The sequence below is a fragment of the Heloderma suspectum genome, chromosome W (assembly GCF_057233095.1).
Source record: "Heloderma suspectum isolate Gila_16-S chromosome W, 16-S_ref, whole genome shotgun sequence".
NCBI lineage: Eukaryota > Metazoa > Chordata > Lepidosauria > Squamata > Helodermatidae > Heloderma > Heloderma suspectum.
Genome location: NC_139475.1, coordinates 68,840,329 through 68,978,143, shown reverse-complemented (window position 1 = coordinate 68,978,143; position 137,815 = coordinate 68,840,329).

Below are 137,815 nucleotides of genomic sequence, written 5' to 3'. Positions count from 1 at the left end.
CCCGGCCAACTCCTGTTTGCTCCCCCTGTTCGCTCGCTCTGATCGCTCGCTCTCAGGGAGCTTGCCTGCTTCTGTAGTCCCTGGACCAGCTGGAGCAGCTTGCTCTGCTGTGCACTGCCCTGCTCTGCTCAGCTGGGAGGTGGGAAACAGACTGAAGCTTCCCGCCCAGTCAGCTGCTGGGAGTACTCAGGCCACACCGCACCAATTTTATTGGAGCTCTCAGAAGCACCTGGTGAGCTCACAGCTAGTCAGCAGGATAAAGGGCAGCCCCCTGGGCTTCCTGCCTCCCACTTCCCTCTTAGACTCTGTCTCTTTTGTCTCCTTTGTCTCCTTTGTCTCTTCAACCACTGCAACTCCCCTGCCCAACTCCTCTTTGCTCGCCCTGTTCGCTCGCTCTCTTCACTCACTCTCTGGGAGCTTGCCTGCTTCTGTCGTCCCTGGACCAGCTGGAGCAGCTTCGTCTGCTCTGCGCTGCTTGCTCAGCTGGAAGGCGGGAAACAGACTGAAGCATTCTGCCCAGTCAGCTGATCGGAGTACTCAGGCCACACCCCTCCAATTCACTTGGAGCTCTCAGAAGCACCTGGTCAGCTCACAGCCAATCAGAAGGATAAATGCCAACCCTCTGGGCTTCCTGCAGCCCACTGCCCTCTAAGCCTATGTCTCCTTTGTCTCCTTTGTCTCTTCAACCACCGCAACTCCCCTGCCGAACTCGTATTCTCTCCCCCTGTTCGCTCGCAATGTTGCTCACTCTCTGGGAGCTTGCCTGCTTCTGTAGTCCCTGGACCAGCTGGTGCAGCTTCCTCTGCTGTGCTCTGCTCCGCTCAGCTGGGAGGCGGGATACAGACTGAAGCTTTCTTCCCAGTTAGCTGCTGGGAGTACTCAGAACACACCCCTCCAATTCAGTTGGAGCGCTCAGAAGCACCTGGTGAGCTCACAGCTAGTCAGCAGGATAAAGGGCAGCCCCCTGGGCTTCCTGCCGCCCACTTCCCTCTTAGACTCTGTCTCTTTTGTCTCCTTTGTCTCCTTTGTCTCTTCAACCACTGCAACTCCCCTGCCCAACTCCTCTTTGCTCGCCCTGTTCGCTCGCTCTCTTCACTCGCTCTCTGGGAGCTTGCCTGCTTCTGTCGTCCCTGGACCAGCTGGAGCAGCTTCATCTGCTCTGCGCTGCTTGCTCAGCTGGAAGGCGGGAAACAGACTGAAGCATTCTGCCCAGTCAGCTGATCGGAGTACTCAGGCCACACCCCTCCAATTCACTTGGAGGTCTCAGAAGCACCTGGTCAGCTCACAGCCAATCAGAAGGATAAATGCCAACCCCCTGGGGTTCCTGCAGCCCACTGCCCTCTAAGCCTATGTCTCCTTTGTCTCCTTTGTCTCTTCAACCACTGCAACTCCCCTGGCCAAGCCCTGCTTGCTCCCCCTGTTCGCAGGCTCGGCTCGCTCGCTCTCTGGGTGCTAGCCTGCTTCTGTTGTAACTGGACCAGCTGGAGCAGCTTCCTCCGCTGTGCTCTGCTCTGCTCAGCTGAGAGGCGGGAGACAGTCTGAAGCTTCCTGTACAGTCAGCTGCTGGGACTACTCAGGCCACACCCCTCCAATTCAGTTGCAGCTCTCAGAAGCATCTGGTGAACTCAAAGCCAATCAGCAGGATAAAAGGCAACCCCCTGGGCTTCCTGCAGACCAATGACCTCTTAGCCTATGTCTCCTTTGTCTCTTAAACCACTGCAACTCCCCTGGCCAAGCCCTGCTTGCTCCCCCTGTTCGCAGGCTCGGCTCGCTCGCTCTCTGGGTGCTTGCCTGGTTCTGTAGTCCCTGGACAAGCTTGCTCTGCTCTGCTCTGCTCAGCTGGGAGGCGGGAAACAGACTGAAGCATCCCGCCCAGTCACCTGCTGGGAGTACTCAGGCCACACTCCTCCAATTCAGTTGGAGGTCTCCGAAGCACCTGGTGAGCTCACAGCCAATCAGCAGGATAAAGAGCAGCCCACTGGGCTTCCCGCAGTCCACTTCCCTCTTACCCTCTGTCTCCTTTGTCTCCTTTGTCTCTTCAACCACTGCAACTCCCCTGCCCAACTCCTCTTTGCTCTGCCTGTTCGCTCGATCTGTTCACTCGCTCTCTGGGAGCTTGCCGGCTTCTGTAGTCCCTGGTCCAGCCGGAGCAGCTTCCTCTGCTGTGCTCTGCTCTGCTCAGCTGGGAGGCGGGAAACAGACTAAAGCTTCCCGCCCAGTCAGCTGCTGGGAGTACTCAGGCCAAACCCCTCTAATTCAGGTCGAGCTCTCAGAAGCACCTGGTGAGCTCACAGACAATCAGAGGGATAAAGGGCAGCCCCCGGGGCTTCCTGCATCCCACTGACCTCTTAGCCTCTGTCTCCTTTGTCTCTTCAACCACTGCAACTCCCCTGCCCAACTTCTCTTTGCTCCCCCTGTTCCCTCGCTCTGTTCGCTCGCTCTCTGGGAGCTTGCCGGCTTCTGTAGTCCCTGGACCAGCTGGAGCAGCTTCCTCTGCTGTGCTCTGCTCTGCTCAGCTGGGAGACAGGAAACAGACTGAAGCTTCCTGCCCAGTCAGCTGCTGGGATTACTCAGCCACACCCCTCCAATTCAGTTGGAGCTCTCAGAACCACCTGGTCAGCTCACAGCCAATCAGAAGGATAAAGGGCAGCCCCCTGGGCTTCCTGCAGCCCACTTACTCCTTAGCCTATGACTCCTTTGTCTCCTTTGTCTCTTCAACCACTGCAACTCCCCTGCTGAACTCGTGTAATCTCCCCCTGTTCGCTCGCTCTGTTGCTCGCTCTCTGGGAGCTTGCCTGCTTCTGTAGTCCCTGGACCAGCTGGTGCAGCTTCCTCTGCTGTGCTCTGCTCCGCTCAGCTGGGAGGCGGGATACAGACTGAAGCTTTCTTCCCAGTTAGCTGCTGGGAGTACTCAGAACAACACCCACCAATTCAGTTGGAGCTCTCAGAAGCACCTGGTGAGCTCACAGGAATCAGCAGGATAAAGGGCCTCCCCCTGGGCTTCCTGCAGCCCACTTCCCTCTTAGCCTCGGTCCACTTTGTCTCCTTTGTCTCTTCAACTACTGCAACTCCCCTGCCCAACTCCTGTTCTCTCCCCCTGTTCGCTCGCTCTGTTCGCTCTCTCTCTGGGACCCTGCCTGCTCTTGTAGTCCCTGGACCAGCCAGAGCAGCTTCCTCTGCTGTGCTCTTCTCTGCTCAGCTGGGAGACAGGAAACAGACTGAAGCTTCCTGCCCAGTCAGCTGCTGGGATTACTCAGCCACACCCCTCCAATTCAGTTGGAGCTCTCAGAACCACCTGGTCAGCTCACAGCCAATCAGAAGGATAAAGGGCAGCCCCCGGGGCTTCCTGCCGCCCACTGACCTCTTAGCCTCTGTCTCCTTTGTCTCTTCAACCACTGCAACTCCCCTGCCCAACTCCTCTTTGCTCCCCCTGTTCGCTCGCTCTGTTCGCTCGCTCTCTGGGTGCTAGCCTGCTTCTGTTGTAACTGGACCAGCTGGAGCAGCTTCCTCCGCTGTGCTCTGCTCTGCTCAGCTGAGAGGCGGGAGACAGTCTGAAGCTTCCTGTACAGTCAGCTGCTGGGACTACTCAGGCCACACCCCTCCAATTCAGTTGCAGCTCTCAGAAGCATCTGGTGAACTCAAAGCCAATCAGCAGGATAAAAGGCAACCCCCTGGGCTTCCTGCAGACCAATGACCTCTTAGCCTATGTCTCCTTTGTCTCTTCAACCACTGCAACTCCACTGGCCAAGCCCTGCTTGCTCCCCGTGTTCGCAGGCTCTGCTCGCTCGCTCTCTGGTTGCTTGCCCGGTTCTGTAGTCCCTGGACCAGCTTGCTCTGCTCTGCTCTACTCAGCTGGGAGTCGGGAAACAGATTGAAGTTTGCCACCCAGTCAGCAGCTGGGAGTACTCAGGCCACACCCCTCTAATTCAGTTGGAGGTCTCCGAAGCACCTGGTGAGCTCACAGCCAATCAGCAGGATAAAGAGCAGCCCACTGGGCTTCCCGCAGTCCACTTCCCTCTTACCCTCTGTCTCCTTTGTCTCTTCAACCACTGCAACTCCCCTGCCCAACTCCTCTTTGCTCTGCCTGTTCGCTCGATCTGTTCACTCGCTCTCTGGGAGCTTGCCGGCTTCTGTCGTCCCTGGACCAGCTGGAGCAGCTTGCTCTGCTCTGCTCTGCTTGCTCAGCTGGGAGGTGGGAAACAGACTGAAGCTTCCCGCCCAGTCAGCTGCTGGGAGTACTCAGGCCACACCGCTCCAATTTTATTGGAGCTCTCAGAAGCACCTCGTGAGCTCACAGCCAATCAGAAGGATAAAGGGCAGCCCCCTGGGCTTCCTGCAGCCCACTGACCTCTTAGCCTCTGTCTCCTTTGTCTCCTTTGTCTCTTCAACCACTGCAACTCCCCCGACGAACTCCTGTTTGCTCCCCCTGTTCACTCGCTCTGTTCGCTCACTCTCTGGGAGCTTGCCTGCATCTGTAGTCCCTGGACCAGCCGGAGCAGCTTCCTCTGCTGTGCTCTGCTCTGCTCAGCTGGGAGGCGGGAAACAGACTAAAGCTTCCCGCCCAGTCAGCTGCTGGGAGTACTCAGGCCAAACCCCTCTAATTCAGTTCGAGCTCTCAGAAGCACCTGGTGAGCTCACAGACAATCAGAGGGATAAAGGGCAGCCCCCGGGGCTTCCTGCATCCCACTGACCTCTTAGCCTCTGTCTCCTTTGTCTCTTCAACCACTGCAACTCCCCTGCCCAACTCCTCTTTGCTCGCCCTGTTCGCTCGCTCTCTTCACTCGCTCTCTGGGAGCTTGCCTGCTTCTGTCGTCCCTGGACCAGCTGGAGCAGCTTCATCTGCTCTGCGCTGCTTGCTCAGCTGGAAGGCGGGAAACAGACTGAAGCATTCTGCCCAGTCAGCTGATCGGAGTACTCAGGCCACACCCCTCCAATTCACTTGGAGCTCTCAGAAGCACCTGTTCAGCTCACAGCCAATCAGAAGGATAAATGCCAACCCCCTGGGGTTCCTGCAGCCCACTGCCCTCTAAGCCTATGTCTCCTTTGTCTCCTTTGTCTCTTCAACCACTGCAACTCCCCTGGCCAAGCCCTGCTTGCTCCCCCTGTTCGCAGGCTCGGCTCGCTCGCTCTCTGGGTGCTTGCCTGGTTCTGTAGTCCCTGGACAAGCTTGCTCTGCTCTGCTCTGCTCAGCTGGGAGGCGGGAAAGAGACTGAGGCATCCCGCCCAGTCACCTGCTGGGAGTACTCAGGCCACACTCCTCCAATTCAGTTGGAGGTCTCCGAAGCACCTGGTGAGCTCACAGCCAATCAGCAGGATAAAGAGCAGCCCACTGGGCTTCCCGCAGTCCACTTCCCTCTTACCCTCTGTCTCCTTTGTCTCCTTTGTCTCTTCAACCACTGCAACTCCCGTGCCCAACTCCTCTTTCTCTGCCTGTTCGCTCGATCTGTTCACTCGCTCTCTGGGAGCTTGCCGGCTTCTGTCGTCCCTGGACCAGCTGGAGCAGCGTGCTCTGCTCTGCTCTGCTTGCTCAGCTGGGAGGTGGGAAACAGACTGAAGCTTCCCGCCCAGTCAGCTGCTGGGAGTACTCAGGCCACACCGCTCCAATTTTATTGGAGCTCTCAGAAGCACCTCGTGAGCTCACAGCCAATCAGAAGGATAAAGGGCAGCCCCCTGGGCTTCCTGCAGCCCACTGACCTCTTAGCCTCTGTCTCCTTTGTCTCCTTTGTCTCTTCAACCACTGCAACTCCCCCGACGAACTCCTGTTTGCTCCCCCTGTTCACTCGCTCTGTTCGCTCACTCTCTGGGAGCTTGCCTGCATCTGTAGTCCCTGGACCAGCCGGAGCAGCTTCCTCTGCTGTGCTCTGCTCTGCTCAGCTGGGAGGCGGGAAACAGACTAAAGCTTCCCGCCCAGTCAGCTGCTGGGAGTACTCAGGCCAAACCCCTCTAATTCAGTTCGAGCTCTCAGAAGCACCTGGTGAGCTCACAGACAATCAGAGGGATAAAGGGCAGCCCCCGGGGCTTCCTGCATCCCACTGACCTCTTAGCCTCTGTCTCCTTTGTCTCTTCAACCACTGCAACTCCCCTGCCCAACTTCTCTTTGCTCCCCCTGTTCCCTCGCTCTGTTCGCTCGCTCTCTGGGAGCTTGCCGGCTTCTGTAGTCCCTGGACCAGCTGGAGCAGCTTCCTCTGCTGTGCTCTGCTCTGCTCAGCTGGGAGACAGGAAACAGACTGAAGCTTCCTGCCCAGTCAGCTGCTGGGATTACTCAGCCACACCCCTCCAATTCAGTTGGAGCTCTCAGAACCACCTGGTCAGCTCACAGCCAATCAGAAGGATAAAGGGCAGCCCCCTGGGCTTCCTGCAGCCCACTTACTCCTTAGCCTATGACTCCTTTGTCTCCTTTGTCTCTTCAACCACTGCAACTCCCCTGCTGAACTCGTGTAATCTCCCCCTGTTCGCTCGCTCTGTTGATCGCTCTCTGGGAGCTTGCCTGCTTCTGTAGTCCCTGGACCAGCTGGTGCAGCTTCCTCTGCTGTGCTCTGCTCCGCTCAGCTGGGAGGCGGGATACAGACTGAAGCTTTCTTCCCAGTTAGCTGCTGGGAGTACTCAGAACAACACCCACCAATTCAGTTGGAGCTCTCAGAAGCACCTGGTGAGCTCACAGGAATCAGCAGGATTAAGGGCCTCCCCCTGGGCTTCCTGCAGCCCACTTCCCTCTTAACCTCGGTCCACTTTGTCTCCTTTGTCTCTTCAACTACTGCAACTCCCCTGCCCAACTCCTGTTCTCTCCCCCTGTTCGCTCGCTCTGTTCGCTCTCTCTCTGGGACCCTGCCTGCTCTTGTAGTCCCTGGACCAGCCAGAGCAGCTTCCTCTGCTGTGCTCTTCTCTGCTCAGCTGGGAGACAGGAAACAGACTGAAGCTTCCTGCCCAGTCAGCTGCTGGGATTACTCAGCCACACCCCTCCAATTCAGTTGGAGCTCTCAGAACCACCTGGTCAGCTCACAGCCAATCAGAAGGATAAAGGGCAGCCCCCGGGGCTTCCTGCCGCCCACTGACCTCTTAGCCTCTGTCTCCTTTGTCTCTTCAACCACTGCAACTCCCCTGCCCAACTCCTCTTTGCTCCCCCTGTTCGCTCGCTCTGTTCGCTCGCTCTCTGGCTGCTAGCCTGCTTCTGTAGTAACTGGACCAGCTGGAGCAGCTTCCTCCGCTGTGCTCTGCTCTGCTCAGCTGAGAGGCGGGAGACAGTCTGAAGCTTCCTGTACAGTCAGCTGCTGGGACTACTCAGGCCACACCCCTCCAATTCAGTTGGAGCTCTCAGAAGCATCTGGTGAACTCAAAGCCAATCAGCAGGATAAAAGGCAACCCCCTGGGCTTCCTGCAGACCAATGACCTCTTAGCCTATGTCTCCTTTGTCTCTTCAACCACTGCAACTCCACTGGCCAAGCCCTGCTTGCTCCCCGTGTTCGCAGGCTCTGCTCGCTCGCTCTCTGGTTGCTTGCCCGGTTCTGTAGTCCCTGGACCAGCTTGCTCTGCTCTGCTCTACTCAGCTGGGAGTCGGGAAACAGATTGAAGTTTGCCACCCAGTCAGCAGCTGGGAGTACTAAGGCCACACCCCTCTAATTCAGTTGGAGGTCTCCGAAGCACCTGGTGAGCTCACAGCCAATCAGCAGGATAAAGAGCAGCCCACTGGGCTTCCCGCAGTCCACTTCCCTCTTACCCTCTGTCTCCTTTGTCTCCTTTGTCTCTTCAACCACTGCAACTCCCCTGCCCAACTCCTCTTTGCTCTGCCTGTTCGCTCGATCTGTTCACTCGCTCTCTGGGAGCTTGCCGGCTTCTGTCGTCCCTGGACCAGCTGGAGCAGCTTGCTCTGCTCTGCTCTGCTTGCTCAGCTGGGAGGTGGGAAACAGACTGAAGCTTCCCGCCCAGTCAGCTGCTGGGAGTACTCAGGCCACACCGCTCCAATTTTATTGGAGCTCTCAGAAGCACCTGGAGAGCTCACAGCCAATCAGAAGGATAAAGGGAAACCCCCTGGGCTGCCTGCAGCCCACTTACTCCATAGCCTATGACTCTTTTGTCTCCTTTGTCTCTTCAACCACTGCAACTCCCCTGCCGAACTCGTATTCTCTCCCCCTGTTCGCTCGCAATGTTGCTCGCTCTCTGGGAGCTTGCCTGCTTCTGTAGTCCCTGGACCAGCTGGTGCAGCTTCCTCTGCTGTGCTCTGCTCCGCTCAGCTGGGAGGCGGGATACAGACTGAAGCTTTCTTCCCAGTTAGCTGCTGGGAGTACTCAGAACACACCCCTCCAATTCAGTTGGAGCTCTCAGAAGCACCTGGTCAGCTCACAGCTAGTCAGCAGGATAAAGGGCAGCCCCCTGGGCTTCCTGCCGCCCACTTCCCTCTTAGACTCTGTCTCTTTTGTCTCCTTTGTCTCCTTTGTCTCTTCAACCACTGCAACTCCCCTGCCCAACTCCTCTTTGCTCGCCCTGTTCGCTCGCTCTCTTCACTCGCTCTCTGGGAGCTTGCCTGCTTCTGTCGTCCCTGGACCAGCTGGAGCAGCTTCGTCTGCTCTGCGCTGCTTGCTCAGCTGGAAGGCGGGAAACAGACTGAAGCATTCTGCCCAGTCAGCTGATCGGAGTACTCAGGCCACACCCCTCCAATTCACTTGGAGCTCTCAGAAGCACCTGGTCAGCTCACAGCCAATCAGAAGGATAAATGCCAACCCCCTGGGCTTCCTGCAGCCCACTGCCCTCTAAGCCTATGTCTCCTTTGTCTCCTTTGTCTCTTCAACCACTGCAACTCCCCTGCCGAACTCGTATTCTCTCCCCCTGTTCGCTCGCAATGTTGCTCACTCTCTGGGAGCTTGCCTGCTTCTGTAGTCCCTGGACCAGCTGGTGCAGCTTCCTCTGCTGTGCTCTGCTCCGCTCAGCTGGGAGGCGGGATACAGACTGAAGCTTTCTTCCCAGTTAGCTGCTGGGAGTACTCAGAACACACCCCTCCAATTCAGTTGGAGCGCTCAGAAGCACCTGGTGAGCTCACAGCTAGTCAGCAGGATAAAGGGCAGCCCCCTGGGCTTCCTGCCGCCCACTTCCCTCTTAGACTCTGTCTCTTTTGTCTCCTTTGTCTCCTTTGTCTCTTCAAACACTGCAACTCCCCTGCCCAACTCCTCTTTGCTCGCCCTGTTCGCTCGCTCTCTTCACTCGCTCTCTGGGAGCTTGCCTGCTTCTGTCGTCCCTGGACCAGCTGGAGCAGCTTCGTCTGCTCTGCGCTGCTTTCTCAGCTGGAAGGCGGGAAACAGACTGAAGCATTCTGCCCAGTCAGCTGATCGGAGTACTCAGGCCACACCCCTCCAATTCACTTGGAGCTCTCAGAAGCACCTGGTCAGCTCACAGCCAATCAGAAGGATAAATGCCAACCCCCTGGGCTTCCTGCAGCCCACTGCCCTCTAAGCCTATGTCTCCTTTGTCTCCTTTGTCTCTTCAACCACTGCAACTCCCCTGGCCAAGCCCTGCTTGCTCCCCCTGTTCGCAGGCTCGGCTCGCTCGCTCTCTGGGTGCTAGCCTGGTTCTGTAGTCCCTGGACAAGCTTGCTCTGCTCTGCTCTGCTCAGCTGGGAGGCGGGAAACAGACTGAAGCATCCCGCCCAGTCACCTGCTGGGAGTACTCAGGCCACACTCCTCCAATTCAGTTGGAGCTCTCAGAAGCACCTGGTGAGCTCACAGCCAATCAGCAGGATAAAGGGCAGCCCCCTGGGCTTCCTGAAGACCACTTCCCTCTTAGCCTCTGTCTCCTTTGTCTCCTTTGTCTCTTCAACCATTGGAACTCCCCTGGCCAACTCCTATTTGCTCCCCCAGTTCACTCGCTGTGTTCGCCCACTCTCTGGGACCCTGCCTGCTTCTGTAGTCCCTGGACCAGCTGGTGCACCTTCCTCTGTTCTGCTCTGCTCAACTGGGAGCTGGGAAACAGACTGAAGCGTCCCGCCCAGTCAGCTACTGGGAGTACTCAGGCCACACCCCTCCAATTCAGTTGGAGCTCTCAGAAGCACCTGGTGAGCTCACAGCCAATCAGAAGGATAAAGGGCAGCCCCCGGGGCTTCCTGCATCCCACTGACCTCTTAGCCTCTGTCTCCTTTGTCTCTTCAACCACTGCAACTCCCCTGCCCAACTTCTCTTTGCTCCCCCTGTTCCCTCGCTCTGTTCGCTCGCTCTCTGGGAGCTTGCTGGCTTCTGTAGTCCCTGGACCAGCTGGAGCAGCTTCCTCTGCTGTGCTCTGCTCTGCTCAGCTGGCAGACAGGAAACAGACTGAAGCTTCCTGCCCAGTCAGCTGCTGGGATTACTCAGCCACACCCCTCCAATTCAGTTGGAGCTCTCAGAACCACCTGGTCAGCTCACAGCCAATCAGAAGGATAAAGGGCAGCCCCCTGGGCTTCCTGCAGCCCACTTACTCCTTAGCCTATGACTCCTTTGTCTCCTTTGTCTCTTCAACCACTGCAACTCCCCTGCTGAACTCGTGTAATCTCCCCCTGTTCGCTCGCTCTGTTGCTCGCTCTCTGGGAGCTTGCCTGCTTCTGTAGTCCCTGGACCAGCTGGTGCAGCTTCCTCTGCTGTGCTCTGCTCCGCTCAGCTGGGAGGCGGGATACAGACTGAAGCTTTCTTCCCAGTTAGCTGCTGGGAGTACTCAGAACAACACCCACCAATTCAGTTGGAGCTCTCAGAAGCACCTGGTGAGCTCACAGGAATCAGCAGGATAAAGGGCCTCCCCCTGGGCTTCCTGCAGCCCACTTCCCTCTTAGCCTCGGTCCACTTTGTCTCCTTTGTCTCTTCAACTACTGCAACTCCCCTGCCCAACTCCTGTTCTCTCCCCCTGTTCGCTCGCTCTGTTCGCTCTCTCTCTGGGACCCTGCCTGCTCTTGTAGTCCCTGGACCAGCCAGAGCAGCTTCCTCTGCTGTGCTCTTCTCTGCTCAGCTGGGAGACGGGAAACAGACTGAAGCTTGCTGCCCAGTCAGCTGCTGGGATTACTCAGCCACACCCCTCCAATTCAGTTGGAGCTCTCAGAACCACCTGGTCAGCTCACAGCCAATCAGAAGGATAAAGGGCAGCCCCCGGGGCTTCCTGCCGCCCACTGACCTCTTAGCCTCTGTCTCCTTTGTCTCTTCAACCACTGCAACTCCCCTGCCCAACTCCTCTTTGCTCCCCCTGTTCGCTCGCTCTGTTCGCTCGCTCTCTGGGTGCTAGCCTGCTTCTGTAGTAACTGGACCAGCTGGAGCAGCTTCCTCCGCTGTGCTCTGCTCTGCTCAGCTGAGAGGCGGGAGACAGTCTGAAGCTTCCTGTACAGTCAGCTGCTGGGACTACTCAGGCCACACCCCTCCAATTCAGTTGGAGCTCTCAGAAGCATCTGGTGAACTCAAAGCCAATCAGCAGGATAAAAGGCAACCCCCTGGGCTTCCTGCAGACCAATGACCTCTTAGCCTATGTCTCCTTTGTCTCTTCAACCACTGCAACTCCACTGGCCAAGCCCTGCTTGCTCCCCGTGTTCGCAGGCTCTGCTCGCTCGCTCTCTGGTTGCTTGCCCGGTTCTGTAGTCCCTGGACCAGCTTGCTCTGCTCTGCTCTACTCAGCTGGGAGTCGGGAAACAGATTGAAGTTTGCCACCCAGTCAGCAGCTGGGAGTACTCAGGCCACACCCCTCTAATTCAGTTGGAGGTCTCCGAAGCACCTGGTGAGCTCACAGCCAATCAGCAGGATAAAGAGCAGCCCCCTGGGCTTCCCGCAGTCCACCTCCCTCTTACCCTCTGTCTCCTTTGTCTCCTTTGTCTCTTCAACCACTGCAACTCCCCTGCCCAACTCCTCTTTGCTCCGCCTGTTCGCTCGATCTGTTCACTCGCTCTCTCGGAGCTTGCCGGCTTCTGTCGTCCCTGGACCAGCTGGAGCAGCTTCCTATGCTCTGCTCTGCTTGCTCAGCTGGGAGGTGGGAAACAGACTGAAGCGTCCCGCCCAGTCAGCTGCTGGGAGTACTCAGGCCACACCGCTCCAATTTTATTGGAGCTCTCAGAAGCACCTGGTGAGCTCACAGCCAATCAGAAGGATAAAAGGCAGCCCCCTGGGCTTCCTGCAGCCCACTTACTCCATAGCCTATGACTCCTTTGTCTCCTTTGTCTCTTCAACCACTGCAACTCCCCTGCCGAACTCGTATTCTCTCCCCCTGTTCGCTCGCAATGTTGCTCACTCTCTGGGAGCTTGCCTGCTTCTGTAGTCCCTGGACCAGCTGGTGCAGCTTCCTCTGCTGTGCTCTGCTCCGCTCAGCTGGGAGGCGGGATACAGACTGAAGCTTTCTTCCCAGTTAGCTGCTGGGAGTACTCAGAACACACCCCTCCAATTCAGTTGGAGCGCTCAGAAGCACCTGGTGAGCTCACAGCTAGTCAGCAGGATAAAGGGCAGCCCCCTGGGCTTCCTGCCGCCCACTTCCCTCTTAGACTCTGTCTCTTTTGTCTCCTTTGTCTCCTTTGTCTCTTCAACCACTGCAACTCCCCTGCCCAACTCCTCTTTGCTCGCCCTGTTCGCTCGCTCTCTTCACTCGCTCTCTGGGAGCTTGCCTGCTTCTGTCGTCCCTGGACCAGCTGGAGCAGCTTCGTCTGCTCTGCGCTGCTTGCTCAGCTGGAAGGCGGGAAACAGACTGAAGCATTCTGCCCAGTCAGCTGATCGGAGTACTCAGGCCACACCCCTCCAATTCACTTGGAGATCTCAGAACCACCTGGTGAGCTCACAGGAATGAGCAGGATAAACGGCCTCCCCCTGGGCTTCCTGCAGCCCACTTCCCTCTAAGCCTATGTCTCCTTTGTCTCCTTTGTCTCTTCAACCACTGCAACTCCCCTGGCCAAGCCCTGCTTGCTCCCCCTGTTCGCAGGCTCGGCTCGCTCGCTCTCTGGGTGCTTGCCTGGTTCTGTAGTCCCTGGACAAGCTTGCTCTGCTCTGCTCTGCTCAGCTGGGAGGCGGGAAACAGACTGAAGCATCCCGCCCAGTCACCTGCTGGGAGTACTCAGGCCACACTCCTCCAATTTAGTTGGAGCTCTCAGAAGCACCTGGTGAGCTCACAGCCAATCAGCAGGATAAAGGGCAGCCCCCTGGGCTTCCTGAAGACCACTTCCCTCTTAGCCTCTGTCTCCTTTGTCTCCTTTGTCTCTTCAACCATTGGAACTCCCCTGGCCAACTCCTATTTGCTCCCCCAGTTCACTCGCTGTGTTCGCCCACTCTCTGGGACCCTGCCTGCTTCTGTAGTCCCTGGACCAGCTGGTGCAGCTTCCTCTGTTCTGCTCTGCTCAACTGGGAGCTGGGAAACAGACTGAAGCGTCCCGGCCAGTCAGCTACTGGGAGTACTCCGGCCACACCCCTCCAATTCAGTTGGAGCTCTCAGAAGCACCTGGTCAGCTCACAGCCAATCAGAAGGATAAAGGGCAGCCCCCGGGGCTTCCTGCATCCCACTGACCTCTTAGCCTCTGTCTCCTTTGTCTCTTCAACCACTGCAACTCCCCTGCCCAACTCCTCTTTGCTCCCCCTGTTCCCTCGCTCTGTTCGCTCGCTCTCTGGGAGCTTGCTGGCTTCTGTAGTCCCTGGACCAGCTGGAGCAGCTTCCTCTGCTGTGCTCTGCTCTGCTCAGCTGGGAGACAGGAAACAGACTGAAGCTTCCTGCCCAGTCAGCTGCTGGGATTACTCAGCCATACCCCTCCAATTCAGTTGGAGCTCTCAGAACCACCTGGTCAGCTCACGGCCAATCAGAAGGATAAAGGGCAGCCCCCTGGGCTTCCTGCAGCCCACTTACTCCTTAGCCTATGACTCCTTTGTCTCCTTTGTCTCTTCAACCACTCCAACTCCCCTGCTGAACTCGTGTTCTCTCCCCCGTTCGCTCGCTCTGTTGATCGCTCTCTGGGAGCTTGCCTGCTTCTGTAGTCCCTGGACCAGCTGGTGCAGCTTCCTCTGCTGTGCTCTGCTCCGCTCAGCTGGGAGGCGGGATACAGACTGAAGCTTTCTTCCCAGTTAGCTGCTGGGAGTACTCAGAACAACACCCTCCAATTCAGTTGGAGCTCTCAGAACCACCTGGTGAGCTCACAGGAATGAGCAGGATAAACGGCCTCCCCCTGGGCTTCCTGCAGCCCACTTCCCTCTTAGCCTCGGTCCACTTTGTCTCCTTTGTCTCTTCAACTACTGCAACTCCCCTGCCCAACTCCTGTTCTCTCCCCCTGTTCGCTCGCTCTGTTCGCTCTCTCTCTGGGACCCTGCCTGCTCTTGTAGTCCCTGGACCAGCCAGAGCAGCTTCCTCTGCTGTGCTCTGCTCTGCTCAGCTGGGAGACAGGAAACAGACTGAAGCTTCCTGCCCAGTCAGCTGCTGGGATTACTCAGCCCCACCCCTCCAATTCAGTTGGAGCTCTCAGAACCACCTGGTCAGCTCACAGCCAATCAGAAGTATAAAGGGCAGACCCCGGGGCTTCCTGCCGCCCACTGACCTCTTAGCCTCTGTCTCCTTTGTCTCTTCAACCACTGCAACTCCCCTGCCCAACTCCTCTTTGCTCCCCCTGTTCGCTCGCTCTGTTCGCTCGCTCTCTGGGAGCTTGCCGGCTTCTGTAGTCCCTGGACCAGCTGGAGCAGCTTCCTCTGCTGTGCTCTGCTCTGCTCACCTGGGAGACAGGAAACAGACTGAAGCTTCCTGCCCAGTCAGCTGCTGGGATTACTCAGCCCCACCCCTCCAATTCAGTTGGAGCTCTCAGAACCACCTGGTCAGCTCACAGCCAATCAGAAGGATAAAGGGCAGCCCCCTGGGCTTCCTGCAGCCCACTTACTCCTTAGCCTATGTCTCCTTTGTCTCTTCAACCACTGCAACTCCCCTACCGAACTCCTGCTCTCTCCCCCTGTTCGCTCGCTCTGTTTGCTCTCTCTCTGGGAGCTTGCCTGCTCCTGTAGTCCCTGGACCAGCCGGAGCAGCTTCCTCTGCTGTGCTCTGCTCTGCTCAGCTGGGAGGCGGGAAACAGACTAAACCTTCCCGCCCAGTCAGCTCCTGGGAGTACTCAGGCCAAACACGTCTAATTCAGTTGGAGCTCTCAGAGGCACCTGGTGAGCTCACAGCCAATCAGAAGGATAAAGGGAAGCCCCCTGGGCTTCCTGCAGCCCACTTACGTCTTAGCCTCTGTCTCCTTTCTCTCCTTTGTCTCTTCAAACACTGCAACTCCCCTGGACAACTCCTGTGTGCACCCCCTGTTCGCTCGCTCTGTTCCCTCGCCCGCTGGGTGCTTCCCTGCTTCTGCAGTCCCTGGACCAGCTTGCTCTGCTCTGCTCTGCTCTGCTCTGCTCAGCTGGGAGGTGGGAAACAGACTGAAGCGTCCCGCCCAGTCAGCTACTGGGAGTTCTCAGGCCACACCCCTCCAATTCAGTTGGAGCTCTCAGAAGCACCTGGTCAGCTCACAGCCAATCAGAAGGATAAAGGGAAACCCCCTGGGGTTCCTGAAGCCCACTTACCTTTTAGCCTCTGTCTCCTTTGTCTCTTCAACCACTGCAACTCCCCTGGACAACTCCTGTTTTCTCAACCCTGTTCGCTCGCTCTGTTCGCTCGCTCTCTGGGTGCTAGCCTGCTTCTGTAGTAACTGGACCAGCTGGAGCAGCTTCCTCCGCTGTGCTCTGCTCTGCTCAGCTGAGAGGCGGGAGACAGTCTGAAGCTTCCTGTACAGTCAGCTGCTGGGACTACTCAGGCCACACCCCTCCAATTCAGTTGGAGCTCTCAGAAGCATCTGGTGAGCTCACAGCCAATCAGCAGGATAAAAGGCAACCCCCTGGGCTTCCTGCAGCCCACTGCCCTCTTAACCTATGTCTACTTTGTCTCCTTTGTCTCTTCAACCACTGCAACTCCACTGGCCAAGCCCTGCTTGCTCCCCCTTTTCGCAGGCTCTGCTCGCTCGCTCTCTGGGTGCTTGCCCGGTTCTGTAGTCCCTGGACCAGCTTGCTCTGCTCTGCTCTGCTCTGCTCTGCGGTGAGGTGGGAAACAGACTGAAACACCCCGCCCAGTCAGCTGCTGGGAATACTCAGGCCACACTCCTCCAATTCAGTTGGAGCTCTCAGAAGCACCTGGTGACCTCACAGCCAATCAGCAGGATAAAGGGCAGCACCCTGGGCTTCCTGCAGCCCACTTCCCTCTTAGACTCTGTCTCATTTCTCTCCTTTGTCTCTTCAACCACTGCAACTCCCCTGGCCAACTCCTATTTGCTCCCCCTGTTCACTCGATGTGTTCGCTCACTCTCTGGGACCCTGCCTGCTTCTGTAGTCCCTGGACCAGCTGGTGCAGCTTCCTCTGCTGTGCTCTGCTCTGCTCAGCGGGGGGGCGGGAAACTGACTGAAGCTTACCGCCCAGTTAGCTGCTGGGAGTACTCAGGCCACACCCCTCCAATTCAGTTGGAGCTCTCAGAAGCATCTGGTGTGCTCACAACCAATCAGCAGGATAAAAGGCAGCCACCTGGGCTTCCTGCAGCCCACTTCCATCTTACACTCTGTCTCCTTTGTCTCCTTTGTCTCTTCAACCACTGCAACTCCCCCGGCCAAGACCTGTTTGCTCCCCCTGTTCGATCGCTCTGATCGCTCGCTCTCTGGCAGCTTGCCTGCTTCTGTAGTCCCTGGACCAGCCGGAGCAGCTTCCTCTGCTGTGCTCTGCTCTGCTCAGCTGGGAGGCGGGAAACAGACTAAAGCTTCCCGCCCAGTCAGCTGCTGGGAGTACTCAGGCCAAACCCCTCTAATTCAGTTCGAGCTCTCAGAAGCACCTGGTGAGCTCACAGCCAATCAGAGGGATAAAGGGCATCCCCTGGGCTTCCTGCAGCCCACTTACCTCTTAACCTCTTTCTCCTTTGTCTCTTCCTCCACTGCAACTCCCCTGGACAACTCCTGTTTTCTCCCCCTGTTCGCTCGCTCTGTTCGCTCGCTCTCTGGGAGCGTGCCGGCTTCTGTAGTCCCAGGACCAGCTGGAGCAGCTTCCACTGCTCTGCTCTGCTGGGAGGCGGGAAACAGATTGAAGTTTCCCATCCAGTCAGCAGCTGGGAGTACTCAGGCCACACCCCTCTATTTCAGTTGGAGCTCTCAGAAGCACCTGCTCAGCTCACAGCCAATCAGAAGGATAAAGGGCAGCCCCTGGGCTTCCTGAAGCCCACTTACGTCTTAGCCTTTGTCTCTTTTGTCTCTTCAACCACTGCAACTCCCCCGGCCAAGACCTGTTTGCTCCCCCTGTTCGATTGCTCTGATCGCTCCCTCTCTGGCAGCTTGCCTGCATCTGTAGTCCCTCGACCAGCTGGAGCAGCTTCCACTGCTCTGCTCAGCTGGGAGGCGGGAAAAAGACTAAAGCTTCCCGTCCAGTCAGCTGCTGGGAGTACTCAGGCCACACCCCTCCAATTCAGTTGGAGCTCTCAGAAGCCTCTGGTGAGCTCACACCAATCAGCAGGATAAAAGGCAGCCCCCTGGGCTTCCTGCAGCCCACTTCCCTCTTACCCTCTGTCTCTTTTGTCTCCTTTGTCTCCTTTGTCTCTTCAACCACTGCAACTCCCCTGCCCAACTCCTCTTTGCTCCCCCTGTTCGCTCGATCTGTTCACTCGCTCTCTGGGAGCTTGCCTGCTTCTGTCGTCCCTGGACCAGCTGGAGCAGCTTACTCTGCTCTGCTCTCCTCTGCTCAGCTGGGAGGCGGGAAACAGACTGAAGCTTCCCGCCCAGTTAGCTGCTGGTAGTACTCAGGCCACACCCCTCCAATTCACTTGCAGCTCTCAAAAGCACCTGGTGAGCTCACAGCCAGTCAGAAGGATAAAGGGCAGCCCCCTGGACTTCCTGCACCCCACCTAATTCTCAGCCTCTGTCTCCTTTCTCTCTTCAACCACTGCAAATCCCCTGGCCAACTCCTCTTTGCTCGCTCTGTTGGCTCACTCTTTTCGCTCTCTCTCTGGGAGCTTGCCTGCTTCTTTAGTCCCTGGACCAGCTTAAGCAGCTTGCTCTGCTCTGCTCTACTCTGCTCAGCTGTGAGGCGGGAAACAGACTGAAGCTTCCCACCCAGTCAGCTGCTGGGATTACTCAGGCCACACCCCTCCAATTCAGTTGGAGCTCTCAGAACCACCTGGTCAGCTCACAGCCAATCAGAAGGATAAAGGGCCACCCCCTGGGCTTCCTGCAGCCCAATTACCTCTTAGCCTCTGTCTCCTTTGTCTCCTTTGTCTCTTCAACCACTGCAACTCCACTGGACAACTCCTGTTTGCTCCCCCTGTTCGCTCGCTCTGTTCGCTCGCTCTCTGGGAGCTTGTCGGCTTCTGTAGTCCCTGGACCAGCTGGAGCAGCTTCCTCTGCTGTGCTCTGCTCTGCTCAGCTGGGAGACGGGAAACAGACTGAAACTTCCTGCCCAGTCAGCTGCTGGGAGTACTCAGCCACACCCCTCCAATTCAGTTGGAGCTCTCAGAACCACCTGGTCAGCTCACAGCCAATCAGCAGGATAAAAGGCAGCCCCCTGGGCTTCCTGCAGCCCACTGACCTCTTAGCCTATGTCTCCTTTGTCTCCTTCGTCTCCTTTGTTTCTTCAACCACTGCAACTCCCCTGCCCAACTCCTCTTTGCTCCCCCTGTTCACTCGATCTGTTCACTCGCTCTCTGGGAGCTTGCCTGCTTCTGTCGTCCCTGGACCAGCTGGAGCAGCTTACTCTGCTCTGCTCTCCTCTGCTCAGCTGGGAGGCGGGAAACAGACTGAAGCTTCCCGCCCAGTTAGCTGCTGGTAGTACTCAGGCCACACCCCTCCAATTCACTTGCAGCTCTCAAAAGCACCTGGTGAGCTCACAGCCAGTCAGAAGGATAAAGGGCAGCCCCCTGGACTTCCTGCAGCCCACCTAACTCTCAGCCTCTGTCTCCTTTCTCTCTTCAACCACTGCAAATCCCCTGGCCAACTCCTCTTTGCTCGCTCTGTTGGCTCACTCTTTTCGCTCTCTCTCTGGGAGCTTGCCTGCTTCTTTAGTCCCTGGACCAGCTTAAGCAGCTTGCTCTGCTCTGCTCTGCTCTGCTCAGCTGTGAGGCGGGAAACAGACTGAAGCTTCCCACCCAGTCAGCTGCTGGGATTACTCAGGCCACACCCCTCCAATTCAGTTCGAGCTCTCAGAACCACCTGGTGAGCTCACAGACAATCAGAAGGATAAAGGGCCACCCCCTGGGCTTCCTGCAGCCCACTTCCCTCTTAGCCTCTGTCTCCTTTGTCTCCTTTGTCTCTTCAACCACTGCAACTCCACTGGACAACTCCTGTTTGCTCCCCCTGTTCGCTCGCTCTGTTCGCTCGCTCTCTGGGAGCTTGTCGGCTTCTGTAGTCCCTGGACCAGCTGGAGCAGCTTCCTCTGCTGTGCTCTGCTCTGCTCAGCTGGGAGACGTGAAACAGACTGAAACTTCCTGCCCAGTCAGCTGCTGGGAGTACTCAGCCACACCCCTCCAATTCAGTTGGAGCTCTCAGAACCACCTGGTCAGCTCACAGCCAATCAGCAGGATAAAAGGCAGCCCCCTGGGCTTCCTGCAGCCCACTGACCTCTTAGCCTATGTCTCCTTTGTCTCCTTCGTCTCCTTTGTTTCTTCAACCACTGCAACTCCCCTGCCCAACTCCTCTTTGCTCCCCCTGTTCGCTCGATCTGTTCACTCGCTCTCTGGGAGCTTGCCTGCTTCTGTCGTCCCTGGACCAGCTGGAGCAGCTTACTCTGCTCTGCTCTGCTTGCTCTGCTGGAAGGCGGGAAACAGACTGAAGCATTCTGCCCAGTTAGCTGCTGGTAGTACTCAGGACACACCCCTCCAATTCAGTTGCAGCTCTCAGAACCACCTGGTGACCTCACAGCCAATCAGAAGGATAAAGGGCCGCCCCCTGGGCTTCCTGCAGCCCACTTCCCTCTTAGCCTCGGTCCACTTTGTCTCCTTTGTCTCTTCAACCACTGCAACTCCCCTGCCCAACTCCTCTTTGCTCCCCCTCTTCGCTCGCTCTGTTCGCTCGCTCTCTGGGAGCTTGCAGGCTTCTGTAGTCCCTGGACCAGCTGGAGCAGCTTCCTCTGCTGTGCTCTGCTCTGTTCAGCTGGCAGACAAGAAACAGACTGAAGCTTCCTGCCCAGTCAGCTGCTGGGATTACTCAGCCACACCCCTCCAATTCAGTTGGAGCTCTCATAACCACCTGGTCAGCTCACAGCCAATCAGAAGGATAAAGGGCAGCCCCCTGGGCTTCCTGCAGCCCACTTACTCCTTAGCCTATGTCTCCTTTGTCTCTTCAACCACTGCAACTCCCCAGCCGAACTCCTGTTCTCTCCCCCTGTTCGCTCGCTCTGTTCGCTCACTCTCTGGGAGCTTGCCTGCTCCTGTAGTCCCTGGACCAGCCGGAGCAGCTTCCTCTGCTGTGCTCTGCTCTGCTCAGCTGGGAGGCGGGAAACAGACTAAACCTTCCCGCCCAGTCAGCTCCTGGGAGTACTCAGGCCAAACACGTCTAATACAGTTGGAGCTCTCAGAGGCACCTGGTGAGCTCACAGCCAATCAAAAGGATAAAGGGAAACCCCCTGGACTTCCTAAAGACCACTTTCCTCTTAGCCTCTGTCTGCTTTGTCTGCTTTGTCTCTTCAACCCCTGCAACTCCCCTGGACAACTCCTGTGTGCTCCCCCTGTTCGCTCGCTCTGTTCCCTCGCCCTCTGGGTGCTTCCCTGCTTCTGCAGTCCCTGGACCAGCTTGCTGTGCTCTGCTCTGCTCTACTCAGCTGGGAGGCGGGAAACAGAGTGAAGCGTCCCACCCAGTCAGCTGCTGGGAGTACTCAGGCCACACCCCTCCAATTCAGTTGGAGCTCTCAGAAGCACCTGGTCAGCTCACAGGCAATCAGAAGGATAAAGGGAAACCCCCTGGACTTCCTAAAGACCACTTACCTCTTAGCCTCTGTCTGCTTTGTCTGCTTTGTCTCTTCAACCACTGCAACTCCCCTGGACAACTTCTGTTTGCTCCCCCTGTTCGCTCGCTCTGTTCGCTCGCTCTCTGGGTGCTTGCCTGCATCTGTAGTAACTGGACCAGCTGGAGCAGCTTCCTCCGCTGTGCTCTGCTCTGCTCAGCTGAGAGGCGGGAAACAGTGTGAAGATTCCTGTACAGTCAGCTGCTGGGATTACTCAGGCCACACCCCTCCAATTCAGTTGGAGCTCTCAGAACCACCTGGTCAGCTCACAGCCAATCAGAAGGATAAAGGGCCACCCCCTGGGCTTCCTGCAGCCCAATTACCTCTTAGCCTCTGTCTCCTTTGTCTCCTTTGTCTCTTCAACCACTGCAACTCCACTGGACAACTCCTGTTTGCTCCCCCTGTTCGCTCGCTCTGTTCGCTCGCTCTCTGGGAGCTTGTCGGCTTCTGTAGTCCCTGGACCAGCTGGAGCAGCTTCCTCTGCTGTGCTCTGCTCTGCTCAGCTGGGAGACGGGAAACAGACTGAAACTTCCTGCCCAGTCAGCTGCTGGGAGTACTCAGCCACACCCCTCCAATTCAGTTGGAGCTCTCAGAACCACCTGGTCAGCTCACAGCCAATCAGCAGGATAAAAGGCAGCCCCCTGGGCTTCCTGCAGCCCACTGACCTCTTAGCCTATGTCTCCTTTGTCTCCTTTGTCTCCTTTGTTTCTTCAACCACTGCAACTCCCCTGCCCAACTCCTCTTTGCTCCCCCTGTTCGCTCGATCTGTTCACTCGCTCTCTGGGAGCTTGCCTGCTTCTGTCGTCCCTGGACCAGCTGGAGCAGCTTACTCTGCTCTGCTCTCCTCTGCTCAGCTGGGAGGCGGGAAACAGACTGAAGCTTCCCACCCAGTTAGCTGCTGGTAGTACTCAGGCCACACCCCTCCAATTCACTTGCAGCTCTCAAAAGCACCTGGTGAGCTCACAGCCAGTCAGAAGGATAAAGGGCAGCCCCCTGGACTTCCTGCAGCCCACCTAACTCTCAGCCTCTGTCTCCTTTCTCTCTTCAACCACTGCAAATCCCCTGGCCAACTCCTCTTTGCTCGCTCTGTTGGCTCACTCTTTTCGCTCTCTCTCTGGGAGCTTGCCTGCTTCTTTAGTCCCTGGACCAGCTTAAGCAGCTTGCTCTGCTCTGCTCTGCTCTGCTCAGCTGTGAGGCGGGAGACAGACTGAAGCTTCCCACCCAGTCAGCTGCTGGGATTACTCAGGCCAAACCCCTCTAATTCAGTTCGAGCTCTCAGAAGCACCTGGTGAGCTCACAGACAATCAGAGGGATAAATGGCATACCCTGGGCTTCCTGCAGCCCACTTCCCTCTTAGCCTCTGTCTCCTTTGTCTCCTTTGTCTCTTCAACCACTGCAACTCCCCTGCCCAACTCCTGTTCTCTCCCCCTGTTCGCTCGCTCTGTTCGCTCGCTCTCTGGGAGCTTGCCTGCTTCTGTAGTCCCTGGACCAGCTGGTGCAGCTTCCTCTGCTGTGCTCTGCTCCGCTCAGCTGGGAGGCGGGATACAGACTGAAGCTTTCTACCCAGTTAGCTGCTGGGAGTATTCAGAACACACCCCTCCAATTCAGTTGGAGCTCTCAGAAGCACCTGGTGAGCTCACAGCCAATCAGCAGGATAAAGGGAAGCCCCCTGGGCTTCCTGCCGCCCACTTCCCTCTTAGACTCTGTCTCCTTTGTCTCCTTTGTCTCCTTTGTCTCTTCAACCACTGCAACTCCCCTGCCCAACTCCTCTTTGCTCGCCCTGTTCGCTCGCTCTCTTCACTCGCTCTCTGGGAGCTTGCCTGCTTCTGTCGTCCCTGGACCAGCTGGAGCAGCTTGCTCTCCTCTGCTCTGCTTGCTCTGCTGGAAGGCGGGAAACAGACTGAAGCATTCTGCCCAGTCAGCTGCTGGGATTACTCAGGACACACCCCTCCAATTCAGTTGCAGCTCTCAGAACCACCTGGTGACCTCACAGCCAATCAGAAGGATAAAGGGCCGCCCCCTGGGCTTCCTGCAGCCCACTTCCCTCTTAGCCTCGGTCCACTTTGTCTCCTTTGTCTCTTCAACCACTGCAACTCCCCTGCCCAACTCCTCTTTGCTCCCCCTCTTCGCTCGCTCTGTTCGCTCGCTCTCTGGGAGCTTGCAGGCTTCTGTAGTCCCTGGACCAGCTGGAGCAGCTTCCTCTGCTGTGCTCTGCTCTGTTCAGCTGGCAGACAAGAAACAGACTGAAGCTTCCTGCCCAGTCAGCTGCTGGGATTACTCAGCCACACCCCTCCAATTCAGTTGGAGCTCTCATAACCACCTGGTCAGCTCACAGCCAATCAGAAGGATAAAGGGCAGCCCCCTGGGCTTCCTGCAGCCCACTTACTCCTTAGCCTATGTCTCCTTTGTCTCTTCAACCACTGCAACTCCCCAGCCGAACTCCTGTTCTCTCCCCCTGTTCGCTCGCTCTGTTCGCTCACTCTCTGGGAGCTTGCCTGCTCCTGTAGTCCCTGGACCAGCCGGAGCAGCTTCCTCTGCTGTGCTCTGCTCTGCTCAGCTGGGAGGCGGGAAACAGACTAAACCTTCCCGCCCAGTCAGCTCCTGGGAGTACTCAGGCCAAACACGTCTAATTCAGTTGGAGCTCTCAGAGGCATCGGGTGAGCTCACAGCCAATCAAAAGGATAAAGGGAAACCCCCTGGACTTCCTAAAGACCACTTTCCTCTTAGCCTCTGTCTGCTTTGTCTGCTTTGTCTCTTCAACCCCTGCAACTCCCCTGGACAACTCCTGTGTGCTCCCCCTGTTCGCTCGCTCTGTTCCCTCGCCCTCTGGGTGCTTCCCTGCTTCTGCAGTCCCTGGACCAGCTTGCTCTGCTCTGCTCTGCTCTACTCAGCTGGGAGGCGGGAAACAGAGTGAAGCGTCCCACCCAGTCAGCTGCTGGGAGTACTCAGGCCACACCCCTCCAATTCAGTTGGAGCTCTCAGAAGCACCTGGTCAGCTCACAGGCAATCAGAAGGATAAAGGGAAACCCCCTGGACTTCCTAAAGACCACTTACCTCTTAGCCTCTGTCTGCTTTGTCTGCTTTGTCTCTTCAACCACTGCAACTCCCCTGGACAACTTCTGTTTGCTCCCCCTGTTCGCTCGCTCTGTTCGCTCGCTCTCTGGGTGCTTGCCTGCATCTGTAGTAACTGGACCAGCTGGAGCAGCTTCCTCCGCTGTGCTCTGCTCTGCTCAGCTGAGAGGCGGGAAACAGTGTGAAGATTCCTGTACAATCAGCTGCTGGGACTACTCAGGCCACACCCCTCCAATTCAGTTGGAGCTCTCAGAAGCACCTCGTGAGCTCACAGCCAATCAGAAGGATAAAGGGCAGCCCCCTGGGCTTCCTGCAGCCCACTGACCTCTTAGCCTCTGTCTCCTTTGTCTCCTTTGTCTAGTCAACCACTGCAACTCCCCCGACGAACTCCTGTTTGCTCCCCCTGTTCACTCGCTCTGTTCGCTCACTCTCTGGGAGCTTGCCTGCATCGGTAGTCCCTGGACCAGCCGGAGCAGCTTCCTCTGCTGTGCTCTGCTCTGCTCAGCTGGGAGGCGGGAAACAGACTAAAGCTTCCCGCCCAGTCAGCTGCTGGGAGTACTCAGGCCAAACACCTCTAATTCAGTTCGAGCTCTCAGAAGCACCTGGTGAGCTCACAGACAATCAGAGGGATAAATGGCATACCCTGGGCTTCCTGCAGCCCACTATCCTCTTAGCCTCTGTCTCCTTTGTCTCTTTTGTCTCTTCACCCACTGCAACTCCCCTGCCCAACTCCTCTTTGCTCGCCCTGTTCGCTCGCTCTCTTCACTCGCTCTCTGGGAGCTTGCCTGCTTCTGTAGTCCCTGGACCAGCTGGTGCAGCTTCCTCTGCTGTGCTCTGCTCCGCTCAGCTGGGAGGCGGGATACAGACTGAAGCTTTCTACCCAGTTAGCTGCTGGGAGTACTCAGAACACACCCCTCCAATTCAGTTGGAGCTCTCAGAAGCACCTGGTGAGCTCACAGCCAATCAGCAGGATAAAGGGAAGCCCCCTGGGCTTCCTGCCGCCCACTTCCCTCTTAGACTCTGTCTCTTTTGTCTCCTTTGTCTCCTTTGTCTCTTCAACCACTGCAACTCCCCTGCCCAACTCCTGTTCTCTCCCCCTGTTCGCTCGCTCTGTTCGCTCTCTCTCTGGGACCTTGCCTGCTCCTGTAGTCCCTGGACCAGCCGGAGCAGCTTCCTCTGCTGTGCTCTGCTCTGCTCAGCTGGGAGACAGGAAACAGACTGAAGCTTCCTGCCCAGTCAGCTGCTGGGATTACTCAGCCAGACCCCTCCAATTCAGTTGGAGGTCTCAGAACCACCTGGTCAGCTCACAGCCAATCAAAAGGATAAAGGGCAGCCCCCTGGGCTTCCTGCCGCCCACTTCCCTCATAGACTCTGTCTCTTTTGTCTCCTTTGTCTCCTTTGTCTCTTCAACCACTGCAACTCCCCTGCCCAACTCCTCTTTGCTCGCCCTGTTCGCTCGCTCTCTTCACTCGCTCTCTGGGAGCTTGCCTGCTTCTGTCGTCCCTGGACCAGCTGGAGCAGCTTGCTCTGCTCTGCTCTCCTTGCTCTGCTGGAAGGCGGGAAACAGACTGAAGCATTCTGCCCAGTCAGCTGCTGGGATTACTCAGGACACACCCCTCCAATTCAGTTGCAGCTCTCAGAACCACCTGGTGACCTCACAGCCAATCAGAAGGATAAAGGGCCGCCCCCTGGGCTTCCTGCAGCCCACTTCCCTCTTAGCCTCGGTCCACTTTGTCTCCTTTGTCTCTTCAACCACTGCAACTCCCCTGCCCAACTCCTCTTTGCTCCCCTCTTCGCTTGCTCTGTTCGCTCTCTCTCTGGGAGCTTGCAGGCTTCTGTAGTCCCTGGACCAGCTGGAGCAGCTTCCTCTGCTGTGCTCTGCTCTGTTCAGCTGGCAGACAGGAAACAGACTGAAGCTTCCTGCCCAGTCAGCTGCTGGGATTACTCAGCCACACCCCTCCAATTCAGTTGGAGCTCTCATAACCACCTGGTCAGCTCACAGCCAATCAGAAGGATAAAGGGCAGCCCCCTGGGCTTCCTGCAGCCCACTTACTCCTTAGCCTATGTCTCCTTTGTCTCTTCAACCACTGCAACTCCCCAGCCGAACTCCTGTTCTCTCCCCCTGTTCGCTCGCTCTGTTCGCTCACTCTCTGGGAGCTTGCCTGCTCCTGTAGTCCCTGGACCAGCCGGAGCAGCTTCCTCTGCTGTGCTCTGCTCTGCTCAGCTGGGAGGCGGGAAACAGACTAAACCTTCCCGCCCAGTAAGCTCCTGGGAGTACTCAGGCCAAACACGTCTAATTCAGTTGGAGCTCTCAGAGGCACCTGGTGAGCTCACAGCCAATCAGAACGATAAAGGGAAACCCCCTGGACTTCCTAAAGACCACTTACCTCTTAGCCTCTGTCTGCTTTGTCTGCTTTGTCTCTTCAACCACTGCAACTCCCCTGGACAACTCCTGTGTGCTCCCCCTGTTCGCTCGCTCTGTTCCCTCGCCCTCTGGGTGCTTGCCTGCTTCTGCAGTCCCTGGACCAGCTTGCTGCGCTCTGCTCTGCTCTACTCAGCTGGGAGGCGGGAAACAGAGTGAAGCGTCCCACCCAGTCAGCTGCTGGGAGTACTCAGGCCATACCCCTCCAATTCAGTTGGAGCTCTCAGAAGCACCTGGTCAGCTCACAGGCAATCAGAAGGATAAATGGAAACCCCCTGGACTTCCTAAAGACCACTTACCTCTTAGCCTCTGTCTGCTTTGTCTGCTTTGTCTCTTCAACCACTGCAACTCCCCTGGACAACTTCTGTTTGCTCCCCCTGTTCGCTCGCTCTGTTCGCTCGCTCTCTGGGTGCTTGCCTGCATCTGTAGTAACTGGACCAGCTGGAGCAGCTTCCTCCGCTGTGCTCTGCTCTGCTCAGCTGAGAGGCGGGAAACAGTGTGAAGATTCCTGTACAGTCAGCTGCTGGGACTACTCAGGCCACACCCCTCCAATTCAGTTGGAGCTCTCAGAAGCATCTGGTGAGCTCACAGCCAATCAGCAGGATAAAAGGCAACCCCCTGGGCTTCCTGCAGCCCACTGCCCTCTTAACCTATGTCTACTTTGTCTCCTTTGTCTCTTCAACCACTGCAACTCCACTGGCCAAGCCCTGCTTGCTCCCCCTTTTCGCAGGCTCTGCTCGCTCGCTCTCTGGGTGCTTGCCCGGTTCTGTAGTCCCTGGACCAGCTTGCTCTGCTCTGCTCTGCTCTGCTCTGCGGTGAGGTGGGAAACAGACTGAAACACCCCGCCCAGTCAGCTGCTGGGAATACTCAGGCCACACTCCTCCAATTCAGTTGGAGCTCTCAGAAGCACCTGGTGACCTCACAGCCAATCAGCAGGATAAAGGGCAGCACCCTGGGCTTCCTGCAGCCCACTTCCCTCTTAGACTCTGTCTCATTTCTCTCCTTTGTCTCTTCAACCACTGCAACTCCCCTGGCCAACTCCTATTTGCTCCCCCTGTTCACTCGATGTGTTCGCTCACTCTCTGGGACCCTGCCTGCTTCTGTAGTCCCTGGACCAGCTGGTGCAGCTTCCTCTGCTGTGCTCTGCTCTGCTCAGCGGGGGGGCGGGAAACTGACTGAAGCTTACCGCCCAGTTAGCTGCTGGGAGTACTCAGGCCACACCCCTCCAATTCAGTTGGAGCTCTCAGAAGCATCTGGTGTGCTCACAACCAATCAGCAGGATAAAAGGCAGCCACCTGGGCTTCCTGCAGCCCACTTCCATCTTACACTCTGTCTCCTTTGTCTCCTTTGTCTCTTCAACCACTGCAACTCCCCCGGCCAAGACCTGTTTGCTCCCCCTGTTCGATCGCTCTGATCGCTCGCTCTCTGGCAGCTTGCCTGCTTCTGTAGTCCCTGGACCAGCCGGAGCAGCTTCCTCTGCTGTGCTCTGCTCTGCTCAGCTGGGAGGCGGGAAACAGACTAAAGCTTCCCGCCCAGTCAGCTGCTGGGAGTACTCAGGCCAAACCCCTCTAATTCAGTTCGAGCTCTCAGAAGCACCTGGCGAGCTCACAGCCAATCAGAGGGATAAAGGGCAGCCCCTGGGCTTCCTGAAGCCCACTTACGTCTTAGCCTTTGTCTCTTTTGTCTCTTCAACCACTGCAACTCCCCTGGACAACTCCTGTTTTCTCCCCCTGTTCGCTCGCTCTGTTCGCTCGCTCTCTGGGAGCGTGCCGGCTTCTGTAGTCCCAGGACCAGCTGGAGCAGCTTCCACTGCTCTGCTCTGCTGGGAGGCGGGAAACAGATTGAAGTTTCCCATCCAGTCAGCAGCTGGGAGTACTCAGGCCACACCCCTCTATTTCAGTTGGAGCTCTCAGAAGCACCTGGTCAGCTCACAGCCAATCAGAAGGATAAAGGGCAGCCCCTGGGCTTCCTGAAGCCCACTTACGTCTTAGCCTTTGTCTCTTTTGTCTCTTCAACCACTGCAACTCCCCCGGCCAAGACCTGTTTGCTCCCCCTGTTCGATTGCTCTGATCGCTCCCTCTCTGGCAGCTTGCCTGCATCTGTAGTCCCTCGACCAGCTGGAGCAGCTTCCACTGCTCTGCTCAGCTGGGAGGCGGGAAAAAGACTAAAGCTTCCCGTCCAGTCAGCTGCTGGGAGTACTCAGGCCACACCCCTCCAATTCAGTTGGAGCTCTCAGAAGCCTCTGGTGAGCTCACACCAATCAGCAGGATAAAAGGCAGCCCCCTGGGCTTCCTGCAGCCCACTTCCCTCTTACCCTCTGTCTCTTTTGTCTCCTTTGTCTCTTCAACCACTGCAACTCCCCTGCCCAACTCCTCTTTGCTCCCCCTGTTCGCTCGATCTGTTCACTCGCTCTCTGGGAGCTTGCCTGCTTCTGTCGTCCCTGGACCAGCTGGAGCAGCTTACTCTGCTCTGCTCTCCTCTGCTCAGCTGGGAGGCGGGAAACAGACTGAAGCTTCCCGCCCAGTTAGCTGCTGGTAGTACTCAGGCCACACCCCTCCAATTCACTTGCAGCTCTCAAAAGCACCTGGTGAGCTCACAGCCAGTCAGAAGGATAAAGGGCAGCCCCCTGGACTTCCTGCACCCCACCTAACTCTCAGCCTCTGTCTCCTTTCTCTCTTCAACCACTGCAAATCCCCTGGCCAACTCCTCTTTGCTCGCTCTGTTGGCTCACTCTTTTCGCTCTCTCTCTGGGAGCTTGCCTGCTTCTTTAGTCCCTGGACCAGCTTAAGCAGCTTGCTCTGCTCTGCTCTACTCTGCTCAGCTGTGAGGCGGGAAACAGACTGAAGCTTCCCACCCAGTCAGCTGCTGGGATTACTCAGGCCACACCCCTCCAATTCAGTTGGAGCTCTCAGAACCACCTGGTCAGCTCACAGCCAATCAGAAGGATAAAGGGCCACCCCCTGGGCTTCCTGCAGCCCAATTACCTCTTAGCCTCTGTCTCCTTTGTCTCCTTTGTCTCTTCAACCACTGCAACTCCACTGGACAACTCCTGTTTGCTCCCCCTGTTCGCTCGCTCTGTTCGCTCGCTCTCTGGGAGCTTGTCGGCTTCTGTAGTCCCTGGACCAGCTGGAGCAGCTTCCTCTGCTGTGCTCTGCTCTGCTCAGCTGGGAGACGGGAAACAGACTGAAACTTCCTGCCCAGTCAGCTGCTGGGAGTACTCAGCCACACCCCTCCAATTCAGTTGGAGCTCTCAGAACCACCTGGTCAGCTCACAGCCAATCAGCAGGATAAAAGGCAGCCCCCTGGGCTTCCTGCAGCCCACTGACCTCTTAGCCTATGTCTCCTTTGTCTCCTTCGTCTCCTTTGTTTCTTCAACCACTGCAACTCCCCTGCCCAACTCCTCTTTGCTCCCCCTGTTCGCTCGATCTGTTCACTCGCTCTCTGGGAGCTTGCCTGCTTCTGTCGTCCCTGGACCAGCTGGAGCAGCTTACTCTGCTCTGCTCTCCTCTGCTCAGCTGGGAGGCGGGAAACAGACTGAAGCTTCCCACCCAGTTAGCTGCTGGTAGTACTCAGGCCACACCCCTCCAATTCACTTGCAGCTCTCAAAAGCACCTGGTGAGCTCACAGCCAGTCAGAAGGATAAAGGGCAGCCCCCTGGACTTCCTGCAGCCCACCTAACTCTCAGCCTCTGTCTCCTTTCTCTCTTCAACCACTGCAAATCCCCTGGCCAACTCCTCTTTGCTCGCTCTGTTGGCTCACTCTTTTCGCTCTCTCTCTGGGAGCTTGCCTGCTTCTTTAGTCCCTGGACCAGCTTAAGCAGCTTGCTCTGCTCTGCTCTGCTCTGCTCAGCTGTGAGGCGGGAGACAGACTGAAGCTTCCCACCCAGTCAGCTGCTGGGATTACTCAGGCCAAACCCCTCTAATTCAGTTCGAGCTCTCAGAAGCACCTGGTGAGCTCACAGACAATCAGAGGGATAAATGGCATACCCTGGGCTTCCTGCAGCCCACTTCCCTCTTAGCCTCTGTCTCCTTTGTCTCCTTTGTCTCTTCAACCACTGCAACTCCCCTGCCCAACTCCTGTTCTCTCCCCCTGTTCGCTCGCTCTGTTCGCTCGCTCTCTGGGAGCTTGCCTGCTTCTGTAGTCCCTGGACCAGCTGGTGCAGCTTCCTCTGCTGTGCTCTGCTCCGCTCAGCTGGGAGGCGGGATACAGACTGAAGCTTTCTACCCAGTCAGCTGCTGGGAGTATTCAGAACACACCCCTCCAATTCAGTTGGAGCTCTCAGAAGCACCTGGTGAGCTCACAGCCAATCAGCAGGATAAAGGGAAGCCCCCTGGGCTTCCTGCCGCCCACTTCCCTCTTAGACTCTGTCTCCTTTGTCTCCTTTGTCTCCTTTGTCTCTTCAACCACTGCAACTCCCCTGCCCAACTCCTCTTTGCTCGCCCTGTTCGCTCGCTCTCTTCACTCGCTCTCTGGGAGCTTGCCTGCTTCTGTCGTCCCTGGACCAGCTGGAGCAGCTTGCTCTCCTCTGCTCTGCTTGCTCTGCTGGAAGGCGGGAAACAGACTGAAGCATTCTGCCCAGTCAGCTGCTGGGATTACTCAGGACACACCCCTCCAATTCAGTTGCAGCTCTCAGAACCACCTGGTGACCTCACAGCCAATCAGAAGGATAAAGGGCCGCCCCCTGGGCTTCCTGCAGCCCACTTCCCTCTTAGCCTCGGTCCACTTTGTCTCCTTTGTCTCTTCAACCACTGCAACTCCCCTGCCCAACTCCTCTTTGCTCCCCCTCTTCGCTCGCTCTGTTCGCTCGCTCTCTGGGAGCTTGCAGGCTTCTGTAGTCCCTGGACCAGCTGGAGCAGCTTCCTCTGCTGTGCTCTGCTCTGTTCAGCTGGCAGACAAGAAACAGACTGAAGCTTCCTGCCCAGTCAGCTGCTGGGATTACTCAGCCACACCCCTCCAATTCAGTTGGAGCTCTCATAACCACCTGGTCAGCTCACAGCCAATCAGAAGGATAAAGGGCAGCCCCCTGGGCTTCCTGCAGCCCACTTACTCCTTAGCCTATGTCTCCTTTGTCTCTTCAACCACTGCAACTCCCCAGCCGAACTCCTGTTCTCTCCCCCTGTTCGCTCGCTCTGTTCGCTCACTCTCTGGGAGCTTGCCTGCTCCTGTAGTCCCTGGACCAGCCGGAGCAGCTTCCTCTGCTGTGCTCTGCTCTGCTCAGCTGGGAGGCGGGAAACAGACTAAACCTTCCCGCCCAGTCAGCTCCTGGGAGTACTCAGGCCAAACACGTCTAATTCAGTTGGAGCTCTCAGAGGCATCTGGTGAGCTCACAGCCAATCAAAAGGATAAAGGGAAACCCCCTGGACTTCCTAAAGACCACTTTCCTCTTAGCCTCTGTCTGCTTTGTCTGCTTTGTCTCTTCAACCCCTGCAACTCCCCTGGACAACTCCTGTGTGCTCCCCCTGTTCGCTCGCTCTGTTCCCTCGCCCTCTGGGTGCTTCCCTGCTTCTGCAGTCCCTGGACCAGCTTGCTGTGCTCTGCTCTGCTCTACTCAGCTGGGAGGCGGGAAACAGAGTGAAGCGTCCCACCCAGTCAGCTGCTGGGAGTACTCAGGCCACACCCCTCCAATTCAGTTGGAGCTCTCAGAAGCACCTGGTCAGCTCACAGGCAATCAGAAGGATAAAGGGAAACCCCCTGGACTTCCTAAAGACCACTTACCTCTTAGCCTCTGTCTGCTTTGTCTGCTTTGTCTCTTCAACCACTGCAACTCCCCTGGACAACTTCTGTTTGCTCCCCCTGTTCGCTCGCTCTGTTCGCTCGCTCTCTGGGTGCTTGCCTGCATCTGTAGTAACTGGACCAGCTGGAGCAGCTTCCTCCGCTGTGCTCTGCTCTGCTCAGCTGAGAGGCGGGAAACAGTGTGAAGATTCCTGTACAATCAGCTGCTGGGACTACTCAGGCCACACCCCTCCAATTCAGTTGGAGCTCTCAGAAGCACCTCGTGAGCTCACAGCCAATCAGAAGGATAAAGGGCAGCCCCCTGGGCTTCCTGCAGCCCACTGACCTCTTAGCCTCTGTCTCCTTTGTCTAGTCAACCACTGCAACTCCCCCGACGAACTCCTGTTTGCTCCCCCTGTTCACTCGCTCTGTTCGCTCACTCTCTGGGAGCTTGCCTGCATCGGTAGTCCCTGGACCAGCCGGAGCAGCTTCCTCTGCTGTGCTCTGCTCTGCTCAGCTGGGAGGCGGGAAACAGACTAAAGCTTCCCGCCCAGTCAGCTGCTGGGAGTACTCAGGCCAAACCCCTCTAATTCAGTTCGAGCTCTCAGAAGCACCTGGTGAGCTCACAGACAATCAGAGGGATAAATGGCATACCCTGGGCTTCCTGCAGCCCACTATCCTCTTAGCCTCTGTCTCCTTTGTCTCTTTTGTCTCTTCACCCACTGCAACTCCCCTGCCCAACTCCTGTTCTCTCCCCCTGTTCGCTCGCTCTGTTCACTCGCTTTCTGGGAGCTTGCCTGCTTCTGTAGTCCCTGGACCAGCTGGTGCAGCTTCCTCTGCTGTGCTCTGCTCCGCTCAGCTGGGAGGCGGGATACAGACTGAAGCTTTCTACCCAGTTAGCTGCTGGGAGTACTCAGAACACACCCCTCCAATTCAGTTGGAGCTCTCAGAAGCACCTGGTGAGCTCACAGCCAATCAGCAGGATAAAGGGAAGCCCCCTGGGCTTCCTGCCGCCCACTTCCCTCTTAGACTCTGTCTCTTTTGTCTCCTTTGTCTCCTTTGTCTCTTCAACCACTGCAACTCCCCTGCCCAACTCCTGTTCTCTCCCCCTGTTCGCTCGCTCTGTTCGCTCTCTCTCTGGGACCTTGCCTGCTCCTGTAGTCCCTGGACCAGCCGGAGCAGCTTCCTCTGCTGTGCTCTGCTCTGCTCAGCTGGGAGACAGGAAACAGACTGAAGCTTCCTGCCCAGTCAGCTGCTGGGATTACTCAGCCAGACCCCTCCAATTCAGTTGGAGGTCTCAGAACCACCTGGTCAGCTCACAGCCAATCAAAAGGATAAAGGGCAGCCCCCTGGGCTTCCTGCCGCCCACTTCCCTCTTAGACTCTGTCTCTTTTGTCTCCTTTGTCTCCTTTGTCTCTTCAACCACTGCAACTCCCCTGCCCAACTCCTCTTTGCTCGCCCTGTTCGCTCGCTCTCTTCACTCGCTCTCTGGGAGCTTGCCTGCTTCTGTCGTCCCTGGACCAGCTGGAGCAGCTTGCTCTGCTCTGCTCTCCTTGCTCTGCTGGAAGGCGGGAAACAGACTGAAGCATTCTGCCCAGTCAGCTGCTGGGATTACTCAGGACACACCCCTCCAATTCAGTTGCAGCTCTCAGAACCACCTGGTGACCTCACAGCCAATCAGAAGGATAAAGGGCCGCCCCCTGGGCTTCCTGCAGCCCACTTCCCTCTTAGCCTCGGTCCACTTTGTCTCCTTTGTCTCTTCAACCACTGCAACTCCCCTGCCCAACTCCTCTTTGCTCCCCCTCTTCGCTTGCTCTGTTCGCTCTCTCTCTGGGAGCTTGCAGGCTTCTGTAGTCCCTGGACCAGCTGGAGCAGCTTCCTCTGCTGTGCTCTGCTCTTTTCAGCTGGCAGACAGGAAACAGACTGAAGCTTCCTGCCCAGTCAGCTGCTGGGATTACTCAGCCACACCCCTCCAATTCAGTTGGAGCTCTCATAACCACCTGGTCAGCTCACAGCCAATCAGAAGGATAAAGGGCAGCCCCCTGGGCTTCCTGCAGCCCACTTACTCCTTAGCCTATGTCTCCTTTGTCTCTTCAACCACTGCAACTCCCCAGCCGAACTCCTGTTCTCTCCCCCTGTTCGCTCGCTCTGTTCGCTCACTCTCTGGGAGCTTGCCTGCTCCTGTAGTCCCTGGACCAGCCGGAGCAGCTTCCTCTGCTGTGCTCTGCTCTGCTCAGCTGGGAGGCGGGAAACAGACTAAACCTTCCCGCCCAGTAAGCTCCTGGGAGTACTCAGGCCAAACACGTCTAATTCAGTTGGAGCTCTCAGAGGCACCTGGTGAGCTCACAGCCAATCAGAACGATAAAGGGAAACCCCCTGGACTTCCTAAAGACCACTTACCTCTTAGCCTCTGTCTGCTTTGTCTGCTTTGTCTCTTCAACCACTGCAACTCCCCTGGACAACTCCTGTGTGCTCCCCCTGTTCGCTCGCTCTGTTCCCTCGCCCTCTGGGTGCTTGCCTGCTTCTGCAGTCCCTGGACCAGCTTGCTGCGCTCTGCTCTGCTCTACTCAGCTGGGAGGCGGGAAACAGAGTGAAGCGTCCCACCCAGTCAGCTGCTGGGAGTACTCAGGCCATACCCCTCCAATTCAGTTGGAGCTCTCAGAAGCACCTGGTCAGCTCACAGGCAATCAGAAGGATAAATGGAAACCCCCTGGACTTCCTAAAGACCACTTACCTCTTAGCCTCTGTCTGCTTTGTCTGCTTTGTCTCTTCAACCACTGCAACTCCCCTGGACAACTTCTGTTTGCTCCCCCTGTTCGCTCGCTCTGTTCGCTCGCTCTCTGGGTGCTTGCCTGCATCTGTAGTAACTGGACCAGCTGGAGCAGCTTCCTCCGCTGTGCTCTGCTCTGCTCAGCTGAGAGGCGGGAAACAGTGTGAAGATTCCTGTACAGTCAGCTGCTGGGACTACTCAGGCCACACCCCTCCAATTCAGTTGGAGCTCTCAGAAGCATCTGGTGAGCTCACAGCCAATCAGCAGGATAAAAGGCAACCCCCTGGGCTTCCTGCAGCCCACTGCCCTCTTAACCTATGTCTACTTTGTCTCCTTTGTCTCTTCAACCACTGCAACTCCACTGGCCAAGCCCTGCTTGCTCCCCCTTTTCGCAGGCTCTGCTCGCTCGCTCTCTGGGTGCTTGCCCGGTTCTGTAGTCCCTGGACCAGCTTGCTCTGCTCTGCTCTGCTCTGCTCTGCGGTGAGGTGGGAAACAGACTGAAACACCCCGCCCAGTCAGCTGCTGGGAATACTCAGGCCACACTCCTCCAATTCAGTTGGAGCTCTCAGAAGCACCTGGTGACCTCACAGCCAATCAGCAGGATAAAGGGCAGCACCCTGGGCTTCCTGCAGCCCACTTCCCTCTTAGACTCTGTCTCATTTCTCTCCTTTGTCTCTTCAACCACTGCAACTCCCCTGGCCAACTCCTATTTGCTCCCCCTGTTCACTCGATGTGTTCGCTCACTCTCTGGGACCCTGCCTGCTTCTGTAGTCCCTGGACCAGCTGGTGCAGCTTCCTCTGCTGTGCTCTGCTCTGCTCAGCGGGGGGGCGGGAAACTGACTGAAGCTTACCGCCCAGTTAGCTGCTGGGAGTACTCAGGCCACACCCCTCCAATTCAGTTGGAGCTCTCAGAAGCATCTGGTGTGCTCACAACCAATCAGCAGGATAAAAGGCAGCCACCTGGGCTTCCTGCAGCCCACTTCCATCTTACACTCTGTCTCCTTTGTCTCCTTTGTCTCTTCAACCACTGCAACTCCCCCGGCCAAGACCTGTTTGCTCCCCCTGTTCGATCGCTCTGATCGCTCGCTCTCTGGCAGCTTGCCTGCTTCTGTAGTCCCTGGACCAGCCGGAGCAGCTTCCTCTGCTGTGCTCTGCTCTGCTCAGCTGGGAGGCGGGAAACAGACTAAAGCTTCCCGCCCAGTCAGCTGCTGGGAGTACTCAGGCCAAACCCCTCTAATTCAGTTCGAGCTCTCAGAAGCACCTGGCGAGCTCACAGCCAATCAGAGGGATAAAGGGCAGCCCCTGGGCTTCCTGAAGCCCACTTACGTCTTAGCCTTTGTCTCTTTTGTCTCTTCAACCACTGCAACTCCCCTGGACAACTCCTGTTTTCTCCCCCTGTTCGCTCGCTCTGTTCGCTCGCTCTCTGGGAGCGTGCCGGCTTCTGTAGTCCCAGGACCAGCTGGAGCAGCTTCCACTGCTCTGCTCTGCTGGGAGGCGGGAAACAGATTGAAGTTTCCCATCCAGTCAGCAGCTGGGAGTACTCAGGCCACACCCCTCTATTTCAGTTGGAGCTCTCAGAAGCACCTGGTCAGCTCACAGCCAATCAGAAGGATAAAGGGCAGCCCCTGGGCTTCCTGAAGCCCACTTACGTCTTAGCCTTTGTCTCTTTTGTCTCTTCAACCACTGCAACTCCCCCGGCCAAGACCTGTTTGCTCCCCCTGTTCGATTGCTCTGATCGCTCCCTCTCTGGCAGCTTGCCTGCATCTGTAGTCCCTCGACCAGCTGGAGCAGCTTCCACTGCTCTGCTCAGCTGGGAGGCGGGAAAAAGACTAAAGCTTCCCGTCCAGTCAGCTGCTGGGAGTACTCAGGCCACACCCCTCCAATTCAGTTGGAGCTCTCAGAAGCCTCTGGTGAGCTCACACCAATCAGCAGGATAAAAGGCAGCCCCCTGGGCTTCCTGCAGCCCACTTCCCTCTTACCCTCTGTCTCTTTTGTCTCCTTTGTCTCTTCAACCACTGCAACTCCCCTGCCCAACTCCTCTTTGCTCCCCCTGTTCGCTCGATCTGTTCACTCGCTCTCTGGGAGCTTGCCTGCTTCTGTCGTCCCTGGACCAGCTGGAGCAGCTTACTCTGCTCTGCTCTCCTCTGCTCAGCTGGGAGGCGGGAAACAGACTGAAGCTTCCCGCCCAGTTAGCTGCTGGTAGTACTCAGGCCACACCCCTCCAATTCACTTGCAGCTCTCAAAAGCACCTGGTGAGCTCACAGCCAGTCAGAAGGATAAAGGGCAGCCCACTGGACTTCCTGCACCCCACCTAACTCTCAGCCTCTGTCTCCTTTCTCTCTTCAACCACTGCAAATCCCCTGGCCAACTCCTCTTTGCTCGCTCTGTTGGCTCACTCTTTTCGCTCTCTCTCTGGGAGCTTGCCTGCTTCTTTAGTCCCTGGACCAGCTTAAGCAGCTTGCTCTGCTCTGCTCTACTCTGCTCAGCTGTGAGGCGGGAAACAGACTGAAGCTTCCCACCCAGTCAGCTGCTGGGATTACTCAGGCCACACCCCTCCAATTCAGTTGGAGCTCTCAGAACCACCTGGTCAGCTCACAGCCAATCAGAAGGATAAAGGGCCACCCCCTGGGCTTCCTGCAGCCCAATTACCTCTTAGCCTCTGTCTCCTTTGTCTCCTTTGTCTCTTCAACCACTGCAACTCCACTGGACAACTCCTGTTTGCTCCCCCTGTTCGCTCGCTCTGTTCGCTCGCTCTCTGGGAGCTTGTCGGCTTCTGTAGTCCCTGGACCAGCTGGAGCAGCTTCCTCTGCTGTGCTCTGCTCTGCTCAGCTGGGAGACGGGAAACAGACTGAAACTTCCTGCCCAGTCAGCTGCTGGGAGTACTCAGCCACACCCCTCCAATTCAGTTGGAGCTCTCAGAACCACCTGGTCAGCTCACAGCCAATCAGCAGGATAAAAGGCAGCCCCCTGGGCTTCCTGCAGCCCACTGACCTCTTAGCCTATGTCTCCTTTGTCTCCTTCGTCTCCTTTGTTTCTTCAACCACTGCAACTCCCCTGCCCAACTCCTCTTTGCTCCCCCTGTTCGCTCGATCTGTTCACTCGCTCTCTGGGAGCTTGCCTGCTTCTGTCGTCCCTGGACCAGCTGGAGCAGCTTACTCTGCTCTGCTCTCCTCTGCTCAGCTGGGAGGCGGGAAACAGACTGAAGCTTCCCACCCAGTTAGCTGCTGGTAGTACTCAGGCCACACCCCTCCAATTCACTTGCAGCTCTCAAAAGCACCTGGTGAGCTCACAGCCAGTCAGAAGGATAAAGGGCAGCCCCCTGGACTTCCTGCAGCCCACCTAACTCTCAGCCTCTGTCTCCTTTCTCTCTTCAACCACTGCAAATCCCCTGGCCAACTCCTCTTTGCTCGCTCTGTTGGCTCACTCTTTTCGCTCTCTCTCTGGGAGCTTGCCTGCTTCTTTAGTCCCTGGACCAGCTTAAGCAGCTTGCTCTGCTCTGCTCTGCTCTGCTCAGCTGTGAGGCGGGAGACAGACTGAAGCTTCCCACCCAGTCAGCTGCTGGGATTACTCAGGCCAAACCCCTCTAATTCAGTTCGAGCTCTCAGAAGCACCTGGTGAGCTCACAGACAATCAGAGGGATAAATGGCATACCCTGGGCTTCCTGCAGCCCACTTCCCTCTTAGCCTCTGTCTCCTTTGTCTCCTTTGTCTCTTCAACCACTGCAACTCCCCTGCCCAACTCCTGTTCTCTCCCCCTGTTCGCTCGCTCTGTTCGCTCGCTCTCTGGGAGCTTGCCTGCTTCTGTAGTCCCTGGACCAGCTGGTGCAGCTTCCTCTGCTGTGCTCTGCTCCGCTCAGCTGGGAGGCGGGATACAGACTGAAGCTTTCTACCCAGTCAGCTGCTGGGAGTATTCAGAACACACCCCTCCAATTCAGTTGGAGCTCTCAGAAGCACCTGGTGAGCTCACAGCCAATCAGCAGGATAAAGGGAAGCCCCCTGGGCTTCCTGCCGCCCACTTCCCTCTTAGACTCTGTCTCCTTTGTCTCCTTTGTCTCCTTTGTCTCTTCAACCACTGCAACTCCCCTGCCCAACTCCTCTTTGCTCGCCCTGTTCGCTCGCTCTCTTCACTCGCTCTCTGGGAGCTTGCCTGCTTCTGTCGTCCCTGGACCAGCTGGAGCAGCTTGCTCTCCTCTGCTCTGCTTGCTCTGCTGGAAGGCGGGAAACAGACTGAAGCATTCTGCCCAGTCAGCTGCTGGGATTACTCAGGACACACCCCTCCAATTCAGTTGCAGCTCTCAGAACCACCTGGTGACCTCACAGCCAATCAGAAGGATAAAGGGCCGCCCCCTGGGCTTCCTGCAGCCCACTTCCCTCTTAGCCTCGGTCCACTTTGTCTCCTTTGTCTCTTCAACCACTGCAACTCCCCTGCCCAACTCCTCTTTGCTCCCCCTCTTCGCTCGCTCTGTTCGCTCGCTCTCTGGGAGCTTGCAGGCTTCTGTAGTCCCTGGACCAGCTGGAGCAGCTTCCTCTGCTGTGCTCTGCTCTGTTCAGCTGGCAGACAAGAAACAGACTGAAGCTTCCTGCCCAGTCAGCTGCTGGGATTACTCAGCCACACCCCTCCAATTCAGTTGGAGCTCTCATAACCACCTGGTCAGCTCACAGCCAATCAGAAGGATAAAGGGCAGCCCCCTGGGCTTCCTGCAGCCCACTTACTCCTTAGCCTATGTCTCCTTTGTCTCTTCAACCACTGCAACTCCCCAGCCGAACTCCTGTTCTCTCCCCCTGTTCGCTCGCTCTGTTCGCTCACTCTCTGGGAGCTTGCCTGCTCCTGTAGTCCCTGGACCAGCCGGAGCAGCTTCCTCTGCTGTGCTCTGCTCTGCTCAGCTGGGAGGCGGGAAACAGACTAAACCTTCCCGCCCAGTCAGCTCCTGGGAGTACTCAGGCCAAACACGTCTAATTCAGTTGGAGCTCTCAGAGGCATCGGGTGAGCTCACAGCCAATCAAAAGGATAAAGGGAAACCCCCTGGACTTCCTAAAGACCACTTTCCTCTTAGCCTCTGTCTGCTTTGTCTGCTTTGTCTCTTCAACCCCTGCAACTCCCCTGGACAACTCCTGTGTGCTCCCCCTGTTCGCTCGCTCTGTTCCCTCGCCCTCTGGGTGCTTCCCTGCTTCTGCAGTCCCTGGACCAGCTTGCTGTGCTCTGCTCTGCTCTACTCAGCTGGGAGGCGGGAAACAGAGTGAAGCGTCCCACCCAGTCAGCTGCTGGGAGTACTCAGGCCACACCCCTCCAATTCAGTTGGAGCTCTCAGAAGCACCTGGTCAGCTCACAGGCAATCAGAAGGATAAAGGGAAACCCCCTGGACTTCCTAAAGACCACTTACCTCTTAGCCTCTGTCTGCTTTGTCTGCTTTGTCTCTTCAACCACTGCAACTCCCCTGGACAACTTCTGTTTGCTCCCCCTGTTCGCTCGCTCTGTTCGCTCGCTCTCTGGGTGCTTGCCTGCATCTGTAGTAACTGGACCAGCTGGAGCAGCTTCCTCCGCTGTGCTCTGCTCTGCTCAGCTGAGAGGCGGGAAACAGTGTGAAGATTCCTGTACAATCAGCTGCTGGGACTACTCAGGCCACACCCCTCCAATTCAGTTGGAGCTCTCAGAAGCACCTCGTGAGCTCACAGCCAATCAGAAGGATAAAGGGCAGCCCCCTGGGCTTCCTGCAGCCCACTGACCTCTTAGCCTCTGTCTCCTTTGTCTCCTTTGTCTAGTCAACCACTGCAACTCCCCCGACGAACTCCTGTTTGCTCCCCCTGTTCACTCGCTCTGTTCGCTCACTCTCTGGGAGCTTGCCTGCATCGGTAGTCCCTGGACCAGCCGGAGCAGCTTCCTCTGCTGTGCTCTGCTCTGCTCAGCTGGGAGGCGGGAAACAGACTAAAGCTTCCCGCCCAGTCAGCTGCTGGGAGTACTCAGGCCAAACCCCTCTAATTCAGTTCGAGCTCTCAGAAGCACCTGGTGAGCTCACAGACAATCAGAGGGATAAATGGCATACCCTGGGCTTCCTGCAGCCCACTATCCTCTTAGCCTCTGTCTCCTTTGTCTCTTTTGTCTCTTCACCCACTGCAACTCCCCTGCCCAACTCCTGTTCTCTCCCCCTGTTCGCTCGCTCTGTTCACTCGCTTTCTGGGAGCTTGCCTGCTTCTGTAGTCCCTGGACCAGCTGGTGCAGCTTCCTCTGCTGTGCTCTGCTCCGCTCAGCTGGGAGGCGGGATACAGACTGAAGCTTTCTACCCAGTTAGCTGCTGGGAGTACTCAGAACACACCCCTCCAATTCAGTTGGAGCTCTCAGAAGCACCTGGTGAGCTCACAGCCAATCAGCAGGATAAAGGGAAGCCCCCTGGGCTTCCTGCCGCCCACTTCCCTCTTAGACTCTGTCTCTTTTGTCTCCTTTGTCTCCTTTGTCTCTTCAACCACTGCAACTCCCCTGCCCAACTCCTGTTCTCTCCCCCTGTTCGCTCGCTCTGTTCGCTCTCTCTCTGGGACCTTGCCTGCTCCTGTAGTCCCTGGACCAGCCGGAGCAGCTTCCTCTGCTGTGCTCTGCTCTGCTCAGCTGGGAGACAGGAAACAGACTGAAGCTTCCTGCCCAGTCAGCTGCTGGGATTACTCAGCCAGACCCCTCCAATTCAGTTGGAGGTCTCAGAACCACCTGGTCAGCTCACAGCCAATCAAAAGGATAAAGGGCAGCCCCCTGGGCTTCCTGCCGCCCACTTCCCTCTTAGACTCTGTCTCTTTTGTCTCCTTTGTCTCCTTTGTCTCTTCAACCACTGCAACTCCCCTGCCCAACTCCTCTTTGCTCGCCCTGTTCGCTCGCTCTCTTCACTCGCTCTCTGGGAGCTTGCCTGCTTCTGTCGTCCCTGGACCAGCTGGAGCAGCTTGCTCTGCTCTGCTCTCCTTGCTCTGCTGGAAGGCGGGAAACAGACTGAAGCATTCTGCCCAGTCAGCTGCTGGGATTACTCAGGACACACCCCTCCAATTCAGTTGCAGCTCTCAGAACCACCTGGTGACCTCACAGCCAATCAGAAGGATAAATGCCAACCCCCTGGGCTTCCTGCAGCCCATTGCCCTCTAAGCCTATGTCTCCTTTGTCTCCTTTGTCTCTTCAACCACTGCAACTCCCCTGGCCAAGTCCTGCTTGCTCCCCCTGTTCGCAGGCTCTGCTCGCTCGCTCTCTGGGTGCTTGCCTGGTTCTGTAGTCCCTGGACCAGCTTGCTCTGCTCTGCTCAGCTGGGAGGCGGGAAACAGACTGAAGCTTACCGCCCAGTTAGCTGCTGGGAGTACTCAGGCCACACCCCTCAAATTCAGTTGGAGCTCTCAGAAGCATCTGGTGATCTCAAAACTAATCAGCAGGATAAAGGGCAGCCCCCTGGGCTTCCTGCAGCCAACTTCCCTCTTAGACTCTGTCTCTTTTGTCTCCTTTGTCTCCTTTGTCTCTTCAACCACTGCAACTCCCCTGGCCAACTCCTCTTTGCTCCCCCTGTTCACTCGCTCTGTTCACTCGCTCTCTGGGAGCTTGCCTGCTTCTGCAGTCCCTGGACCAGCTTGCTCTGCTCTGTTCAGCTGGGAGGCGGGAAACAGACTGAAGCTTACCGCCCAGTTAGCTGCTGGGAGTACTCAGGCTGCACCCCTCCAATTCAGTTGGAGCTCTCAGAAGCACCTGGTCAGCTCACAGCCAATCAGAAGGATAAAAGGCAACCCCCTGGGCTTCCTACAGCCCACTTACGTCTTAGCCTTTGTCTCCTTTGTCTCTTCAACCACTGCAACTCCCCCGGCCAAGACCTGTTTGCTCCCCCTGTTCGATCACTCTGATCGCTCCCTCTCTGGCAGCTTTCCTGCATCTGCAGGCCCTCGACCAGCTGGAGCAGCTTGCTCTGCTCTGCTCTCCTCTGCTCAGCTGGGAGGTGGGAAACAGACTAAAGCTTCCCGTCCAGTCAGCTGCAGGGAGTACTCAGGCCAAACCCCTCAAATTCATTTGGAGCTCTCAGGAGCTCTCTGGGAGCTTGCATGCTTCTGTAGTCCCTGGACCAGCTGGTGCAGCTTCGTCTGCTGTGCTCTGCTATGCTGAGCTGAGCTGGGAGGCGGGAAACACACTGAAGCTTTCCGCCCAGTTAGCTGCTGGGAGTTCTCAGGCCACACCCCTCCAATTCATTTGGAGCTCTCAGGAGCACCTGGTGAGCTCACAGCCAATAAGCAGGATTAATGGGAGCCCCCTGGGCTTCCTGCAGCCCACTTCCCTCTTAGACTCTGTCTCTTTTGTCTCCTTTGTCTCTTCAACCACTTCAACTCCCCTGCCCAACTGCTCTTTGCTCCCCCTGTTCAGTCCCTGTGTTCGCTCGCTCTCTGGGAGCTTTCCTGCATCTGCAGGCCCTCGACCAGCTGGAGCAGCTTGCTCTGCTCTGCTCTGCTCTGCTCAGCTGGGAGGCAGGAAACAGATTGCAGCTTCCCGCCCAGTCAGCTGGTGGCAGTACTCAGGCCACACCCCTCCAATTCACTTGGAGCTCTCAGAAGCACCTGGTCAGCTCACAGCCAATCAGAAGGATAAAGGGGAGCCCCCTGGGCCTCCTGCAGCCCACTTCCCTCTTAGCCTCTGTCTCCTTTGTCTCCTTTGTCTCTTCAACCACTGCAACTCCCCTGGACAACTTCTATTTTCTCCCCCTGTTCAGTCCCTGTGTTCGCTCGCTCTCTGAGAGCTTGCCTGCCTCTCTAGTCCCTGGACCAGCTGGTGCAGCTTACTCTGCTGTGCTCTGCTCTGCTCAGATGGGAGGCAGGATACAGACTGAAGCTTTCTGCCCAGTTAGCTGCTGGGAGTACTCAGAACACACCCCTCCAATTCAGTTGGAGCTCTCAGAAGCACCTGGTGAGCTCACAGCCAATCAGCAGGATAAAGGGCAGCCCCCTGGGCTTCCTGCCGCCCACTTCCCTCTTAGACTCTGTCTCTTTTGTCTCCTTTGTCTCTTCAACCACTGCAACTCCACTGGCCAAGCCCTGCTTGCTCCACCTGTTAGCAGACTCTGCTCGCTTGCTCTCTGGGTGCTTGCCCGGTTCTGTAGTCACTGGACCATCTTGCTCTGCTCTGCTCTGCTCAGCTGGGAGTCGGGAAACAGACTGAAGCATCCCGCCCAGTCAGCTGCTGGGAGTACTCAGGCCACACTCCTCCAATTCAGTTGGAGCTCTCAGAAGCACCTGGTGAGCTCACAGCCAATCAGCAGGATAAAGGGCAGCCCCCTGGGGTTCCTGCAGGCCACTTCCCTCTTAGACTCTGTCTCTTTTGTCTCCTTTGTCTCCTTTGTCTCTTCAACCACTGCAACTCCCCTGGCCAACTCCTATTTGCTCCCCCTTTTCACTCGATGTGTTCGCTCACTCTCTGGGACCCTGCCTGCTTCTGTAGTCCGTGGACCAGCTGGTGCAGCTTCCTCTGCTGTGCTCTCCTCTGCTCAGCGGGGGGGCGGGAAACTGACTGAAGCTTACCGCCCAGTTAGCTGCTGGGAGTACTCAGGCCACACCCCTCCAATTCAGTTGGAGCTCTCAGAAGCATCTGGTGAGCTCACAAGCAATCAGCAGGATAAAAGGCAGCCCCCTGGGCTTCCTACAGCCCACTTACGTCTTAGCCTTTGTCTCCTTTTTCTCTTCAACCACTGCAACTCCCCTGGCCAAGACCTGTTTGCTCCCCCTGTTCGATCGCTCTCATCGCTCCCTCTCTGGCAGCTTGCCTGCATCTGTAGTCCCTCGACCAGCTGGAGCAGCTTTCTCTGCTCTGCTCTCCTCTGCTCAGCTGGGAGGCGGGAAAAAAACTAAAGCTTCCCGTCCAGTCAGCTGCTGGGAGTACTCAGGCCAAACCCCTCAAATTCTGATGGAGCTCTCAGAAGCACCTGGTGAGCTCACAACCAATCAGCAGTATAAAAGGCAGCCCCCTGGGCTTCCTGCAGCCCACTTCCCTCTTAGACTCTGTCTCTTTTGTCTCCTTTGTCTCCTTTGTCTCTTCAACCACTGCAACTCCCCTGCCCAACTCCTCTTTGCTCCCCCTGTTCGCTCGCTCTGTTCACTCGCTCTCTGGGAGCTTGCCTGCTTCTGTCGTCCCTGGACCAGCTGGAGCAGCTTGGTCTGCTCTGCTCTGCTTGCTCAGCTGGGAGGTGGGAAACAGACTGAAGCATTCTGCCCAGTCAGCTGCTCCGAGTACTCAGGCCACACCCCTCCAATTCATTTGGAGCGCTCAAAACCACCTGGTCAGCTCACAGCCAATCAGAAGGATAAAGGGCAGCCCCCTGGGCTTCCTGCAGCCCACTTACATCTTAGCCTTTGTCTTCTTTGGCTTCTTTGTCTCTTCAACCACTGCAACTCCCCCGGCCAAGACCTGTTTGCTCCCCCTGTTCGATCGCTCTGATCGCTCCCTCTCTGGCAGCTTTCCTGCATCTGTAGTCCCTCGACCAGCTGGAGCAGCTTGCTCTGCTCTGCTCTCCTCTGCTCAGCTGGGAGGCGGGAAACAGACTAAAGCTTCCCGTCCAGTCAGCTGCAGGGAGTACTCAGGCCAAACCCCTCAAATTCTGTTGGAGCTCTCAGGAGCACCTGGTGAGCTCACAGCCAATAAGCAGGAGTAATGGGAGCCCCCTGGGCTTCCTGCAGGCCACTTTCCTCTTAGACTCTGTCTCTTTTGTCTCCTTTGTCTCTTCAACCACTGCAACTCCCCTGGACAACTCCTGTGTGCTCCTCCTGTTCGCTCGCTCTGTTCCCTCGCCCTCTGGGTGCTTCCTGCTTCTGCAGTCCCTGGACCAGCTTGTTCTGCTCTGCTCGGCTCTGCTCAGCTGGGAGGTGGGAAACAGACTGAAGCGTCCCGCCCAGTCAGCTGCTGGGAGTACTCAGGCCACACACCTCCAATTCAGTTGGAGCTCTCAGAAGCACCTGGTCAGCTCACAGCCAATCAGAAGGATAAAGGGAAACCCCCTGGACCTCCTAAAGCCCACTTACCTCTCAGCCTCTGTCTCCTTTGTCTCTTTTGTCTCTTCAACCACTGCAACTCCCCTGCCCAACTCCTGTTCTCTCCCCCTGTTGGCTCGCTCTGTTCGCTCGCTCTCTGGGAGCTTGCCTGCTTCTGTAGTCCCTGGAACAGCTGGTGCAGCTTCCTCTGCTGTGCTCTGCTCCGCTCAGCTGGGAGGCGGGATACAGACTGAAGCTTTCTACCCAGTTAGCTGCTGGGAGTACTCAGAAAACACCCCTCCAATTCAGTTGGAGCTCTCAGAAGCACCTGGTGTGCTCACAGCCAATCAGCAGGATAAAGGGAAGCCCCCTGGGCTTCCTGCCGCCCACTTCCCTCTTAGACTCTGTCTCTTTTGTCTCCTTTGTCTCCTTTGTCTCTTCAACCACTGCAACTCCCCTGCCCAACTCCTCTTTGCTCGCCCTGTTCGCTCGCTCTCTTCACTCGCTCTCTGGGAGCTTGCCTGCTTCTGTCGTCCCTGGACCAGCTGGAGCAGCTTGCTCTGCTCTGCTCTGCTTGCTCAGCTGGAAGGCGGGAAACAGACTGAAGCATTCTGCCCAGTCAGCTGCTGGAATTACTCAGGACACACCCCTCCAATTCAGTTGCAGCTCTCAGAACCACCTGGTGACCTCACAGCCAATCAGAAGGATAAAGGGCCGCCCCCTGGGCTTCCTGCAGCCCACTTCCATCTTAGCCTCAGTCCACTTTGTCTCCTTTGTCTCTTCAACCACTGCAACTCCCCTTCCCAGCTCCTGTTCTCTCCCCCTCTTCGCTCGCTCTGTTCGCTCTCTCTCTGGGACCTTGCCTGCTCCTGTAGTCCCTGGACCAGCTGGAGCAGCTTCGTCTGCTCTGCTCTGCTTGCTCAGTTGGGAGGCGGGAAACAGACTGAAGCATCCCGCCCAGTCACCTGCTGGGAGTACTCAGGCCACACTCCTCCAATTCAGTTGGAGCTCTCAGAAGCACCTGGTGAGCTCACAGCCAATCAGCAGGATAAAGGGCAGCCCCCTGGGCTTCCTGAAGCCCACTTCCCTCTTAGCCTCTGTCTCCTTTGTCTCCTTCGTCTCTTCAACCATTGGAACTCCCCTGGCCAACTCCTATTTGCTCCCCCTGTTCACTCGCTGTGTTCGCCCACTCTCTGGGACCCTGCCTGCTTCTGTAGTCCCTGGACCAGCTGGTGCAGCTTCCTCTGTTCTGCTCTGCTCAACTGGGAGCTGGGAAACAGACTGAAGCGTCCCGCCCAGTCAGCTACTGGGAGTACTCAGGCCACACCCCTCCAATTCAGTTGGAGCTCTCAGAAGCACCTGGTGAGCTCACAGCCAATCAGAAGGATAAAGGGCAGCCCCCTGGGCTTCCTGCAGCCCACAGACCTATTACCCTCTGTCTCCTTTGTCTCTTCAACCACTGCAACTCCCCTGCCCAACTTCTCTTTTCTCCCCCTGTTCCCTCGCTCTGTTCACTCGCTCTCTGGGAGCTTGCCGGCTTCTGTAGTCCCTGGACCAGCTTGCTCTGCTCTGCTTGCTCAGTTGGGAGGCGGGAAACAGACTGAAGCATCCCGCCCAGTCACCTGCTGGGAGTACTCAGGCCACACTCCTCCAATTCAGTTGGAGCTCTCAGAAGCACCTGGTGAGCTCACAGCCAATCAGCAGGATAAAGGGCAGTCCCCTGGGCTTCCTGCAGCCCACTTACCACTTAGCCTCTGTCTCCTTTGTCTCCGTTGTCTCTTCAACCACTGCAACTCCCCTGGACAACTTCTATTTTCTCCCCCTGTTCAGTCCCTGAGTTCGCTCGCTCTCTGGGAGCTTGCCTGCTTCTGTAGTCCCTGGACCAGCTGGTGCAGCTTCCTCTGCTGTGCTCTGCTCCGCTCAGATGGGAGGCAGGATACAGACTGAATCTTTCTGCACAGTTAGCTGCTGGGAGTACTCAGAACGCACCCCTCCAATTCAGTTGGAGCTCTCAGAAGCACCTGGTGAGCTCACAGCCAATCAGCAGGATAAAGGGCAGCCCCCTGGGCTTCCTGCCGCCCACTTCCCTCTCAGACTCTGTCTCTTTTGTCTCCTTTGTCTCCTTTGTCTCTTCAACCACTGCAACTCCCCTGCCCAACTCCTCTTTGCTCCCCCTGTTCGCTCGCTCTGTTCGCTCGCTCTCTGGGTGCTAGCCTGCTTCTGTAGTAACTGGACCAGCTGGAGCAGCTTCCTCCGCTGTGCTCTGCTCTGCTCAGCTGAGAGGCGGGAGACAGTCTGAAGCTTCCTGTACAGTCAGCTGCTGGGACTACTCAGGCCACACCCCTCCAATTCAGTTGGAGCTCTCAGAAGCATCTGGTGAACTCAAAGCCAATCAGCAGGATAAAAGGCAACCCCCTGGGCTTCCTGCAGATCAATGACCTCTTAGCCTATGTCTCCTTTGTCTCTTCAACCACTGCAACTCCACTGGCCAAGCCCTGCTTGCTCCCCGTGTTCGCAGGCTCTGCTCGCTCGCTCTCTGGTTGCTTGCCCGGTTCTGTAGTCCCTGGACCAGCTTGCTCTGCTCTGCTCTACTCAGCTGGGAGTCGGGAAACAGATTGAAGTTTGCCACCCAGTCAGCAGCTGGGAGTACTCAGGCCACACCCCTCTAATTCAGTTGGAGGTCTCCGAAGCACCTGGTGAGCTCACAGCCAATCAGCAGGATAAAGAGCAGCCCCCTGGGCTTCCCGCAGTCCACCTCCCTCTTACCCTCTGTCTCCTTTGTCTCCTTTGTCTCTTCAACCACTGCAACTCCCCTGCCCAACTCCTCTTTGCTCCGCCTGTTCGCTCGATCTGTTCACTCGCTCTCTGGGAGCTTGCCGGCTTCTGTCGTCCCTGGACCAGCTGGAGCAGCTTGCTCTGCTCTGCTCTGCTTGCTCAGCTGGGAGGTGGGAAACAGACTGAAGCGTCCCGCCCAGTCAGCTGCTGGGAGTACTCAGGCCACACCCCTCCAATTCAGTTGGAGCTCTCAGAAGCACCTGGTCAGCTCACAGCCAATCAGAAGGAAAAAGGGAAACCCCCTGGGGTTCCTGAAGCCCACTTACCTCTTAGCCTCTGTCTCCTTTGTCTCTTCAACCACTGCAACTCCCCCGGCCAACTCCTGTTTGCTCCTCCTGTTCGCTCGCTCTGATCGCTCGCTCTCAGGGAGCTTGCCTGCTTCTGTAGTCCCTGGACCAGCTGGAGCAGCTTGCTCTGCTGTGCACTGCTCTGCTCTGCTCAGCTGGGAGGTGGGAAACAGACTGAAGCTTCCCGCCCAGTCAGCTGCTGGGAGTACTCAGGCCACACCGCTCCAATTTTATTGGAGCTCTCAGAAGTACCTGGTGAGCTCACAGCTAGTCAGCAGGATAAAGGGCAGCCCCCTGGGCTTCCTGCCGCCCACTTCCCTCTTAGACTCTGTCTCTTTTGTCTCCTTTGTCTCCTTTGTCTCTTCAACCACTGCAACTCCCCCGGCCAACTCCTGTTTGCTCGCCCTGTTCGCTCGCTCTCTTCACTCGCTCTCTGGGAGCTTGCCTGCTTCTGTCGTCCCTGGACCAGCTGGTGCAGCTTCCTCTGCTGTGCTCTGCTCCGCTCAGCTGGGAGGCGGGATACAGACTGAAGCTTTCTTCCCAGTTAGCTGCTGGGAGTACTCAGAACACACCCCTCCAATTCAGTTGGAGCTCTCAGAAGCACCTGGTGAGCTCACAGCTAGTCAGCAGGATAAAGGGCAGCCCCCTGGGCTTCCTGCCGCCCACTTCCCTCTTAGACTCTGTCTCTTTTGTCTCCTTTGTCTCCTTTGTCTCTTCAACCACTGCAACTCCCCCGGCCAACTCCTGTTTGCTCGCCCTGTTCGCTCGCTCTCTTCACTCGCTCTCTGGGAGCTTGCCTGCTTCTGTCGTCCCTGGACCAGCTGGAGCAGCTTCGTCTGCTCTGCTCTGCTTGCTCAGCTGGAAGGCGGGAAACAGACTGAAGCATTCTGCCCAGTCAGCTGATCGGAGTACTCAGGCCACACCCCTCCAATTCACTTGGAGCTCTCAGAAGCACCTGGTCAGCTCACAGCCAATCAGAAGGATAAATGCCAACCCCCTGGGCATCCTGCAGCCCACTGCCCTCTAAGCCTATGTCTCCTTTGTCTCCTTTGTCTCTTCAACCACTGCAACTCCCCTGGCCAAGCCCTGCTTGCTCCCCCTGTTCGCAGGCTCTGCTCGCTCGCTCTCTGGGTGCTTGCCGGCTTCTGTAGTCCCTGGACCAGCTGGAGCAGCTTCCTCTGCTGTGCTCTGCTCTGCTCAGCTGGGAGACAGGAAACAGACTGAAGCTTCCTGCCCAGTCAGCTGCTGGGATTACTCAGCCATACCCCTCCAATTCAGTTGGAGCTCTCAGAAGCACCTGGTGAGCTCACAGCCAATCAGAAGGATAAAGGGCAGCCCCCGGGGCTTCCTGCATCCCACTGACCTCTTAGCCTCTGTCTCCTTTGTCTCTTCAACCACTGCAACTCCCCTGCCCAACTCCTCTTTACTCCCCCTGTTCCCTCGCTCTGTTCGCTCGCTCTCTGGGAGCTTGCCGGCTTCTGTAGTCCCTGGACCAGCTGGAGCAGCTTCCTCTGCTGTGCTCTGCTCTGCTCAGCTGGGAGACAGGAAACAGACTGAAGCTTCCTGCCCAGTCAGCTGCTGGGATTACTCAGCCATACCCCTCCAATTCAGTTGGAGCTCTCAGAACCACCTGGTCAGCTCACAGCCAATCAGAAGGATAAAGGGCAGCCCCCTGGGCTTCCTGCAGCCCACTTACTCCTTAGCCTATGACTCCTTTGTCTCCTTTGTCTCTTCAACCACTCCAACTCCCCTGCTGAACTCGTGTTCTCTCCCCCGGTTCGCTCGCTCTGTTGATCGCTCTCTGGGAGCTTGCCTGCTTCTGTAGTCCCTGGACCAGCTGGTGCAGCTTCCTCTGCTGTGCTCTGCTCCGCTCAGCTGGGAGGCGGGATACAGACTGAAGCTTTCTTCCCAGTTAGCTGCTGGGAGTACTCAGAACAACACCCTCCAATTCAGTTGGAGCTCTCAGAAGCACCTGGTGAGCTCACAGGAATGAGCAGGATAAACGGCCTCCCCCTCGGCTTCCTGCAGCCCACTTCCCTCTTAGCCTCGGTCCACTTTGTCTCCTTTGTCTCTTCAACTACTGCAACTCCCCTGCCCAACTCCTGTTCTCTCCCCCTGTTCGCTCGCTCTGTTCGCTCTCTCTCTGGGACCCTGCCTGCTCTTGTAGTCCCTGGACCAGCCAGAGCAGCTTCCTCTGCTGTGCTCTGCTCTGCTCAGCTGGGAGACAGGAAACAGACTGAAGCTTCCTGCCCAGTCAGCGGCTGGGATTACTCAGCCACACCCCTCCAATTCAGTTGGAGCTCTCAGAACCACCTGGTCAGCTCACAGCCAATCAGAAGGATAAAGGGCAGCCCCCGGGGCTTCCTGCCGCCCACTGACCTCTTAGCCTCTGTCTCCTTTGTCTCTTCAACCACTGCAACTCCCCTGCCCAACTCCTCTTTGCTCCCCCTGTTCGCTCGCTCTGTTCGCTCGCTCTCTGGGAGCTTGCCGGCTTCTGTAGTCCCTGGACCAGCTGGAGCAGCTTCCTCTGCTGTGCTCTGCTCTGCTCACCTGGGAGACAGGAAACAGACTGAAGCTTCCTGCCCAGTCAGCTGCTGGGATTACTCAGCCACACCCCTCCAATTCAGTTGGAGCTCTCAGAACCACCTGGTCAGCTCACAGCCAATCAGAAGGATAAAGGGCAGCCCCCTGGGCTTCCTGCAGCCCACTTACTCCTTAGCCTATGTCTCCTTTGTCTCTTCAACCACTGCAACTCCCCTACCGAACTCCTGCTCTCTCCCCCTGTTCGCTCGCTCTGTTTGCTCTCTCTCTGGGAGCTTGCCTGCTCCTGTAGTCCCTGGACCAGCCGGAGCAGCTTCCTCTGCTGTGCTCTGCTCTGCTCAGCTGGGAGGCGGGAAACAGACTAAACCTTCCCGCCCAGTCAGCTCCTGGGAGTACTCAGGCCAAACACGTCTAATTCAGTTGGAGCTCTCAGAGGCACCTGGTGAGCTCACAGCCAATCAGAAGGATAAAGGGAAGCCCCCTGGGCTTCCTGCAGCCCACTTACGTCTTAGCCTCTGTCTCCTTTCTCTCCTTTGTCTCTTCAAACACTGCAACTCCCCTGGACAACTCCTGTGTGCTCCCCCTGTTCGCTCGCTCTGTTCCCTCACCTGCTGGGTGGTTCCCTGCTTCTGCAGTCCCTGGACCAGCTTGCTCTGCTCTGCTCTGCTCTGCTCTGCTCAGCTGGGAGGTGGGAAACAGACGGAAGCATCCCGCCCAGTCAGCTACTGGGAGTTCTCAGGCCACACCCCTCCAATTCAGTTGGAGCTCTCAGAAGCACCTGGTCAGCTCACAGCCAATCAGAAGGATAAAGGGAAACCCCCTGGGGTTCCTGAAGCCCACTTACCTTTTAGCCTCTGTCCCTTTGTCTCTTCAACCACTGCAACTCCCCTGGACAACTCCTGTTTTCTCCCCCTGTTCGCTCGCTCTGTTCGCTCGCTCTCTGGGTGCTAGCCTGCTTCTGTAGTAACTGGACCAGCTGGAGCAGCTTCCTCCGCTGTGCTCTGCTCTGCTCAGCTGAGAGGCGGGAGACAGTCTGAAGCTTCCTGTACAGTCAGCTGCTGGGACTACTCAGGCCACACCCCTCCAATTCAGTTGGAGCTCTCAGAAGCATCTGGTGAACTCAAAGCCAATCAGCAGGATAAAAGGCAACCCCCTGGGCTTCCTGCAGACCAATGACCTCTTAGCCTATGTCTCCTTTGTCTCTTCAACCACTGCAACTCCACTGGCCAAGCCCTGCTTGCTCCCCCTGCTCGCAGGCTCTGCTCGCTCGCTCTCTGGTTGCTTGCCCGGTTCTGTAGTCCCTGGACCAGCTTGCTCTGCTCTGCTCTACTCAACTGGGAGTCGGGAAACAGATTGAAGTTTGCCACCCAGTCAGCAGCTGGGAGTACTCAGGCCACACCCCTCTAATTCAGTTGGAGGTCTCCGAAGCACCTGGTGAGCTCACAGCCAATCAGCAGGATAAAGAGCAGCCCACTGGGCTTCCCGCAGTCCACTTCCCTCTTACCCTCTGTCTCCTTTGTCTCCTTTGTCTCTTCAACCACTGCAACTCCCCTGCCCAACTCCTCTTTGCTCTGCCTGTTCGCTCGATCTGTTCACTCGCTCTCTGGGAGCTTGCCGGCTTCTGTCGTCCCTGGACCAGCTGGAGCAGCTTGCTCTGCTCTGCTCTGCTTGCTCAGCTGGGAGGTGGGAAACAGACTGAAGCTTCCCTCCCAGTCAGCTGCTGGGAGTACTCAGGCCACACCGCTCCAATTTTATTGGAGCTCTCAGAAGCACCTTGTGAGCTCACAGCCAATCAGAAGGATAAAGGGCAGCCCCCTGGGCTTCCTGCAGCCCACTGACCTCTTAGCCTCTGTCTCCTTTGTCTCCTTTGTCTCTTCAACCACTGCAACTCCCCCGACGAACTCCTGTTTGCTCCCCCTGTTCACTCGCTCTGTTCGCTCACTCTCTGGGAGCTTGCCTGCATCTGTAGTCCCTGGACCAGCCGGAGCAGCTTCCTCTGCTGTGCTCTGCTCTGCTCAGCTGGGAGGCGGGAAACAGACTAAAGCTTCCCGCCCAGTCAGCTGCTGGGAGTACTCAGGCCAAACCCCTCTAATTCAGTTCGAGCTCTCAGAAGCACCTGGTGAGCTCACAGACAATCAGAGGGATAAAGGGCAGCCCCCGGGGCTTCCTGCATCCCACTGACCTCTTAGCCTCTGTCTCCTTTGTCTCTTCAACCACTGCAACTCCCCTGCCCAACTCCTCTTTACTCCCCCTGTTCCCTCGCTCTGTTCGCTCGCTCTCTGGGAGCTTGCCGGCTTCTGTAGTCCCTGGACCAGCTGGAGCAGCTTCCTCTGCTGTGCTCTGCTCTGCTCAGCTGGGAGACAGGAAACAGACTGAAGCTTCCTGCCCAGTCAGCTGCTGGGATTACTCAGCCATACCCCTCCAATTCAGTTGGAGCTCTCAGAACCACCTGGTCAGCTCACAGCCAATCAGAAGGATAAAGGGCAGCCCCCTGGGCTTCCTGCAGCCCACTTACTCCTTAGCCTATGACTCCTTTGTCTCCTTTGTCTCTTCAACCACTCCAACTCCCCTGCTGAACTCGTGTTCTCTCCCCCGGTTCGCTCGCTCTGTTGATCGCTCTCTGGGAGCTTGCCTGCTTCTGTAGTCCCTGGACCAGCTGGTGCAGCTTCCTCTGCTGTGCTCTGCTCCGCTCAGCTGGGAGGCGGGATACAGACTGAAGCTTTCTTCCCAGTTAGCTGCTGGGAGTACTCAGAACAACACCCTCCAATTCAGTTGGAGCTCTCAGAAGCACCTGGTGAGTTCACAGGAATGAGCAGGATAAACGGCCTCCCCCTCGGCTTCCTGCAGCCCACTTCCCTCTTAGCCTCGGTCCACTTTGTCTCCTTTGTCTCTTCAACTACTGCAACTCCCCTGCCCAACTCCTGTTCTCTCCCCCTGTTCGCTCGCTCTGTTCGCTCTCTCTCTGGGACCCTGCCTGCTCTTGTAGTCCCTGGACCAGCCAGAGCAGCTTCCTCTGCTGTGCTCTGCTCTGCTCAGCTGGGAGACAGGAAACAGACTGAAGCTTCCTGCCCAGTCAGCTGCTGGGATTACTCAGCCACACCCCTCCAATTCAGTTGGAGCTCTCAGAACCACCTGGTCAGCTCACAGCCAATCAGAAGGATAAAGGGCAGACCCCGGGGCTTCCTGCCGCCCACTGACCTCTTAGCCTCTGTCTCCTTTGTCTCTTCAACCACTGCAACTCCCCTGCCCAACTCCTCTTTGCTCCCCCTGTTCGCTCGCTCTGTTCGCTCGCTCTCTGGGAGCTTGCCGGCTTCTGTAGTCCCTGGACCAGCTGGAGCAGCTTCCTCTGCTGTGCTCTGCTCTGCTCACCTGGGAGACAGGAAACAGACTGAAGCTTCCTGCCCAGTCAGCTGCTGGGATTACTCAGCCCCACCCCTCCAATTCAGTTGGAGATCTCAGAACCACCTGGTCAGCTCACAGCCAATCAGAAGGATAAAGGGCAGCCCCCTGGGCTTCCTGCAGCCCACTTACTCCTTAGCCTATGTCTCCTTTGTCTCTTCAACCACTGCAACTCCCCTACCGAACTCCTGCTCTCTCCCCCTGTTCGCTCGCTCTGTTTGCTCTCTCTCTGGGAGCTTGCCTGCTCCTGTAGTCCCTGGACCAGCCGGAGCAGCTTCCTCTGCTGTGCTCTGCTCTGCTCAGCTGGGAGGCGGGAAACAGACTAAACCTTCCCGCCCAGTCAGCTCCTGGGAGTACTCAGGCCAAACACGTCTAATTCAGTTGGAGCTCTCAGAGGCACCTGGTGAGCTCACAGCCAATCAGAAGGATAAAGGGAAGCCCCCTGGGCTTCCTGCAGCCCACTTACATCTTAGCCTCTGTCTCCTTTCTCTCCTTTGTCTCTTCAAACACTGCAACTCCCCTGGACAACTCCTGTGTGCTCCCCCTGTTCGCTCGCTCTGTTCCCTCACCCGCTGGGTGCTTCCCTGCTTCTGCAGTCCCTGGACCAGCTTGCTCTGCTCTGCTCTGCTCTGCTCTGCTCAGCTGGGAGGTGGGAAACAGACTGAAGCATCCCGCCCAGTCAGCTACTGGGAGTTCTCAGGCCACACCCCTCCAATTCAGTTGGAGCTCTCAGAAGCACCTGGTCAGCTCACAGCCAATCAGAAGGATAAAGGGAAACCCCCTGGGGTTCCTGAAGCCCACTTACCTTTTAGCCTCTGTCTCCTTTGTCTCTTCAACCACTGCAACTCCCCTGGACAACTCCTGTTTTCTCCCCCTGTTCGCTCGCTCTGTTCGCTCGCTCTCTGGGTGCTAGCCTGCTTCTGTAGTAACTGGACCAGCTGGAGCAGCTTCCTCCGCTGTGCTCTGCTCTGCTCAGCTGAGAGGCGGGAGACAGTCTGAAGCTTCCTGTACAGTCAGCTGCTGGGACTACTCAGGCCACACCCCTCCAATTCAGTTGGAGCTCTCAGAAGCATCTGGTGAACTCAAAGCCAATCAGCAGGATAAAAGGCAACCCCCTGGGCTTCCTGCAGACCAATGACCTCTTAGCCTATGTCTCCTTTGTCTCTTCAACCACTGCAACTCCACTGGCCAAGCCCTGCTTGCTCCCCCTGTTCGCAGGCTCTGCTCGCTCGCTCTCTGGTTGCTTGCCCGGTTCTGTAGTCCCTGGACCAGCTTGCTCTGCTCTGCTCTACTCAACTGGGAGTCGGGAAACAGATTGAAGTTTGCCACCCAGTCAGCAGCTGGGAGTACTCAGGCCACACCCCTCTAATTCAGTTGGAGGTCTCCGAAGCACCTGGTGAGCTCACAGCCAATCAGCAGGATAAAGAGCAGCCCACTGGGCTTCCCGCAGTCCACTTCCCTCTTACCCTCTGTCTCCTTTGTCTCCTTTGTCTCTTCAACCACTGCAACTCCCCTGCCCAACTCCTCTTTGCTCTGCCTGTTCGCTCGATCTGTTCACTCGCTCTCTGGGAGCTTGCCGGCTTCTGTCGTCCCTGGACCAGCTGGAGCAGCTTGCTCTGCTCTGCTCTGCTTGCTCAGCTGGGAGGTGGGAAACAGACTGAAGCTTCCCTCCCAGTCAGCTGCTGGGAGTACTCAGGCCACACCGCTCCAATTTTATTGGAGCTCTCAGAAGCACCTTGTGAGCTCACAGCCAATCAGAAGGATAAAGGGCAGCCCCCTGGGCTTCCTGCAGCCCACTGACCTCTTAGCCTCTGTCTCCTTTGTCTCCTTTGTCTCTTCAACCACTGCAACTCCCCCGACGAACTCCTGTTTGCTCCCCCTGTTCACTCGCTCTGTTCGCTCACTCTCTGGGAGCTTGCCTGCATCTGTAGTCTTTGGACCAGCCGGAGCAGCTTCCTCTGCTGTGCTCTGCTCTGCTCAGCTGGGAGGCGGGAAACAGACTAAAGCTTCCCGCCCAGTCAGCTGCTGGGAGTACTCAGGCCAAACCCCTCTAATTCAGTTCGAGCTCTCAGAAGCACCTGGTGAGCTCACAGACAATCAGAGGGATAAAGGGCAGCCCCCGGGGCTTCCTGCATCCCACTGACCTCTTAGCCTCTGTCTCCTTTGTCTCTTCAACCACTGCAACTCCCCTGCCCAACTTCTCTTTGCTCCCCCTGTTCCCTCGCTCTGTTCGCTCGCTCTCTGGGAGCTTGCCGGCTTCTGTAGTCCCTGGACCAGCCGGAGCAGCTTCCTCTGCTGTGCTCTGCTCTGCTCAGCTGGGAGGCGGGAAACAGACTAAAGCTTCCCGTCCAGTCAGCTGCAGGGAGTACTCAGGCCAAACCCCTCAAATTCTGTTGGAGCTCTCAGGAGCACCTGGTGAGCTCACAGCCAATAAGCAGGAGTAATGGGAGCCCCCTGGGCTTCCTGCAGGCCACTTTCCTCTTAGACTCTGTCTCTTTTGTCTCCTTTGTCTCTTCAACCACTGCAACTCCCCTGGACAACTCCTGTGTGCTCCTCCTGTTCGCTCGCTCTGTTCCCTCGCCCTCTGGGTGCTTCCTGCTTCTGCAGTCCCTGGACCAGCTTGTTCTGCTCTGCTCGGCTCTGCTCAGCTGGGAGGTGGGAAACAGACTGAAGCGTCCCGCCCAGTCAGCTGCTGGGAGTACTCAGGCCACACACCTCCAATTCAGTTGGAGCTCTCAGAAGCACCTGGTCAGCTCACAGCCAATCAGAAGGATAAAGGGAAACCCCCTGGACCTCCTAAAGCCCACTTACCTCTCAGCCTCTGTCTCCTTTGTCTCTTTTGTCTCTTCAACCACTGCAACTCCCCTGCCCAACTCCTGTTCTCTCCCCCTGTTGGCTCGCTCTGTTCGCTCGCTCTCTGGGAGCTTGCCTGCTTCTGTAGTCCCTGGAACAGCTGGTGCAGCTTCCTCTGCTGTGCTCTGCTCCGCTCAGCTGGGAGGCGGGATACAGACTGAAGCTTTCTACCCAGTTAGCTGCTGGGAGTACTCAGAAAACACCCCTCCAATTCAGTTGGAGCTCTCAGAAGCACCTGGTGTGCTCACAGCCAATCAGCAGGATAAAGGGAAGCCCCCTGGGCTTCCTGCCGCCCACTTCCCTCTTAGACTCTGTCTCTTTTGTCTCCTTTGTCTCCTTTGTCTCTTCAACCACTGCAACTCCCCTGCCCAACTCCTCTTTGCTCGCCCTGTTCGCTCGCTCTCTTCACTCGCTCTCTGGGAGCTTGCCTGCTTCTGTCGTCCCTGGACCAGCTGGAGCAGCTTGCTCTGCTCTGCTCTGCTTGCTCAGCTGGAAGGCGGGAAACAGACTGAAGCATTCTGCCCAGTCAGCTGCTGGAATTACTCAGGACACACCCCTCCAATTCAGTTGCAGCTCTCAGAACCACCTGGTGACCTCACAGCCAATCAGAAGGATAAAGGGCCGCCCCCTGGGCTTCCTGCAGCCCACTTCCATCTTAGCCTCAGTCCACTTTGTCTCCTTTGTCTCTTAAACCACTGCAACTCCCCTTCCCAGCTCCTGTTCTCTCCCCCTCTTCGCTCGCTCTGTTCGCTCTCTCTCTGGGACCTTGCCTGCTCCTGTAGTCCCTGGACCAGCTGGAGCAGCTTCGTCTGCTCTGCTCTGCTTGCTCAGTTGGGAGGCGGGAAACAGACTGAAGCATCCCGCCCAGTCACCTGCTGGGAGTACTCAGGCCACACTCCTCCAATTCAGTTGGAGCTCTCAGAAGCACCTGGTGAGCTCACAGCCAATCAGCAGGATAAAGGGCAGCCCCCTGGGCTTCCTGAAGCCCACTTCCCTCTTAGCCTCTGTCTCCTTTGTCTCCTTCGTCTCTTCAACCATTGGAACTCCCCTGGCCAACTCCTATTTGCTCCCCCTGTTCACTCGCTGTGTTCGCCCACTCTCTGGGACCCTGCCTGCTTCTGTAGTCCCTGGACCAGCTGGTGCAGCTTCCTCTGTTCTGCTCTGCTCAACTGGGAGCTGGGAAACAGACTGAAGCGTCCCGCCCAGTCAGCTACTGGGAGTACTCAGGCCACACCCCTCCAATTCAGTTGGAGCTCTCAGAAGCACCTGGTGAGCTCACAGCCAATCAGAAGGATAAAGGGCAGCCCCCGGGGCTTCCTGCATCCCACAGACCTATTACCCTCTGTCTCCTTTGTCTCTTCAACCACTGCAACTCCCCTGCCCAACTTCTCTTTTCTCCCCCTGTTCCCTCGCTCTGTTCACTCGCTCTCTGGGAGCTTGCCGGCTTCTGTAGTCCCTGGACCAGCTTGCTCTGCTCTGCTTGCTCAGTTGGGAGGCGGGAAACAGACTGAAGCATCCCGCCCAGTCACCTGCTGGGAGTACTCAGGCCACACTCCTCCAATTCAGTTGGAGCTCTCAGAAGCACCTGGTGAGCTCACAGCCAATCAGCAGGATAAAGGGCAGTCCCCTGGGCTTCCTGCAGCCCACTTACCACTTAGCCTCTGTCTCCTTTGTCTCCGTTGTCTCTTCAACCACTGCAACTCCCCTGGACAACTTCTATTTTCTCCCCCTGTTCAGTCCCTGAGTTCGCTCGCTCTCTGGGAGCTTGCCTGCTTCTGTAGTCCCTGGACCAGCTGGTGCAGCTTCCTCTGCTGTGCTCTGCTCCGCTCAGATGGGAGGCAGGATACAGACTGAATCTTTCTGCACAGTTAGCTGCTGGGAGTACTCAGAACACACCCCTCCAATTCAGTTGGAGCTCTCAGAAGCACCTGGTGAGCTCACAGCCAATCAGCAGGATAAAGGGCAGCCCCCTGGGCTTCCTGCCGCCCACTTCCCTCTCAGACTCTGTCTCTTTTGTCTCCTTTGTCTCCTTTGTCTCTTCAACCACTGCAACTCCCCTGCCCAACTCCTCTTTGCTCCCCCTGTTCGCTCGCTCTGTTCGCTCGCTCTCTGGGTGCTAGCCTGCTTCTGTAGTAACTGGACCAGCTGGAGCAGCTTCCTCCGCTGTGCTCTGCTCTGCTCAGCTGAGAGGCGGGAGACAGTCTGAAGCTTCCTGTACAGTCAGCTGCTGGGACTACTCAGGCCACACCCCTCCAATTCAGTTGGAGCTCTCAGAAGCATCTGGTGAACTCAAAGCCAATCAGCAGGATAAAAGGCAACCCCCTGGGCTTCCTGCAGACCAATGACCTCTTAGCCTATGTCTCCTTTGTCTCTTCAACCACTGCAACTCCACTGGCCAAGCCCTGCTTGCTCCCCGTGTTCGCAGGCTCTGCTCGCTCGCTCTCTGGTTGCTTGCCCGGTTCTGTAGTCCCTGGACCAGCTTGCTCTGCTCTGCTCTACTCAGCTGGGAGTCGGGAAACAGATTGAAGTTTGCCACCCTGTCAGCAGCTGGGAGTACTCAGGCCACACCCCTCTAATTCAGTTGGAGGTCTCCGAAGCACCTGGTGAGCTCACAGCCAATCAGCAGGATAAAGAGCAGCCCCCTGGGCTTCCCGCAGTCCACCTCCCTCTTACCCTCTGTCTCCTTTGTCTCCTTTGTCTCTTCAACCACTGCAACTCCCCTGCCCAACTCCTCTTTGCTCCGCCTGTTCGCTCGATCTGTTCACTCGCTCTCTGGGAGCTTGCCGGCTTCTGTCGTCCCTGGACCAGCTGGAGCAGCTTGCTCTGCTCTGCTCTGCTCAGCTGGGAGACAGGAAACAGACTGAAGCTTCCTGCCCAGTCAGCTGCTGGGATTACTCAGCCATACCCCTCCAATTCAGTTGGAGCTCTCAGAACCACCTGGTCAGCTCACAGCCAATCAGAAGGATAAAGGGCAGCCCCCTGGGCTTCCTGCAGCCCACTTACTCCTTAGCCTATGACTCCTTTGTCTCCTTTGTCTCTTCAACCACTCCAACTCCCCTGCTGAACTCGTGTTCTCTCCCCCGGTTCGCTCGCTCTGTTGATCGCTCTCTGGGAGCTTGCCTGCTTCTGTAGTCCCTGGACCAGCTGGTGCAGCTTCCTCTGCTGTGCTCTGCTCCGCTCAGCTGGGAGGCGGGATACAGACTGAAGCTTTCTTCCCAGTTAGCTGCTGGGAGTACTCAGAACAACACCCTCCAATTCAGTTGGAGCTCTCAGAAGCACCTGGTGAGCTCACAGGAATGAGCAGGATAAACGGCCTCCCCCTCGGCTTCCTGCAGCCCACTTCCCTCTTAGCCTCAGTCCACTTTGTCTCCTTTGTCTCTTCAACTACTGCAACTCCCCTGCCCAACTCCTGTTCTCTCCCCCTGTTCGCTCGCTCTGTTCGCTCTCTCTCTGGGACCCTGCCTGCTCTTGTAGTCCCTGGACCAGCCAGAGCAGCTTCCTCTGCTGTGCTCTGCTCTGCTCAGCTGGGAGACAGGAAACAGACTGAAGCTTCCTGCCCAGTCAGCTGCTGGGATTACTCAGCCACACCCCTCCAATTCAGTTGGAGCTCTCAGAACCACCTGGTCAGCTCACAGCCAATCAGAAGGATAAAGGGCAGCCCCCTGGGCTTCCTGCAGCCCACGTACTCCTTAGCCTATGTCTCCTTTGTCTCTTCAACCACTGCAACTCCCCTACCGAACTCCTGCTCTCTCCCCCTGTTCGCTCGCTCTGTTTGCTCTCTCTCTGGGAGCTTGCCTGCTCCTGTAGTCCCTGGACCAGCCGGAGCAGCTTCCTCTGCTGTGCTCTGCTCTGCTCAGCTGGGAGGCGGGAAACAGACTAAACCTTCCCGCCCAGTCAGCTCCTGGGAGTACTCAGGCCAAACACGTCTAATTCAGTTGGAGCTCTCAGAGGCACCTGGTGAGCTCACAGCCAATCAGAAGGATAAAGGGAAGCCCCCTGGGCTTCCTGCAGCCCACTTACGTCTTAGCCTCTGTCTCCTTTCTCTCCTTTGTCTCTTCAAACACTGCAACTCCCCTGGACAACTCCTGTGTGCTCCCCCTGTTCGCTCGCTCTGTTCCCTCGCCCGCTGGGTGCTTCCCTGCTTCTGCAGTCCCTGGACCAGCTTGCTCTGCTCTGCTCTGCTCTGCTCTGCTCAGCTGGGAGGTGGGAAACAGACTGAAGCATCCCGCCCAGTCAGCTACTGGGAGTTCTCAGGCCACACCCCTCCAATTCAGTTGGAGCTCTCAGAAGCACCTGGTCAGCTCACAGCCAATCAGAAGGATAAAGGGAAACCCCCTGGGGTTCCTGAAGCCCACTTACCTTTTAGCCTCTGTCTCCTTTGTCTCTTCAACCACTGCAACTCCCCTGGACAACTCCTGTTTTCTCCCCCTGTTCGCTCGCTCTGTTCGCTCGCTCTCTGGGTGCTAGCCTGCTTCTGTAGTAACTGGACCAGCTGGAGCAGCTTCCTCCGCTGTGCTCTGCTCTGCTCAGCTGAGAGGCGGGAGACAGTCTGAAGCTTCCTGTACAGTCAGCTGCTGGGACTACTCAGGCCACACCCCTCCAATTCAGTTGGAGCTCTCAGAAGCATCTGGTGAACTCAAAGCCAATCAGCAGGATAAAAGGCAACCCCCTGGGCTTCCTGCAGACCAATGACCTCTTAGCCTATGTCTCCTTTGTCTCTTCAACCACTGCAACTCCACTGGCCAAGCCCTGCTTGCTCCCCCTTTTCGCAGGCTCTGCTCGCTCGCTCTCTGGTTGCTTGCCCGGTTCTGTAGTCCCTGGACCAGCTTGCTCTGCTCTGCTCTACTCAACTGGGAGTCGGGAAACAGATTGAAGTTTGCCACCCAGTCAGCAGCTGGGAGTACTCAGGCCACACCCCTCTAATTCAGTTGGAGGTCTCCGAAGCACCTGGTGAGCTCACAGCCAATCAGCAGGATAAAGAGCAGCCCACTGGGCTTCCCGCAGTCCACTTCCCTCTTACCCTCTGTCTCCTTTGTCTCCTTTGTCTCTTCACCCACTGCAACTCCCCTGCCCAACTCCTCTTTGCTCTGCCTGTTCGCTCGATCTGTTCACTCGCTCTCTGGGAGCTTGCCGGCTTCTGTCGTCCCTGGACCAGCTGGAGCAGCTTGCTCTGCTCTGCTCTGCTTGCTCAGCTGGGAGGTGGGAAACAGACTGAAGCTTCCCTCCCAGTCAGCTGCTGGGAGTACTCAGGCCACACCGCTCCAATTTTATTGGAGCTCTCAGAAGCACCTTGTGAGCTCACAGCCAATCAGAAGGATAAAGGGCAGCCCCCTGGGCTTCCTGCAGCCCACTGACCTCTTAGCCTCTGTCTCCTTTGTCTCCTTTGTCTCTTCAACCACTGCAACTCCCCCGACGAACTCCTGTTTGCTCCCCCTGTTCACTCGCTCTGTTCGCTCACTCTCTGGGAGCTTGCCTGCATCTGTAGTCTTTGGACCAGCCGGAGCAGCTTCCTCTGCTGTGCTCTGCTCTGCTCAGCTGGGAGGCGGGAAACAGACTAAAGCTTCCCGCCCAGTCAGCTGCTGGGAGTACTCAGGCCAAACCCCTCTAATTCAGTTCGAGCTCTCAGAAGCACCTGGTGAGCTCACAGACAATCAGAGGGATAAAGGGCAGCCCCCGGGGCTTCCTGCATCCCACTGACCTCTTAGCCTCTGTCTCCTTTGTCTCTTCAACCACTGCAACTCCCCTGCCCAACTTCTCTTTGCTCCCCCTGTTCCCTCGCTCTGTTCGCTCGCTCTCTGGGAGCTTGCCGGCTTCTGTAGTCCCTGGACCAGCTGGAGCAGCTTCCTCTGCTGTGCTCTGCTCTGCTCAGCTGGGAGACAGGAAACAGACTGAAGCTTCCTGCCCAGTCAGCTGCTGGGATTACTCAGCCACACCCCTCCAATTCAGTTGGAGCTCTCAGAACCACCTGGTCAGCTCACAGCCAATCAGAAGGATAAAGGGCAGCCCCCTGGGCTTCCTGCAGCCCACTTACTCCTTAGCCTATGACTCCTTTGTCTCCTTTGTCTCTTCAACCACTGCAACTCCCCTGCTGAACTCGTGTAATCTCCCCCTGTTCGCTCGCTCTGTTGCTCGCTCTCTGGGAGCTTGCCTGCTTCTGTAGTCCCTGGACCAGCTGGTGCAGCTTCCTCTGCTGTGCTCTGCTCCGCTCAGCTGGGAGGCGGGATACAGACTTAAGCTTTCTTCCCAGTTAGCTGCTGGGAGTACTCAGAACAACACCCTCCAGTTCAGTTGGAGCTCTCAGAAGCACCTGGTGAGCTCACAGGAATGAGCAGGATAAACGGCCTCCCCCTCGGCTTCCTGCAGCCCACTTCCCTCTTAGCCTCGGTCCACTTTGTCTCCTTTGTCTCTTCAACTACTGCAACTCCCCTGCCCAACTCCTGTTCTCTCCCCCTGTTCGCTCGCTCTGTTCGCTCTCTCTCTGGGACCCTGCCTGCTCTTGTAGTCCCTGGACCAGCCAGAGCAGCTTCCTCTGCTGTGCTCTGCTCTGCTCAGCTGGGAGACAGGAAACAGACTGAAGCTTCCTGCCCAGTCAGCGGCTGGGATTACTCAGCCACACCCCTCCAATTCAGTTGGAGCTCTCAGAACCACCTGGTCAGCTCACAGCCAATCAGAAGGATAAAGGGCAGACCCCGGGGCTTCCTGCCGCCCACTGACCTCTTAGCCTCTGTCTCCTTTGTCTCTTCAACCACTGCAACTCCCCTGCCCAACTCCTCTTTGCTCCCCCTGTTCGCTCGCTCTGTTCGCTCGCTCTCTGGGAGCTTGCCGGCTTCTGTAGTCCCTGGACCAGCTGGAGCAGCTTCCTCTGCTGTGCTCTGCTCTGCTCACCTGGGAGACAGGAAACAGACTGAAGCTTCCTGCCCAGTCAGCTGCTGGGATTACTCAGCCCCACCCCTCCAATTCAGTTGGAGCTCTCAGAACCACCTGGTCAGCTCACAGCCAATCAGAAGGATAAAGGGCAGCCCCCTGGGCTTCCTGCAGCCCACGTACTCCTTAGCCTATGTCTCCTTTGTCTCTTCAACCACTGCAACTCCCCTACCGAACTCCTGCTCTCTCCCCCTGTTCGCTCGCTCTGTTTGCTCTCTCTCTGGGAGCTTGCCTGCTCCTGTAGTCCCTGGACCAGCCGGAGCAGCTTCCTCTGCTGTGCTCTGCTCTGCTCAGCTGGGAGGCGGGAAACAGACTAAACCTTCCCGCCCAGTCAGCTCCTGGGAGTACTCAGGCCAAACACGTCTAATTCAGTTGGAGCTCTCAGAGGCACCTGGTGAGCTCACAGCCAATCAGAAGGATAAAGGGAAGCCCCCTGGGCTTCCTGCAGCCCACTTACGTCTTAGCCTCTGTCTCCTTTCTCTCCTTTGTCTCTTCAAACACTGCAACTCCCCTGGACAACTCCTGTGTGCTCCCCCTGTTCGCTCGCTCTGTTCCCTCGCCCGCTGGGTGCTTCCCTGCTTCTGCAGTCCCTGGACCAGCTTGCTCTGCTCTGCTCTGCTCTGCTCTGCTCAGCTGGGAGGTGGGAAACAGACTGAAGCGTCCCGCCCAGTCAGCTACTGGGAGTTCTCAGGCCACACCCCTCCAATTCAGTTGGAGCTCTCAGAAGCACCTGGTCAGCTCACAGCCAATCAGAAGGATAAAGGGAAACCCCCTGGGGTTCCTGAAGCCCACTTACCTTTTAGCCTCTGTCTCCTTTGTCTCTTCAACCACTGCAACTCCCCTGGACAACTCCTTTTTTTTCCCCCTGTTCGCTCGCTCTGTTCGCTCGCTCTCTGGGTGCTAGCCTGCTTCTGTAGTAACTGGACCAGCTGGAGCAGCTTCCTCCGCTGTGCTCTGCTCTGCTCAGCTGAGAGGCGGGAGACAGTCTGAAGCTTCCTGTACAGTCAGCTGCTGGGACTACTCAGGCCACACCCCTCCAATTCAGTTGGAGCTCTCAGAAGCATCTGGTGAACTCAAAGCCAATCAGCAGGATAAAAGGCAACCCCCTGGGCTTCCTGCAGACCAATGACCTCTTAGCCTATGTCTCCTTTGTCTCTTCAACCACTGCAACTCCACTGGCCAAGCCCTGCTTGCTCCCCCTGTTCGCAGGCTCTGCTCGCTCGCTCTCTAGTTGCTTGCCCGGTTCTGTAGTCCCTGGACCAGCTTGCTCCGCTCTGCTCTACTCAACTGGGAGTCGGGAAACAGATTGAAGTTTGCCACCCAGTCAGCAGCTGGGAGTACTCAGGCCACACCCCTCTAATTCAGTTGGAGGTCTCCGAAGCACCTGGTGAGCTCACAGCCAATCAGCAGGATAAAGAGCAGCCCACTGGGCTTCCCGCAGTCCACTTCCCTCTTACCCTCTGTCTCCTTTGTCTCCGTTGTCTCTTCAACCACTGCAACTCCCCTGCCCAACTCCTCTTTGCTCTGCCTGTTCGCTCGATCTGTTCACTCGCTCTCTGGGAGCTTGCCGGCTTCTGTCGTCCCTGGACCAGCTGGAGCAGCTTGCTCTGCTCTGCTCTGCTTGCTCAGCTGGGAGGTGGGAAACAGACTGAAGCTTCCCGCCCAGTCAGCTGCTGGGAGTACTCAGGCCACACCGCTCCAATTTTATTGGAGCTCTCAGAAGCACCTCGTGAGCTCACAGCCAATCAGAAGGATAAAGGGCAGCCCCCTGGGCTTCCTGCAGCCCACTGACCTCTTAGCCTCTGTCTCCTTTGTCTCCTTTGTCTCTTGAACCACTGCAACTCCCCTGCCCAACTTCTCTTTGCTCCCCCTGTTCCCTCGCTCTGTTCGCTCGCTCTCTGGGAGCTTGCCGGCTTCTGTAGCCCCTGGACCAGCTGGAGCAGCTTGCTCTGCTCTGCTCTGCTTGCTCAGCTGGGAGGTGGGAAACAGACTGAAGCGTCCCGCCCAGTCAGCTGCTGGGAGTACTCAGGCCACACCCCTCCAATTCAGTTGGAGCTCTCAGAAGCACCTGGTCAGCTCACAGCCAATCAGAAGGATAAAGGGAAACCCTCTGGGGTTCCTGAAGCCCACTTACCTCTTAGCCTCTGTCTCCTTTGTCTCTTCAACCACTGCAACTCCCCCGGCCAACTCCTGTTTGCTCCCCCTGTTCGCTCGCTCTGATCGCTCGCTCTCAGGGAGCTTGCCTGCTTCTGTAGTCCCTGGACCAGCTGGAGCAGCTTGCTCTGCTGTGCACTGCTCTGCTCTGCTCAGCTGGGAGGTGGGAAACAGACTGAAGCTTCCCGCCCAGTCAGCTGCTGGGAGTACTCAGGCCACACCGCTCCAATTTTATTTGAGCTCTCAGAAGCACCTGGAGAGCTCACAGCCAATCAGAAGGATAAAGGGCAGCCCCCTGGGCTTCCTGCAGCCCACTTACTCCATAGCCTATGACTCTTTTGTCTCCTTTGTCTCTTCAACCACTGCAACTCCCCTGCCGAACTCGTATTCTCTCCCCCTGTTCGCTCGCAATGTTGCTCGCTCTCTGGGAGCTTGCCTGCTTCTGTAGTCCCTGGACCAGCTGGTGCAGCTTCCTCTGCTGTGCTCTGCTCCGCTCAGCTGGGAGGCGGGATACAGACTGAAGCTTTCTTCCCAGTTAGCTGCTGGGAGTACTCAGAACACACCCCTCCAATTCAGTTGGAGCTCTCAGAAGCACCTGGTGAGCTCACAGCTAGTCAGCAGGATAAAGGGCAGCCCCCTGGGCTTCCTGCCGCCCACTTCCCTCTTAGACTCTGTCTCTTTTGTCTCCTTTGTCTCCTTTGTCTCTTCAACCACTGCAACTCCCCTGCCCAACTCCTCTTTGCTTGCCCTGTTCGCTCGCTCTCTTCACTCGCTCTCTGGGAGCTTGCCTGCTTCTGTCGTCCCTGGACCAGCTGGAGCAGCTTCGTCTGCTCTGCGCTGCTTGCTCAGCTGGAAGGCGGGAAACAGACTGAAGCATTCTGCCCAGTCAGCTGATCGGAGTACTCAGGCCACACCCCTCCAATTCACTTGGAGCTCTCAGAAGCACCTGGTCAGCTCACAGCCAATCAGAAGGATAAATGCCAACCCCCTGGGCTTCCTGCAGCCCACTGCCCTCTAAGCCTATGTCTCCTTTGTCTCCTTTGTCTCTTCAACCACTGCAACTCCCCTGGCCAAGCCCTGCTTGCTCCCCCTGTTCGCAGGCTCTGCTCGCTCGCTCTCTGGGTGCTTGCCTGGTTCTGTAGTCCCTGGACAAGCTTGCTCTGCTCTGCTCTGCTCAGCTGGGAGGTGGGAAACAGACTGAAGCATCCCGCCCAGTCACCTGCTGGGAGTACTCAGGCCACACTCCTCCAATTCAGTTGGAGCTCTCAGAAGCACCTGGTCAGCTCACAGCCAATCAGCAGGATAAAGGGCAGCCCCCTGGGCTTCCTGAAGACCACTTCCCTCTTAGCCTCTGTCTCCTTTGTCTCCTTTGTCTCTTCAACCATTGGAACTCCCCTGGCCAACTCCTATTTGCTCCCCCAGTTCACTCGCTGTGTTCGCCCACTCTCTGGGACCCTGCCTGCTTTCTGTAGTCCCTGGACCAGCTGGTGCAGCTTCCTCTGTTCTGCTCTGCTCAACTGGGAGCTGGGAAACAGACTGAAGCATCCCGCCCAGTCAGCTACTGGGAGTACTCAGGCCACACCCCTCCAATTCAGTTGGAGCTCTCAGAAGCACCTGGTGAGCTCACAGCCAATCAGAAGGATAAAGGGCAGCCCCCGGGGCTTCCTGCATCCCACTGACCTCTTAGCCTCTGTCTCCTTTGTCTCTTCAACCACTGCAACTCCCCTGCCCAACTTCTCTTTGCTCCCCCTGTTCCCTCGCTCTGTTCGCTCGCTCTCTGGGAGCTTGCCGGCTTCTGTAGTCCCTGGACCAGCTGGAGCAGCTTCCTCTGCTGTGCTCTGCTCTGCTCAGCTGGGAGACAGGAAACAGACTGAAGCTTCCTGCCCAGTCAGCTGCTGGGATTACTCAGCCACACCCCTCCAATTCAGTTGGAGCTCTCAGAACCACCTGGTCAGCTCACAGCCAATCAGAAGGATAAAGGGCAGCCCCCTGGGCTTCCTGCAGCCCACTTACTCCTTAGCCTATGACTCCTTTGTCTCCTTTGTCTCTTCAACCACTGCAACTCCCCTGCTGAACTCGTGTAATCTCCCCCTGTTCGCTCGCTCTGTTGCTCGCTCTCTGGGAGCTTGCCTGCTTCTGTAGTCCCTGGACCAGCTGGTGCAGCTTCCTCTGCTGTGCTCTGCTCCGCTCAGCTGGGAGGCGGGATACAGACTTAAGCTTTCTTCCCAGTTAGCTGCTGGGAGTACTCAGAACAACACCCTCCAGTTCAGTTGGAGCTCTCAGAAGCACCTGGTGAGCTCACAGGAATGAGCAGGATAAACGGCCTCCCCCTCGGCTTCCTGCAGCCCACTTCCCTCTTAGCCTCGGTCCACTTTGTCTCCTTTGTCTCTTCAACTACTGCAACTCCCCTGCCCAACTCCTGTTCTCTCCCCCTGTTCGCTCGCTCTGTTCGCTCTCTCTCTGGGACCCTGCCTGCTCTTGTAGTCCCTGGACCAGCCAGAGCAGCTTCCTCTGCTGTGCTCTGCTCTGCTCAGCTGGGAGACAGGAAACAGACTGAAGCTTCCTGCCCAGTCAGCGGCTGGGATTACTCAGCCACACCCCTCCAATTCAGTTGGAGCTCTCAGAACCACCTGGTCAGCTCACAGCCAATCAGAAGGATAAAGGGCAGACCCCGGGGCTTCCTGCCGCCCACTGACCTCTTAGCCTCTGTCTCCTTTGTCTCTTCAACCACTGCAACTCCCCTGCCCAACTCCTCTTTGCTCCCCCTGTTCGCTCGCTCTGTTCGCTCGCTCTCTGGGAGCTTGCCGGCTTCTGTAGTCCCTGGACCAGCTGGAGCAGCTTCCTCTGCTGTGCTCTGCTCTGCTCACCTGGGAGACAGGAAACAGACTGAAGCTTCCTGCCCAGTCAGCTGCTGGGATTACTCAGCCCCACCCCTCCAATTCAGTTGGAGCTCTCAGAACCACCTGGTCAGCTCACAGCCAATCAGAAGGATAAAGGGCAGCCCCCTGGGCTTCCTGCAGCCCACGTACTCCTTAGCCTATGTCTCCTTTGTCTCTTCAACCACTGCAACTCCCCTACCGAACTCCTGCTCTCTCCCCCTGTTCGCTCGCTCTGTTTGCTCTCTCTCTGGGAGCTTGCCTGCTCCTGTAGTCCCTGGACCAGCCGGAGCAGCTTCCTCTGCTGTGCTCTGCTCTGCTCAGCTGGGAGGCGGGAAACAGACTAAACCTTCCCGCCCAGTCAGCTCCTGGGAGTACTCAGGCCAAACACGTCTAATTCAGTTGGAGCTCTCAGAGGCACCTGGTGAGCTCACAGCCAATCAGAAGGATAAAGGGAAGCCCCCTGGGCTTCCTGCAGCCCACTTACGTCTTAGCCTCTGTCTCCTTTCTCTCCTTTGTCTCTTCAAACACTGCAACTCCCCTGGACAACTCCTGTGTGCTCCCCCTGTTCGCTCGCTCTGTTCCCTCGCCCGCTGGGTGCTTCCCTGCTTCTGCAGTCCCTGGACCAGCTTGCTCTGCTCTGCTCTGCTCTGCTCTGCTCAGCTGGGAGGTGGGAAACAGACTGAAGCGTCCCGCCCAGTCAGCTACTGGGAGTTCTCAGGCCACACCCCTCCAATTCAGTTGGAGCTCTCAGAAGCACCTGGTCAGCTCACAGCCAATCAGAAGGATAAAGGGAAACCCCCTGGGGTTCCTGAAGCCCACTTACCTTTTAGCCTCTGTCTCCTTTGTCTCTTCAACCACTGCAACTCCCCTGGACAACTCCTGTTTTCTCCCCCTGTTCGCTCGCTCTGTTCGCTCGCTCTCTGGGTGCTAGCCTGCTTCTGTAGTAACTGGACCAGCTGGAGCAGCTTCCTCCGCTGTGCTCTGCTCTGCTCAGCTGAGAGGCGGGAGACAGTCTGAAGCTTCCTGTACAGTCAGCTGCTGGGACTACTCAGGCCACACCCCTCCAATTCAGTTGGAGCTCTCAGAAGCATCTGGTGAACTCAAAGCCAATCAGCAGGATAAAAGGCAACCCCCTGGGCTTCCTGCAGACCAATGACCTCTTAGCCTATGTCTCCTTTGTCTCTTCAACCACTGCAACTCCACTGGCCAAGCCCTGCTTGCTCCCCCTGTTCGCAGGCTCTGCTCGCTCGCTCTCTAGTTGCTTGCCCGGTTCTGTAGTCCCTGGACCAGCTTGCTCCGCTCTGCTCTACTCAACTGGGAGTCGGGAAACAGATTGAAGTTTGCCACCCAGTCAGCAGCTGGGAGTACTCAGGCCACACCCCTCTAATTCAGTTGGAGGTCTCCGAAGCACCTGGTGAGCTCACAGCCAATCAGCAGGATAAAGAGCAGCCCACTGGGCTTCCCGCAGTCCACTTCCCTCTTACCCTCTGTCTCCTTTGTCTCCGTTGTCTCTTCAACCACTGCAACTCCCCTGCCCAACTCCTCTTTGCTCTGCCTGTTCGCTCGATCTGTTCACTCGCTCTCTGGGAGCTTGCCGGCTTCTGTCGTCCCTGGACCAGCTGGAGCAGCTTGCTCTGCTCTGCTCTGCTTGCTCAGCTGGGAGGTGGGAAACAGACTGAAGCTTCCCGCCCAGTCAGCTGCTGGGAGTACTCAGGCCACACCGCTCCAATTTTATTGGAGCTCTCAGAAGCACCTCGTGAGCTCACAGCCAATCAGAAGGATAAAGGGCAGCCCCCTGGGCTTCCTGCAGCCCACTGACCTCTTAGCCTCTGTCTCCTTTGTCTCCTTTGTCTCTTGAACCACTGCAACTCCCCTGCCCAACTTCTCTTTGCTCCCCCTGTTCCCTCGCTCTGTTCGCTCGCTCTCTGGGAGCTTGCCGGCTTCTGTAGCCCCTGGACCAGCTGGAGCAGCTTGCTCTGCTCTGCTCTGCTTGCTCAGCTGGGAGGTGGGAAACAGACTGAAGCGTCCCGCCCAGTCAGCTGCTGGGAGTACTCAGGCCACACCCCTCCAATTCAGTTGGAGCTCTCAGAAGCACCTGGTCAGCTCACAGCCAATCAGAAGGATAAAGGGAAACCCTCTGGGGTTCCTGAAGCCCACTTACCTCTTAGCCTCTGTCTCCTTTGTCTCTTCAACCACTGCAACTCCCCCGGCCAACTCCTGTTTGCTCCCCCTGTTCGCTCGCTCTGATCGCTCGCTCTCAGGGAGCTTGCCTGCTTCTGTAGTCCCTGGACCAGCTGGAGCAGCTTGCTCTGCTGTGCACTGCTCTGCTCTGCTCAGCTGGGAGGTGGGAAACAGACTGAAGCTTCCCGCCCAGTCAGCTGCTGGGAGTACTCAGGCCACACCGCTCCAATTTTATTGGAGCTCTCAGAAGCACCTGGAGAGCTCACAGCCAATCAGAAGGATAAAGGGCAGCCCCCTGGGCTTCCTGCAGCCCACTTACTCCATAGCCTATGACTCTTTTGTCTCCTTTGTCTCTTCAACCACTGCAACTCCCCTGCCGAACTCGTATTCTCTCCCCCTGTTCGCTCGCAATGTTGCTCGCTCTCTGGGAGCTTGCCTGCTTCTGTAGTCCCTGGACCAGCTGGTGCAGCTTCCTCTGCTGTGCTCTGCTCCGCTCAGCTGGGAGGCGGGATACAGACTGAAGCTGTCTTCCCAGTTAGCTGCTGGGAGTACTCAGAACACACCCCTCCAATTCAGTTGGAGCTCTCAGAAGCACCTGGTGAGCTCACAGCTAGTCAGCAGGATAAAGGGCAGCCCCCTGGGCTTCCTGCCGCCCACTTCCCTCTTAGACTCTGTCTCTTTTGTCTCCTTTGTCTCCTTTGTCTCTTCAACCACTGCAACTCCCCTGCCCAACTCCTCTTTGCTTGCCCTGTTCGCTCGCTCTCTTCACTCGCTCTCTGGGAGCTTGCCTGCTTCTGTCGTCCCTGGACCAGCTGGAGCAGCTTCGTCTGCTCTGCGCTGCTTGCTCAGCTGGAAGGCGGGAAACAGACTGAAGCATTCTGCCCAGTCAGCTGATCGGAGTACTCAGGCCACACCCCTCCAATTCACTTGGAGCTCTCAGAAGCACCTGGTCAGCTCACAGCCAATCAGAAGGATAAATGCCAACCCCCTGGGCTTCCTGCAGCCCACTGCCCTCTAAGCCTATGTCTCCTTTGTCTCCTTTGTCTCTTCAACCACTGCAACTCCCCTGGCCAAGCCCTGCTTGCTCCCCCTGTTCGCAGGCTCTGCTCGCTCGCTCTCTGGGTGCTTGCCTGGTTCTGTAGTCCCTGGACAAGCTTGCTCTGCTCTGCTCTGCTCAGCTGGGAGGTGGGAAACAGACTGAAGCATCCCGCCCAGTCACCTGCTGGGAGTACTCAGGCCACACTCCTCCAATTCAGTTGGAGCTCTCAGAAGCACCTGGTGAGCTCAGAGCCAATCAGCAGGATAAAGGGCAGCCCCCTGGGCTTCCTGAAGACCACTTCCCTCTTAGCCTCTGTCTCCTTTGTCTCCTTTGTCTCTTCAACCATTGGAACTCCCCTGGCCAACTCCTATTTGCTCCCCCAGTTCACTCGCTGTGTTCGCCCACTCTCTGGGACCCTGCCTGCTTTCTGTAGTCCCTGGACCAGCTGGTGCAGCTTCCTCTGTTCTGCTCTGCTCAACTGGGAGCTGGGAAACAGACTGAAGCATCCCGCCCAGTCAGCTACTGGGAGTACTCAGGCCACACCCCTCCAATTCAGTTGGAGCTCTCAGAAGCACCTGGTGAGCTCACAGCCAATCAGAAGGATAAAGGGCAGCCCCCGGGGCTTCCTGCATCCCACTGACCTCTTAGCCTCTGTCTCCTTTGTCTCTTCAACCACTGCAACTCCCCTGCCCAACTCCTCTTTGCTCCCCCTGTTCCCTCGCTCTGTTCGCTCGCTCTCTGGGAGCTTGCCGGCTTCTGTAGTCCCTGGACCAGCTGGAGCAGCTTCCTCTGCTGTGCTCTGCTCTGCTCAGCTGGGAGACAGGAAACAGACTGAAGCTTCCTGCCCAGTCAGCTGCTGGGATTACTCAGCCATACCCCTCCAATTCAGTTGGAGCTCTCAGAACCACCTGGTCAGCTCACAGCCAATCAGAAGGATAAAGGGCAGCCCCCTGGGCTTCCTGCAGCCCACTTACTCCTTAGCCTATGACTCCTTTGTCTCCTTTGTCTCTTCAACCACTCCAACTCCCCTGCTGAACTCGTGTTCTCTCCCCCGGTTCGCTCGCTCTGTTGATCGCTCTCTGGGAGCTTGCCTGCTTCTGTAGTCCCTGGACCAGCTGGTGCAGCTTCCTCTGCTGTGCTCTGCTCCGCTCAGCTGGGAGGCGGGATACAGACTTAAGCTTTCTTCCCAGTTAGCTGCTGGGAGTACTCAGAACAACACCCTCCAGTTCAGTTGGAGCTCTCAGAAGCACCTGGTGAGCTCACAGGAATGAGCAGGATAAACGGCCTCCCCCTGGGCTTCCTGCAGCCCACTTCCCTCTTAGCCTCGGTCCACTTTGTCTCCTTTGTCTCTTCAACTACTGCAACTCCCCTGCCCAACTCCTGTTCTCTCCCCCTGTTCGCTCGCTCTGTTCGCTCTCTCTCTGGGACCCTGCCTGCTCTTGTAGTCCCTGGACCAGCCAGAGCAGCTTCCTCTGCTGTGCTCTGCTCTGCTCAGCTGGGAGACAGGAAACAGACTGAAGCTTCCTGCCCAGTCAGCGGCTGGGATTACTCAGCCACACCCCTCCAATTCAGTTGGAGCTCTCAGAACCACCTGGTCAGCTCACAGCCAATCAGAAGGATAAAGGGCAGACCCCGGGGCTTCCTGCCGCCCACTGACCTCTTAGCCTCTGTCTCCTTTGTCTCTTCAACCACTGCAACTCCCCTGCCCAACTCCTCTTTGCTCCCCCTGTTCGCTCGCTCTGTTCGCTCGCTCTCTGGGAGCTTGCCGGCTTCTGTAGTCCCTGGACCAGCTGGAGCAGCTTCCTCTGCTGTGCTCTGCTCTACTCACCTGGGAGACAGGAAACAGACTGAAGCTTCCTGCCCAGTCAGCTGCTGGGATTACTCAGCCCCACCCCTCCAATTCAGTTGGAGCTCTCAGAACCACCTGGTCAGCTCACAGCCAATCAGAAGGATAAAGGGCAGCCCCCTGGGCTTCCTGCAGCCCATGTACTCCTTAGCCTATGTCTCCTTTGTCTCTTCAACCACTGCAACTCCCCTACCGAACTCCTGCTCTCTCCCCCTGTTCGCTCGCTCTGTTTGCTCTCTCTCTGGGAGCTTGCCTGCTCCTGTAGTCCCTGGACCAGCCGGAGCAGCTTCCTCTGCTGTGCTCTGCTCTGCTCAGCTGGGAGGCGGGAAACAGACTAAACCTTCCCGCCCAGTCAGCTCCTGGGAGTACTCAGGCCAAACACGTCTAATTCAGTTGGAGCTCTCAGAGGCACCTGGTGAGCTCACAGCCAATCAGAAGGATAAAGGGAAGCCCCCTGGGCTTCCTGCAGCCCACTTACGTCTTAGCCTCTGTCTCCTTTCTCTCCTTTGTCTCTTGAACCACTGCAACTCCCCTGCCCAACTTCTCTTTGCTCCCCCTGTTCCCTCGCTCTGTTCCCTCGCCCGCTGGGTGCTTCCCTGCTTCTGCAGTCCCTGGACCAGCTTGCTCTGCTCTGCTCTGCTCTGCTCAGCTGGGAGGTGGGAAACAGACTGAAGCGTCCCGCCCAGTCAGCTACTGGGAGTTCTCAGGCCACACCCCTCCAATTCAGTTGGAGCTCTCAGAAGCACCTGGTCAGCTCACAGCCAATCAGAAGGATAAAGGGAAACCCCCTGGGGTTCCTGAAGCCCACTTACCACTTAGCCTCTGTCTCCTTTGTCTCTTCAACCACTGCAACTCCCCCGGCCAACTCCTGTTTGCTCCCCCTGTTCGCTCGCTCTGATCGCTCGCTCTCAGGGAGCTTGCCTGCTTCTGTAGTCCCTGGACCAGCTGGAGCAGCTTGCTCTGCTGTGCACTGCTCTGCTCTGCTCAGCTGGGAGGTGGGAAACAGACTGAAGCTTCCCGCCCAGTCAGCTGCTGGGAGTACTCAGGCCACACCGCTCCAATTTTATTGGAGCTCTCAGAAGCACCTGGAGAGCTCACAGCCAATCAGAAGGATAAAGGGCAGCCCCCTGGGCTTCCTGCAGCCCACTTACTCCATAGCCTATGACTCTTTTGTCTCCATTGTCTTTTCAACCACTGCAACTCCCCTGCCGAACTCGTATTCTCTCCCCCTGTTCGCTCGCAATGTTGCTCGCTCTCTGGGAGCTTGCCTGCTTCTGTAGTCCCTGGACCAGCTGGTGCAGCTTCCTCTGCTGTGCTCTGCTCCGCTCAGCTGGGAGGCGGGATACAGACTGAAGCTTTCTTCCCAGTTAGCTGCTGGGAGTACTCAGAACACACCCCTCCAATTCAGTTGGAGCTCTCAGAAGCACCTGGTGAGCTCACAGCTAGTCAGCAGGATAAAGGGCAGCCCCCTGGGCTTCCTGCCGCCCACTTCCCTCTTAGACTCTGTCTCTTTTGTCTCCTTTGTCTCCTTTGTCTCTTCAACCACTGCAACTCCCCTGCCCAACTCCTCTTTGCTCGCCCTGTTCGCTCGCTCTCTTCACTCGCTCTCTGGGAGCTTGCCTGCTTCTGTCGTCCCTGGACCAGCTGGAGCAGCTTCGTCTGCTCTGCGCTGCTTGCTCAGCTGGAAGGCGGGAAACAGACTGAAGCATTCTGCCCAGTCAGCTGATCGGAGTACTCAGGCCACACCCCTCCAATTCACTTGGAGCTCTCAGAAGCACCTGGTCAGCTCACAGCCAATCAGAAGGATAAATGCCAACCCCCTGGGCTTCCTGCAGCCCACTGCCCTTTAAGCCTATGTCTCCTTTGTCTCCTTTGTCTCTTCAACCACTGCAACTCCCCTGGCCAAGCCCTGCTTGCTCCCCCTGTTCGCAGGCTCTGCTCGCTCGCTCTCTGGGTGCTTGCCTGGTTCTGTAGTCCCTGGACAAGCTTGCTATGCTCTGCTCTGCTCAGCTGGGAGGTGGGAAACAGACTGAAGCATCCCGCCCAGTCACCTGCTGGGAGTACTCAGGCCACACTCCTCCAATTCAGTTGGAGCTCTCAGAAGCACCTGGTCAGCTCACAGCCAATCAGCAGGATAAAGGGCAGCCCCCTGGGCTTCCTGAAGACCACTGCCCTCTAAGCCTATGTCTCCTTTGTCTCCTTTGTCTCTTCAACCACTGCAACTCCCCCGACGAACTCCTGTTTGCTCCCCCTGTTCACTCGCTCTGTTCGCTCACTCTCTGGGAGCTTGCCTGCATCTGTAGTCCCTGGACCAGCCGGAGCAGCTTCCTCTGCTGTGCTCTGCTCTGCTCAGCTGGGAGGCGGGAAAGAGACTAAAGCTTCCCGCCCAGTCAGCTGCTGGGAGTACTCAGGCCAAACCCCTCTAATTCAGTTGGAGCTCTCAGAAGCACCTGGTCAGCTCACAGCCAATCAGAAGGATAAAGGGCAGCCCCCGGGGCTTCCTGCATCCCACTGACCTCTTAGCCTCTGTCTCCTTTGTCTCTTCAACCACTGCAACTCCCCTGCCCAACTTCTCTTTGCTCCCCCTGTTCCCTCGCTCTGTTCGCTCGCTCTCTGGGAGCTTGCCGGCTTCTGTAGTCCCTGGACCAGCTGGAGCAGCTTCCTCTGCTGTGCTCTGCTCTGCTCAGCTGGGAGACAGGAAACAGACTGAAGCTTCCTGCCCAGTCAGCTGCTGGGATTACTCAGCCACACCCCTCCAATTCAGTTGGAGCTCTCAGAACCACCTGGTCAGCTCACAGCCAATCAGAAGGATAAAGGGCAGCCCCCTGGGCTTCCTGCAGCCCACTTACTCCTTAACCTATGACTCCTTTGTCTCTTTTGTCTCTTCAACCACTGCAACTCCCCTGCTGAACTCGTGTAATCTCCCCCTGTTCGCTCGCTCTGTTGCTCGCTCTCTGGGAGCTTGCCTGCTTCTGTAGTCCCTGGACCAGCTGGTGCAGCTTCCTCCGCTGTGCTCTGCTCCGCTCAGCTGGGAGGCGGGATACAGACTGAAGCTTCCTGCCCAGTCAGCTGCTGGGATTACTCAGCCACACCCCTCCAATTCAGTTGGAGCTCTCAGAAGCACCTGGTGAGCTCACAGGAATCAGCAGGATAAAGGGCCTCCCCCTGGGCTTCCTGCAGCCCACTTCCCTCTTAGCCTCGGTCCACTTTGTCTCCTTTGTCTCTTCAACTACTGCAACTCCCCTGCCCAACTCCTGTTCTCTCCCCCTGTTCGCTCGCTCTGTTCGCTCTCTCTCTGGGACCCTGCCTGCTCTTGTAGTCCCTGGACCAGCCAGAGCAGCTTCCTCTGCTGTGCTCTTCTCTGCTCAGCTGGGAGACAGGAAACAGACTGAAGCTTCCTGCCCAGTCAGCTGCTGGGATTACTCAGCCACACCCCTCCAATTCAGTTGGAGCTCTCAGAACCACCTGGTCAGCTCACAGCCAATCAGAAGGATAAAGGGCAGCCCCCGGGGCTTCCTGCCGCCCACTGACCTCTTAGCCTCTGTCTCCTTTGTCTCTTCAACCACTGCAACTCCCCTGCCCAACTCCTCTTTGCTCCCCCTGTTCGCTCGCTCTGTTCGCTCGCTCTCTGGGTGCTAGCCTGCTTCTCTAGTAACTGGACCAGATGGAGCAGCTTCCTCCGCTGTGCTCTGCTCTGCTCAGCTGAGAGGCGGGAGACAGTCTGAAGCTTCCTGTACAGTCAGCTGCTGGGACTACTCAGGCCACACCCCTCCAATTCAGTTGGAGCTCTCAGAAGCATCTGGTGAACTCAAAGCCAATCAGCAGGATAAAAGGCAACCCCCTGGGCTTCCTGCAGACCAATGACCTCTTAGCCTATGTCTCCTTTGTCTCTTCAACCACTGCAACTCCACTGGCCAAGCCCTGCTTGCTCCCCCTGTTCGCAGGCTCTGCTCGCTCGCTCTCTGGTTGCTTGCCCGGTTCTGTAGTCCCTGGACCAGCTTGCTCTGCTCTGCTCTACTCAACTGGGAGTCGGGAAACAGATTGAAGTTTGCCACCCAGTCAGCAGCTGGGAGTACTCAGGCCACACCCCTCTAATTCAGTTGGAGTTCTCCGAAGCACCTGGTGAGCTCACAGCCAATCAGCAGGATAAAGAGCAGCCCACTGGGCTTCCCGCAGTCCACTTCCCTCTTACCCTCTGTCTCCTTTGTCTCCTTTGTCTCTTCAACCACTGCAACTCCCCTGCCCAACTCCTCTTTGCTCTGCCTGTTCGCTCGATCTGTTCACTCGCTCTCTGGGAGCTTGCCGGCTTCTGTCGTCCCTGGACCAGCTGGAGCAGCTTGCTCTGCTCTGCTCTGCTTGCTCAGCTGGGAGGTGGGAAACAGACTGAAGCTTCCCTCCCAGTCAGCTGCTGGGAGTACTCAGGCCACACCGCTCCAATTTTATTGGAGCTCTCAGAAGCACCTTGTGAGCTCACAGCCAATCAGAAGGATAAAGGGCAGCCCCCTGGGCTTCCTGCAGCCCACTGACCTCTTAGCCTCTGTCTCCTTTGTCTCCTTTGTCTCTTCAACCACTGCAACTCCCCCGACGAACTCCTGTTTGCTCCCCCTGTTCACTCGCTCTGTTCGCTCACTCTCTGGGAGCTTGCCTGCATCTGTAGTCTTTGGACCAGCCGGAGCAGCTTCCTCTGCTGTGCTCTGCTCTGCTCAGCTGGGAGGCGGGAAACAGACTAAAGCTTCCCGCCCAGTCAGCTGCTGGGAGTACTCAGGCCAAACCCCTCTAATTCAGTTCGAGCTCTCAGAAGCACCTGGTGAGCTCACAGACAATCAGAGGGATAAAGGGCAGCCCCCGGGGCTTCCTGCATCCCACTGACCTCTTAGCCTCTGTCTCCTTTGTCTCTTCAACCACTGCAACTCCCCTGCCCAACTTCTCTTTGCTCCCCCTGTTCCCTCGCTCTGTTCGCTCGCTCTCTGGGAGCTTGCCGGCTTCTGTAGTCCCTGGACCAGCTGGAGCAGCTTCCTCTGCTGTGCTCTGCTCTGCTCAGCTGGGAGACAGGAAACAGACTGAAGCTTCCTGCCCAGTCAGCTGCTGGGATTACTCAGCCACACCCCTCCAATTCAGTTGGAGCTCTCAGAACCACCTGGTCAGCTCACAGCCAATCAGAAGGATAAAGGGCAGCCCCCTGGGCTTCCTGCAGCCCACTTACTCCTTAGCCTATGACTCCTTTGTCTCCTTTGTCTCTTCAACCACTGCAACTCCCCTGCTGAACTCGTGTAATCTCCCCCTGTTCGCTCGCTCTGTTGCTCGCTCTCTGGGAGCTTGCCTGCTTCTGTAGTCCCTGGACCAGCTGGTGCAGCTTCCTCTGCTGTGCTCTGCTCCGCTCAGCTGGGAGGCGGGATACAGACTTAAGCTTTCTTCCCAGTTAGCTGCTGGGAGTACTCAGAACAACACCCTCCAGTTCAGTTGGAGCTCTCAGAAGCACCTGGTGAGCTCACAGGAATGAGCAGGATAAACGGCCTCCCCCTCGGCTTCCTGCAGCCCACTTCCCTCTTAGCCTCGGTCCACTTTGTCTCCTTTGTCTCTTCAACTACTGCAACTCCCCTGCCCAACTCCTGTTCTCTCCCCCTGTTCGCTCGCTCTGTTCGCTCTCTCTCTGGGACCCTGCCTGCTCTTGTAGTCCCTGGACCAGCCAGAGCAGCTTCCTCTGCTGTGCTCTGCTCTGCTCAGCTGGGAGACAGGAAACAGACTGAAGCTTCCTGCCCAGTCAGCTGCTGGGATTACTCAGCCACACCCCTCCAATTCAGTTGGAGCTCTCAGAACCACCTGGTCAGCTCACAGCCAATCAGAAGGATAAAGGGCAGACCCCGGGGCTTCCTGCCGCCCACTGACCTCTTAGCCTCTGTCTCCTTTGTCTCTTCAACCACTGCAACTCCCCTGCCCAACTCTTCTTTGCTCCCCCTGTTCGCTCGCTCTGTTCGCTCGCTCTCTGGGAGCTTGCCGGCTTCTGTAGTCCCTGGACCAGCTGGAGCAGCTTCCTCTGCTGTGCTCTGCTCTGCTCACCTGGGAGACAGGAAACAGACTGAAGCTTCCTGCCCAGTCAGCTGCTGGGATTACTCAGCCCCACCCCTCCAATTCAGTTGGAGCTCTCAGAACCACCTGGTCAGCTCACAGCCAATCAGAAGGATAAAGGGCAGCCCCCTGGGCTTCCTGCAGCCCACGTACTCCTTAGCCTATGTCTCCTTTGTCTCTTCAACCACTGCAACTCCCCTACCGAACTCCTGCTCTCTCCCCCTGTTCGCTCGCTCTGTTTGCTCTCTCTCTGGGAGCTTGCCTGCTCCTGTAGTCCCTGGACCAGCCGGAGCAGCTTCCTCTGCTGTGCTCTGCTCTGCTCAGCTGGGAGGCGGGAAACAGACTAAACCTTCCCGCCCAGTCAGCTCCTGGGAGTACTCAGGCCAAACACGTCTAATTCAGTTGGAGCTCTCAGAGGCCCCTGGTGAGCTCACAGCCAATCAGAAGGATAAAGGGAAGCCCCCTGGGCTTCCTGCAGCCCACTTACGTCTTAGCCTCTGTCTCCTTTCTCTCCTTTGTCTCTTCAAACACTGCAACTCCCCTGGACAACTCCTGTGTGCTCCCCCTGTTCGCTCGCTCTGTTCCCTCGCCCGCTGGGTGCTTCCCTGCTTCTGCAGTCCCTGGACCAGCTTGCTCTGCTCTGCTCTGCTCTGCTCTGCTCAGCTGGGAGGTGGGAAACAGACTGAAGCGTCCCGCCCAGTCAGCTACTGGGAGTTCTCAGGCCACACCCCTCCAATTCAGTTGGAGCTCTCAGAAGCACCTGGTCAGCTCACAGCCAATCAGAAGGATAAAGGGAAACCCCCTGGGGTTCCTGAAGCCCACTTACCTTTTAGCCTCTGTCTCCTTTGTCTCTTCAACCACTGCAACTCCCCTGGACAACTCCTGTTTTCTCCCCCTGTTCGCTCGCTCTGTTCGCTCGCTCTCTGGGTGCTAGCCTGCTTCTGTAGTAACTGGACCAGCTGGAGCAGCTTCCTCCGCTGTGCTCTGCTCTGCTCAGCTGAGAGGCGGGAGACAGTCTGAAGCTTCCTGTACAGTCAGCTGCTGGGACTACTCAGGCCACACCCCTCCAATTCAGTTGGAGCTCTCAGAAGCATCTGGTGAACTCAAAGCCAATCAGCAGGATAAAAGGCAACCCCCTGGGCTTCCTGCAGACCAATGACCTCTTAGCCTATGTCTCCTTTGTCTCTTCAACCACTGCAACTCCACTGGCCAAGCCCTGCTTGCTCCCCCTGTTCGCAGGCTCTGCTCGCTCGCTCTCTAGTTGCTTGCCCGGTTCTGTAGTCCCTGGACCAGCTTGCTCCGCTCTGCTCTACTCAACTGGGAGTCGGGAAACAGATTGAAGTTTGCCACCCAGTCAGCAGCTGGGAGTACTCAGGCCACACCCCTCTAATTCAGTTGGAGGTCTCCGAAGCACCTGGTGAGCTCACAGCCAATCAGCAGGATAAAGAGCAGCCCACTGGGCTTCCCGCAGTCCACTTCCCTCTTACCCTCTGTCTCCTTTGTCTCCTTTGTCTCTTCAACCACTGCAACTCCCCTGCCCAACTCCTCTTTGCTCTGCCTGTTCGCTCGATCTGTTCACTCGCTCTCTGGGAGCTTGCCGGCTTCTGTCGTCCCTGGACCAGCTGGAGCAGCTTGCTCTGCTCTGCTCTGCTTGCTCAGCTGGGAGGTGGGAAACAGACTGAAGCTTCCCGCCCAGTCAGCTGCTGGGAGTACTCAGGCCACACCGCTCCAATTTTATTGGAGCTCTCAGAAGCACCTCGTGAGCTCACAGCCAATCAGAAGGATAAAGGGCAGCCCCCTGGGCTTCCTGCAGCCCACTGACCTCTTAGCCTCTGTCTCCTTTGTCTCCTTTGTCTCTTGAACCACTGCAACTCCCCTGCCCAACTTCTCTTTGCTCCCCCTGTTCCCTCGCTCTGTTCGCTCGCTCTCTGGGAGCTTGCCGGCTTCTGTAGCCCCTGGACCAGCTGGAGCAGCTTGCTCTGCTCTGCTCTGCTTGCTCAGCTGGGAGGTGGGAAACAGACTGAAGCGTCCCGCCCAGTCAGCTGCTGGGAGTACTCAGGCCACACCCCTCCAATTCAGTTGGAGCTCTCAGAAGCACCTGGTCAGCTCACAGCCAATCAGAAGGATAAAGGGAAACCCTCTGGGGTTCCTGAAGCCCACTTACCTCTTAGCCTCTGTCTCCTTTGTCTCTTCAACCACTGCAACTCCCCCGGCCAACTCCTGTTTGCTCCCCCTGTTCGCTCGCTCTGATCGCTCGCTCTCAGGGAGCTTGCCTGCTTCTGTAGTCCCTGGACCAGCTGGAGCAGCTTGCTCTGCTGTGCACTGCTCTGCTCTGCTCAGCTGGGAGGTGGGAAACAGACTGAAGCTTCCCGCCCAGTCAGCTGCTGGGAGTACTCAGGCCACACCGCTCCAATTTTATTGGAGCTCTCAGAAGCACCTGGAGAGCTCACAGCCAATCAGAAGGATAAAGGGCAGCCCCCTGGGCTTCCTGCAGCCCACTTACTCCATAGCCTATGACTCTTTTGTCTCCTTTGTCTCTTCAACCACTGCAACTCCCCTGCCGAACTCGTATTCTCTCCCCCTGTTCGCTCGCAATGTTGCTCGCTCTCTGGGAGCTTGCCTGCTTCTGTAGTCCCTGGACCAGCTGGTGCAGCTTCCTCTGCTGTGCTCTGCTCCGCTCAGCTGGGAGGCGGGATACAGACTGAAGCTGTCTTCCCAGTTAGCTGCTGGGAGTACTCAGAACACACCCCTCCAATTCAGTTGGAGCTCTCAGAAGCACCTGGTGAGCTCACAGCTAGTCAGCAGGATAAAGGGCAGCCCCCTGGGCTTCCTGCCGCCCACTTCCCTCTTAGACTCTGTCTCTTTTGTCTCCTTTGTCTCCTTTGTCTCTTCAACCACTGCAACTCCCCTGCCCAACTCCTCTTTGCTTGCCCTGTTCGCTCGCTCTCTTCACTCGCTCTCTGGGAGCTTGCCTGCTTCTGTCGTCCCTGGACCAGCTGGAGCAGCTTCGTCTGCTCTGCGCTGCTTGCTCAGCTGGAAGGCGGGAAACAGACTGAAGCATTCTGCCCAGTCAGCTGATCGGAGTACTCAGGCCACACCCCTCCAATTCACTTGGAGCTCTCAGAAGCACCTGGTCAGCTCACAGCCAATCAGAAGGATAAATGCCAACCCCCTGGGCTTCCTGCAGCCCACTGCCCTCTAAGCCTATGTCTCCTTTGTCTCCTTTGTCTCTTCAACCACTGCAACTCCCCTGGCCAAGCCCTGCTTGCTCCCCCTGTTCGCAGGCTCTGCTCGCTCGCTCTCTGGGTGCTTGCCTGGTTCTGTAGTCCCTGGACAAGCTTGCTCTGCTCTGCTCTGCTCAGCTGGGAGGTGGGAAACAGACTGAAGCATCCCGCCCAGTCACCTGCTGGGAGTACTCAGGCCACACTCCTCCAATTCAGTTGGAGCTCTCAGAAGCACCTGGTGAGCTCAGAGCCAATCAGCAGGATAAAGGGCAGCCCCCTGGGCTTCCTGAAGACCACTTCCCTCTTAGCCTCTGTCTCCTTTGTCTCCTTTGTCTCTTCAACCATTGGAACTCCCCTGGCCAACTCCTATTTGCTCCCCCAGTTCACTCGCTGTGTTCGCCCACTCTCTGGGACCCTGCCTGCTTTCTGTAGTCCCTGGACCAGCTGGTGCAGCTTCCTCTGTTCTGCTCTGCTCAACTGGGAGCTGGGAAACAGACTGAAGCGTCCCGCCCAGTCAGCTACTGGGAGTACTCAGGCCACACCCCTCCAATTCAGTTGGAGCTCTCAGAAGCACCTGGTGAGCTCACAGCCAATCAGAAGGATAAAGGGCAGCCCCCGGGGCTTCCTGCATCCCACTGACCTCTTAGCCTCTGTCTCCTTTGTCTCTTCAACCACTGCAACTCCCCTGCCCAACTCCTCTTTGCTCCCCCTGTTCCCTCGCTCTGTTCGCTCGCTCTCTGGGAGCTTGCCGGCTTCTGTAGTCCCTGGACCAGCTGGAGCAGCTTCCTCTGCTGTGCTCTGCTCTGCTCAGCTGGGAGACAGGAAACAGACTGAAGCTTCCTGCCCAGTCAGCTGCTGGGATTACTCAGCCATACCCCTCCAATTCAGTTGGAGCTCTCAGAACCACCTGGTCAGCTCACAGCCAATCAGAAGGATAAAGGGCAGCCCCCTGGGCTTCCTGCAGCCCACTTACTCCTTAGCCTATGACTCCTTTGTCTCCTTTGTCTCTTCAACCACTCCAACTCCCCTGCTGAACTCGTGTTCTCTCCCCCGGTTCGCTCGCTCTGTTGCTCGCTCTCTGGGAGCTTGCCTGCTTCTGTAGTCCCTGGACCAGCTGGTGCAGCTTCCTCTGCTGTGCTCTGCTCCGCTCAGCTGGGAGGCGGGATACAGACTTAAGCTTTCTTCCCAGTTAGCTGCTGGGAGTACTCAGAACAACACCCTCCAGTTCAGTTGGAGCTCTCAGAAGCACCTGGTGAGCTCACAGGAATGAGCAGGATAAACGGCCTCCCCCTGGGCTTCCTGCAGCCCACTTCCCTCTTAGCCTCGGTCCACTTTGTCTCCTTTGTCTCTTCAACTACTGCAACTCCCCTGCCCAACTCCTGTTCTCTCCCCCTGTTCGCTCGCTCTGTTCGCTCTCTCTCTGGGACCCTGCCTGCTCTTGTAGTCCCTGGACCAGCCAGAGCAGCTTCCTCTGCTGTGCTCTGCTCTGCTCAGCTGGGAGACAGGAAACAGACTGAAGCTTCCTGCCCAGTCAGCGGCTGGGATTACTCAGCCACACCCCTCCAATTCATTTGGAGCTCTCAGAACCACCTGGTCAGCTCACAGCCAATCAGAAGGATAAAGGGCAGACCCCGGGGCTTCCTGCCGCCCACTGACCTCTTAGCCTCTGTCTCCTTTGTCTCTTCAACCACTGCAACTCCCCTGCCCAACTCCTCTTTGCTCCCCCTGTTCGCTCGCTCTGTTCGCTCGCTCTCTGGGAGCTTGCCGGCTTCTGTAGTCCCTGGACCAGCTGGAGCAGCTTCCTCTGCTGTGCTCTGCTCTGCTCAGCTGGGAGACAGGAAACAGACTGAAGCTTCCTGCCCAGTCAGCTGCTGGGATTACTCAGCCCCACCCCTCCAATTCAGTTGGAGCTCTCAGAGGCACCTGGTGAGCTCACAGCCAATCAGAAGGATAAAGGGCAGCCCCCTGGGCTTCCTGCAGCCCATGTACTCCTTAGCCTATGTCTCCTTTGTCTCTTCAACCACTGCAACTCCCCTACCGAACTCCTGCTCTCTCCCCCTGTTCGCTCGCTCTGTTTGCTCTCTCTCTGGGAGCTTGCCTGCTCCTGTAGTCCCTGGACCAGCCGGAGCAGCTTCCTCTGCTGTGCTCTGCTCTGCTCAGCTGGGAGGCGGGAAACAGACTAAACCTTCCCGCCCAGTCAGCTCCTGGGAGTACTCAGGCCAAACACGTCTAATTCAGTTGGAGCTCTCAGAGGCACCTGGTGAGCTCACAGCCAATCAGAAGGATAAAGGGAAGCCCCCTGGGCTTCCTGCAGCCCACTTACGTCTTAGCCTCTGTCTCCTTTCTCTCCTTTGTCTCTTCAAACACTGCAACTCCCCTGGACAATTCCTGTGTGCTCCCCCTGTTCGCTCGCTCTGTTCCCTCGCCCGCTGGGTGCTTCCCTGCTTCTGCAGTCCCTGGACCAGCTTGCTCTGCTCTGCTCTGCTCTGCTCTGCTCAGCTGGGAGGTGGGAAACAGACTGAAGCGTCCCGCCCAGTCAGCTACTGGGAGTTCTCAGGCCACACCCCTCCAATTCAGTTGGAGCTCTCAGAAGCACCTGGTCAGCTCACAGCCAATCAGAAGGATAAAGGGAAACCCCCTGGGGTTCCTGAAGCCCACTTACCTCTTAGCCTCTGTCTCCTTTGTCTCTTCAACCACTGCAACTCCCCCGGCCAACTCCTGTTTGCTCCCCCTGTTCGCTCGCTCTGATCGCTCGCTCTCAGGGAGCTTGCCTGCTTCTGTAGTCCCTGGACCAGCTGGAGCAGCTTGCTCTGCTGTGCACTGCTCTGCTCTGCTCAGCTGGGAGGTGGGAAACAGACTGAAGCTTCCCGCCCAGTCAGCTGCTGGGAGTACTCAGGCCACACCGCTCCAATTTTATTGGAGCTCTCAGAAGCACCTGGAGAGCTCACAGCCAATCAGAAGGATAAAGGGCAGCCCCCTGGGCTTCCTGCAGCCCACTTACTCCATAGCCTATGACTCTTTTGTCTCCTTTGTCTTTTCAACCACTGCAACTCCCCTGCCGAACTCGTATTCTCTCCCCCTGTTCGCTCGCAATGTTGCTCGCTCTCTGGGAGCTTGCCTGCTTCTGTAGTCCCTGGACCAGCTGGTGCAGCTTCCTCTGCTGTGCTCTGCTCCGCTCAGCTGGGAGGCGGGATACAGACTGAAGCTTTCTTCCCAGTTAGCTGCTGGGAGTACTCAGAACACACCCCTCCAATTCAGTTGGAGCTCTCAGAAGCACCTGGTGAGCTCACAGCTAGTCAGCAGGATAAAGGGCAGCCCCCTGGGCTTCCTGCCGCCCACTTCCCTCTTAGACTCTGTCTCTTTTGTCTCCTTTGTCTCCTTTGTCTCTTCAACCACTGCAACTCCCCTGCCCAACTCCTCTTTGCTCGCCCTGTTCGCTCGCTCTCTTCACTCGCTCTCTGGGAGCTTGCCTGCTTCTGTCGTCCCTGGACCAGCTGGAGCAGCTTCGTCTGCTCTGCGCTGCTTGCTCAGCTGGAAGGCGGGAAACAGACTGAAGCATTCTGCCCAGTCAGCTGATCGGAGTACTCAGGCCACACCCCTCCAATTCACTTGGAGCTCTCAGAAGCACCTGGTCAGCTCACAGCCAATCAGAAGGATAAATGCCAACCCCCTGGGCTTCCTGCAGCCCACTGCCCTTTAAGCCTATGTCTCCTTTGTCTCCTTTGTCTCTTCAACCACTGCAACTCCCCTGGCCAAGCCCTGCTTGCTCCCCCTGTTCGCAGGCTCTGCTCGCTCGCTCTCTGGGTGCTTGCCTGGTTCTGTAGTCCCTGGACAAGCTTGCTCTGCTCTGCTCTGCTCAGCTGGGAGGTGGGAAACAGACTGAAGCATCCCGCCCAGTCACCTGCTCGGAGTACTCAGGCCACACTCCTCCAATTCAGTTGGAGCTCTCAGAAGCACCTGGTCAGCTCACAGCCAATCAGCAGGATAAAGGGCAGCCCCCTGGGCTTCCTGAAGACCACTGCCCTCTAAGCCTATATCTCCTTTGTCTCCTTTGTCTCTTCAACCACTGCAACTCCCCCGACGAACTCCTGTTTTCTCCCCCTGTTCCCTCGCTCTGTTCGCTCACTCTCTCGGAGCTTGCCTGCATCTGTAGTCCCTGGACCAGCCGGAGCAGCTTCCTCTGCTGTGCTCTGCTCTGCTCAGCTGGGAGGCGGGAAAGAGACTAAAGCTTCCCGCCCAGTCAGCTGCTGGGAGTACTCAGGCCAAACCCCTCTAATTCAGTTCGAGCTCTCAGAAGCACCTGGTGAGCTCACAGCCAATCAGAAGGATAAAGGGCAGCCCCCGGGGCTTCCTGCATCCCACTGACCTCTTAGCCTCTGTCTCCTTTGTCTCTTCAACCACTGCAACTCCCCTGCCCAACTTCTCTTTGCTCCCCCTGTTCCCTCGCTCTGTTCGCTCGCTCTCTGGGAGCTTGCCGGCTTCTGTAGTCCCTGGACCAGCTGGAGCAGCTTCCTCTGCTGTGCTCTGCTCTGCTCAGCTGGGAGACAGGAAACAGACTGAAGCTTCCTGCCCAGTCAGCTGCTGGGATTACTCAGCCACACCCCTCCAATTCAGTTGGAGCTCTCAGAACCACCTGGTCAGCTCACAGCCAATCAGAAGGATAAAGGGCAGCCCCCTGGGCTTCCTGCAGCCCACTTACTCCTTAGCCTATGACTCCTTTGTCTCCTTTGTCTCTTCAACCACTGCAACTCCCCTGCTGAACTCGTGTAATCTCCCCCTGTTCGCTCGCTCTGTTGCTCGCTCTCTGGGAGCTTGCCTGCTTCTGTAGTCCCTGGACCAGCTGGTGCAGCTTCCTCCGCTGTGCTCTGCTCCGCTCAGCTGGGAGGCGGGATACAGACTGAAGCTTCCTGCCCAGTCAGCTGCTGGGATTACTCAGCCACACCCCTCCAATTCAGTTGGAGCTCTCAGAAGCACCTGGTGAGCTCACAGGAATCAGCAGGATAAAGGGCCTCCCCCTGGGCTTCCTGCAGCCCACTTCCCTCTTAGCCTCGGTCCACTTTGTCTCCTTTGTCTCTTCAACTACTGCAACTCCCCTGCCCAACTCCTGTTCTCTCCCCCTGTTCGCTCGCTCTGTTCGCTCTCTCTCTGGGACCCTGCCTGCTCTTGTAGTCCCTGGACCAGCCAGAGCAGCTTCCTCTGCTGTGCTCTTCTCTGCTCAGCTGGGAGACAGGAAACAGACTGAAGCTTCCTGCCCAGTCAGCTGCTGGGATTACTCAGCCACACCCCTCCAATTCAGTTGGAGCTCTCAGAACCACCTGGTCAGCTCACAGCCAATCAGAAGGATAAAGGGCAGCCCCCGGGGCTTCCTGCCGCCCACTGACCTCTTAGCCTCTGTCTCCTTTGTCTCTTCAACCACTGCAACTCCCCTGCCCAACTCCTCTTTGCTCCCCCTGTTCGCTCGCTCTGTTCGCTCGCTCTCTGGGTGCTAGCCTGCTTCTGTAGTAACTGGACCAGCTGGAGCAGCTTCCTCCGCTGTGCTCTGCTCTGCTCAGCTGAGAGGCGGGAGACAGTCTGAAGCTTCCTGTACAGTCAGCTGCTGGGACTACTCAGGCCACACCCCTCCAATTCAGTTGGAGCTCTCAGAAGCATCTGGTGAACTCAAAGCCAATCAGCAGGATAAAAGGCAACCCCCTGGGCTTCCTGCAGACCAATGACCTCTTAGCCTATGTCTCCTTTGTCTCTTCAACCACTGCAACTCCACTGGCCAAGCCCTGCTTGCTCCCCGTGTTCGCAGGCTCTGCTCGCTCGCTCTCTGGTTGCTTGCCCGGTTCTGTAGTCCCTGGACCAGCTTGCTCTGCTCTGCTCTACTCAGCTGGGAGTCGGGAAACAGATTGAAGTTTGCCACCCAGTCAGCAGCTGGGAGTACTCAGGCCACACCCCTCTAATTCAGTTGGAGGTCTCCGAAGCACCTGGTGAGCTCACAGCCAATCAGCAGGATAAAGAGCAGCCCCCTGGGCTTCCCGCAGTCCACCTCCCTCTTACCCTCTGTCTCCTTTGTCTCCTTTGTCTCTTCAACCACTGCAACTCCCCTGCCCAACTCCTCTTTGCTCCGCCTGTTCGCTCGATCTGTTCACTCGCTCTCTCGGAGCTTGCCGGCTTCTGTCGTCCCTGGACCAGCTGGAGCAGCTTGCTCTGCTCTGCTCTGCTTGCTCAGCTGGGAGGTGGGAAACAGACTGAAGCGTCCCGCCCAGTCAGCTGCTGGGAGTACTCAGGCCACACCCCTCCAATTCAGTTGGAGCTCTCAGAAGCACCTGGTCAGCTCACAGCCAATCAGAAGGATAAAGGGAAACCCCCTGGGGTTCCTGAAGCCCACTTACCTCTTAGCCTCTGTCTCCTTTGTCTCTTCAACCACTGCAACTCCCCCGGCCAACTCCTGTTTGCTCCCCCTGTTCGCTCGCTCTGATCGCTCGCTCTCAGGGAGCTTGCCTGCTTCTGTAGTCCCTGGACCAGCTGGAGCAGCTTGCTCTGCTGTGCACTGCTCTGCTCTGCTCAGCTGGGAGGTGGGAAACAGACTGAAGCTTCCCGCCCAGTCAGCTGCTGGGAGTACTCAGGCCAAACCGCTCCAATTTTATTGGAGCTCTCAGAAGCACCTGGAGAGCTCACAGCCAATCAGAAGGATAAAGGGCAGCCCCCTGGGCTTCCTGCAGCCCACTTACTCCATAGCCTATGACTCTTTTGTCTCCTTTGTCTCTTCAACCACTGCAACTCCCCTGCCGAACTCGTATTCTCTCCCCCTGTTCGCTCGCAATGTTGCTCGCTCTCTGGGAGCTTGCCTGCTTCTGTAGTCCCTGGACCAGCTGGTGCAGCTTCCTCTGCTGTGCTCTGCTCCGCTCAGCTGGGAGGCGGGATACAGACTGAAGCTTTCTTCCCAGTTAGCTGCTGGGAGTACTCAGAACACACCCCTCCAATTCAGTTGGAGCTCTCAGAAGCAACTGGTCAGCTCACAGCTAGTCAGCAGGATAAAGGGCAGCCCCCTGGGCTTCCTGCCGCCCACTTCCCTCTTAGACTCTGTCTCTTTTGTCTCCTTTGTCTCCTTTGTCTCTTCAACCACTGCAACTCCCCTGCCCAACTCCTCTTTGCTCGCCCTGTTCGCTCGCTCTCTTCACTCGCTCTCTGGGAGCTTGCCTGCTTCTGTCGTCCCTGGACCAGCTGGAGCAGCTTCGTCTGCTCTGCGCTGCTTGCTCAGCTGGAAGGCGGGAAACAGACTGAAGCATTCTGCCCAGTCAGCTGATCGGAGTACTCAGGCCACACCCCTCCAATTCACTTGGAGCTCTCAGAAGCACCTGGTCAGCTCACAGCCAATCAGAAGGATAAATGCCAACCCCCTGGGCTTCCTGCAGCCCACTGCCCTCTAAGCCTATGTCTCCTTTGTCTCCTTTGTCTCTTCAACCACTGCAACTCCCCTGGCCAAGCCCTGCTTGCTCCCCCTGTTCGCAGGCTCTGCTCGCTCGCTCTCTGGGTGCTTGCCTGGTTCTATAGTCCCTGGACAAGCTTGCTCTGCTCTGCTCTGCTCAGCTGGGAGACAGGAAACAGACTGAAGCTTCCTGCCCAGTCAGCTGCTGGGATTACTCAGCCACACCCCTCCAATTCAGTTGGAGCTCTCAGAACCACCTGGTCAGCTCACAGCCAATCAGAAGGATAATGGGCAGCCCCCGGGGCTTCCTGCCGCCCACTGACCTCTTAGCCTCTGTCTCCTTTGTCTCTTCAACCACTGCAACTCCCCTGCCCAACTCCTCTTTGCTCCCCCTGTTCGCTCGCTCTGTTCGCTCGCTCTCTGGGTGCTAGCCTGCTTCTGTAGTAACTGGACCAGCTGGAGCAGCTTCCTCCGCTGTGCTCTGCTCTGCTCAGCTGAGAGGCGGGAGACAGTCTGAAGCTTCCTGTACAGTCAGCTGCTGGGACTACTCAGGCCACACCCCTCCAATTCAGTTGGAGCTCTCAGAAGCATCTGGTGAACTCAAAGCCAATCAGCAGGATAAAAGGCAACCCCCTGGGCTTCCTGCAGACCAATGACCTCTTAGCCTATGTCTCCTTTGTCTCTTCAACCACTGCAACTCCACTGGCCAAGCCCTGCTTGCTCCCCGTGTTCGCAGGCTCTGCTCGCTCGCTCTCTGGTTGCTTGCCCGGTTCTGTAGTCCCTGGACCAGCTTGCTCTGCTCTGCTCTACTCAGCTGGGAGTCGGGAAACAGATTGAAGTTTGCCACCCAGTCAGCAGCTGGGAGTACTCAGGCCACACCCCTCTAATTCAGTTGGAGGTCTCCGAAGCACCTGGTGAGCTCACAGCCAATCAGCAGGATAAAGAGCAGCCCACTGGGCTTCCCGCAGTCCACTTCCCTCTTACCCTCTGTCTCCTTTGTCTCCTTTGTCTCTTCAACCACTGCAACTCCCCTGCCCAACTCCTCTTTGCTCTGCCTGTTCGCTCGATCTGTTCACTCGCTCTCTGGGAGCTTGCCGGCTTCTGTCGTCCCTGGACCAGCTGGAGCAGCTTGCTCTGCTCTGCTCTGCTTGCTCAGCTGGGAGGTGGGAAACAGACTGAAGCTTCCCGCCCAGTCAGCTGCTGGGAGTACTCAGGCCACACCGCTCCAATTTTATTGGAGCTCTCAGAAGCACCTCGTGAGCTCACAGCCAATCAGAAGGATAAAGGGCAGCCCCCTGGGCTTCCTGCAGCCCACTGACCTCTTAGCCTCTGTCTCCTTTGTCTCCTTTGTCTCTTCAACCACTGCAACTCCCCCGACGATCTCCTGTTTGCTCCCCATGTTCACTCGCTCTGTTCGCTCACTCTCTGGGAGCTTGCCTGCATCTGTAGTCCCTGGACCAGCCGGAGCAGCTTCCTCTGCTGTGCTCTGCTCTGCTCAGCTGGGAGGCGGGAAACAGACTAAAGCTTCCCGCCCAGTCAGCTGCTGGGAGTACTCAGGCCAAACCCCTCTAATTCAGTTCGAGCTCTCAGAAGCACCTGGTGAGCTCACAGACAATCAGAGGGATAAAGGGCAGCCCCTGGGGCTTCCTGCATCCCACTGACCTCTTAGCCTCTGTCTCCTTTGTCTCTTCAACCACTGCAACTCCCCTGCCCAACTTCTCTTTGCTCCCCCTGATCCCTCGCTCTGTTCGCTCGCTCTCTGGGAGCTTGCCGGCTTCTGTAGTCCCTGGACCAGCTGGAGCAGCTTCCTCTGCTGTGCTCTGCTCTGCTCAGCTGGGAGACAGGAAACAGACTGAAGCTTCCTGCCCAGTCAGCTGCTGGGATTACTCAGCCACACCCCTCCAATTCAGTTGGAGCTCTCAGAACCACCTGGTCAGCTCACAGCCAATCAGAAGGATAAAGGGCAGCCCCCTGGGCTTCCTGCAGCCCACTTACTCCTTAGCCTATGACTCCTTTGTCTCCTTTGTCTCTTCAACCACTGCAACTCCCCTGCTGAACTCGTGTAATCTCCCCCTGTTCGCTCGCTCTGTTGCTCGCTCTCTGGGAGCTTGCCTGCTTCTGTAGTCCCTGGACCAGCTGGTGCAGCTTCCTCTGCTGTGCTCTGCTCCGCTCAGCTGGGAGGCGGGATACAGACTTAAGCTTTCTTCCCAGTTAGCTGCTGGGAGTATTCAGAACAACACCCTCCAGTTCAGTTGGAGCTCTCAGAAGCACCTGGTGAGCTCACAGGAATGAGCAGGATAAACGGCCTCCCCCTGGGCTTCCTGCAGCCCACTTCCCTCTTAGCCTCGGTCCACTTTGTCTCCTTTGTCTCTTCAACTACTGCAACTCCCCTGCCCAACTCCTGTTCTCTCCCCCTGTTCGCTCGCTCTGTTCGCTCTCTCTCTGGGACCCTGCCTGCTCTTGTAGTCCCTGGACCAGCCAGAGCAGCTTCCTCTGCTGTGCTCTGCTCTGCTCAGCTGGGAGACAGGAAACAGACTGAAGCTTCCTGCCCAGTCAGCTGCTGGGATTACTCAGCCACACCCCTCCAATTCAGTTGGAGCTCTCAGAACCACCTGGTCAGCTCACAGCCAATCAGAAGGATAAAGGGCAGCCCCCGGGGCTTCCTGCCGCCCACTGACCTCTTAGCCTCTGTCTCCTTTGTCTCTTCAACCACTGCAACTCCCCTGCCCAACTCCTCTTTGCTCCCCCTGTTCGCTCGCTCTGTTCGCTCGCTCTCTGGGTGCTAGCCTGCTTCTGTAGTAACTGGACCAGCTGGAGCAGCTTCCTCCGCTGTGCTCTGCTCTGCTCAGCTGAGAGGCGGGAGACAGTCTGAAGCTTCCTGTACAGTCAGCTGCTGGGACCACTCAGGCCACACCCCTCCAATTCAGTTGGAGCTCTCAGAAGCATCTGGTGAACTCAAAGCCAATCAGCAGGATAAAAGGCAACCCCCTGGGCTTCCTGCAGACCAATGACCTCTTAGCCTATGTCTCCTTTGTCTCTTCAACCACTGCAACTCCACTGGCCAAGCCCTGCTTGCTCCCTGTGTTCGCAGGCTCTGCTCGCTCGCTCTCTGGTTGCTTGCCCGGTTCTGTAGTCCCTGGACCAGCTTGCTCTGCTCTGCTCTACTCAGCTGGGAGTCGGGAAACAGATTGAAGTTTGCCACCCAGTCAGCAGCTGGGAGTACTCAGGCCACACCCCTCTAATTCAGTTGGAGGTCTCCGAAGCACCTGGTGAGCTCACAGCCAATCAGCAGGATAAAGAGCAGCCCACTGGGCTTCCCGCAGTCCACTTCCCTCTTACCCTCTGTCTCCTTTGTCTCCTTTGTCTCTTCAACCACTGCAACTCCCCTGCCCAACTCCTCTTTGCTCTGCCTGTTCGCTCGATCTGTTCACTCACTCTCTGGGAGCTTGCCGGCTTCTGTCGTCCCTGGACCAGCTGGAGCAGCTTGCTCTGCTCTGCTCTGCTTGCTCAGCTGGGAGGTGGGAAACAGACTGAAGCTTCCCGCCCAGTCAGCTGCTGGGAGTACTCAGGCCACACCGCTCCAATTTTATTGGAGCTCTCAGAAGCACCTCGTGAGCTCACAGCCAATCAGAAGGATAAAGGGCAGCCCCCTGGGCTTCCTGCAGCCTACTGACCTCTTAGCCTCTGTCTCCTTTGTCTCCTTTGTCTCTTCAACCACTGCAACTCCCCCGACGAACTCCTGTTTGCTCCCCCTGTTCACTCGCTCTGTTCGCTCACTCTCTGGGAGCTTGCCTGCATCTGTAGTCCCTGGACCAGCCGGAGCAGCTTCCTCTGCTGTGCTCTGCTCTGCTCAGCTGGGAGGCGGGAAACAGACTAAAACTTCCCGCCCAGTCAGCTGCTGGGAGTACTCAGGCCAAACCCCTCTAATTCAGTTCGAGCTCTCAGAAGCACCTGGTGAGCTCACAGAAAAACAGAGGGATAAAGGGCAGCCCCCGGGGCTTCCTGCATCCCACTGACCTCTTAGCCTCTGTCTCCTTTGTCTCTTCAACCACTGCAACTCCCCTGCCCAACTTCTCTTTGCTCCCCCTGTTCCCTCGCTCTGTTCGCTCGCTCTCTGGGAGCTTGCCGGCTTCTGTAGTCCCTGGACCAGCTGGAGCAGCTTCCTCTGCTGTGCTCTGCTCTGCTCAGCTGGGAGACAGGAAACAGACTGAAGCTTCCTGCCCAGTCAGCTGCTGGGATTACTCAGCCACACCCCTCCAATTCAGTTGGAGCTCTCAGAACCACCTGGTCAGCTCACAGCCAATCAGAAGGATAAAGGGCAGCCCCCTGGGCTTCCTGCCGCCCACTTCCCTCTTAGACTCTGTCTCTTTTGTCTCCTTTGTCTCCTTTGTCTCTTCAACCACTGCAACTCCCCTGCCCAACTCCTCTTTGCTCGCCCTGTTCGCTCGCTCTCTTCACTCGCTCTCTGGGAGCTTGCCTGCTTCTGTCGTCCCTGGACCAGCTGGAGCAGCTTCGTCTGCTCTGCGCTGCTTGCTCAGCTGGAAGGCGGGAAACAGACTGAAGCATTCTGCCCAGTCAGCTGATCGGAGTACTCAGGCCACACCCCTCCAATTCACTTGGAGCTCTCAGAAGCACCTGGTCAGCTCACAGCCAATCAGAAGGATAAATGCCAACCCCCTGGGCTTCCTGCAGCCCACTGCCCTTTAAGCCTATGTCTCCTTTGTCTCCTTTGTCTCTTCAACCACTGCAACTCCCCTGGCCAAGCCCTGCTTGCTCCCCCTGTTCGCAGGCTCTGCTCGCTCGCTCTCTGGGTGCTTGCCTGGTTCTGTAGTCCCTGGACAAGCTTGCTCTGCTCTGCTCTGCTCAGCTGGGAGGTGGGAAACAGACTGAAGCATCCCGCCCAGTCACCTGCTCGGAGTACTCAGGCCACACTCCTCCAATTCAGTTGGAGCTCTCAGAAGCACCTGGTCAGCTCACAGCCAATCAGCAGGATAAAGGGCAGCCCCCTGGGCTTCCTGAAGACCACTGCCCTCTAAGCCTATATCTCCTTTGTCTCCTTTGTCTCTTCAACCACTGCAACTCCCCCGACGAACTCCTGTTTTCTCCCCCTGTTCCCTCGCTCTGTTCGCTCACTCTCTCGGAGCTTGCCTGCATCTGTAGTCCCTGGACCAGCCGGAGCAGCTTCCTCTGCTGTGCTCTGCTCTGCTCAGCTGGGAGGCGGGAAAGAGACTAAAGCTTCCCGCCCAGTCAGCTGCTGGGAGTACTCAGGCCAAACCCCTCTAATTCAGTTCGAGCTCTCAGAAGCACCTGGTGAGCTCACAGCCAATCAGAAGGATAAAGGGCAGCCCCCGGGGCTTCCTGCATCCCACTGACCTCTTAGCCTCTGTCTCCTTTGTCTCTTCAACCACTGCAACTCCCCTGCCCAACTTCTCTTTGCTCCCCCTGTTCCCTCGCTCTGTTCGCTCGCTCTCTGGGAGCTTGCCGGCTTCTGTAGTCCCTGGACCAGCTGGAGCAGCTTCCTCTGCTGTGCTCTGCTCTGCTCAGCTGGGAGACAGGAAACAGACTGAAGCTTCCTGCCCAGTCAGCTGCTGGGATTACTCAGCCACACCCCTCCAATTCAGTTGGAGCTCTCAGAACCACCTGGTCAGCTCACAGCCAATCAGAAGGATAAAGGGCAGCCCCCTGGGCTTCCTGCAGCCCACTTACTCCTTAGCCTATGACTCCTTTGTCTCCTTTGTCTCTTCAACCACTGCAACTCCCCTGCTGAACTCGTGTAATCTCCCCCTGTTCGCTCGCTCTGTTGCTCGCTCTCTGGGAGCTTGCCTGCTTCTGTAGTCCCTGGACCAGCTGGTGCAGCTTCCTCCGCTGTGCTCTGCTCCGCTCAGCTGGGAGGCGGGATACAGACTGAAGCTTCCTGCCCAGTCAGCTGCTGGGATTACTCAGCCACACCCCTCCAATTCAGTTGGAGCTCTCAGAAGCACCTGGTGAGCTCACAGGAATCAGCAGGATAAAGGGCCTCCCCCTGGGCTTCCTGCAGCCCACTTCCCTCTTAGCCTCGGTCCACTTTGTCTCCTTTGTCTCTTCAACTACTGCAACTCCCCTGCCCAACTCCTGTTCTCTCCCCCTGTTCGCTCGCTCTGTTCGCTCTCTCTCTGGGACCCTGCCTGCTCTTGTAGTCCCTGGACCAGCCAGAGCAGCTTCCTCTGCTGTGCTCTTCTCTGCTCAGCTGGGAGACAGGAAACAGACTGAAGCTTCCTGCCCAGTCAGCTGCTGGGATTACTCAGCCACACCCCTCCAATTCAGTTGGAGCTCTCAGAACCACCTGGTCAGCTCACAGCCAATCAGAAGGATAAAGGGCAGCCCCCGGGGCTTCCTGCCGCCCACTGACCTCTTAGCCTCTGTCTCCTTTGTCTCTTCAACCACTGCAACTCCCCTGCCCAACTCCTCTTTGCTCCCCCTGTTCGCTCGCTCTGTTCGCTCGCTCTCTGGGTGCTAGCCTGCTTCTGTAGTAACTGGACCAGCTGGAGCAGCTTCCTCCGCTGTGCTCTGCTCTGCTCAGCTGAGAGGCGGGAGACAGTCTGAAGCTTCCTGTACAGTCAGCTGCTGGGACTACTCAGGCCACACCCCTCCAATTCAGTTGGAGCTCTCAGAAGCATCTGGTGAACTCAAAGCCAATCAGCAGGATAAAAGGCAACCCCCTGGGCTTCCTGCAGACCAATGACCTCTTAGCCTATGTCTCCTTTGTCTCTTCAACCACTGCAACTCCACTGGCCAAGCCCTGCTTGCTCCCCGTGTTCGCAGGCTCTGCTCGCTCGCTCTCTGGTTGCTTGCCCGGTTCTGTAGTCCCTGGACCAGCTTGCTCTGCTCTGCTCTACTCAGCTGGGAGTCGGGAAACAGATTGAAGTTTGCCACCCAGTCAGCAGCTGGGAGTACTCAGGCCACACCCCTCTAATTCAGTTGGAGGTCTCCGAAGCACCTGGTGAGCTCACAGCCAATCAGCAGGATAAAGAGCAGCCCCCTGGGCTTCCCGCAGTCCACCTCCCTCTTACCCTCTGTCTCCTTTGTCTCCTTTGTCTCTTCAACCACTGCAACTCCCCTGCCCAACTCCTCTTTGCTCCGCCTGTTCGCTCGATCTGTTCACTCGCTCTCTCGGAGCTTGCCGGCTTCTGTCGTCCCTGGACCAGCTGGAGCAGCTTGCTCTGCTCTGCTCTGCTTGCTCAGCTGGGAGGTGGGAAACAGACTGAAGCGTCCCGCCCAGTCAGCTGCTGGGAGTACTCAGGCCACACCCCTCCAATTCAGTTGGAGCTCTCAGAAGCACCTGGTCAGCTCACAGCCAATCAGAAGGATAAAGGGAAACCCCCTGGGGTTCCTGAAGCCCACTTACCTCTTAGCCTCTGTCTCCTTTGTCTCTTCAACTACTGCAACTCCCCCGGCCAACTCCTGTTTGCTCCCCCTGTTCGCTCGCTCTGATCGCTCGCTCTCAGGGAGCTTGCCTGCTTCTGTAGTCCCTGGACCAGCTGGAGCAGCTTGCTCTGCTGTGCACTGCTCTGCTCTGCTCAGCTGGGAGGTGGGAAACAGACTGAAGCTTCCCGCCCAGTCAGCTGCTGGGAGTACTCAGGCCAAACCGCTCCAATTTTATTGGAGCTCTCAGAAGCACCTGGAGAGCTCACAGCCAATCAGAAGGATAAAGGGCAGCCCCCTGGGCTTCCTGCAGCCCACTTACTCCATAGCCTATGACTCTTTTGTCTCCTTTGTCTCTTCAACCACTGCAACTCCCCTGCCGAACTCGTATTCTCTCCCCCTGTTCGCTCGCAATGTTGCTCGCTCTCTGGGAGCTTGCCTGCTTCTGTAGTCCCTGGACCAGCTGGTGCAGCTTCCTCTGCTGTGCTCTGCTCCGCTCAGCTGGGAGGCGGGATACAGACTGAAGCTTTCTTCCCAGTTAGCTGCTGGGAGTACTCAGAACACACCCCTCCAATTCAGTTGGAGCTCTCAGAAGCACCTGGTCAGCTCACAGCTAGTCAGCAGGATAAAGGGCAGCCCCCTGGGCTTCCTGCCGCCCACTTCCCTCTTAGACTCTGTCTCTTTTGTCTCCTTTGTCTCCTTTGTCTCTTCAACCACTGCAACTCCCCTGCCCAACTCCTCTTTGCTCGCCCTGTTCGCTCGCTCTCTTCACTCGCTCTCTGGGAGCTTGCCTGCTTCTGTCGTCCCTGGACCAGCTGGAGCAGCTTCGTCTGCTCTGCGCTGCTTGCTCAGCTGGAAGGCGGGAAACAGACTGAAGCATTCTGCCCAGTCAGCTGATCGGAGTACTCAGGCCACACCCCTCCAATTCACTTGGAGCTCTCAGAAGCACCTGGTCAGCTCACAGCCAATCAGAAGGATAAATGCCAACCCCCTGGGCTTCCTGCAGCCCACTGCCCTCTAAGCCTATGTCTCCTTTGTCTCCTTTGTCTCTTCAACCACTGCAACTCCCCTGGCCAAGCCCTGCTTGCTCCCCCTGTTCGCAGGCTCTGCTCGCTCGCTCTCTGGGTGCTTGCCTGGTTCTATAGTCCCTGGACAAGCTTGCTCTGCTCTGCTCTGCTCAGCTGGGAGACAGGAAACAGACTGAAGCTTCCTGCCCAGTCAGCTGCTGGGATTACTCAGCCACACCCCTCCAATTCAGTTGGAGCTCTCAGAACCACCTGGTCAGCTCACAGCCAATCAGAAGGATAATGGGCAGCCCCCGGGGCTTCCTGCCGCCCACTGACCTCTTAGCCTCTGTCTCCTTTGTCTCTTCAACCACTGCAACTCCCCTGCCCAACTCCTCTTTGCTCCCCCTGTTCGCTCGCTCTGTTCGCTCGCTCTCTGGGTGCTAGCCTGCTTCTGTAGTAACTGGACCAGCTGGAGCAGCTTCCTCCGCTGTGCTCTGCTCTGCTCAGCTGAGAGGCGGGAGACAGTCTGAAGCTTCCTGTACAGTCAGCTGCTGGGACTACTCAGGCCACACCCCTCCAATTCAGTTGGAGCTCTCAGAAGCATCTGGTGAACTCAAAGCCAATCAGCAGGATAAAAGGCAACCCCCTGGGCTTCCTGCAGACCAATGACCTCTTAGCCTATGTCTCCTTTGTCTCTTCAACCACTGCAACTCCACTGGCCAAGCCCTGCTTGCTCCCCGTGTTCGCAGGCTCTGCTCGCTCGCTCTCTGGTTGCTTGCCCGGTTCTGTAGTCCCTGGACCAGCTTGCTCTGCTCTGCTCTACTCAGCTGGGAGTCGGGAAACAGATTGAAGTTTGCCACCCAGTCAGCAGCTGGGAGTACTCAGGCCACACCCCTCTAATTCAGTTGGAGGTCTCCGAAGCACCTGGTGAGCTCACAGCCAATCAGCAGGATAAAGAGCAGCCCACTGGGCTTCCCGCAGTCCACTTCCCTCTTACCCTCTGTCTCCTTTGTCTCCTTTGTCTCTTCAACCACTGCAACTCCCCTGCCCAACTCCTCTTTGCTCTGCCTGTTCGCTCGATCTGTTCACTCGCTCTCTGGGAGCTTGCCGGCTTCTGTCGTCCCTGGACCAGCTGGAGCAGCTTGCTCTGCTCTGCTCTGCTTGCTCAGCTGGGAGGTGGGAAACAGACTGAAGCTTCCCGCCCAGTCAGCTGCTGGGAGTACTCAGGCCACACCGCTCCAATTTTATTGGAGCTCTCAGAAGCACCTCGTGAGCTCACAGCCAATCAGAAGGATAAAGGGCAGCCCCCTGGGCTTCCTGCAGCCCACTGACCTCTTAGCCTCTGTCTCCTTTGTCTCCTTTGTCTCTTCAACCACTGCAACTCCCCCGACGATCTCCTGTTTGCTCCCCATGTTCACTCGCTCTGTTCGCTCACTCTCTGGGAGCTTGCCTGCATCTGTAGTCCCTGGACCAGCCGGAGCAGCTTCCTCTGCTGTGCTCTGCTCTGCTCAGCTGGGAGGCGGGAAACAGACTAAAGCTTCCCGCCCAGTCAGCTGCTGGGAGTACTCAGGCCAAACCCCTCTAATTCAGTTCGAGCTCTCAGAAGCACCTGGTGAGCTCACAGACAATCAGAGGGATAAAGGGCAGCCCCTGGGGCTTCCTGCATCCCACTGACCTCTTAGCCTCTGTCTCCTTTGTCTCTTCAACCACTGCAACTCCCCTGCCCAACTTCTCTTTGCTCCCCCTGATCCCTCGCTCTGTTCGCTCGCTCTCTGGGAGCTTGCCGGCTTCTGTAGTCCCTGGACCAGCTGGAGCAGCTTCCTCTGCTGTGCTCTGCTCTGCTCAGCTGGGAGACAGGAAACAGACTGAAGCTTCCTGCCCAGTCAGCTGCTGGGATTACTCAGCCACACCCCTCCAATTCAGTTGGAGCTCTCAGAACCACCTGGTCAGCTCACAGCCAATCAGAAGGATAAAGGGCAGCCCCCTGGGCTTCCTGCAGCCCACTTACTCCTTAGCCTATGACTCCTTTGTCTCCTTTGTCTCTTCAACCACTGCAACTCCCCTGCTGAACTCGTGTAATCTCCCCCTGTTCGCTCGCTCTGTTGCTCGCTCTCTGGGAGCTTGCCTGCTTCTGTAGTCCCTGGACCAGCTGGTGCAGCTTCCTCTGCTGTGCTCTGCTCCGCTCAGCTGGGAGGCGGGATACAGACTTAAGCTTTCTTCCCAGTTAGCTGCTGGGAGTATTCAGAACAACACCCTCCAGTTCAGTTGGAGCTCTCAGAAGCACCTGGTGAGCTCACAGGAATGAGCAGGATAAACGGCCTCCCCCTGGGCTTCCTGCAGCCCACTTCCCTCTTAGCCTCGGTCCACTTTGTCTCCTTTGTCTCTTCAACTACTGCAACTCCCCTGCCCAACTCCTGTTCTCTCCCCCTGTTCGCTCGCTCTGTTCGCTCTCTCTCTGGGACCCTGCCTGCTCTTGTAGTCCCTGGACCAGCCAGAGCAGCTTCCTCTGCTGTGCTCTGCTCTGCTCAGCTGGGAGACAGGAAACAGACTGAAGCTTCCTGCCCAGTCAGCTGCTGGGATTACTCAGCCACACCCCTCCAATTCAGTTGGAGCTCTCAGAACCACCTGGTCAGCTCACAGCCAATCAGAAGGATAAAGGGCAGCCCCCGGGGCTTCCTGCCGCCCACTGACCTCTTAGCCTCTGTCTCCTTTGTCTCTTCAACCACTGCAACTCCCCTGCCCAACTCCTCTTTGCTCCCCCTGTTCGCTCGCTCTGTTCGCTCGCTCTCTGGGTGCTAGCCTGCTTCTGTAGTAACTGGACCAGCTGGAGCAGCTTCCTCCGCTGTGCTCTGCTCTGCTCAGCTGAGAGGCGGGAGACAGTCTGAAGCTTCCTGTACAGTCAGCTGCTGGGACCACTCAGGCCACACCCCTCCAATTCAGTTGGAGCTCTCAGAAGCATCTGGTGAACTCAAAGCCAATCAGCAGGATAAAAGGCAACCCCCTGGGCTTCCTGCAGACCAATGACCTCTTAGCCTATGTCTCCTTTGTCTCTTCAACCACTGCAACTCCACTGGCCAAGCCCTGCTTGCTCCCCGTGTTCGCAGGCTCTGCTCGCTCGCTCTCTGGTTGCTTGCCCGGTTCTGTAGTCCCTGGACCAGCTTGCTCTGCTCTGCTCTACTCAGCTGGGAGTCGGGAAACAGATTGAAGTTTGCCACCCAGTCAGCAGCTGGGAGTACTCAGGCCACACCCCTCTAATTCAGTTGGAGGTCTCCGAAGCACCTGGTGAGCTCACAGCCAATCAGCAGGATAAAGAGCAGCCCACTGGGCTTCCCGCAGTCCACTTCCCTCTTACCCTCTGTCTCCTTTGTCTCCTTTGTCTCTTCAACCACTGCAACTCCCCTGCCCAACTCCTCTTTGCTCTGCCTGTTCGCTCGATCTGTTCACTCACTCTCTGGGAGCTTGCCGGCTTCTGTCGTCCCTGGACCAGCTGGAGCAGCTTGCTCTGCTCTGCTCTGCTTGCTCAGCTGGGAGGTGGGAAACAGACTGAAGCTTCCCGCCCAGTCAGCTGCTGGGAGTACTCAGGCCACACCGCTCCAATTTTATTGGAGCTCTCAGAAGCACCTCGTGAGCTCACAGCCAATCAGAAGGATAAAGGGCAGCCCCCTGGGCTTCCTGCAGCCTACTGACCTCTTAGCCTCTGTCTCCTTTGTCTCCTTTGTCTCTTCAACCACTGCAACTCCCCCGACGAACTCCTGTTTGCTCCCCCTGTTCACTCGCTCTGTTCGCTCACTCTCTGGGAGCTTGCCTGCATCTGTAGTCCCTGGACCAGCCGGAGCAGCTTCCTCTGCTGTGCTCTGCTCTGCTCAGCTGGGAGGCGGGAAACAGACTAAAACTTCCCGCCCAGTCAGCTGCTGGGAGTACTCAGGCCAAACCCCTCTAATTCAGTTCGAGCTCTCAGAAGCACCTGGTGAGCTCACAGAAAAACAGAGGGATAAAGGGCAGCCCCCGGGGCTTCCTGCATCCCACTGACCTCTTAGCCTCTGTCTCCTTTGTCTCTTCAACCACTGCAACTCCCCTGCCCAACTTCTCTTTGCTCCCCCTGTTCCCTCGCTCTGTTCGCTCGCTCTCTGGGAGCTTGCCGGCTTCTGTAGTCCCTGGACCAGCTGGAGCAGCTTCCTCTGCTGTGCTCTGCTCTGCTCAGCTGGGAGACAGGAAACAGACTGAAGCTTCCTGCCCAGTCAGCTGCTGGGATTACTCAGCCACACCCCTCCAATTCAGTTGGAGCTCTCAGAACCACCTGGTCAGCTCACAGCCAATCAGAAGGATAAAGGGCAGCCCCCTGGGCTTCCTGCAGCCCACTTACTCCTTAGCCTATGACTCCTTTGTCTCCTTTGTCTCTTCAACCACTGCAACTCCCCTGCTGAACTCGTGTAATCTCCCCCTGTTCGCTCGCTCTGTTGCTCGCTCTCTGGGAGCTTGCCTGCTTCTGTAGTCCCTGGACCAGCTGGTGCAGCTTCCTCTGCTGTGCTCTGCTCCGCTCAGCTGGGAGGCGGGATACAGACTGAAGCTTTCTTCCCAGTTAGCTGCTGGGAGTACTCAGAACAACACCCACCAATTCAATTGGAGCTCTCAGAAGCACCTGGTGAGCTCACAGGAATCAGCAGGATAAAGGGCCTCCCCCTGGGCTTCCTGCAGCCCACTTCCCTCTTAGCCTCGGTCCACTTTGTCTCCTTTGTCTCTTCAACTACTGCAACTCCCCTGCCCAACTCCTGTTCTCTCCCCCTGTTCGCTCGCTCTGTTCGCTCTCTCTCTGGGACCCTGCCTGCTCTTGTAGTCCCTGGACCAGCCAGAGCAGCTTCCTCTGCTGTGCTCTTCTCTGCTCAGCTGGGAGACAGGAAACAGACTGAAGCTTCCTGCCCAGTCAGCTGCTGGGATTACTCAGCCACACCCCTCCAATTCAGTTGGAGCTCTCAGAACCACCTGGTCAGCTCACAGCCAATCAGAAGGATAAAGGGCAGCCCCCGGGGCTTCCTGCCACCCACTGACCTCTTAGCCTCTGTCTCCTTTGTCTCTTCAACCACTGCAACTCCACTGGCCAAGCCCTGCTTGCTCCCCGTGTTCGCAGGCTCTGCTCGCTCGCTCTCTGGTTGCTTGCCCGGTTCTGTAGTCCCTGGACCAGCTTGCTCTGCTCTGCTCTACTCAGCTGGGAGTCGGGAAACAGATTGAAGTTTGCCACCCAGTCAGCAGCTGGGAGTACTCAGGCCACACCCCTCTAATTCAGTTGGAGGTCTCCGAAGCACCTGGTGAGCTCACAGCCAATCAGCAGGATAAAGAGCAGCCCCCTGGGCTTCCCGCAGTCCACCTCCCTCTTACCCTCTGTCTCCTTTGTCTCCTTTGTCTCTTCAACCACTGCAACTCCCCTGCCCAACTCCTCTTTGCTCCGCCTGTTCGCTCGATCTGTTCACTCGCTCTCTCGGAGCTTGCCGGCTTCTGTCGTCCCTGGACCAGCTGGAGCAGCTTGCTCTGCTCTGCTCTGCTTGCTCAGCTGGGAGGTGGGAAACAGACTGAAGCGTCCCGCCCAGTCAGCTGCTGGGAGTACTCAGGCCACACCCCTCCAATTCAGTTGGAGCTCTCAGAAGCACCTGGTCAGCTCACAGCCAATCAGAAGGATAAAGGGAAACCCCCTGGGGTTCCTGAAGCCCACTTACCTCTTAGCCTCTGTCTCCTTTGTCTCTTCAACCACTGCAACTCCCCCGGCCAACTCCTGTTTGCTCCCCCTGTTCGCTCGCTCTGATCGCTCGCTCTCAGGGAGCTTGCCTGCTTCTGTAGTCCCTGGACCAGCTGGAGCAGCTTGCTCTGCTGTGCACTGCTCTGCTCTGCTCAGCTGGGAGGTGGGAAACAGACTGAAGCTTCCCGCCCAGTCAGCTGCTGGGAGTACTCAGGCCACACCGCTCCAATTTTATTGGAGCTCTCAGAAGCACCTGGAGAGCTCACAGCCAATCAGAAGGATAAAGGGCAGCCCCCTGGGCTTCCTGCAGCCCACTTACTCCATAGCCTATGACTCTTTTGTCTCCTTTGTCTCTTCAACCACTGCAACTCCCCTGCCGAACTCGTATTCTCTCCCCCTGTTCGCTCGCAATGTTGCTCGCTCTCTGGGAGCTTGCCTGCTTCTGTAGTCCCTGGACCAGCTGGTGCAGCTTCCTCTGCTGTGCTCTGCTCCGCTCAGCTGGGAGGCGGGATACAGACTGAAGCTTTCTTCCCAGTTAGCTGCTGGGAGTACTCAGAACACACCCCTCCAATTCAGTTGGAGCTCTCAGAAGCACCTGGTCAGCTCACAGCTAGTCAGCAGGATAAAGGGCAGCCCCCTGGGCTTCCTGCCGCCCACTTCCCTCTTAGACTCTGTCTCTTTTGTCTCCTTTGTCTCCTTTGTCTCTTCAACCACTGCAACTCCCCTGCCCAACTCCTCTTTGCTCGCCCTGTTCGCTCGCTCTCTTCACTCGCTCTCTGGGAGCTTGCCTGCTTCTGTCGTCCCTGGACCAGCTGGAGCAGCTTCGTCTGCTCTGCGCTGCTTGCTCAGCTGGAAGGCGGGAAACAGACTGAAGCATTCTGCCCAGTCAGCTGATCGGAGTACTCAGGCCACACCCCTCCAATTCACTTGGAGCTCTCAGAAGCACCTGGTCAGCTCACAGCCAATCAGAAGGATAAATGCCAACCCCCTGGGCTTCCTGCAGCCCACTGCCCTCTAAGCCTATGTCTCCTTTGTCTCCTTTGTCTCTTCAGCCACTGCAACTCCCCTGGCCAAGCCCTGCTTGCTCCCCCTGTTCGCAGGCTCTGCTCGCTCGCTCTCTGGGTGCTTGCCTGGTTCTATAGTCCCTGGACAAGCTTGCTCTGCTCTGCTCTGCTCAGCTGGGAGGCGGGAAACAGACTGAAGCATCCCGCCCAGTCACCTGCTGGGAGTACTCAGGCCACACTCCTCCAATTCAGTTGGAGCTCTCAGAAGCACCTGGTGAGCTCACAGCCAATCAGCAGGATAAAGGGCAGCCCCCTGGGCTTCCTGAAGACCACTTCCCTCTTAGCCTCTGTCTCCTTTGTCTCCTTTGTCTCTTCAACCATTGGAACTCCCCTGGCCAACTCCTATTTGCTCCCCCAGTTCACTCGCTGTGTTCGCCCACTCTCTGGGACCCTGCCTGCTTCTGTAGTCCCTGGACCAGCTGGTGCAGCTTCCTCTGTTCTGCTCTGCTCAACTGGGAGCTGGGAAACAGACTGAAGCGTCCCGCCCAGTCAGGTACTGGGAGTACTCAGGCCACACCCCTCCAATTCAGTTGGAGCTCTCAGAAGCACCTGGTGAGCTCACAGCCAATCAGAAGGATAAAGGGCAGCCCCCGGGGCTTCCTGCATCCCACTGACCTCTTAGCCTCTGTCTCCTTTGTCTCTTCAACCACTGCAACTCCCCTGCCCAACTCCTCTTTGCTCCCCCTGTTCCCTCGCTCTGTTCGCTCGCTCTCTGGGAGCTTGCCGGCTTCTGTAGTCCCTGGACCAGCTGGAGCAGCTTCCTCTGCTGTGCTCTGCTCTGCTCAGCTGGGAGACAGGAAACAGACTGAAGCTTCCTGCCCAGTCAGCTGCTGGGATTACTCAGCCACACCCCTCCAATTCAGTTGGAGCTCTCAGAACCACCTGGTCAGCTCAGAGCCAATCAGAAGGATAAAGGGCAGCCCACGGGGCTTCCTGCCGCCCACTGACCTCTTAGCCTCTGTCTCCTTTGTCTCTTCAACCACTGCAACTCCCCTGCCCAACTCCTCTTTGCTCCCCCTGTTCGCTCGCTCTGTTCGCTCGCTCTCTGGGTGCTAGCCTGCTTCTGTAGTAACTGGACCAGCTGGAGCAGCTTCCTCCGCTGTGCTCTGCTCTGCTCAGCTGAGAGGCGGAAGACAGTCTGAAGCTTCCTGTACAGTCAGCTGCTGGGACTACTCAGGCCACACCCCTCCAATTCAGTTGGAGCTCTCAGAAGCATCTGGTGAACTCAAAGCCAATCAGCAGGATAAAAGGCAACCCCCTGGGCTTCCTGCAGACCAATGACCTCTTAGCCTATGTCTCCTTTGTCTCTTCAACCACTGCAACTCCACTGGCCAAGCCCTGCTTGCTCCCCGTGTTCGCAGGCTCTGCTCGCTCGCTCTCTGGTTGCTTGCCCGGTTCTGTAGTCCCTGGACCAGCTTGCTCTGCTCTGCTCTACTCAGCTGGGAGTCGGGAAACAGATTGAAGTTTGCCACCCAGTCAGCAGCTGGGAGTACTCAGGCCACACCCCTCTAATTCAGTTGGAGGTCTCCGAAGCACCTGGTGAGCTCACAGCCAATCAGCAGGATAAAGAGCAGCCCCCTGGGCTTCCCGCAGTCCACCTCCCTCTTACCCTCTGTCTCCTTTGTCTCCTTTGTCTCTTCAACCACTGCAACTCCCCTGCCCAACTCCTCTTTGCTCCGCCTGTTCGCTCGATCTGTTCACTCGCTCTCTGGGAGCTTGCCGGCTTCTGTCGTCCCTGGACCAGCTGGAGCAGCTTGCTCTGCTCTGCTCTGCTTGCTCAGCTGGGAGGTGGGAAACAGACTGAAGCGTCCCGCCCAGTCAGCTGCTGGGAGTACTCAGGCCACACCCCTCCAATTCAGTTGGAGCTGTCAGAAGCACCTGGTCAGCTCACAGCCAATCAGAAGGATAAAGGGAAACCCCCTGGGGTTCCTGAAGCCCACTTACCTCTTAGCCTCTGTCTCCTTTGTCTCTTCAACCACTGCAACTCCCCCGGCCAACTCCTGTTTGCTCCCCCTGTTCGCTCGCTCTGATCGCTGGCTCTCAGGGAGCTTGCCTGCTTCTGTAGTCCCTGGACCAGCTGGAGCAGCTTGCTCTGCTGTGCACTGCCCTGCTCTGCTCAGCTGGGAGGTGGGAAACAGACTGAAGCTTCCCGCCCAGTCAGCTGCTGGGAGTACTCAGGCCACACCGCTCCAATTTTATTGGAGCTCTCAGAAGCACCTGGAGAGCTCACAGCCAATCAGAAGGATAAAGGGCAGCCCCCTGGGCTTCCTGCAGCCCACTTACTCCATAGCCTATGACTCTTTTGTCTCCTTTGTCTCTTCAACCACTGCAACTCCCCTGCCGAACTCGTATTCTCTCCCCCTGTTCGCTCGCAATGTTGCTCGCTCTCTGGGAGCTTGCCTGCTTCTGTAGTCACTGGACCAGCTGGTGCAGCTTCCTCTGCTGTGCTCTGCTCCGCTCAGCTGGGAGGCGGGATACAGACTGAAGCTTTCTTCCCAGTCAGCTGCTGGGAGTACTCAGAACACACCCCTCCAATTCAGTTGGAGCTCTCAGAAGCACCTGGTGAGCTCACAGCTAGTCAGCAGGATAAAGGGCAGCCCCCTGGGCTTCCTGCCGCCCACTTCCCTCTTAGACTCTGTCTCTTTTGTCTCCTTTGTCTCCTTTGTCTCTTCAACCACTGCAACTCCCCTGCCCAACTCCTCTTTGCTCGCCCTGTTCGCTCGCTCTCTTCACTCGCTCTCTGGGAGCTTGCCTGCTTCTGTCGTCCCTGGACCAGCTGGAGCAGCTTCGTCTGCTCTGCGCTGCTTGCTCAGCTGGAAGGCGGGAAACAGACTGAAGCATTCTGCCCAGTCAGCTGATCGGAGTACTCAGGCCACACCCCTCCAATTCACTTGGAGCTCTCAGAAGCACCTGGTCAGCTCACAGCCAATCAGAAGGATAAATGCCAACCCCCTGGGCTTCCTGCAGCCCACTGCCCTCTAAGCCTATGTCTCCTTTGTCTCCTTTGTCTCTTCAACCACTGCAACTCCCCTGGCCAAGCCCTGCTTGCTCCCCCTGTTCGCAGGCTCTGCTCGCTCGCTCTCTGGGTGCTTGCCTGGTTCTGTAGTCCCTGGACAAGCTTGCTCTGCTCTGCTCTGCTCAGCTGGGAGGCGGGAAACAGACTGAAGCATCCCGCCCAGTCACCTGCTGGGAGTACTCAGGCCACACTCCTCCAATTCAGTTGGAGCTCTCAGAAGCACCTGGTGAGCTCACAGCCAATCAGCAGGATAAAGGGCAGCCCCCTGGGCTTCCTGAAGACCACTTCCCTCTTAGCCTCTGTCTCCTTTGTCTCCTTTGTCTCTTCAACCATTGGAACTCCCCTGGCCAACTCCTATTTGCTCCCCCAGTTCACTCGCTGTGTTCGCCCACTCTCTGGGACCCTGCCTGCTTCTGTAGTCCCTGGTCCAGCTGGTGCAGCTTCCTCTGTTCTGCTCTGCTCAACTGGGAGCTGGGAAACAGACTGAAGCGTCCCGCCCAGTCAGCTACTGGGAGTACTCAGGCCACACCCCTCCAATTCAGTTGGAGCTCTCAGAAGCACCTGGTGAGCTCACAGCCAATCAGAAGGATAAAGGGCAGCCCCCGGGGCTTCCTGCATCCCACTGACCTCTTAGCCTCTGTCTCCTTTGTCTCTTCAACCACTGCAACTCCCCTGCCCAACTCCTCTTTGCTCCCCCTGTTCCCTCGCTCTGTTCGCTCGCTCTCTGGGAGCTTGCTGGCTTCTGTAGTCCCTGGACCAGCTGGAGCAGCTTCCTCTGCTGTGCTCTGCTCTGCTCTGCTGGGAGACAGGAAACAGACTGAAGCTTCCTGCCGAGTCAGCTGCTGGGATTACTCAGCCATACCCCTCCAATTCAGTTGGAGCTCTCAGAACCACCTGGTCAGCTCACAGCCAATCAGAAGGATAAAGGGCAGCCCCCTGGGCTTCCTGCAGCCCACTTACTCCTTAGCCTATGACTCCTTTGTCTCCTTTGTCTCTTCAACCACTCCAACTCCCCTGCTGAACTCGTGTTCTCTCCCCCGGTTCGCTCGCTCTGTTGATCGCTCTCTGGGAGCTTGCCTGCTTCTGTAGTCCCTGGACCAGCTGGTGCAGCTTCCTCTGCTGTGCTCTGCTCCGCTCAGCTGGGAGGCGGGATACAGACTGAAGCTTCCTGCCCAGTCAGCTGCTGGGATTACTCAGCCACACCCCTCCAATTCAGTTGGAGCTCTCAGAAGCACCTGGTGAGCTCACAGGAATGAGCAGGATAAACGGCCTCCCCCTGGGCTTCCTGCAGCCCACTTCCCTCTTAGCCTCGGTCCACTTTGTCTCCTTTGTCTCTTCAACTACTGCAACTCCCCTGCCCAACTCCTGTTCTCTCCCCCTGTTCGCTCGCTCTGTTCGCTCTCTCTCTGGGACCCTGCCTGCTCTTGTAGTCCCTGGACCAGCCAGAGCAGCTTCCTCTGCTGTGCTCTGCTCTGCTCAGCTGGGAGACAGGAAACAGACTGAAGCTTCCTGCCCAGTCAGCTGCTGGGATTACTCAGCCCCACCCCTCCAATTCAGTTGGAGCTCTCAGAACCACCTGGTCAGCTCACAGCCAATCAGAAGGATAAAGGGCAGCCCCCTGGGCTTCCTGCAGCCCACGTACTCCTTAGCCTATGTCTCCTTTGTCTCTTCAACCACTGCAACTCCCCTACCGAACTCCTGCTCTCTCCCGCTGTTCGCTCGCTCTGTTTGCTCTCTCTCTGGGAGCTTGCCTGCTCCTGTAGTCCCTGGACCAGCCGGAGCAGCTTCCTCTGCTGTGCTCTGCTCTGCTCAGCTGGGAGGCGGGAAACAGACTAAACCTTCCCGCCCAGTCAGCTCCTGGGAGTACTCAGGCCAAACACGTCTAATTCAGTTGGAGCTCTCAGAGGCACCTGGTGAGCTCACAGCCAATCAGAAGGATAAAGGGAAGCCCCCTGGGCTTCCTGCAGCCCACTTACGTCTTAGCCTCTGTCTCTTTTCTCTCCTTTGTCTCTTCAAACACTGCAACTCCCCTGGACAACTCCTGTGTGCTCCCCCTGTTCGCTCGCTCTGTTCCCTCGCCCGCTGGGTGCTTCCCTGCTTCTGCAGTCCCTGGACCAGCTTGCTCTGCTCTGCTCTGCTCTGCTCTGCTCAGCTGGGAGGTGGGAAACAGACTGAAGCGTCCCGCCCAGTCAGCTACTGGGAGTTCTCAGGCCACACCCCTCCAATTCAGTTGGAGCACTCAGAAGCACCTGGTCAGCTCACAGCCAATCAGAAGGATAAAGGGAAACCCCCTGGGGTTCCTGAAGCCCACTTACCTTTTAGCCTCTGTCTCCTTTGTCTCTTCAACCACTGCAACTCCCCTGGACAACTCCTGTTTTCTCCCCCTGTTCGCTCGCTCTGTTCGCTCGCTCTCTGGCTGCTAGCCTGCTTCTGTAGTAACTGGACCAGCTGGAGCAGCTTCCTCCGCTGTGCTCTGCTCTGCTCAGCTGAGAGGCGGGAGACAGTCTGAAGCTTCCTGTACAGTCAGCTGCTGGGACTACTCAGGCCACACCCCTCCAATTCAGTTGCAGCTCTCAGAAGCATCTGGTGAACTCAAAGCCAATCAGCAGGATAAAAGGCAACCCCCTGGGCTTCCTGCAGACCAATGACCTCTTAGCCTATGTCTCCTTTGTCTCTTCAACCACTGCAACTCCACTGGCCAAGCCCTGCTTGCTCCCCGTGTTCGCAGGCTCTGCTCGCTCGCTCTCTGGTTGCTTGCCCGGTTCTGTAGTCCCTGGACCAGCTTGCTCTGCTCTGCTCTACTCAGCTGGGAGTCGGGAAACAGATTGAAGTTTGCCACCCAGTCAGCAGCTGGGAGTACTCAGGCCACACCCCTCTAATTCAGTTGGAGGTCTCCGAAGCACCTGGTGAGCTCACAGCCAATCAGCAGGATAAAGAGCAGCCCACTGGGCTTCCCGCAGTCCACTTCCCTCTTACCCTCTGTCTCCTTTGTCTCCTTTGTCTCTTCAACCACTGCAACTCCCCTGCCCAACTCCTCTTTGCTCTGCCTGTTCGCTCGATCTGTTCACTCGCTCTCTGGGAGCTTGCCGGCTTCTGTCGTCCCTGGACCAGCTGGAGCAGCTTGCTCTGCTCTGCTCTGCTTGCTCAGCTGGGAGGTGGGAAACAGACTGAAGCTTCCCGCCCAGTCAGCTGCTGGGAGTACTCAGGCCACACCGCTCCAATTTTATTGGAGCTCTCAGAAGCACCTCGTGAGCTCACAGCCAATCAGAAGGATAAAGGGCAGCCCCCTGGGCTTCCTGCAGCCCACTGACCTCTTAGCCTCTGTCTCCTTTGTCTCCTTTGTCTCTTCAACCACTGCAACTCCCCCGACGAACTCCTGTTTGCTCCCCCTGTTCACTCGCTCTGTTCGCTCACTCTCTGGGAGCTTGCCTGCATCTGTAGTCCCTGGACCAGCCGGAGCAGCTTCCTCTGCTGTGCTCTGCTCTGCTCAGCTGGGAGGCGGGAAACAGACTAAAGCTTCCCGCCCAGTCAGCTGCTGGGAGTACTCAGGCCAAACCCCTCTAATTCAGTTCGAGCTCTCAGAAGCACCTGGTGAGCTCACAGCCAATCAGAAGGATAAAGGGTAGCCCCCGGGGCTTCCTGCATCCCACTGACCTCTTAGCCTCTGTCTCCTTTGTCTCTTCAACCACTGCAACTCCCCTGCCCAACTTCTCTTTGCTCCCCCTGTTCCCTCGCTCTGTTCGCTCGCTCTCTGGGAGCTTGCCGGCTTCTGTAGTCCCTGGACCAGCTGGAGCAGCTTCCTCTGCTGTGCTCTGCTCTGCTCAGCTGGGAGACAGGAAACAGACTGAAGCATTCTGCCCAGTCAGCTGATCGGAGTACTCAGGCCACACCCCTCCAATTCACTTGGAGCTCTCAGAAGCACCTGGTGAGCTCACAGCTAGTCAGCAGGATAAAGGGCAGCCCCCTGGGCTTCCTGCCGCCCACTTCCCTCTTAGACTCTGTCTCTTTTGTCTCCTTTGTCTCCTTTGTCTCTTCAACCACTGCAACTCCCCTGCCCAACTCCTCTTTGCTCGCCCTGTTCGCTCGCTCTCTTCACTCGCTCTCTGGGAGCTTGCCTGCTTCTGTCGTCCCTGGACCAGCTGGAGCAGCTTCGTCTGCTCTGCGCTGCTTGCTCAGCTGGAAGGCGGGAAACAGACTGAAGCATTCTGCCCAGTCAGCTGATCGGAGTACTCAGGCCACACCCCTCCAATTCACTTGGAGCTCTCAGAAGCACCTGGTCAGCTCACAGCCAATCAGAAGGATAAATGCCAACCCCCTGGGCTTCCTGCAGCCCACTGCCCTCTAAGCCTATGTCTCCTTTGTCTCCTTTGTCTCTTCAACCACTGCAACTCCCCTGGCCAAGCCCTGCTTGCTCCCCCTGTTCGCAGGCTCTGCTCGCTCGCTCTCTGGGTGCTTGCCTGGTTCTGTAGTCCCTGGACAAGCTTGCTCTGCTCTGCTCTGCTCAGCTGGGAGGCGGGAAACAGACTGAAGCATCCCGCCCAGTCACCTGCTGGGAGTACTCAGGCCACACTCCTCCAATTCAGTTGGAGCTCTCAGAAGCACCTGGTGAGCTCACAGCCAATCAGCAGGATAAAGGGCAGCCCCCTGGGCTTCCTGAAGACCACTTCCCTCTTAGCCTCTGTCTCCTTTGTCTCCTTTGTCTCTTCAACCATTGGAACTCCCCTGGCCAACTCCTATTTGCTCCCCCAGTTCACTCGCTGTGTTCGCCCACTCTCTGGGAACCTGCCTGCTTCTGTAGTCCCTGGTCCAGCTGGTGCAGCTTCCTCTGTTCTGCTCTGCTCAACTGGGAGCTGGGAAACAGACTGAAGCGTCCCGCCCAGTCAGCTACTGGGAGTACTCAGGCCACACCCCTCCAATTCAGTTGGAGCTCTCAGAAGCACCTGGTGAGCTCACAGCCAATCAGAAGGATAAAGGGCAGCCCCCGGGGCTTCCTGCATCCCACTGACCTCTTAGCCTCTGTCTCCTTTGTCTCTTCAACCACTGCAACTCCCCTGCCCAACTCCTCTTTGCTCCCCCTGTTCCCTCGCTCTGTTCGCTCGCTCTCTGGGAGCTTGCTGGCTTCTGTAGTCCCTGGACCAGCTGGAGCAGCTTCCTCTGCTGTGCTCTGCTCTGCTCTGCTGGGAGACAGGAAACAGACTGAAGCTTCCTGCCCAGTCAGCTGCTGGGATTACTCAGCCATACCCCTCCAATTCAGTTGGAGCTCTCAGAACCACCTGGTCAGCTCACAGCCAATCAGAAGGATAAAGGGCAGCCCCCTGGGCTTCCTGCAGCCCACTTACTCCTTAGCCTATGACTCCTTTGTCTCCTTTGTCTCTTCAACCACTCCAACTCCCCTGCTGAACTCGTGTTCTCTCCCCCGGTTCGCTCGCTCTGTTGATCGCTCTCTGGGAGCTTGCCTGCTTCTGTAGTCCCTGGACCAGCTGGTGCAGCTTCCTCTGCTGTGCTCTGCTCCGCTCAGCTGGGAGGCGGGATACAGACTGAAGCTTCCTGCCCAGTCAGCTGCTGGGATTACTCAGCCACACCCCTCCAATTCAGTTGGACCTCTCAGAAGCACCTGGTGAGCTCACAGGAATGAGCAGGATAAACGGCCTCCCCCTGGGCTTCCTGCAGCCCACTTCCCTCTTAGCCTCGGTCCACTTTGTCTCCTTTGTCTCTTCAACTACTGCAACTCCCCTGCCCAACTCCTGTTCTCTCCCCCTGTTCGCTCGCTCTGTTCGCTCTCTCTCTGGGACCCTGCCTGCTCTTGTAGTCCCTGGACCAGCCAGAGCAGCTTCCTCTGCTGTGCTCTGCTCTGCTCAGCTGGGAGACAGGAAACAGACTGAAGCTTCCTGCCCAGTCAGCTGCTGGGATTACTCAGCCCCACCCCTCCAATTCAGTTGGAGCTCTCAGAACCACCTGGTCAGCTCACAGCCAATCAGAAGGATAAAGGGCAGCCCCCTGGGCTTCCTGCAGCCCACGTACTCCTTAGCCTATGTCTCCTTTGTCTCTTCAACCACTGCAACTCCCCTACCGAACTCCTGCTCTCTCCCGCTGTTCGCTCGCTCTGTTTGCTCTCTCTCTGGGAGCTTGCCTGCTCCTGTAGTCCCTGGACCAGCCGGAGCAGCTTCCTCTGCTGTGCTCTGCTCTGCTCAGCTGGGAGGCGGGAAACAGACTAAACCTTCCCGCCCAGTCAGCTCCTGGGAGTACTCAGGCCAAACACGTCAAATTCAGTTGGAGCTCTCAGAGGCACCTGGTGAGCTCACAGCCAATCAGAAGGATAAAGGGAAGCCCCCTGGGCTTCCTGCAGCCCACTTACGTCTTAGCCTCTGTCTCTTTTCTCTCCTTTGTCTCTTCAAACACTGCAACTCCCCTGGACAACTCCTGTGTGCTCCCCCTGTTCGCTCGCTCTGTTCCCTCGCCCGCTGGGTGCTTCCCTGCTTCTGCAGTCCCTGGACCAGCTTGCTCTGCTCTGCTCTGCTCTGCTCTGCTCTGCTCAGCTGGGAGGTGGGAAACAGACTGAAGCGTCCCGCCCAGTCAGCTACTGGGAGTTCTCAGGCCACACCCCTCCAATTCAGTTGGAGCACTCAGAAGCACCTGGTCAGCTCACAGCCAATCAGAAGGATAAAGGGAAACCCCCTGGGGTTCCTGAAGCCCACTTACCTTTTAGCCTCTGTCTCCTTTGTCTCTTCAACCACTGCAACTCCCCTGGACAACTCCTGTTTTCTCCCCCTGTTCGCTCGCTCTGTTCGCTCGCTCTCTGGCTGCTAGCCTGCTTCTGTAGTAACTGGACCAGCTGGAGCAGCTTCCTCCGCTGTGCTCTGCTCTGCTCAGCTGAGAGGCGGGAGACAGTCTGAAGCTTCCTGTACAGTCAGCTGCTGGGACTACTCAGGCCACACCCCTCCAATTCAGTTGCAGCTCTCAGAAGCATCTGGTGAACTCAAAGCCAATCAGCAGGATAAAAGGCAACCCCCTGGGCTTCCTGCAGACCAATGACCTCTTAGCCTATGTCTCCTTTGTCTCTTCAACCACTGCAACTCCACTGGCCAAGCCCTGCTTGCTCCCCGTGTTCGCAGGCTCTGCTCGCTCGCTCTCTGGTTGCTTGCCCGGTTCTGTAGTCCCTGGACCAGCTTGCTCTGCTCTGCTCTACTCAGCTGGGAGTCGGGAAACAGATTGAAGTTTGCCACCCAGTCAGCAGCTGGGAGTACTCAGGCCACACCCCTCTAATTCAGTTGGAGGTCTCCGAAGCACCTGGTGAGCTCACAGCCAATCAGCAGGATAAAGAGCAGCCCACTGGGCTTCCCGCAGTCCACTTCCCTCTTACCCTCTGTCTCCTTTGTCTCCTTTGTCTCTTCAACCACTGCAACTCCCCTGCCCAACTCCTCTTTGCTCTGCCTGTTCGCTCGATCTGTTCACTCGCTCTCTGGGAGCTTGCCGGCTTCTGTCGTCCCTGGACCAGCTGGAGCAGCTTGCTCTGCTCTGCTCTGCTTGCTCAGCTGGGAGGTGGGAAACAGACTGAAGCTTCCCGCCCAGTCAGCTGCTGGGAGTACTCAGGCCACACCGCTCCAATTTTATTGGAGCTCTCAGAAGCACCTCGTGAGCTCACAGACAATCAGAAGGATAAAGGGCAGCCCCCTGGGCTTCCTGCAGCCCACTGACCTCTTAGCCTCTGTCTCCTTTGTCTCCTTTGTCTCTTCAACCACTGCAACTCCCCCGACGAACTCCTGTTTGCTCCCCCTGTTCACTCGCTCTGTTCGCTCACTCTCTGGGAGCTTGCCTGCATCTGTAGTCCCTGGACCAGCCGGAGCAGCTTCCTCTGCTGTGCTCTGCTCTGCTCAGCTGGGAGGCGGGAAACAGACTAAAGCTTCCCGCCCAGTCAGCTGCTGGGAGTACTCAGGCCAAACCCCTCTAATTCAGTTCGAGCTCTCAGAAGCACCTGGTGAGCTCACAGCCAATCAGAAGGATAAAGGGCAGCCCCCGGGGCTTCCTGCATCCCACTGACCTCTTAGCCTCTGTCTCCTTTGTCTCTTCAACCACTGCAACTCCCCTGCCCAACTTCTCTTTGCTCCCCCTGTTCCCTCGCTCTGTTCGCTCGCTCTCTGGGAGCTTGCCGGCTTCTGTAGTCCCTGGACCAGCTGGAGCAGCTTCCTCTGCTGTGCTCTGCTCTGCTCAGCTGGGAGACAGGAAACAGACTGAAGCTTCCTGCCCAGTCAGCTGCTGGGATTACTCAGCCACACCCCTCCAATTCAGTTGGAGCTCTCAGAACCACCTGGTCAGCTCACAGCCAATCAGAAGGATAAAGGGCAGCCCCCTGGGCTTCCTGCAGCCCACTGACCTCTTAGCCTCTGTCTCCTTTGTCTCCTTTGTCTCTTCAACCACTGCAACTCCCCCGACGAACTCCTGTTTGCTCCCCCTGTTCACTCGCTCTGTTCGCTCACTCTCTGGGAGCTTGCCTGCATCTGTAGTCCCTGGACCAGCCGGAGCAGCTTCCTCTGCTGTGCTCTGCTCTGCTCAGCTGGGAGGCGGGAAACAGACTAAAGCTTCCCGCCCAGTCAGCTGCTGGGAGTACTCAGGCCAAACCCCTCTAATTCAGTTCGAGCTCTCAGAAGCACCTGGTGAGCTCACAGCCAATCAGAAGGATAAAGGGCAGCCCCCGGGGCTTCCTGCATCCCACTGACCTCTTAGCCTCTGTCTCCTTTGTCTCTTCAACCACTGCAACTCCCCTGCCCAACTTCTCTTTGCTCCCCCTGTTCCCTCGCTCTGTTCGCTCGCTCTCTGGGAGCTTGCCGGCTTCTGTAGTCCCTGGACCAGCTGGAGCAGCTTCCTCTGCTGTGCTCTGCTCTGCTCAGCTGGGAGACAGGAAACAGACTGAAGCTTCCTGCCCAGTCAGCTGCTGGGATTACTCAGCCACACCCCTCCAATTCAGTTGGAGCTCTCAGAACCACCTGGTCAGCTCACAGCCAATCAGAAGGATAAAGGGCAGCCCCCTGGGCTTCCTGCAGCCCACTTACTCCTTAGCCTATGACTCCTTTGTCTCCTTTGTCTCTTCAACCACTGCAACTCCCCTGCTGAACTCGTGTAATCTCCCCCTGTTCGCTCGCTCTGTTGCTCGCTCTCTGGGAGCTTGCCTGCTTCTGTAGTCCCTGGACCAGCTGGTGCAGCTTCCTCTGCTGTGCTCTGCTCCGCTCAGCTGGGAGGCGGGATACAGACTGAAGCTTTCTTCCCAGTTAGCTGCTGGGAGTACTCAGAACAACACCCACCAATTCAGTTGGAGCTCTCAGAAGCACCTGGTGAGCTCACAGGAATCAGCAGGATAAAGGGCCTCCCCCTGGGCTTCCTGCAGCCCACTTCCCTCTTAGCCTCGGTCCACTTTGTCTCCTTTGTCTCTTCAACTACTGCAACTCCCCTGCCCAACTCCTGTTCTCTCCCCCTGTTCGCTCGCTCTGTTCGCTCTCTCTCTGGGACCCTGCCTGCTCTTGTAGTCCCTGGACCAGCCAGAGCAGCTTCCTCTGCTGTGCTCTTCTCTACTCAGCTGGGAGACAGGAAACAGACTGAAGCTTCCTGCCCAGTCAGCTGCTGGGATTACTCAGCCACACCCCTCCAATTCAGTTGGAGCTCTCAGAACCACCTGGTCAGCTCACAGCCAATCAGAAGGATAAAGGGCAGCCCCCGGGGCTTCCTGCATCCCACTGACCTCTGAGCCTCTGTCTCCTTTGTCTCTTCAACCACTGCAACTCCCCTGCCCAACTTCTCTTTGCTCCCCCTGTTCCCTCGCTCTGTTCGCTCGCTCTCTGGGAGCTTGCCGGCTTCTGTAGCCCCTGGACCAGCTGGAGCAGCTTGCTCTGCTCTGCTCTGCTTGCTCAGCTGGGAGGTGGGAAACAGACTGAAGCGTCCCACCCAGTCAGCTGCTGGGAGTACTCAGGCCACACCCCTCCAATTCAGTTGGAGCTCTCAGAAGCACCTGGTCAGCTCACAGCCAATCAGAAGGATAAAGGGAAACCCCCTGGGGTTCCTGAAGCCCACTTACCTCTTAGCCTCTGTCTCCTTTGTCTCTTCAACCACTGCAACTCCCCCGGCCAACTCCTGTTTGCTCCCCCTGTTCGCTCGCTCTGATCGCTCGCTCTCAGGGAGCTTGCCTGCTTCTGTAGTCCCTGGACCAGCTGGAGCAGCTTGCTCTGCTGTGCACTGCCCTGCTCTGCTCAGCTGGGAGGTGGGAAACAGACTGAAGCTTCCCGCCCAGTCAGCTGCTGGGAGTACTCAGGCCACACCGCACCAATTTTATTGGAGCTCTCAGAAGCACCTGGAGAGCTCACAGCCAATCAGAAGGATAAAGGGCAGCCCCCTGGGCTTCCTGCAGCCCACTTACTCCATAGCCTATGACTCTTTTGTCTCCTTTGTCTCTTCAACCACTGCAACTCCCCTGCCCAACTCCTCTTTGCTCGCCCTGTTCGCTCGCTCTCTTCACTCGCTCTCTGGGAGCTTGCCTGCTTCTGTCGTCCCTGGACCAGCTGGAGCAGCTTCGTCTGCTCTGCGCTGCTTGCTTAGCTGGAAGGCGGGAAACAGACTGAAGCATTCTGCCCAGTCAGCTGATCGGAGTACTCAGGCCACACCCCTCCAATTCACTTGGAGCTCTCAGAAGCACCTGGTCAGCTCACAGCCAATCAGAAGGATAAATGCCAACCCTCTGGGCTTCCTGCAGCCCACTGCCCTCTAAGCCTATGTCTCCTTTGTCTCCTTTGTCTCTTCAACCACCGCAACTCCCCTGCCGAACTCGTATTCTCTCCCCCTGTTCGCTCGCAATGTTGCTCACTCTCTGGGAGCTTGCCTGCTTCTGTAGTCCCTGGACCAGCTGGTGCAGCTTCCTCTGCTGTGCTCTGCTCCGCTCAGCTGGGAGGCGGGATACAGACTGAAGCTTTCTTCCCAGTTAGCTGCTGGGAGTACTCAGAACACACCCCTCCAATTCAGTTGGAGCGCTCAGAAGCACCTGGTGAGCTCACAGCTAGTCAGCAGGATAAAGGGCAGCCCCCTGGGCTTCCTGCCGCCCACTTCCCTCTTAGACTCTGTCTCTTTTGTCTCCTTTGTCTCCTTTGTCTCTTCAACCACTGCAACTCCCCTGCCCAACTCCTCTTTGCTCGCCCTGTTCGCTCGCTCTCTTCACTCGCTCTCTGGGAGCTTGCCTGCTTCTGTCGTCCCTGGACCAGCTGGAGCAGCTTCATCTGCTCTGCGCTGCTTGCTCAGCTGGAAGGCGGGAAACAGACTGAAGCATTCTGCCCAGTCAGCTGATCGGAGTACTCAGGCCACACCCCTCCAATTCACTTGGAGGTCTCAGAAGCACCTGGTCAGCTCACAGCCAATCAGAAGGATAAATGCCAACCCCCTGGGGTTCCTGCAGCCCACTGCCCTCTAAGCCTATGTCTCCTTTGTCTCCTTTGTCTCTTCAACCACTGCAACTCCCCTGGCCAAGCCCTGCTTGCTCCCCCTGTTCGCAGGCTCGGCTCGCTCGCTCTCTGGGTGCTAGCCTGCTTCTGTTGTAACTGGACCAGCTGGAGCAGCTTCCTCCGCTGTGCTCTGCTCTGCTCAGCTGAGAGGCGGGAGACAGTCTGAAGCTTCCTGTACAGTCAGCTGCTGGGACTACTCAGGCCACACCCCTCCAATTCAGTTGCAGCTCTCAGAAGCATCTGGTGAACTCAAAGCCAATCAGCAGGATAAAAGGCAACCCCCTGGGCTTCCTGCAGACCAATGACCTCTTAGCCTATGTCTCCTTTGTCTCTTCAACCACTGCAACTCCCCTGGCCAAGCCCTGCTTGCTCCCCCTGTTCGCAGGCTCGGCTCGCTCGCTCTCTGGGTGCTTGCCTGGTTCTGTAGTCCCTGGACAAGCTTGCTCTGCTCTGCTCTGCTCAGCTGGGAGGCGGGAAACAGACTGAAGCATCCCGCCCAGTCACCTGCTGGGAGTACTCAGGCCACACCCCTCCAATTCAGTTGGAGGTCTCCGAAGCACCTGGTGAGCTCACAGCCAATCAGCAGGATAAAGAGCAGCCCACTGGGCTTCCCGCAGTCCACTTCCCTCTTACCCTCTGTCTCCTTTGTCTCCTTTGTCTCTTCAACCACTGCAACTCCCCTGCCCAACTCCTCTTTGCTCTGCCTGTTCGCTCGATCTGTTCACTCGCTCTCTGGGAGCTTGCCGGCTTCTGTAGTCCCTGGTCCAGCCGGAGCAGCTTCCTCTGCTGTGCTCTGCTCTGCTCAGCTGGGAGGCGGGAAACAGACTAAAGCTTCCCGCCCAGTCAGCTGCTGGGAGTACTCAGGCCAAACCCCTCTAATTCAGGTCGAGCTCTCAGAAGCACCTGGTGAGCTCACAGACAATCAGAGGGATAAAGGGCAGCCCCCGGGGCTTCCTGCATCCCACTGACCTCTTAGCCTCTGTCTCCTTTGTCTCTTCAACCACTGCAACTCCCCTGCCCAACTTCTCTTTGCTCCCCCTGTTCCCTCGCTCTGTTCGCTCGCTCTCTGGGAGCTTGCCGGCTTCTGTAGTCCCTGGACCAGCTGGAGCAGCTTCCTCTGCTGTGCTCTGCTCTGCTCAGCTGGGAGACAGGAAACAGACTGAAGCTTCCTGCCCAGTCAGCTGCTGGGATTACTCAGCCACACCCCTCCAATTCAGTTGGAGCTCTCAGAACCACCTGGTCAGCTCACAGCCAATCAGAAGGATAAAGGGCAGCCCCCTGGGCTTCCTGCAGCCCACTTACTCCTTAGCCTATGACTCCTTTGTCTCCTTTGTCTCTTCAACCACTGCAACTCCCCTGCTGAACTCGTGTAATCTCCCCCTGTTCGCTCGCTCTGTTGCTCGCTCTCTGGGAGCTTGCCTGCTTCTGTAGTCCCTGGACCAGCTGGTGCAGCTTCCTCTGCTGTGCTCTGCTCCGCTCAGCTGGGAGGCGGGATACAGACTGAAGCTTTCTTCCCAGTTAGCTGCTGGGAGTACTCAGAACAACACCCACCAATTCAGTTGGAGCTCTCAGAAGCACCTGGTGAGCTCACAGGAATCAGCAGGATAAAGGGCCTCCCCCTGGGCTTCCTGCAGCCCACTTCCCTCTTAGCCTCGGTCCACTTTGTCTCCTTTGTCTCTTCAACTACTGCAACTCCCCTGCCCAACTCCTGTTCTCTCCCCCTGTTCGCTCGCTCTGTTCGCTCTCTCTCTGGGACCCTGCCTGCTCTTGTAGTCCCTGGACCAGCCAGAGCAGCTTCCTCTGCTGTGCTCTTCTCTGCTCAGCTGGGAGACAGGAAACAGACTGAAGCTTCCTGCCCAGTCAGCTGCTGGGATTACTCAGCCACACCCCTCCAATTCAGTTGGAGCTCTCAGAACCACCTGGTCAGCTCACAGCCAATCAGAAGGATAAAGGGCAGCCCCCGGGGCTTCCTGCCGCCCACTGACCTCTTAGCCTCTGTCTCCTTTGTCTCTTCAACCACTGCAACTCCCCTGCCCAACTCCTCTTTGCTCCCCCTGTTCGCTCGCTCTGTTCGCTCGCTCTCTGGGTGCTAGCCTGCTTCTGTTGTAACTGGACCAGCTGGAGCAGCTTCCTCCGCTGTGCTCTGCTCTGCTCAGCTGAGAGGCGGGAGACAGTCTGAAGCTTCCTGTACAGTCAGCTGCTGGGACTACTCAGGCCACACCCCTCCAATTCAGTTGCAGCTCTCAGAAGCATCTGGTGAACTCAAAGCCAATCAGCAGGATAAAAGGCAACCCCCTGGGCTTCCTGCAGACCAATGACCTCTTAGCCTATGTCTCCTTTGTCTCTTCAACCACTGCAACTCCACTGGCCAAGCCCTGCTTGCTCCCCGTGTTCGCAGGCTCTGCTCGCTCGCTCTCTGGTTGCTTGCCCGGTTCTGTAGTCCCTGGACCAGCTTGCTCTGCTCTGCTCTACTCAGCTGGGAGTCGGGAAACAGATTGAAGTTTGCCACCCAGTCAGCAGCTGGGAGTACTCAGGCCACACCCCTCTAATTCAGTTGGAGGTCTCCGAAGCACCTGGTGAGCTCACAGCCAATCAGCAGGATAAAGAGCAGCCCACTGGGCTTCCCGCAGTCCACTTCCCTCTTACCCTCTGTCTCCTTTGTCTCTTCAACCACTGCAACTCCCCTGCCCAACTCCTCTTTGCTCTGCCTGTTCGCTCGATCTGTTCACTCGCTCTCTGGGAGCTTGCCGGCTTCTGTCGTCCCTGGACCAGCTGGAGCAGCTTGCTCTGCTCTGCTCTGCTTGCTCAGCTGGGAGGTGGGAAACAGACTGAAGCTTCCCGCCCAGTCAGCTGCTGGGAGTACTCAGGCCACACCGCTCCAATTTTATTGGAGCTCTCAGAAGCACCTGGAGAGCTCACAGCCAATCAGAAGGATAAAGGGAAACCCCCTGGGCTGCCTGCAGCCCACTTACTCCATAGCCTATGACTCTTTTGTCTCCTTTGTCTCTTCAACCACTGCAACTCCCCTGCCGAACTCGTATTCTCTCCCCCTGTTCGCTCGCAATGTTGCTCGCTCTCTGGGAGCTTGCCTGCTTCTGTAGTCCCTGGACCAGCTGGTGCAGCTTCCTCTGCTGTGCTCTGCTCCGCTCAGCTGGGAGGCGGGATACAGACTGAAGCTTTCTTCCCAGTTAGCTGCTGGGAGTACTCAGAACACACCCCTCCAATTCAGTTGGAGCTCTCAGAAGCACCTGGTCAGCTCACAGCTAGTCAGCAGGATAAAGGGCAGCCCCCTGGGCTTCCTGCCGCCCACTTCCCTCTTAGACTCTGTCTCTTTTGTCTCCTTTGTCTCCTTTGTCTCTTCAACCACTGCAACTCCCCTGCCCAACTCCTCTTTGCTCGCCCTGTTCGCTCGCTCTCTTCACTCGCTCTCTGGGAGCTTGCCTGCTTCTGTCGTCCCTGGACCAGCTGGAGCAGCTTCGTCTGCTCTGCGGTGCTTGCTCAGCTGGAAGGCGGGAAACAGACTGAAGCATTCTGCCCAGTCAGCTGATCGGAGTACTCAGGCCACACCCCTCCAATTCACTTGGAGCTCTCAGAAGCACCTGGTCAGCTCACAGCCAATCAGAAGGATAAATGCCAACCCCCTGGGCTTCCTGCAGCCCACTGCCCTCTAAGCCTATGTCTCCTTTGTCTCCTTTGTCTCTTCAACCACTGCAACTCCCCTGCCGAACTCGTATTCTCTCCCCCTGTTCGCTCGCAATGTTGCTCACTCTCTGGGAGCTTGCCTGCTTCTGTAGTCCCTGGACCAGCTGGTGCAGCTTCCTCTGCTGTGCTCTGCTCCGCTCAGCTGGGAGGCGGGATACAGACTGAAGCTTTCTTCCCAGTTAGCTGCTGGGAGTACTCAGAACACACCCCTCCAATTCAGTTGGAGCGCTCAGAAGCACCTGGTGAGCTCACAGCTAGTCAGCAGGATAAAGGGCAGCCCCCTGGGCTTCCTGCCGCCCACTTCCCTCTTAGACTCTGTCTCTTTTGTCTCCTTTGTCTCCTTTGTCTCTTCAAACACTGCAACTCCCCTGCCCAACTCCTCTTTGCTCGCCCTGTTCGCTCGCTCTCTTCACTCGCTCTCTGGGAGCTTGCCTGCTTCTGTCGTCCCTGGACCAGCTGGAGCAGCTTCGTCTACTCTGCGCTGCTTTCTCAGCTGGAAGGCGGGAAACAGACTGAAGCATTCTGCCCAGTCAGCTGATCGGAGTACTCAGGCCACACCCCTCCAATTCACTTGGAGCTCTCAGAAGCACCTGGTCAGCTCACAGCCAATCAGAAGGATAAATGCCAACCCCCTGGGCTTCCTGCAGCCCACTGCCCTCTAAGCCTATGTCTCCTTTGTCTCCTTTGTCTCTTCAACCACTGCAACTCCCCTGGCCAAGCCCTGCTTGCTCCCCCTGTTCGCAGGCTCGGCTCGCTCGCTCTCTGGGTGCTAGCCTGGTTCTGTAGTCCCTGGACAAGCTTGCTCTGCTCTGCTCTGCTCAGCTGGGAGGCGGGAAACAGACTGAAGCATCCCGCCCAGTCACCTGCTGGGAGTACTCAGGCCACACTCCTCCAATTCAGTTGGAGCTCTCAGAAGCACCTGGTGAGCTCACAGCCAATCAGCAGGATAAAGGGCAGCCCCCTGGGCTTCCTGAAGACCACTTCCCTCTTAGCCTCTGTCTCCTTTGTCTCCTTTGTCTCTTCAACCATTGGAACTCCCCTGGCCAACTCCTATTTGCTCCCCCAGTTCACTCGCTGTGTTCGCCCACTCTCTGGGACCCTGCCTGCTTCTGTAGTCCCTGGACCAGCTGGTGCAGCTTCCTCTGTTCTGCTCTGCTCAACTGGGAGCTGGGAAACAGACTGAAGCGTCCCGCCCAGTCAGCTACTGGGAGTACTCAGGCCACACCCCTCCAATTCAGTTGGAGCTCTCAGAAGCACCTGGTGAGCTCACAGCCAATCAGAAGGATAAAGGGCAGCCCCCGGGGCTTCCTGCATCCCACTGACCTCTTAGCCTCTGTCTCCTTTGTCTCTTCAACCACTGCAACTCCCCTGCCCAACTTCTCTTTGCTCCCCCTGTTCCCTCGCTCTGTTCGCTCGCTCTCTGGGAGCTTGCTGGCTTCTGTAGTCCCTGGACCAGCTGGAGCAGCTTCCTCTGCTGTGCTCTGCTCTGCTCAGCTGGGAGACAGGAAACAGACTGAAGCTTCCTGCCCAGTCAGCTGCTGGGATTACTCAGCCACACCCCTCCAATTCAGTTGGAGCTCTCAGAACCACCTGGTCAGCTCACAGCCAATCAGAAGGATAAAGGGCAGCCCCCTGGGCTTCCTGCAGCCCACTTACTCCTTAGCCTATGACGCCTTTGTCTCCTTTGTCTCTTCAACCACTGCAACTCCCCTGCTGAACTCGTGTAATCTCCCCCTGTTCGCTCGCTCTGTTGCTCGCTCTCTGGGAGCTTGCCTGCTTCTGTAGTCCCTGGACCAGCTGGTGCAGCTTCCTCTGCTGTGCTCTGCTCCGCTCAGCTGGGAGGCGGGATACAGACTGAAGCTTTCTTCCCAGTTAGCTGCTGGGAGTACTCAGAACAACACCCACCAATTCAGTTGGAGCTCTCAGAAGCACCTGGTGAGCTCACAGGAATCAGCAGGATAAAGGGCCTCCCCCTGGGCTTCCTGCAGCCCACTTCCCTCTTAGCCTCGGTCCACTTTGTCTCCTTTGTCTCTTCAACTACTGCAACTCCCCTGCCCAACTCCTGTTCTCTCCCCCTGTTCGCTCGCTCTGTTCGCTCTCTCTCTGGGACCCTGCCTGCTCTTGTAGTCCCTGGACCAGCCAGAGCAGCTTCCTCTGCTGTGCTCTTCTCTGCTCAGCTGGGAGACGGGAAACAGACTGAAGCTTCCTGCCCAGTCAGCTGCTGGGATTACTCAGCCACACCCCTCCAATTCAGTTGGAGCTCTCAGAACCACCTGGTCAGCTCACAGCCAATCAGAAGGATAAAGGGCAGCCCCCGGGGCTTCCTGCCGCCCACTGACCTCTTAGCCTCTGTCTCCTTTGTCTCTTCAACCACTGCAACTCCCCTGCCCAACTCCTCTTTGCTCCCCCTGTTCGCTCGCTCTGTTCGCTCGCTCTCTGGGTGCTAGCCTGCTTCTGTAGTAACTGGACCAGCTGGAGCAGCTTCCTCCGCTGTGCTCTGCTCTGCTCAGCTGAGAGGCGGGAGACAGTCTGAAGCTTCCTGTACAGTCAGCTGCTGGGACTACTCAGGCCACACCCCTCCAATTCAGTTGGAGCTCTCAGAAGCATCTGGTGAACTCAAAGCCAATCAGCAGGATAAAAGGCAACCCCCTGGGCTTCCTGCAGACCAATGACCTCTTAGCCTATGTCTCCTTTGTCTCTTCAACCACTGCAACTCCACTGGCCAAGCCCTGCTTGCTCCCCGTGTTCGCAGGCTCTGCTCGCTCGCTCTCTGGTTGCTTGCCCGGTTCTGTAGTCCCTGGACCAGCTTGCTCTGCTCTGCTCTACTCAGCTGGGAGTCGGGAAACAGATTGAAGTTTGCCACCCAGTCAGCAGCTGGGAGTACTCAGGCCACACCCCTCTAATTCAGTTGGAGGTCTCCGAAGCACCTGGTGAGCTCACAGCCAATCAGCAGGATAAAGAGCAGCCCCCTGGGCTTCCCGCAGTCCACCTCCCTCTTACCCTCTGTCTCCTTTGTCTCCTTTGTCTCTTCAACCACTGCAACTCCCCTGCCCAACTCCTCTTTGCTCCGCCTGTTCGCTCGATCTGTTCACTCGCTCTCTCGGAGCTTGCCGGCTTCTGTCGTCCCTGGACCAGCTGGAGCAGCTTCCTCTGCTCTGCTCTGCTTGCTCAGCTGGGAGGTGGGAAACAGACTGAAGCGTCCCGCCCAGTCAGCTGCTGGGAGTACTCAGGCCACACCGCTCCAATTTTATTGGAGCTCTCAGAAGCACCTGGTGAGCTCACAGCCAATCAGAAGGATAAAAGGCAGCCCCCTGGGCTTCCTGCAGCCCACTTACTCCATAGCCTATGACTCCTTTGTCTCCTTTGTCTCTTCAACCACTGCAACTCCCCTGCCGAACTCGTATTCTCTCCCCCTGTTCGCTCGCAATGTTGCTCACTCTCTGGGAGCTTGCCTGCTTCTGTAGTCCCTGGACCAGCTGGTGCAGCTTCCTCTGCTGTGCTCTGCTCCGCTCAGCTGGGAGGCGGGATACAGACTGAAGCTTTCTTCCCAGTTAGCTGCTGGGAGTACTCAGAACACACCCCTCCAATTCAGTTGGAGCGCTCAGAAGCACCTGGTGAGCTCACAGCTAGTCAGCAGGATAAAGGGCAGCCCCCTGGGCTTCCTGCCGCCCACTTCCCTCTTAGACTCTGTCTCTTTTGTCTCCTTTGTCTCCTTTGTCTCTTCAACCACTGCAACTCCCCTGCCCAACTCCTCTTTGCTCGCCCTGTTCGCTCGCTCTCTTCACTCGCTCTCTGGGAGCTTGCCTGCTTCTGTCGTCCCTGGACCAGCTGGAGCAGCTTCGTCTGCTCTGCGCTGCTTGCTCAGCTGGAAGGCGGGAAACAGACTGAAGCATTCTGCCCAGTCAGCTGATCGGAGTACTCAGGCCACACCCCTCCAATTCACTTGGAGATCTCAGAACCACCTGGTGAGCTCACAGGAATGAGCAGGATAAACGGCCTCCCCCTGGGCTTCCTGCAGCCCACTTCCCTCTAAGCCTATGTCTCCTTTGTCTCCTTTGTCTCTTCAACCACTGCAACTCCCCTGGCCAAGCCCTGCTTGCTCCCCCTGTTCGCAGGCTCGGCTCGCTCGCTCTCTGGGTGCTTGCCTGGTTCTGTAGTCCCTGGACAAGCTTGCTCTGCTCTGCTCTGCTCAGCTGGGAGGCGGGAAACAGACTGAAGCATCCCGCCCAGTCACCTGCTGGGAGTACTCAGGCCACACTCCTCCAATTTAGTTGGAGCTCTCAGAAGCACCTGGTGAGCTCACAGCCAATCAGCAGGATAAAGGGCAGCCCCCTGGGCTTCCTGAAGACCACTTCCCTCTTAGCCTCTGTCTCCTTTGTCTCCTTTGTCTCTTCAACCATTGGAACTCCCCTGGCCAACTCCTATTTGCTCCCCCAGTTCACTCGCTGTGTTCGCCCACTCTCTGGGACCCTGCCTGCTTCTGTAGTCCCTGGACCAGCTGGTGCAGCTTCCTCTGTTCTGCTCTGCTCAACTGGGAGCTGGGAAACAGACTGAAGCGTCCCGCCCAGTCAGCTACTGGGAGTACTCCGGCCACACCCCTCCAATTCAGTTGGAGCTCTCAGAAGCACCTGGTCAGCTCACAGCCAATCAGAAGGATAAAGGGCAGCCCCCGGGGCTTCCTGCATCCCACTGACCTCTTAGCCTCTGTCTCCTTTGTCTCTTCAACCACTGCAACTCCCCTGCCCAACTCCTCTTTGCTCCCCCTGTTCCCTCGCTCTGTTCGCTCGCTCTCTGGGAGCTTGCTGGCTTCTGTAGTCCCTGGACCAGCTGGAGCAGCTTCCTCTGCTGTGCTCTGCTCTGCTCAGCTGGGAGACAGGAAACAGACTGAAGCTTCCTGCCCAGTCAGCTGCTGGGATTACTCAGCCATACCCCTCCAATTCAGTTGGAGCTCTCAGAACCACCTGGTCAGCTCACGGCCAATCAGAAGGATAAAGGGCAGCCCCCTGGGCTTCCTGCAGCCCACTTACTCCTTAGCCTATGACTCCTTTGTCTCCTTTGTCTCTTCAACCACTCCAACTCCCCTGCTGAACTCGTGTTCTCTCCCCCGTTCGCTCGCTCTGTTGATCGCTCTCTGGGAGCTTGCCTGCTTCTGTAGTCCCTGGACCAGCTGGTGCAGCTTCCTCTGCTGTGCTCTGCTCCGCTCAGCTGGGAGGCGGGATACAGACTGAAGCTTTCTTCCCAGTTAGCTGCTGGGAGTACTCAGAACAACACCCTCCAATTCAGTTGGAGCTCTCAGAACCACCTGGTGAGCTCACAGGAATGAGCAGGATAAACGGCCTCCCCCTGGGCTTCCTGCAGCCCACTTCCCTCTTAGCCTCGGTCCACTTTGTCTCCTTTGTCTCTTCAACTACTGCAACTCCCCTGCCCAACTCCTGTTCTCTCCCCCTGTTCGCTCGCTCTGTTCGCTCTCTCTCTGGGACCCTGCCTGCTCTTGTAGTCCCTGGACCAGCCAGAGCAGCTTCCTCTGCTGTGCTCTGCTCTGCTCAGCTGGGAGACAGGAAACAGACTGAAGCTTCCTGCCCAGTCAGCTGCTGGGATTACTCAGCCCCACCCCTCCAATTCAGTTGGAGCTCTCAGAACCACCTGGTCAGCTCACAGCCAATCAGAAGTATAAAGGGCAGACCCCGGGGCTTCCTGCCGCCCACTGACCTCTTAGCCTCTGTCTCCTTTGTCTCTTCAACCACTGCAACTCCCCTGCCCAACTCCTCTTTGCTCCCCCTCTTCGCTCGCTCTGTTCGCTCGCTCTCTGGGAGCTTGCCGGCTTCTGTAGTCCCTGGACCAGCTGGAGCAGCTTCCTCTGCTGTGCTCTGCTCTGCTCACCTGGGAGACAGGAAACAGACTGAAGCTTCCTGCCCAGTCAGCTGCTGGGATTACTCAGCCCCACCCCTCCAATTCAGTTGGAGCTCTCAGAACCACCTGGTCAGCTCACAGCCAATCAGAAGGATAAAGGGCAGCCCCCTGGGCTTCCTGCAGCCCACTTACTCCTTAGCCTATGTCTCCTTTGTCTCTTCAACCACTGCAACTCCCCTACCGAACTCCTGCTCTCTCCCCCTGTTCGCTCGCTCTGTTTGCTCTCTCTCTGGGAGCTTGCCTGCTCCTGTAGTCCCTGGACCAGCCGGAGCAGCTTCCTCTGCTGTGCTCTGCTCTGCTCAGCTGGGAGGCGGGAAACAGACTAAACCTTCCCGCCCAGTCAGCTCCTGGGAGTACTCAGGCCAAACACGTCTAATTCAGTTGGAGCTCTCAGAGGCACCTGGTGAGCTCACAGCCAATCAGAAGGATAAAGGGAAGCCCCCTGGGCTTCCTGCAGCCCACTTACGTCTTAGCCTCTGTCTCCTTTCTCTCCTTTGTCTCTTCAAACACTGCAACTCCCCTGGACAACTCCTGTGTGCTCCCCCTGTTCGCTCGCTCTGTTCCCTCGCCCGCTGGGTGCTTCCCTGCTTCTGCAGTCCCTGGACCAGCTTGCTCTGCTCTGCTCTGCTCTGCTCTGCTCTGCTCAGCTGGGAGGTGGGAAACAGACTGAAGCGTCCCGCCCAGTCAGCTACTGGGAGTTCTCAGGCCACACCCCTCCAATTCAGTTGGAGCTCTCAGAAGCACCTGGTCAGCTCACAGCCAATCAGAAGGATAAAGGGAAACCCCCTGGGGTTCCTGAAGCCCACTTACCTTTTAGCCTCTGTCTCCTTTGTCTCTTCAACCACTGCAACTCCCCTGGACAACTCCTGTTTTCTCAACCCTGTTCGCTCGCTCTGTTCGCTCGCTCTCTGGGTGCTAGCCTGCTTCTGTAGTAACTGGACCAGCTGGAGCAGCTTCCTCCGCTGTGCTCTGCTCTGCTCAGCTGAGAGGCGGGAGACAGTCTGAAGCTTCCTGTACAGTCAGCTGCTGGGACTACTCAGGCCACACCCCTCCAATTCAGTTGGAGCTCTCAGAAGCATCTGGTGAGCTCACAGCCAATCAGCAGGATAAAAGGCAACCCCCTGGGCTTCCTGCAGCCCACTGCCCTCTTAACCTATGTCTACTTTGTCTCCTTTGTCTCTTCAACCACTGCAACTCCACTGGCCAAGCCCTGCTTGCTCCCCCTTTTCGCAGGCTCTGCTCGCTCGCTCTCTGGGTGCTTGCCCGGTTCTGTAGTCCCTGGACCAGCTTGCTCTGCTCTGCTCTGCTCTGCTCTGCGGTGAGGTGGGAAACAGACTGAAACACCCCGCCCAGTCAGCTGCTGGGAATACTCAGGCCACACTCCTCCAATTCAGTTGGAGCTCTCAGAAGCACCTGGTGACCTCACAGCCAATCAGCAGGATAAAGGGCAGCACCCTGGGCTTCCTGCAGCCCACTTCCCTCTTAGACTCTGTCTCATTTCTCTCCTTTGTCTCTTCAACCACTGCAACTCCCCTGGCCAACTCCTATTTGCTCCCCCTGTTCACTCGATGTGTTCGCTCACTCTCTGGGACCCTGCCTGCTTCTGTAGTCCCTGGACCAGCTGGTGCAGCTTCCTCTGCTGTGCTCTGCTCTGCTCAGCGGGGGGGCGGGAAACTGACTGAAGCTTACCGCCCAGTTAGCTGCTGGGAGTACTCAGGCCACACCCCTCCAATTCAGTTGGAGCTCTCAGAAGCATCTGGTGTGCTCACAACCAATCAGCAGGATAAAAGGCAGCCACCTGGGCTTCCTGCAGCCCACTTCCATCTTACACTCTGTCTCCTTTGTCTCCTTTGTCTCTTCAACCACTGCAACTCCCCCGGCCAAGACCTGTTTGCTCCCCCTGTTCGATCGCTCTGATCGCTCGCTCTCTGGCAGCTTGCCTGCTTCTGTAGTCCCTGGACCAGCCGGAGCAGCTTCCTCTGCTGTGCTCTGCTCTGCTCAGCTGGGAGGCGGGAAACAGACTAAAGCTTCCCGCCCAGTCAGCTGCTGGGAGTACTCAGGCCAAACCCCTCTAATTCAGTTCGAGCTCTCAGAAGCACCTGGTGAGCTCACAGCCAATCAGAGGGATAAAGGGCATCCCCTGGGCTTCCTGCAGCCCACTTACCTCTTAACCTCTTTCTCCTTTGTCTCTTCCTCCACTGCAACTCCCCTGGACAACTCCTGTTTTCTCCCCCTGTTCGCTCGCTCTGTTCGCTCGCTCTCTGGGAGCGTGCCGGCTTCTGTAGTCCCAGGACCAGCTGGAGCAGCTTCCACTGCTCTGCTCTGCTGGGAGGCGGGAAACAGATTGAAGTTTCCCATCCAGTCAGCAGCTGGGAGTACTCAGGCCACACCCCTCTATTTCAGTTGGAGCTCTCAGAAGCACCTGCTCAGCTCACAGCCAATCAGAAGGATAAAGGGCAGCCCCTGGGCTTCCTGAAGCCCACTTACGTCTTAGCCTTTGTCTCTTTTGTCTCTTCAACCACTGCAACTCCCCCGGCCAAGACCTGTATGCTCCCCCTGTTCGATTGCTCTGATCGCTCCCTCTCTGGCAGCTTGCCTGCATCTGTAGTCCCTCGACCAGCTGGAGCAGCTTCCACTGCTCTGCTCAGCTGGGAGGCGGGAAAAAGACTAAAGCTTCCCGTCCAGTCAGCTGCTGGGAGTACTCAGGCCACACCCCTCCAATTCAGTTGGAGCTCTCAGAAGCCTCTGGTGAGCTCACACCAATCAGCAGGATAAAAGGCAGCCCCCTGGGCTTCCTGCAGCCCACTTCCCTCTTACCCTCTGTCTCTTTTGTCTCCTTTGTCTCCTTTGTCTCTTCAACCACTGCAACTCCCCTGCCCAACTCCTCTTTGCTCCCCCTGTTCGCTCGATCTGTTCACTCGCTCTCTGGGAGCTTGCCTGCTTCTGTCGTCCCTGGACCAGCTGGAGCAGCTTACTCTGCTCTGCTCTCCTCTGCTCAGCTGGGAGGCGGGAAACAGACTGAAGCTTTCCGCCCAGTTAGCTGCTGGTAGTACTCAGGCCACACCCCTCCAATTCACTTGCAGCTCTCAAAAGCACCTGGTGAGCTCACAGCCAGTCAGAAGGATAAAGGGCAGCCCCCTGGACTTCCTGCACCCCACCTAATTCTCAGCCTCTGTCTCCTTTCTCTCTTCAACCACTGCAAATCCCCTGGCCAACTCCTCTTTGCTCGCTCTGTTGGCTCACTCTTTTCGCTCTCTCTCTGGGAGCTTGCCTGCTTCTTTAGTCCCTGGACCAGCTTAAGCAGCTTGCTCTGCTCTGCTCTACTCTGCTCAGCTGTGAGGCGGGAAACAGACTGAAGCTTCCCACCCAGTCAGCTGCTGGGATTACTCAGGCCACACCCCTCCAATTCAGTTGGAGCTCTCAGAACCACCTGGTCAGCTCACAGCCAATCAGAAGGATAAAGGGCCACCCCCTGGGCTTCCTGCAGCCCAATTACCTCTTAGCCTCTGTCTCCTTTGTCTCCTTTGTCTCTTCAACCACTGCAACTCCACTGGACAACTCCTGTTTGCTCCCCCTGTTCGCTCGCTCTGTTCGCTCGCTCTCTGGGAGCTTGTCGGCTTCTGTAGTCCCTGGACCAGCTGGAGCAGCTTCCTCTGCTGTGCTCTGCTCTGCTCAGCTGGGAGACGGGAAACAGACTGAAACTTCCTGCCCAGTCAGCTGCTGGGAGTACTCAGCCACACCCCTCCAATTCAGTTGGAGCTCTCAGAACCACCTGGTCAGCTCACAGCCAATCAGCAGGATAAAAGGCAGCCCCCTGGGCTTCCTGCAGCCCACTGACCTCTTAGCCTATGTCTCCTTTGTCTCCTTCGTCTCCTTTGTTTCTTCAACCACTGCAACTCCCCTGCCCAACTCCTCTTTGCTCCCCCTGTTCGCTCGATCTGTTCACTCGCTCTCTGGGAGCTTGCCTGCTTCTGTCGTCCCTGGACCAGCTGGAGCAGCTTACTCTGCTCTGCTCTCCTCTGCTCAGCTGGGAGGCGGGAAACAGACTGAAGCTTCCCGCCCAGTTAGCTGCTGGTAGTACTCAGGCCACACCCCTCCAATTCACTTGCAGCTCTCAAAAGCACCTGGTGAGCTCACAGCCAGTCAGAAGGATAAAGGGCAGCCCCCTGGACTTCCTGCAGCCCACCTAACTCTCAGCCTCTGTCTCCTTTCTCTCTTCAACCACTGCAAATCCCCTGGCCAACTCCTCTTTGCTCGCTCTGTTGGCTCACTCTTTTCGCTCTCTCTCTGGGAGCTTGCCTGCTTCTTTAGTCCCTGGACCAGCTTAAGCAGCTTGCTCTGCTCTGCTCTGCTCTGCTCAGCTGTGAGGCGGGAAACAGACTGAAGCTTCCCACCCAGTCAGCTGCTGGGATTACTCAGGCCACACCCCTCCAATTCAGTTCGAGCTCTCAGAACCACCTGGTGAGCTCACAGACAATCAGAAGGATAAAGGGCCACCCCCTGGGCTTCCTGCAGCCCACTTCCCTCTTAGCCTCTGTCTCCTTTGTCTCCTTTGTCTCTTCAACCACTGCAACTCCACTGGACAACTCCTGTTTGCTCCCCCTGTTCGCTCGCTCTGTTCGCTCGCTCTCTGGGAGCTTGTCGGCTTCTGTAGTCCCTGGACCAGCTGGAGCAGCTTCCTCTGCTGTGCTCTGCTCTGCTCAGCTGGGAGACGTGAAACAGACTGAAACTTCCTGCCCAGTCAGCTGCTGGGAGTACTCAGCCACACCCCTCCAATTCAGTTGGAGCTCTCAGAACCACCTGGTCAGCTCACAGCCAATCAGCAGGATAAAAGGCAGCCCCCTGGGCTTCCTGCAGCCCACTGACCTCTTAGCCTATGTCTCCTTTGTCTCCTTCGTCTCCTTTGTTTCTTCAACCACTGCAACTCCCCTGCCCAACTCCTCTTTGCTCCCCCTGTTCGCTCGATCTGTTCACTCGCTCTCTGGGAGCTTGCCTGCTTCTGTCGTCCCTGGACCAGCTGGAGCAGCTTACTCTGCTCTGCTCTGCTTGCTCTGCTGGAAGGCGGGAAACAGACTGAAGCATTCTGCCCAGTTAGCTGCTGGTAGTACTCAGGACACACCCCTCCAATTCAGTTGCAGCTCTCAGAACCACCTGGTGACCTCACAGCCAATCAGAAGGATAAAGGGCCGCCCCCTGGGCTTCCTGCAGCCCACTTCCCTCTTAGCCTCGGTCCACTTTGTCTCCTTTGTCTCTTCAACCACTGCAACTCCCCTGCCCAACTCCTCTTTGCTCCCCCTCTTCGCTCGCTCTGTTCGCTCGCTCTCTGGGAGCTTGCAGGCTTCTGTAGTCCCTGGACCAGCTGGAGCAGCTTCCTCTGCTGTGCTCTGCTCTGTTCAGCTGGCAGACAAGAAACAGACTGAAGCTTCCTGCCCAGTCAGCTGCTGGGATTACTCAGCCACACCCCTCCAATTCAGTTGGAGCTCTCATAACCACCTGGTCAGCTCACAGCCAATCAGAAGGATAAAGGGCAGCCCCCTGGGCTTCCTGCAGCCCACTTACTCCTTAGCCTATGTCTCCTTTGTCTCTTCAACCACTGCAACTCCCCAGCCGAACTCCTGTTCTCTCCCCCTGTTCGCTCGGTCTGTTCGCTCACTCTCTGGGAGCTTGCCTGCTCCTGTAGTCCCTGGACCAGCCGGAGCAGCTTCCTCTGCTGTGCTCTGCTCTGCTCAGCTGGGAGGCGGGAAACAGACTAAACCTTCCCGCCCAGTCAGCTCCTGGGAGTACTCAGGCCAAACACGTCTAATACAGTTGGAGCTCTCAGAGGCACCTGGTGAGCTCACAGCCAATCAAAAGGATAAAGGGAAACCCCCTGGACTTCCTAAAGACCACTTTCCTCTTAGCCTCTGTCTGCTTTGTCTGCTTTGTCTCTTCAACCCCTGCAACTCCCCTGGACAACTCCTGTGTGCTCCCCCTGTTCGCTCGCTCTGTTCCCTCGCCCTCTGGGTGCTTCCCTGCTTCTGCAGTCCCTGGACCAGCTTGCTGTGCTCTGCTCTGCTCTACTCAGCTGGGAGGCGGGAAACAGAGTGAAGCGTCCCACCCAGTCAGCTGCTGGGAGTACTCAGGCCACACCCCTCCAATTCAGTTGGAGCTCTCAGAAGCACCTGGTCAGCTCACAGGCAATCAGAAGGATAAAGGGAAACCCCCTGGACTTCCTAAAGACCACTTACCTCTTAGCCTCTGTCTGCTTTGTCTGCTTTGTCTCTTCAACCACTGCAACTCCCCTGGACAACTTCTGTTTGCTCCCCCTGTTCGCTCGCTCTGTTCGCTCGCTCTCTGGGTGCTTGCCTGCATCTGTAGTAACTGGACCAGCTGGAGCAGCTTCCTCCGCTGTGCTCTGCTCTGCTCAGCTGAGAGGCGGGAAACAGTGTGAAGATTCCTGTACAGTCAGCTGCTGGGACTACTCAGGCCACACCCCTCCAATTCAGTTGGAGCTCTCAGAAGCATCTGGTGAGCTCACAGCCAATCAGCAGGATAAAAGGCAACCCCCTGGGCTTCCTGCAGCCCACTGACCTCTTAACCTATGTCTACTTTGTCTCCTTTGTCTCTTCAACCACTGCAACTCCACTGGCCAAGCCCTGCTTGCTCCCCCTTTTCGCAGGCTCTGCTCGCTCGCTCTCTGGGTGCTTGCCCGGTTCTGTAGTCCCTGGACCAGCTTGCTCTGCTCTGCTCTGCTCTGCTGTGCGGTGAGGCGGGAAACAGACTGAAACACCCCGCCCAGTCAGCTGCTGGGAATACTCAGGCCACACTCCTCCAATTCAGTTGGAGCTCTCAGAAGCACCTGGTGACCTCACAGCCAATCAGCAGGATAAAGGGCAGCACCCTGGGCTTCCTGCAGCCCACTTCCCTCTTAGACTCTGTCTCATTTCTCTCCTTTGTCTCTTCAACCACTGCAACTCCCCCGGCCAAGACCTGTTTGCTCCCCCTTTTCACTCGATGTGTTCGCTCACTC